Source organism: Pipistrellus kuhlii, unplaced genomic scaffold (genome assembly GCF_014108245.1).
Source record: "Pipistrellus kuhlii isolate mPipKuh1 unplaced genomic scaffold, mPipKuh1.p scaffold_m20_p_14, whole genome shotgun sequence".
In the NCBI taxonomy this organism is placed as follows: Eukaryota; Metazoa; Chordata; class Mammalia; order Chiroptera; family Vespertilionidae; genus Pipistrellus; species Pipistrellus kuhlii.
The window spans coordinates 24,918,048-25,062,226 of record NW_023425449.1 but is presented as its reverse complement, the minus strand read 5'-3'; the positions used below and the strand labels follow the sequence as shown (position 1 = coordinate 25,062,226).

Sequence of the window (144,179 nt, the reverse complement as noted above, 5' to 3'; positions counted from 1 at the left end):
AAGAGGTGGACTCTCCAGCACACAAGACATGATGTCAAAACATGAGCGTAGAAAATAAAAGACATGGTTAATACACAAGCTCTCCTCCCAGAACTCTGGATACCTGCATCTATCTAGGTTCACACTATACTCTTTCTAATCCAGCTTCACCCAAATTTTCAAATGGTTACTTAGGACCCCTTGCAAATATGTAGCTGGAGACCAGCCCAAGGCAAAGAAGGATGCTCTGGAGAGTGTGTTTTTGTTTTGTTTTGTTTTGTTTTCCTCTGAAGTCCAGAGGCATCAACCCCTGCAGTCCAGCCAGGCCATGGCAGCCCTAAGTTTCCTCAAAAGGATGGGAGAGCTCAAACAGACCTGGGAGAGGTACACCTACAAGGCTACAAGGAAATAGGAAAAAGGAAATCACAGCAATTCAACTGAATCACTTCTTTGTTTTTTTTTGTTTTGTTTTGTTTTGTTTTTTTAATTTATTTTATTTTATTTTTTATTTTTTAAATATATTTATTTATTTTTAAATCTTTATTATTGAGAGAATTACAAATGCCCCCCCTTTTTCCCCATTGCCCCTCTCTACCAGGTTCCTGGCCCACCCCAGGCCTTCACCACCCTATTGTCTGTGTCCATAAGTAATGCATATAAGAACTTTGGTTAATCTCTTCCCACCCCCATCCCCCTTCCCTCTGAGATTCATCAGTCTGTTCCATGCTTCCATGCTCTGAATCCAACCCAACTACTTTTAAGCTATTACCTTCTTCCCCCTAATGAGCTGTTGAGAATGATTATTCATAATTGCTCCTTTTCCTGTGAGAGTTCAGAACCCACTGAGAAAGACTCGGAAGCAAAGAGAGACAAACATATCAGGTTTGTAGTGAAGGAAGCTGAACTGGAAAAATGTAGTTTGCACCTGGGATAAAATAGAGTGTCTACCTCCCTCATGGAATTAAAATTCCCTCCACCTCCTGCCCTGTCACAGAAGGAGCTGGACCACAGCAGGTCTTGCCATAGCGAAGAGAAGCATGTATGGCCCAGGACAAGCTGAGAAAGAGGCCACCCTGGTGAGGGGAGCCACCCAGTTCCAAGTCATTCTCCCGGACAGTTGATGGCGTGGGGGAGCAAGTGCAGGGCTAAGAAAGGAGGGAGCTTCTTTCCTCCAAAACTCGAGAAAGGGAGGGACTTTCTACTTATTATTATGGATGAAGGGAAGATGATGAGAAGGGGAGGAAATTATGTCTCTTACAAATGTATCTATTCCATTTTGATTAGGGTTTACATGGGACTGTGTGCTAGCTTAGTGCTGGGTCCTGGGATGCAAAGTTAATTGGGTCAAGTTCCTGACCTTGCACCTACAAGCTAGCATGGGAGAGACAGAAGCATGTAAGCCATTCTAGGCCATCGTGGTCCATTGTAAAGGCAACAAGGTTGTAGATACTCTAGAACACATGTGTCAAACACAAGGCCCGCGGGCCAAATCCGTCCCGCCAGGCCTTGCAATGTGGCCCGCACCGCGCTGTCATCACTGCACTCCGCTGCGTTTCCATCACAATGACAGTTTATGACTGTTCAGTAAACCATTCGGCCCGCGATTTAGGCTGGATTTTAGATTTTGGCCCCTTCTCTGATTGAGTTCGACACCCCTACTCTAGAACCATGGTCGGCAAACTGAGGCTCGTGAGCCACGTGCGGCTCTTTGGCCCCTTGAGTGTGGCTCTTCCACAAAATACCACGGCCTGGGTGGGACTATTTTGAAGAAGTGGCATTAGAAGAAGTTTAAATTTAAAAAATGTGGCTCTCCAAAGAAATTTCAATCGTTGTACTGTTGATATTTGGCTCTGTTGACCAATGAGTTTGCCGACCACTGCTCTAGAAGATTTGTGTAAACCCATAGTCGCCTACACCTAGTTTCTGAGACCTGGACCAGGAAGTGACTGTGCATCACCACTCATACACATACAAAAACATATACACAGACAGATACACACAGGTATACACACACAGACACACACTCACAAAGACATACAGCACACATACACAAAGACACAGCACACACACACAAGCACAGAGGCACACACAGACACATACAGATATTGGGCTATAAGCTAGGTTCTCCCTGAATCTCAGAAAGGCCATTTTACAAAGGCCATTTTACAACACTGAGCAACCTTCCAGATGCTGGTCCGGGGCCTTCCTCACAATGTAAAGCACAATGTTTGCAGGTAGGACAGAAACAATGTAAAGTAAAATAAACATTATTTCTAAGGCAACTGTGGTAAAGGCGGGTTTGTGGTAAATTGGTATGGACCATAGAGAGGACCCAAAAGAGGAAAGTTATCATACCCTGGCATTACCAACGAAGGCTTCTGGGAGTAGCTGTGTCTCAGTTTAGACTTTGAAGAATGTGTCTAGACAGGGAAGGAGGAAAATTTTCAGGGGAGAGAAACAGCCACTTGAAAATCCCCAGTGAGGAGGATACAGGAGAAGGCCATGGAGTTGGGTAGATAGTTCATCAAAGCATGACTCTAGGATGTGTCTGCTGCTCAGTTTGTGGAGGGCAGTTCTTCTGCCGAGCAAGTTCAGAAGTGGCTTCCAATCTGCCAGCTGAAGGCCTGGTTACCTTTTATCTCCACACAGAGACGATGCGTAGCACTAGAGGAGTACTTAGCACACTTAAATGGCCCCATCAAGCCTGGCAAACACTCTGCAGTTGGTCTGGCAACACACATTGCCCTCAACCTAGCCCATCCCATCAACATCCTGTCTCCTGGGTTTCCTCGGGGACCCATGTTTCTGTACTCTACCAGGTCTCTGTTGAGTCATACTGCCTGACTTTATGTTGTAAGCGACAACATGATGCAGTCGAAAGATTTGGAGTTAGCAGGCTTGAGTCAAACTCCATCTTTGCCATTTATAGGTGAGGTGAGTGGGCAAGTTAGTTGAATTTAAGACTCTCTTCAGTCCTAGGAGGAAAATAACAACGTCTGTTGATGCAACATCGCAGGGTGAATATGAAGAACAAGGAAGTACTTTGTGAGCTCAAAAGCACAATTCACATGTCATCCTCCCACCTAGCGAGGTCGGAACACCATTTCCTCTCTTTGCAAGTTCTAGAGCATGACTGCAGGGCTTGTACATTCCCAGGCTGTAGGCAGCCTCCGGTACCTCTGCAGGGATGGCTGAGAGGGATGACACAGTTTTCCTTTTAACCAAAGTATACTTTTACAAGTTGCAAGGCCAGGCACTCTTCTCTGTTCTCAATCAAGAACACCACAATGCGTCTCCACTCACAATACCCATTGTCTCTGTGCTATTGCACATGGTCAGTTTGGGGTGGAGAGGAGAAAGAAGCCTCTGTTTCTCTCTCTCTCTCTCTCTCTCTCTCTCTCTCTCTCTCTCTCTCTCTCTCTCACACACACACACACACACACACACACACACACATACACACTCCCACATTTCCCCTCCAAACACACGCCTGTCCCAGCTGCTGCTACTCAGAAGCAGCAACCTCTCCCTGCCCCAAGGTGCCCCTGTCCCCAGCTCAGGGGGAAATCTGGCCAGGAAACCAGTCTGCTGTTGAGATGTTTGGCTATGCAACAAGCTGCTCAGCTGAACAGTGAGTACCTCATCATAGAGACAGAGTCTGTTTTGCCTCTTGGGGAAAGGAGAATGATAGTCATTCTTTTCATTATGAGAATACCACATTATGCCAAGTAAATGCAGGACAATTTTTAAATTCCTATCCCTCCTTGCCTCTCTCCTGCCCTTACTCAGTGTCCCCCTCACTCATTGTAGCGAGGAGGGGGGAAGACCTTTGAAACTAGTCAGTTCATGCGATAGCAGTGTCATGAGGTTTCCAACTATCCCCTTCCTTGGTGCAACTGTCATTTCAGGAGCATGCTCCTTACCCCGCTTGTCCTGCCACAATGGCACCTGGTTGGTGGGAGATTCTTGGTTTGCCATGTCCCTGGAAGGCTGAGGGACACAAGCCTGAGATCTGTCAGCCAGCAGGTTGGAACTGCTGTCTAGGCCCTGCTGCTCTCCATGGGAGTGGAGAGAAAATGCACAGTTCTGGTTCTTGCTCATGCTGCTTACATCTGCTCCTAGACATCTCAGCCTGGGGTTGTCTCTCTCTGTCCTGACATCCTTCCCAGCTGCTGACATGGCCCTGCATCCAGTACGACAAGCATTGGGCATCCCATTTCATTTGCCCCAACACCATTAATGATGGGGTCACAGTGCTCTCTACTGCAAGCTCCCTGCGGGCTTACCTGGTGATTCCAGCATCAGCCATCTGTCTCTCCTTTGGGCACATGAGAAATGTGAGACTCTCTGGATATGCAAGGTCTAATCATGCACACAATCATTAAAACCAGACCCCCTTCTGCCTAAATATGCCCAACTGGCTCTCCAGTGTGGCTGCAGGGTGCCCCTGGTGCCCTCCCAGGTCCCAGTGATCTCATCCACACAACACCACCCACCCCTTGTTTCTAAAGTGTGGGCTCAGCATGAGATGAATGCTATCCACTGGCTTGGTGGCTGCCTTCCTTCCCCTTCCCACAATGCACTGGCCAGAAGGGGCCTGACAAGGAGACACTTATCCTGTTTCATAACGTCATCCACCCCAAAGTGGTATCTGCCCTGTCCCCTTTCCTAATATCATAATGACTAATGAAGTAGAATGAGAAAACCAGCTTGCAGATAAGAGAAAACCCAAAATGTTATCCTCATGATTCTTCCTTCAAGCTTTCTAAAAAACAAACAACATGCCATAAAGCCATTAGTCACTGTCAAAGCAAAAAAGAAACATAGCCATTTATCTCAATGTCATTGAAGGTAAATAATCAAACATGATGATGAGACAGAAATGATTAAGGGTAAATTCTTATAATGACAACATGTTAGAATAGAAGTCACAGAATCCTAGAGAGCATCCGGGACATTTCTGTTTTGTAGAAGAGAACGTTGAAATGCTGTAAGTAAGCCGAAACTGGTTTGGCTCAGTGGATAGAGCGTTGGCCTGCAGACTGAAAGGTCCCAGGTTTGATTCCGGTCAAGGGTATGTATGCGGGCACATCCCTGGTGGGGGGGTGTGCAGGAGGCAGCTGGTCGATGTTTCTCTCTCATCGATGTTTCTAGTTCTCTATCCCTCTCCCTTCCTCTCTGTAAAAAATCAATAAAATATGTTTTTTTATAAAAAAGAAAAGAAATGCTGTAAGTGTAAATGGCTAAACCTTGGTCCAAGGTTCCAGGGAGAGGGTTCGGTCCAAACATCACAAATGCTTGACCACCAGTGAAGTCCAATATAATCAGCTACAAAGTGCCAGTAGTAAACTATAGATAAAAGGGAAATCAAAACAAACCGACAAAAAGAGTGTCAGGCCCAGGCCGGGTACATACTCAGCATAGTCCACCAGGCAAGAACAGGTGCACACTGGGGAGCCTCAGGTCTCCAGACATTTAGGTACATCAGAGAAAACATCAAAGCCATATTGGTCCATTTGTTCACCAAAACCCTTAACAACTCTGAATTATGTACCAAGCACTAGGGTGTAAGTCAGGGCAGAACAGTGGGGAAGAAGAGTCAAAGAGCAATGTGAGAACTAGAAAGCACAAATTCCAAAAACAAAATGAGGGAGGAGGTCACAAAGTGAGCAAGAAGTTGGATACAAGAAAGGCAGAAACAGATGGGAGAGTGTGGATTCCAAGCAAAATGTTTAGGCAAACCCCACGCCACTTAGAAGGCGGCATACTGAGTCAACCATCTGCCCCAGTCAAGAAGCTTCTGTTTGTATGAAGGCAGGAATCACTCCCAAGAAAGCATCTGTAGGAATGCGCAATGGGCCCCAGCTGGCCTCATCCAGTCCCCTCCGTGCACTCGACCTTTCCAACACCCATTTTCAATGCTGCTGCCTTCCCCTCCAAAAAATTAGTATGTGTGCTCATTAAAGGAAAGGCATCTGACTTGCTAAACGGTCACCTCTTCATTATCATTATTTGGATAAAATGTTCCTCTCTCTTTCTTCTACTTTTTCTGTTCCTTGCCCCTGCGGAGGAATCTGGGAAAATGAGACTAAGAACAATTTTCAGCTAGAATGATTCCAGTAAAAATGGGCTTTCTTATTACAAGAAATCCTCCAAATGGTGACACACGTTCCCCACTAAGCAAGATTTTGTTTTACAGAATGGAGAGACATGTGTCATGAAAACCCCTGCAAATAATTTATTTCTGTTGATAGAGAGTGTAAGGTACCTAATTACCATTCAGTATTTTACAACAACACATCACAATATAAATACTACACCTAGAGAATTTTTAACTGTGCACTTTTAAAATTAACATCTGCCTTGTTCCCAAAAGGACTTAAGATGGGGGGAGAGGGGGGAACACCATTACCATTTATTTGTCTGTGGCCTCATTGGTTCCATTTCATTGCATTGAGAGTTTAGCACAGCGGGAGGTCTCTAGCTTGCTTTGCATTTATATGCAGAGTTATCCTGTTTTATATTTTATAATCCTTGAGGAAAAAATTAACACATTTTATAGAATTTGAATGCAATGATTTAACTTTTCCTCTCCTTTGCTTTTTCATTCATTTGGTAATGCTTCAACTTTTCCATCCTCCAGAGGAATTTGTCAAGTATGCTGTTATGCTATAACATATGACAAACACTTTGTAGTGAACTTACCCATTTTAAGTCTCTTCTGATAAGATGGACTGATTCTGCTCAGAGCCTCAGCCTAAAATTCAAGTCCTCTCCATTCTGGTCTCAGAATGCTTTTCTAGCTTCTCCGCACACTGCATGCTCTGGCAACATTAGGCTCTTTTTTGGTGCCTTATTCCCCTACTGCTGACCTATTTTTATTCCTTGTTTCCCCTCCACCTTGGGAAGTTCTTTCCCAGATCATGCTTTCAAACTTCCCCCAGCCTCCACCTCTTTCCATAACCTTGCCTGGTGTCCAGTTTTCCAACAGTCCTCAATGGTAGCTACTGGTTGTGCCATGTTTATGCATCTGTGTACCCGACTCAGATCTATCCCTTGGCTGCTTGCTCTGCTTCCTCCCATTCCTGCATCCTCAACTATGCATCCTATTATCATGACCAAGACCTCTAAAGGCAAAGCTCTCAGGGGCTCATGCTCCACACATCCAACAAATTCCCTAGACACCAAATACATGTAAGGGATTCATTATGTTGGAGCAAATTCTGGAATACCCTACCCTTTTGATCAAAGTTTTGCTTGATCCCCCCGCCTTAATTCTGAATTCATGGCTCTGTACCTCAGGCTCTATGTATTTACCTCACCATCTTAGGACAGCAGAGCTGAATTCCACAGTTCTTTCTCATTTCTCATAAAACTGACTGGTCTTGTCCTTGGCCCCATCTACCCAATAACCGGGTCAAAGCTCAGATGGTTCCAAGCAGACAACATTCTCCAGTCCTCTATTGCTGCCCTCACAGCAAAATTCACTTATTTCTGCATCTGCATTTTTTGATTGTCAGAGCCACTGACTATATGTTCAATAAATGGCTGGATATTTCATCTAAATCACTAAAAATGAAATATTATGTGTGACTTTACCTGAACGCTGAAAGAAAGAAAGGAAAAAAAAAAAAAAAAAAAAAAAAAAAACGCCTTGAAAGTGCATATACTAGTACAATCTCCTCACTGTGCTTTTGAAGTGTGCTTTGTATAGCACAGGACCTTTTCCTTCCTAATGTGTTTCCGTTAGGCTGCATGAAAATATTTCCTGGTTGTGATTTTCACTTATTCCTTAGCCACTTTGGCTTAACAAATGATCAGGCTTGAGCCAAGCTAAAGTCATCCCAGGAAGTAATGAGGCTTCTTCCAGGAGGCCAGAGAAGGATTTCTGAAGTAACTAAGCCTGCTCACTTTCACTAATATATAATCAAGAAATATTGAGATGGAGCAAAGAGAAGGAAATGTTGTCCAGTCGCACTTTCCATCCTACATCACAATTCAGCCTGTGGTGACATTGCTGGACACAGATTATTTATATCACAAGGAAGTTCCCCGCTGGGAAAACTATACTTCTCAAATTTTCTACTGATGGTGAGTTAAATTGGATACCCAGCAAGGGACAGGAGCCACTGGGTGTTTTTGACTGACCAGCCCTCCTCTTTGCTGGGATCATTGGTCACTGGTGGGGGACAGAGCTTTGAGTAAAAGAGCAGAAGAGGGAGCAGTGATTGGGCAGCCACACCACAGCCTAGCCCTGCGGAGCTAGGGGGGAGATGGTGAATCCAGGCCGCACCTTGTTTTTTATGGGGCATAAAATGATAGCCCTCGGTAATTTCACCCCACACTCTTACTACTGCTTCCTGAAGTAGTACACATTGTCAGTGTTCTCTTTCACCAAAAATGTTCTTTCAGGACGAGAATAATAAATGTTAGCACAAGGACCAAATGAGATGATGCATGTAAAGTGCCTGGCACAGTGCCTGGCACAGAGTGGGAGTGCGCCCCACAAGCTGGCTTTGCAGAAGATATTTCAAAAGAGCAAGAGTATCTGCCTTTGATTTTCTCCTCTTCCCTAACTGTCATCCCAACCAAATAAGTGGTTCTCTCACGGCACGGATCCACAAATTCTAGCACAGACTCCCATTCACCTCCATACAAATAAACTTTGTATAAATGTCACTATCAAGGGGAGACACTGAGCTCCAGGTGTGACTTGTAGCATGCATCCTCTGTCATATCCTTGTTTTGAAAAAAACAAATAATCTCTTCCAATTTTTGTATTTCCCTAGATCTTAAAGAAATCAGAAAAACCTTATTTTAATTGTGGCAGCAAATTGGTGTTTTTGTTACTTACTTTTGAGAAACAGTCCAATTAAAATAGCTTGGCTAAGGTCCTATCTTCAAAGAGGATCATAGGAAGGTCTGACTACAGCCCACTTATCTCTAAATGACCGAAATGTCCTAAAGTTGCTGAACAAGTAAGAATGTGAGATGGAATATGACATGTAAGAAAGGAACCATTGAAATGATTGTGTTTGTAATCTTACATGAACTCTGTTAAGAAATGCATAGAAAAAGAAATGCAGCTATCTTTCCCAAAATCTTTTTCTCCAGGATTACAAAGGAAACATTCTTTTTTTCAGATTATGTAAGCAAGCTCTTTTCATAGAAGATTGCATTTTAATCTTTGTCCTTGTGAACAATTGTCTTTTACTTTGTACAACATTTTGTAGTGTTCAAAGACATTGCCACACACCCTCAAGCCTGCTAGCAATCTTACGGGTCGATACACTCAATTACCAAGCTGATCTTTTTTTTAAAATATATTTTATTGATTTTTTTTTACAAGGAGAAAGGGAAAAGGATAGAGTTAGAAACATAAATGAGAGAAATATCAATCAGCTGCCTCCTGCACACCTTGCTTGCACTGGGGATGTGCCTGCAAACAAGGTACATGCCCTTGACTGGAATCAAACCTGGGACCCTTCAGTCCCCAAGCTGACGCTCTATACACTGAGCCAAACCAGTTAGGGCCCAAACTGATCTTTGAGTCTGCTCTGCAATCGGCTGCTCAGTCCCTCAGCCTCCTACAGGTAGCTCCTAAGGCAGCTCCTTTCACATTTGTGACTTTGCACTGCAGAGACCTCCTACAGATATTTCACCCTGCAACAACACTATAAACTGTATACCTATCAGAATGATAAGACTGATATTTCCACTTGATAAAAAACACATAAATTTTGGCTCAACATGCACCATTAAAAAAAAAAACCACAAATAATAAAATGTCATCCAAATGTAAGCATTATTCACCAAAACAAGCATCACTGTGTTCTTTAAAGATGAAAAAATGAGGCATAAACAATGCCAACTGATACCCAAAGTTCCTCAGCTGATGAGTAATAGCGCTGAAACAGAATTCAAATCTTGCTTCCTGGTAACTCTATTCAATAACATCTCCTTGTCAACCCACAGGCCTCCAACTTCTTCCTGAGACAATATGCACATCAAATGATGAGACTGGTTTGCAACCAGTATGTTCTTTTTTTTAAAAAAAAAATGTATCTTTATTGTTGAAAGTATTGCAGATACACCTTTTTCCCATTGACTCCTTCTAACCCCTACAGCCCACCCCCAGGCCTTCACTTCACCATAGTTTGTGTCCATGAGTTGTGCATATATGCATATAAGTTCTTGTCCAACCAGTATATTCTATTTCCCTATGGATTTAACTGAAAAATTTGACTTTGCACAAAGCCTAGAGATTTTAGCATATTGTCTCTGAAAAAATATGAAATTTAAAAATTTAACACCCATATGTAATACCTTAATCAATAAAGAGAGAAAATAAATAAATAAAAATAAAAATTTAACACCATTTTGATCAAAACAAGGCATTATTTACTCAGTCTGGTTCAAAATTTAGTATGTCACAGTTGTTTTTTTCACCAAAAAGAAAAAAAAAAAAAATCACCAAAGCAAATTACAGGAATGCCGTAAAAAGTTATCTGCCTTGGAAGGGAGGAAGGAAGGAAGGTCTCTAAGGTATCGCCAATTATTAGAGTTTCTGGTTCCATTCATATGTTTTTTATCTTAATGAGTGTCATAGTCGTATAGGTTGCATTTGGTTCTCTAAGATTCTATCTTATGGAACTACTAGTAGGTACTGCTGCTTTAAGTATACTGCATCACTATGAATTAGCCTCTTTGAGTCATGTACATCCTTCAAATAAAGCTATAAACAAAAGTTCAACAATTTCTGAGTTGTACTTAGCTTTGCCCATGGTGGTTCCAGAAATTTTCTTCTTAAGCACTTTCATTTACCACTAATTATCCAATTATTTTAAATTGGCAGTATTTTTTAAAGACCATATATTATTTTGTGTCTCATATATCAGCTGGTTACTCACATTACTCAGAATTTTTGAGTCATGGGAAAGTTAATTACAATAGCCTTAATTATTTCTCTGTAATTATAAAAATGGACCCTTAAAAATACCTGTGGGAGTTAATGCTTGACACAGATAAAAGTGAGCAGTAATTTTTTTTTTAATTTGCTGCATTAAATCCCATAATTGGACGCAAAAGATTCATGTGCAATTTGTTTTTGTAATTGTATTCTAACTGGTATAATTTTAATTATACTCAGAGAGTTCAGTGTTCACTCCAGGAGATTTTAAGATGCACTTTTTATTTCCCACCTGTAGCTCCTCCTTTGACATGGATAACTCAACAGTAGATCCATAGCCTCGTCATTTTTCCTCGAGCAATGGTAAGATGACAAAGGTGCCCCCCCCCCCAAATATTTCATACTGAAATAGAAAGTGGGAAGAGCGGCTTTTGAAATACTGACATATGTTACAAAGCCAAGAATGTCCAGGCCAGCATACAAGAGGTAGCTTTTCTTGCAAGAGGCACAGCTGTGGATCTTTGTTCCAAGGAGGAAACTGGTCCCAGGGCGTCACACACAGGTCCCCAACTCCCCAATATTCACAACCCTTGGAAGTTCTTTTAGAAAAGTGCAAAACAAACAGTCACCTGAATGCCCAATAATAGAAGCTCAGGTCAATATATTAAAGACATCCATGTACAGAAGACGAGGTAGCCGTTACAAATTGTGTTGTAGAATCCTGAGGAAAGCTCTTCAGCGCCAATGAAGTGAAGGAGCTGTGCACATGGACGAGCCTCTGCTTCACTCAGTCCACAATTTCATCCTTCCCTGCTCCCAAAGCATCTCTTCAGGCAAGCCTCTAGCCACCATCTCTAGCCCCTAAATACTAGAGTCTTTTCCAGGTCCTCTTCTCTCTACTAAAAGCATTAAAAAATAAATAAATAAATAAATAAATAAATAAATAAATAAATAAATAAATAAAAAAAAGGAATCAAGGAATAGAGGAGAGAAGGGAGAAAACTGTTTTTTCTTCAGTCTTGCTTTCTAAGGTAACCTGATCCCTCAGTCAACTCAAAGCTAATGATCTGTGAGGAGTTGGGGTGTTTACCCTTCCAGGCAGGATACTAGGGTCTAAGGGGGACATTGAGTCTAATGAGGTGACTCATTTACTCACTGAACAGCCATTGAGCATCTACAAGTGCCAGACACATGGGGAAGACAAGAAATAAAGAGAGAAAAAGATGATCCAGCCCTCAGGTGAACAAGATGATGGCAACCTGGTGACCAGGAACTCAGAGCCTAGAAACAAGGAAGCAAACCCTGGAGAAGGAAGGCTTCACCCAGGAGGTTCTGGGCCCCTAAAAGCTGAACAGGAACTTGCCACTCAGAAAAGGATGAAAGGGAACTCCAGGAAGAGAAAATGAATAGAGCTCAGCCTGCTTTGGAAACAGAAGTTCAGTGTAACTGGAGTATAAAAAGTGACGCATGTCTTTGGCCCAGGACTCCTTATCTTGGAATCGCTGGCTTAGCTGTCTATTTACCCTCTGGACTGCAAGCTTCATAAGTCTTATCCATCTTTATGTTCTCTAAGCCTGGCACACATTAGGTGCACAATAAATATTTGTAAAATCAGACTTAGGTGAGAGGTAATTGAGATCAACTGTAGAGGACTCTATGGCATGTCAAGTTTGGACTTCATCCTATACACAAGTTGGGTAGGATGGAAACTTTTTTTTTTTTTTTTTTAGAGAGGAAGGGAGAGGGTGAGAGAGTTAGAAACCTCGATAAGAGAGAAACATCAATCAGCTGCCTCCTGCACACCCCCTACTAGGTATGTGCCCGCAACCAAGGTACATGTCCTTGACAGGAATCGAACCTGGGACCCTTGAGTCCACAGGCCGACACTCTATCCACTGAGCCAAACTGGTTAGGGCAGGAACTCTTTTGAAGACTTTCAACAACAGGGTAAAAGAACCACATCTCTCTTTTTGGGAAGAAAATCTGGTAGCTCCGTGTGTTGGGGGTGGCAAGGATTAGCTATACAAGTGAGGGACTGGAGGCAGAAGGGAAGGCAGAGGTTCACAATTTTATAGATTTAGGATATTTATTCCACAGATTCGGTAGGGTTTGGTAACTCAATGAGTACTAAGAAGTTATAGTCAAAGCTAACTACAAAAAAAAAAAAATGTTTATCTATCAGGCAACCACCATGATTGGTAACCAAAAAGATAGATAACTTTTAAGCTGGGGGGTGGGGGGAGGATGGACCTTAAATTTTGGACATGTTAATTTTGATCTCTAAAAAGCTCCCAGAGGAACCAATTTGTAGGCAACTAGAAACCTTGGCCTGGGACCTGAAAGAAAATGGAATTGATACAGTTTTGGTAGATGTCTTAAAAGATAACTGAGAGTGTCACTCAAAATAACCCACATAAAGGGTCTGAGGAAGCAAGGTGGCTTCCAGAAGTGGACAGGGGAGGAGAGGACGATTCAGTGTGCATAGGCAGGTGAACGGTGAAAAGCCTTAGGGCATTGGTAACCTCAGCAAAAGAGGTCTCAAAATTATTGTGGATTACTGCCATCAGTTACCAAGTGAATGAGACTTAAGGAACTAGAGACAGTCATGAAGAAATTTCCAGTAACTCCATGCTGCAGGACATCGGTGCTGTCAGTCCACCATCCTAAGCATCATGCTACCTTCCTTCCTGCCCCTAATCTTCCTGCCTGCTGCTTCCTGTCTCTGTAAACCCAGGCTTTGAAGCAGAAGCACAAAGAAATTACTGTAATTTCCCAGTACTGAGATGCAAATGAAAGTCACATATCCCAGAAAGCATAATAAAAGGGGAAATATATATCAACTCTTTGCATCAGCCGTATCCTGCACCCAGACACTTTTATTTAGCTGTTGTAATATCTGTCACCCTGGGCAAAAAAAACAAGGTAAAACACAAACTCACTCTGAGGAAATTTCTTTTTGCGCATTTCCTTTAGCTGGTGCACTGAGAAAATAGATCCTTTGGGCCCAAAAAAAGATAAGCCACTACTGACAGAGTAGCATTTTGACGATGAATTTACCTGACCTGCCATCCATAGTTCACAATCATGGATCTGTGAACTCCATCTCTTTGTCCCTTGGTATTACAGCCAATAATGGTAGTGTAGGGATGGAAAAAGGGCCTTTCTTTTTCTTTGCTGTGGCCTTCCACAATTTATGAGAAGCAACTGGTAATTAAACCCCAAGATTGTTAGCTCCTCTGATTCAAACAGTCCCTCTGTTCAAACTGCAATACAAGATAAGTTACTCTCAAGGCTACGTTCTTGCAAACATACCCCTCCTCCCTGCTGTTTTTACATCTCAGGGAAAATTAGTAGAAAGTTTCCTTCCGTCCTCCCCTTCTAACAAGCATCTTTTGAAGTCTTCAGAACTTTTACTCTAAGCATGTTTTACAGGCTTGGGCAAAATACTGATAGGACACCTCCCTAAGACATTTGCCCGAACTGTATCCTGAAGAACTAACAAAGACAACCCCCCTGATGTCTACTCAATATCAACCTCCAAACCCCCTCCCTTCCTTGTCACTTAGCAACAGCAGCCATTACTCTTTAAAGGAGAAAATCACTGTTTATTTCTTGCCCTTGTAATGATTAGCAATGCACTGATCCTTTCCCTTCAAGGAAAGTAAAATAAACTTCCTCTCTGCATCTCTTCCTTTAGTTGTGAATTATTTCACAGCCCATGTTACCAGCCAAAACCCTAACATGTAGTTTTGAAAAGTACATTTCATCATATTTCCAAATTTATAAATATCCATTTATTACAAATAATAGTAAGATTCTGTAATAAGTTTAGCATAGAATCATTGTTATAATTTAAATACAAATTTTCCTTTAACACATTAGGTAATACTTTCTAAAACTTCAATATTTTTAACTGTGTTGTTGTCAAAGTAACTGTATTTCAATTGTAATAGTTTAGAAGAAAGAAAAAGAACTATGTTATTTCAGAAAAGGATGAAATGTGTCTGAGTAATAATTCTGTCATACTTCAAAACTCAAAGCAATGTATTACTTGTCTTTATCCAAAAGAATAAAATGCCACCTTATTTTGAAAACTATTTAGAACTTATTGAGAACAAAGTAAAGGAAAATAGCTTTTCTATTATAAAATTGATTTGATAGGTTTCTTTAAGGGAAGGATTATAGCCCTTCAAATGTGTCATTTTTAGTGACATATGAATTTACATTTTACACCAACTTCTAAAACAAGCCTATATTCATGATCTTGGATAGAACAAAGGAAAACAAAAGCAACATGTGCATATGTGTTTTCCTATTAATTAGATTTTCACATTAAAATCATATTTTGTTTCTGGTTGAAAAGCAGCTCCATGAGAATAAACAACAAACAACAAAGAAAACAGAAAACTTAACACTTTTTTTAAAAATCACTTTTTAATCCTCCACAGAGGGTGCTTTCATTGATATTTATAGAGAGAAAGAAACATTAATGTGAGGGAGAAATATCTATCAGTTTCCTCCCATACACTCCCCAACCAAGGATAAAACCAGCAGCCTAGGTTTGTGCCCTGACTGGAAATCAAAACTGCAACCTTTTGGTGTATGGGACAATGTTCCAACCAACTGAGCCACTCAGCTAGAGTTTAACTCTCTTTTTTATCCAGTCGAGAATATAATTTTTGAAAATCAGCCCCTTTGCTTATCCACTCCTAATGTCAAAATCAAGAGCAGAAACCAATTATTTCTCACACCAGTAAGCCTCTTAAAGAGAAATAATTACCGAGGAGATGTGTACTCTCAACAGTAAATGACCCAAATCAGTACACTTCCAGCGTGAAAAGGACCTCCCCATCTTTGTAGCTGCTGCCCCTTGTTTATGAACACTGGCCCTCTGGTTCTACCCACTGCCGGGATTTCCCGGGCATTGCAAGGAGACCCACTCCTCAGAGAGGCCTTCCCAAGTCAGTTGACCTACAATGTTCTTCCATTGTTTCCTTGCAGTTTGTCATCTCCCTGGATGAACTGTGAGGTCAACCAAGACTCTTTGTTGTTAAGTAGCCACGGGGCCTGGCACATAGTGGGCAAGCATTCAATAAAGCTTTAGGCTCTACCTAAGATTGCAGACACTCCAAAAAAAGAACGTTTCCATGCCTCTTACTAAGAAGGCAGGGCTGCTGTGTCCATATGCCCACACCATGTTCACACTCTGTAGCCAGAACCCACTCAGCAGACAGTAGTTCTCTAACCTGGCCTCTCTTCCTCCTTCTAGAAAGATGGCTAATCCCACTATTATTAACCTCCTGACCTTATCTAAACCTAATTACCTTCTTGAAACTTGCATCACAGGCTGGCCACTTCAGCCCTGAGCGTTAGAACCAGGAATAGCCACCCACATAATATCAGTAGTGGAAAATCAGTGATAGGTCAGAAGTAAAAGGTGAAGAGGTTTCATCCACCAGAAAGGAATAGAACCTGCTAGAAACAAAGTCACTATTTTTAAGGGGCCAGAGAACAGGATTTTTGTTTGCAGGCATACACCCTGGGCTTTGGCAAAGGGAGGGCAGTGGGGACTATAGTTGCCTGAGAGAGTCTGGGATGGGAGGCCTTGGGAAGAGATGTGGGACAGCAGCTGCCAAGATACCTGTGCTCAGTCAACACTCTCCCCTATCCCACAGGAGCCATTTCTCCTGAGGCACAAGTCCCTCCCAGCAAAGGTAATTTCCCAGCCCTCTGACACACAGCTCACCCCACCCTGCATCTCCACCCCTGCTGAGGAGGCAGTGGCAGAGGCCCAGTCTCATCAACTTTGGAATCAATACCTGGTTTATATGGAATAAATATTACTTCCAGAATTCTGTAAGTGGATATAAATATAAATTCATTCCTTCCAAAGGCACGTTTAGATACCAGTACAAGACAAAGCAAAGCACCTCATCTGAGCCTCCAAGAGGTCAGAACTATGGGATTGGAACTTATTTTGGGATAGGTCACAGTAATCAGCACCTATAAACAAACCTCCCCACACCCACACCCCCCCCCCCAGGGAGGTCTTATTCTACTGTAAATATTTTGCACTTTGGGTGAAAATTTTCTAAAAGAAAGGAAACTAAGTCAGACTATAAATTCAACATTAATATTGCCACCCTTCCCTTCCAGAAAGAGGAATTATCCAAACAAGGTAGTTTAAGAACAGCATGTCTAACCTCTGTCTTCACATGGAAAAGAACATAAGTACTAAAACTGTTAACAATAGCATCCCTGTAGTTTGACAAGGATGTGTAGGAGAGGTGGTGAGCAACACTGAATATTCCTGAAGGTATTTGCAGAATTTCTGAGCTAAAGTTAAAAGCTAAAATTACCATTAAAAATACCAAGTATTTTTAACCCCACATCAATTAGCAATGCTCCTACTTCAATTCTACAGCTTTAGGGATAACCATTCCTTTGGAAATATGTTTTTAAGTAACTTGAGATTTCCACCATGAACATACTAATTCAGGAATTGTGGTTGTTTGGGCTTTTTGTTTTTTAACTGTAAAACATTTTTTTATGCCACCAGGAGTGTTATTACTCCTGCCAAAACCTGTTGAAGCTCCCCATTTCATAATCTACACAATCTGATATTTGTTGATAATCATATCTATTACCCACCTAATGATCCATTTCTGTGAGTTAGATTTCAAATAGCTTAATAAAAAAAAATGACATAAGCAAAATGCTTGAATCATGAGGAATACAGTATGGTTCAAAAACACTGGCTGGAAAGTCTCTAAAATTGGGCTGGTCTGGGGCCACCATCCTTTACAATAGTCCTTTTCCATCAATAAATGAACAAAACGTAAAATTATAAAAATACAAGTCATTTCAGGAAATTCCCCCATTACTCTACTAAATGACAGGGATAGTAAAGAAAAAGAGGGGAGGTTTTCAGGCTGAAACATGGAAACGGGACTATGTGTGGCTCGCTGTTTTTACGTTGAAGACTTAACCCCCAAAGTTAGGGCTTTTGAGACGTAGGTAGGTTTAGATGAGGTCCTGAGGATTTAAAAAATAATGGGATAAGTACCCTGATAAGAAGAGAGAGAAAGACCAAGCTCACTGGATCTTCCCCCACACAAATGAGAGGTCCTGTGAGCACACAGCAAGATGGTCCCTTCTGCAAGCCAGAAAGAGAGACCTCACCAAGAACAGAATCTTCTGACACCTCGATCTAGGACTACCTAGCCTTCAGAAAAGTGAGAAACAAATGCTATTCTTTAAGTTCCCTCCTCCCTCCCCACCCCCAGGCTACAGTATTTTGTTGCATCAACAGGAGCTGGTAAAAAAGGATGTCAGCTGGGAGAACAATAGCTGTATTTGAGGGAACTAACAAAAGCCCCCCCAAAAAAACACAAACAGCTTCAGCATCCCACCACTATAACAGAGACACCACAATAAAACTGTCCCATGTCTTGCTCCCCACTTAAAGTCTCTTTAGGTTTAGTAAAGAGAGGCCTGGAACAAAGGGCTGCCTCACCCCAAGGTTACTGAGGAGCTCCAGCCAAGCAGTGGTCCCTACAATGCAATTCTCTCCCTCAGCAGACTTCAGAGCAGATTGGGTGGTTCCAGATAATAAATGGTCAGAAGTTCTAGGGCTAAATAGAATTTTAATGTGGCTTAGATTCTAGCAACATAACAGACACTTCTGATAGTTCCACATCTTAAATAACATATTAAAAACTGAAGTAAAATATTCTATTAATTAGCTTAAAGGGAATAAACTGATACAAACATCTGCCTAGATTATTTCTTAATATCTTAATAATAAATACACTGCACTTATACATTATTACAAAAAAGACATCTATTGATGATGTCTTCTATATAATACCAGGGTCTACAATCTAGACTTAACAGACAACATATATGCAGAAAAAAGAAAATAACTGGGAGTAATTATGGTCAAGGAAAGTACAATGATTGAGTCATTGGTATCTGTGCATAAAAAATTTATTATATTCGCACTAGAGGCCCAGTACACAAATTCGTGCACAGTGGGGTCCAGCCAGCCAGCCCCAATCAGGGCTAATCAGAGGTGGGACTGGCTGGGGGGAGGGGTTGAGGGCAGAGCCAGCTGACCCCATCCCCTGGTCGAACTCCCAGTCTAGGGGACAATTTGCATATTAACCTTTTATTATATTGGATCTTTTCAACTTTAATTCTAAATTTGGTCTTTTGGTCTCAGTAGTCTCCATCTATAGCTAAATTGCCATACAATGAAGGTAAAGCTGACAAAAATTTCATGAAGGTAAATTCCAAAATTTAATAAGCCTCTTAAACAAAAACATTGAATCAAATTATCTGTTTCATTAAGGTCCTATTGAGCAGTTAACTTTTAACTGTGTCTAAATATTAAGCACAAGGTATTCAACATTACCAAACCAGCCCCCCAGACAATTGAACTTAATTTTTTGCTATCTGTGTCATACAGAATTTCAAATCACCAAAGATTTTTCCAATGTTCTACTCCTATCCTGTATGTAATATGCTTGTCTATCCTTTACCAAATCTGGAGAAATAGTAATACTAAGAATGCAAAGTTGCTAAACATGCATTGAGGCTGGATGCAAATTCTTCTTCCATTTAGTCTATGAACACCTTTCCTTCATGACCTAGCAGGGGACTGGGATATGAAATAGGCTGGTAATTGTCCCTGGTATTTGAGGTTTACAATCTAAGAAACAGCATGTTGGCAAAAGTAATCCCCTAAAAAGCAATCTAACCTGGTTTTGATTAAATCTATTTCCTTTTTTATTAATAGTGAAACCTGATGCCAGATAACTCTTCCAAGAGCACAGCATATCATCTTCCTGCTAAAGAACATGCAATTGCTTCCTATTATCTAGTGGCTCTGGTCACTGGATTAAGATTCATGGCTCTCCATCATCTGCCTCTCCTTTTCTTTGCCCACATATACCTTTCTGCACTTCTTAAAATGAATTCTAGCCCTAACCGGTTTGGCTCAGTGGATAGAGCATCGGCCTGCAGACTCAACGGTTCCATGTTTGATTCCTGTCAAGGGCATGTACTTTGGTTGCGGGCATATCCCCAGTAGGGGGTGTGCAAGAGGCAACTGATCTGATCGATGACTCTCTCTCATCAATGTTTCTAACTCTCTATCTCTCTCCCTTCCTCTCTGTACAAAATCAATAAAATATATATATATATATTTTAAAATTAGTCTTAAATCCACCAGCAAAAAAAAAAAAAAAATTGTATTAACCCTGGATATTCAAAAGAATGTATCATGGATTCCTAATCCCTAAAGAGGAAATGCAAGCAACATTGGGACAATAGTAGCCACACTGAAATAATTACACAGTTTCCAAAAGCAATTCGTTTAGAGCAGACAGCCAGTCATCTAGATAGATGATTTCCCATATGTTTGGACTTTAAACAAAGCCAGCACGTCACTGTGGAGGGGTACGCTTACTCTTTTATTCTCAAAGAATGTCATTTGTGCACATGTGTTCTCCCACAAAAGTTAGGAAGCTCTTTGAAGGTAGTCTATGTTCAGTGCCTCTTCTTTACTCCAGTTGCGCCTGGTAGGGTGCAAAATAGAGTGTACTAAGTCCTGCTTTACAAAAAGAGACTTCTAAGACAGGGCAACTGGCAGCCACAAATTTATGCTGGGTACACTGGGGCATTCTAATGTTATAATCACACTTGGCAGAGTCCCTATATGTGATAACCACTCAATAAATCATTGCCATTTATCTGCTATCAAGTTAAACATGCTCATCCCTTTTTTATAGATCTGAGTGGAGGAAACTACTCTGTCAGACACTTCAGACATTTCTGATTTCATAGCTACACTATTCAGTCATCAACTTCTCCCCTGAGTAGAGGGAATATGTATGAGTGAATACGTATGAGAAAGGGCAGCAGCATCTCAAAACCCCGGAGGCATCATTCCCAGTGCAACCAAGGGAACCAGTCTGTGTGCAATGCATGGGACTCTCTGCAACAGCCCTGTGAGGACACTCCAAGGACAAGGCTCCTGATGGCACTGCCCTTGTCCACATCACAGCTGACTGATGGCTTAGAAAGAAAAATTCTTCTGCAGAAACAGACCACAATCCCAAGGAATCTGTTGTTACTGATGGTTTGTTCCCTTCTGGTAAAATAGTCAGCCTATAAAGCAGGTGAATTTTGACATTTTCCCTGGTGACATACAGGATCATGATGGGGAGAACCCAACAAGATGGCCCACAGTGCTGCATGAGATCCAGAGGATGGATTTTAAATGTGAATTTGGATTTTACTCAAGATCTCAGGAAAGGTCAATGGTCCACAGGACACCAGTCCAGGTCCAGTAAATCCTGACATTAGAGTATATTCCTAGTTTTAGAGGTTGAGTTGCTATGTACAAGTAGTTCCAATTAACTGCAAAACTTTCAAGACTTTTTGCAAACAAGGTCATGTCATGGTGGCAGCTCAAAATTGGCTGTGGGGAAATTATTTACACCATAAAAATCCACAAATTCTTCAAGCCAGTGCTTTTTAAAAAGCTGTTCAATAAACATTCACAAACATACTACTGTCAGACCCCACACAGCTCACTCTCAGGAAAGTCAGGGGTCTCCCAGGAAAGTTGGTAATATAAACTCTCCAAAGTCTAAGAATAAGAGTCCAATCACAAGTCAGGACTGAGCATCAACAGATGGTCTATCCTGCCTGAGTCCTATGAGGATAAAGCAGGAAACTTAAAGCCAATTCCCTGCCTTAGGAAGAGCTCCTAACCAACTTCCAAACTGTAATAGTACCAACTGTAAACACTCTATCCTTACAGTGTGCCAGAGAGCTATCACCTCACTCCTCAAAACCTTAGGCATTGGCCTTACTTTAACAGATGAAAAGACAGAGGCTCAAAGAGGCTGAGCATATAATTCAAGCTACATAGAAAGTGGGTAAAGCCAAGGGTTAGCACCAAAATGGCAGACCCTTGGTGATGACACCCACAAAACAACAGTAGGATGCAGTAAGGATGGACAAACAGGAGGCAAACTATCAGGCCAAGGACACCTGCAGGAAACCAGGGAGGGGAGACCAGCCAGGGACTCAGGAGTGGGGATGGGGGAGGTGTAGGTGGTAAGGGAGGCAGGGGGGACAGCCTTGGAGTGGAGCAAAAGAAGAGTTGTGGGTATGCCGGGCCTGTGACTAAGGCTTGACTGGAGCACAAGGAGACCCCCCTCTAGGGCCACCACAAATATCTCTAAATATGCCTTCTGAGGCATGCATTACACATATTTCCCCAAGATGAGCTGCTGAGAGACAACACTTGAACAATTAGCTCATCCGCATAATATCACTATTGAATTGCCTTTTTCTTAGAAACTCAGTCATTAATTCAGATTTTCATTTCCCAACATTAACATGGAACCAAACTTATGTTTTCACACTGTGCCAAAACATATTTCACTGTACTAGTTATGAAAACTCTAGTGGTGGAAATTACACTTTGCATTCACATCATGGTTTAACTAATGCTGATGTTGCTGGAAATTGTAAAACTTTAATCTATCATATCTAAAAACAGATTAAGCATTAATGAATGATTGCATCTCTTCAGTGACTCTGATATCTCATTAAGCAATTATTATCAATCTCTAACTCTCGCAATGCATGTGGTTTGGTAAGGTTCTATGACTTATTTTCTTAACACTTTGATGTATTTCTTTTCCTGACTGAGCTCCAGCACAGCACAGTCTCACTACATGGAATCAAATACTCGGTGAGTTAAGTTATATCCTTTGAGAGATTTATGGATGCAACACAGAAAAGCTCTATTGAAACAGTTGCTAAGATAGACACAGCACTGCCCTCACCCGAAATTTAGCGTTAACAAGGTCCCCCTGAATCTGTGGGTGCATAATGAACAGAGAGAGAAGAGAGCTGTTTTTCTGGGAAGCGAGGGTGGGGATCGGGGAGCACTTTCTAAAACTTCGTCCCTTCCTCTGAGAGCAAGAGGTTTGTAAAGTGATTCAATGAGTTCATTTTGGAAATGTTTTTCTTTGACTCAGTTCCAGTGAGATGCTAGTTAGAACAATCCTTGTTGACTCATTAAAGCAGCTATAGTTAATGTGCTCAAGATACAGACAAAAATGTGAGTTCAAGATATTTCTTTGAAGCATTTTTAATAATAATAATAAATATGCAAAAACAATTACCAAAAATAAAGTAATAACTCATTTTGATCATAGCATTGTAGGTCCTATAGCCATTCAAATTAATGTATTCAACCACCAACCCATATTTCCCCACATCTAGGGTGTCTGAGGCTCTCAACCACATCCTATGTAGTCTGTACTGAGAGGGTGGGGCGAGGATGAGCTCCCAACTCCGCCCCGCAGGGCGGAGTTATCCCTAGTCCTCACCCAACCAATCAGGGTTAGCCAAGGCAGTGACATCACCACCGACAGGAGTAAAACCCCTAGAATGGGAGAAATTCGCTCTCTCTTCCACCATGCTGCTGTTGTAGGTGGGAGGAGCCCATGCTAGCATGGAGAAGGCTCTTTTGTTTATTGCATCGGACTCGGCTCCCTGGTGGTCCTTGGGGATCACGAAGTCTGGGTGTAACAGTACCATTGTTCAAACAGCAAACAAGCTTAGAGGGCACCAGCAGTTTTCAATGACTCCTTTGTGATCTCTTTATTGCTTATGCATCACACATCTAGCAGCTTAGACTGAGACCATATTTATACAAACCATTTTGTCAAGGTATATGCCAGATGGACCATGACAATTCACCTACCAAAGAAAGGAACCACATATTCTCTCTCAGTGTGTGGAAGCCCCTAGCTTGGGTAACGTTATGTGATAATACATAGGAAGGGATATGAAGAAGGTCAGTTTGAGGGTTCAAGGAAGTGTTTGGTGTATTGAGGCAAAATAACATTACGTTGGTGAGCGCTCGAATTCTGCACTGCCGATTTTACAAAGAAGTCTGGGTCCTTGGCTAAAGTTGCAGGAAGGACCAAGAGATAATAAAGAATTTAATCCCAGGCCCAGTTTGGTTCTAACTCAGATACTAACTACCTTTGTGGAAGACAGTAGAAAACCAAAGCTAGGTTAGCAGAAAAAACAAACATGGCCGTAAACAAAGACATTTCATCTGAGCAAAATGTAATGTAATAATGCAGTATCATAATAAAGTTACTAAAACTGAAGTGATTCTGATAGTGAAAAAAGGCACCATTTAAGACTGTGTCAGAAGAGCCTAACAGAGCTGCCCCAAAACATCAGTCAGTCACATGATCATCTAAGTGAAGAGGGTGGATAGTGGAGAAGGCCACATCAAAATAAGTATGACCACTAAAAAGCTATGGAAGAGGAAATAAATACCATGACAGAAAAGTTAAGTGTGTGAGATGAGTTGCTGCAAAAATCCACGTGCAAGGAGAGTTAATAGAGCTGCCTGTAGACAGAAGTGGATTTGACTACAACTTACAATGTGTAAGCATCAGGACCTCTTTCAAGATCGTAGCAGTGAGTTCACACGATCCTACATTTCGTAAAATAAGAAAAAGTAAGAAATGTGTGTACCCTTCTACTTAAAGAAGTGCCATCAAGTTGTGTGAGCATCTGGTCCCACAACACCTACACGTAACACTGCCTATAAAGTTGATCCTTTAACAGGGCTACCACTGGGCTTCAAGGCATCAGTGCCAGGCTTAGGCTATGGAGAAGCAAAAGCTTTTGCAAAATGCCAACCTGACAATTCCTAAGTTCTAATTTTTCTCAAGCCAACAGCTATCAGGAGACAGGCCTGAGCAGCCAGCAGCCTGCCCACCACAGTGGTAGGACCCTACTTAGACAGTAATTTGAGAGGCCACCAACTGGGGTACTTCAACAAAAATTAGAATCAATCCCTATCAGCCAGATCCCAGCAGCAAGCTAACCTACCAGTCAGAGAGTCTGCCACTCGTGGTCAGTGCACGTCTTAGCAACTGGTTGATCAGTCAACTGCATCTAAATGTCACTGACTCAGTAGTCTATGAAAAAAGTTATATCCCCAGCTCCAAAGTGAAGGTTGCAGGAGCTTTAGGTAAGTGTGTGAGTGACTCAGTATCAAAGTGAGTTTGCTGGTCTGCTCTGTGGATAAAGCTAGATTCTGCCAATCTGTTTTGAAAATTCTCGCTTGACTACATATCCCTAAAACAGGTGTCCCCAGTAGCTAAGTGTCACCTCATGAGCTTCCTTTTGTTGAGGCTCAGCAAACTCACCCTTTTGCCCCCTCCCCTTTAACCACAAGGAGGCTATGAGGACGGAAAAGCAGGTGAGTCTGAGCTTTCTAGAACAGCACTCAGGATATTCCCCACTCAAATGTCAGCCAGTACCGAGGAACATATAAAAGATCCATAATCTGCCGCACTTGCTCAAACTGAACCCGTGCAAGGGACAGGGAGATGACAGAACAATGAACCTTTGAAAGCTGAGTGGGAGAAACTAGTGACAATAACATGATGTCTGTCAACTTTTGAAAAATTAGAATCAGAAAACCAAAAGTAAAGTTGAAAGAAGACAAATTAGGTTTGTCAAATCAAGATTTGACACATCACTGAATACTTGCTAATGAAAAAAAAAAGATTTCATTTAAACATTCTTATTGTCTTTATGCATAATGCTTTTTAAATCACCTAACATTTTTATAAGAACATTATAAAAATAACTTTGTTTTTAATATGGAAAAGAGTATGACAGGCATGTGAAGTTCATTCTCTAAAAATGGCAGCAGCTCATTCTTTAGACTTTTTTTTTTTTCTAAAGCTTTACTCTAAATAATTCAGGTGGAAGCAGAAAGAGAAGCTATAAAAACATCATGATTGCTGCTGTTCTGTTGGAAGTTTTCAAAAACAGATTGTGGTCAAGCCAGAGACATAGCATGAGAGTGAAAGTGAGGATTTACCGTATTTTTTGGACCATAAGACGCTCCGGACCATAAGACACACCAGTTTTTAGAGAAGGGAAATGAAGAAAAAAAGATTCTGAAACAAATAGTGTCCTAAAATATTTTATGTGCATTAAAACCCAACATCACAGTCATAAACACATGTAATCAACCCTTTAAAGTAAACAGCAGCATTTAGAACCATTTTAGAGCCGGGCAAGCACACAGAGACCACACAGAGCCGGGCAAGTAAAAAAACTTTTTTTTTTTAAAGTATATGTGTAGGCTATATTTGGACCATAAGACGCAGGGACTTTCCCCCCCACTTCTGGGGGGAAAAAAGTGCGTCTTATGGTCCGAAAAATACGGTAACAACTAATCCCAGGCTCTGCAACTGTCTGGCTGAGATACCTCGGACATGATATGCAAATCTTCTCTTTCTCTTCTGATTAATGGGGTAGTAATTGTGCTTTATATTTCAAAGAGTTAATGAGGACTAATAAAATTATATTCCTGAGGAACTTGGGGCACACTGAATGCTCAGAGACTATTCATTTGCTGCTATCACAATATTCGTAGCTGAGAGCAAAAATGTAGACTGACAAAGGCCTAAGGGATCATCTCTATCCCAGAGACAAGAGAAAATCCTATGGGATAAGGTGTGCCCTCTCAAAGCTTACTGTGCAGCTGTGTTCTAATAAAAAATTTTAAAAAGCATTTATTGTGTGTCTGTTTCAGCCAAGGCACTGAGAATACTAAAATGTGATTTTTTTTAAAATTAGGACAATTTTCTCATTTGAATGTCTTCCTCGGGGGATTAGAATTTAATTTGTTAGGGTAATAGGGTTAGCAGATGTGACAAAGCCACATGGCCACATGGCTTCTTAAATTTGATTGGACATTTAATAACGCTAATGTCAATGATCATTTGGAGATACTTGGCAATTATTTTTGCAGCAGCTATGAAACCTACATACCCTAGAAGACCATGCTCAGAGATACTCATTGTCAGTGTATGTTTATATTCAAACCATGAGCCATATATTGGAGTACTTGGGCAAGCCAGGAGGCAGTCTAGAGTCTAACAGTTCTGGATTTTAATTCCATCTCCACTTCTCATGAGTTGTATAACTTTGAGCATGTTACAACCTCAGTTTGATGTGTTATATGTATCCAAAGGGAAAAAAAAAAAACAAAAACAAAAAAAAAAAAACCTCTATATTGGACCCAGTACTTTATGAGCCCTAAATAAATGTTAGGAAAACTTTAGAACAATGAGTCTCTGACTTAGAGGCTGAGGTATGAGAAGGTTTTCTTGTCCAAGTCCTTTATTAATCCTTCCTCAAAAAAAAAAATGACTCAAATGAAACATCTTTATAAGATTTATATATAATACTAGAGGCCTAATGCATGAAATCTGTGCAAGGGGCTCAGCCCTCGCAGCCCTGGCTTCGTCAGGAAATTCGTCTGGCTGTCCAGTCTAATTAGCATATTAGACTTTTATCATCATAGATTATGTAAGTTTCAGGCATACAACAGTGTAATTTGACTTCTGTAAACACTACAAAGTGATCTCCTCCAAAAGTCTAGTTACCATCTATCACCACATAATTGGTCTCCTATACCCATTTGCCCACGTTAAAACCCTACTTCCCCTCTGATAATTATCAACCTGTTTTCTCTATGTGTTTGTTTATTTTTCTGGGGTTTTTTTTTCTTGTTATCTTTACTGTTGAAATTATTACATGGACAATTTTTACATCTTTTAAATTATTGCATGGTCAATTTTTCTTCATTGACCCCTTCTAGCCCATCCCCCACTCCAGGCCTTCACCACACTATTATAAACTGATGAACAGAAATAGATACAGAGGCTAAGAAGCATCAAACAGACTGTCAAACTACAGCGAGAAGGCAGGGGAGGGTTGGAGGGGTTGGGTAAGAGATCAACCGAAGGACTTATATGCATGCATATAAGCACAACCAATGGACACAAGACACTGGGGGTGGAAGGGTGAGTGCATGTGCCGGGAGGGAGGGGGGGAGGGGGGCATGTAGGAGGCAGCCAATCAATGATTCTCTCTCATTATTGATGTTTCTATCTCTCCCTCTTTCTTCCTCTCTATAATCAATAAAAATATATTTTTTAAATATCTATGGTGCCTCCTGTACACCCCACACTGGGAATCAAGCCCACAACCTGGACACATGCCCTGAAGGGGAATCAAACCATGATCTCTATGTTCATAGGTTGACCCTCAATCACCAAACTATGCCAGCCGAGCATAAAGTCTATATCATTAAAACAGCATATCATAGCGCAACAGGCAGGGCCCTGATACTGGTTTATGAATACACAGGAAGACTCAGGGAATAAAATAGAAACTCAGAAATGGACATAGTTGCATGTGGAAATTTAGTATGCGAGAAAAGCAGAATCTCAAATCTGTGGGAGAGGGATGGATCCCTTAATAAAATGTTATTGGCATAGTTGAGTGGTATTATGGTAAATAATAAAATAGGGGCTATTTCTTACAACAGACACCAAGAAAATTCCAAGTAGGCTAGAAATTTAAGTTAGGAAATAAAATTGCACAGGTATGAGGAAAAAAGAAGTGAGTTACTTCATTGCTAAAATGCACAAAACTCTTCATCACAATTCAAAATGAAGATATTGATCATTTTAAGTTCTTAAAATTAAAACACATTAGCAGTAACGAAGAATAAGAGAAATGACAAACTGAAAAAATAAAATTGCAATATATATCATGAGCACAGAAAAAAACATAATATTGCTCATCTGAACTGAACTGAGAAGTAGAGAATAAGACCAAGCAACCTACTGAGGAAAAATGGACAGGAGCTAATAATTTTAAAAAATCTTAGAAAAAAATAAATGCGAATGGCCCTTACTCAACCTTGCTCATAGAAAATAGTAAATGTAAATTAAAATCTACCCTTCTGGGCATGAAGGCAAAAATCCAAATATTTAACAGTATTCCCATCCCCACCTTGCCCCTCTCATATTCCACCAGTGGGGTAGTGTAGCCACCAGTGGCTACTACAGATACAAGGAAAAATAAAGAGGTACAAAGATCTATGGAAATGTTCTAACATGTTTACCTCCCAGAGCAATTCCTAAATCAGAGGAATTCAGAAACTGGCCAATGGCAAGGCTGAACTGGTTTCCTTAAGTCCCACCCACTGGCTGATAAGCAGATGTTCCTAAACATGGTTGGAAAGCTAGAAAAGTCCCTTATTAAAATGTTTCCATGGTTGTTTCTTTCCCTCAGCCCCTTTGCCACGAAGATCATTACTGTACATTTCTTGTTTATTTTGTACCTAAACCTGAGGTTTCCAGGCACCTTAGGATGGCATCCAGTTCTGCAGATGGCCACAGGGAGTAAGTAGTAGGTTAGTAGATATGCATCAAGGATGGAACAATCCTACCTCCCCCTCTTTCCCCCTCTCCCCACCAAATGACTCACTGTTTTGGAGCAGAAATCATGTGGTCTGCATTCCAGTGGCACTGTACCATCAAACAGAAAGCAGAAAGGAGTCATTTCACAGTGTGGTAAGGACAGTGGGAAGATGTTGCTTAAATCTTCTCAGGAGGTTGACTGTTGCTGAGGGTGAGAGACATTGCCAAGTAGAAATGGGACCAAGTACAAAAGGCCAAAAGGAGATGTTTTCACCCTGAACATCCTACTTCCACGGGACAAATTTGGAAACCCCTTGGGCGTTCCTGAAATATCCACCTCCATCATTCAGCCTGGCATACTTAATTGGAGATTTGCAGGATAAGTGGCTCTTTTGGACATTTAAAAGCAAAAAGTAGCCAGGTCTATTAATGGCAGATCAGGTGTTGGGCCTTTCAACATATTATCCATGGCCATTAAGGCAGTTCCAGGAAACGCATCCTAGATGATGTGGTGCCCATTAGCCAGAGCGTGAGATTGAACCGACAGGCAGAGCGCCAGCCATGGGCACCGCCAGCTGCCCGCCAGCAGAGTGGGAACTCCCCCGGGGTCTCACTAGGCTTTTCCAAAACTCCTGTCCAGGGCCCTGTCCTTTGGCCAATAAAAACAATGAGGAAGGGGGGCTTGTATGTGAACCAAAGGAAAACTGGAAAATAAAAGCCCCCAAAACATGGATGGGCTGATTGTCCCACCCAGATGTGTTTGAAACCTATGAAACCTAAGATTATCTTCTGTTTTCAAGCACAGAGTCTTTCAATGGTGTTATGCCTCCCAGGTTAGGTGTACTTGGACTCAGCTGCACAGCGCAATGAAAGAACAGCCTGCTGGATGGCATCATTCTCAGCAGCCAAGAATAAAGGCTTTCTTTTCTTCACTGATCATTACCCGTGTTTGCTTTTCATAGACCCCGCTCACCAGAGTTTGCCATCTTGGCCTATTACAGCAGTTGTTTATTCTCTTCCAAATGCCATCATATGCCTTAACCCCGCAGCAGCAGCAGCAACAAAGAGATCAGTGATTGGAAACTGCGGTCACATTGAAGACTTGGATGGATGATTGCAGCAGCAGCACAGGCGGGGGTGAGAGCAAGCAGCAGGCCTTTTCCCCTGGGGGGTGAAAACCCAGGCAGACCTGTGGCGAGAAAAGCCCAAACAGATTTTTCTTCTAAAACACTTTTTTTTTTTAATATATATTATAAGAAGTAGTCATATCCTATTTGACCATCTTTTCTGATTGCCTTCTAGGGCTCATTGTAAACCGTCAAAAATTCATCTCTAGGGCCTCCATGCAGCAAGAGGCAAAACATTACAAATGTTGTCACACTTGGGGGGGAAAGGGGGCAGGGAGGGAGTGTGTGTGCATGAAGTAGGTCCCACAGCTACACGGCACCGCTGCCACCATGTAATTTCTCCATTCTCTCTGACTTCACCGATGAAAGGTAAAATTAGCCTGCCTTCCTGCTTTGCCACCTAGAACAGCATGTGTCTGAGACACGCTCCGTCAGCTATCATCAGACGCCTTTAGGAATCTGATGCCTACAAGGGACCGAGTTATTTGTCATAAAAGTGAAATGGGGCCTTTCTTTCAGCTAATGTAACATTTTCCCGGCAGTCTCTGTGATTTTATTCTCTGTTTTTTTATCGACTTACTATTCTAGGCTTAACAGGGGTGTACTTCAGGGGGCTGCTATGCACAAGTGGATACGGCACCATTCAGATCGGAACAGACAGTACACAGATATGCCACTTAGCAGTTCTAGAAAGAGGAGCCTGGAGGGCCTTGTTGCTGATACAGGATGGAGAAGGCACCCACTGGGTGGCTATTCCCTCACATCCAGGCATGGGGGAAGCAACTTCCGATGAAAGGAAATTCCAGCTGGCTTTGGGCATTTTTTTTTTTTTATCTTCATCCGCAACTTGATTTTTAGTAAGTGCACGAAGATCTTAGTTAGAGATGCCACACCCATTCCTCTGTACAGATGGTTTAGTAAATGTTCTTCTAGAGATGTTTTCTCATTTTTGAAAAGTTAGCGCTTTGTCTTTGGAGTAAAAGATACAAGGTACAAAGGGAAATTGGCCCTAACTCCAGACGTGCTCATTGGAAACATGGTCAGGTGATTATTTCAAAGACGAAGTTGAAATCCAAGCAGATGTTTTGCAGGCTGCCCTTCGCCAGGACATGTTGCAGCCCCCCAGAAAGTTAATCAGGACTGAAGCAGTAAGGCCTGCACTTGTCCAAAAGATAGGAGTATATCCAGGTGCATTTTTATCAGGTCATTTCATCAACATAAGTATCTAAATGATTCTAGTGACACAAAATATGCTCTCAAAATGTTGGTTATTTACAGGTTAAAATTCTCACTAATTGCTTACCACAGGACACTTATGGCACTACTAGTGGCCCAATGCATGAAGATTCTTGCAAGAATAGGCCTTTCTTTCCTTGGCTGCCAGCACTGTGTTTGCTCCAGCTGGAGCAATCTTTTCACTCTGGCCCAGAGCCTCTTTTCCGCCTCCCCATGTTACCCAGAGGCCTGGAGCAGCTGGGGAAGTGTGGAATGCCTCAGCCGATCAGCACTTGTGTATGTAAATTAACCCACCATCTTTGTTGGGTTAATTTGCATACTCACTCCTGATTAGCTGGTGGGCATTGTGAAGGCACAGTCAATTTGCATCTTACTCTTTTATTAGTGTAGATAATTATCCTACTGATAACTAGGCAATAAATGTTTGTGGAGTTATGCTAAGCTGAATTAATTGTAATTCCAAGGGGAAATGTTCAGAGGCAACCAGGAATGTTTCACCAAATACTGTATTGCTTTCTAAGGAACAAAAGCAAAGAAATGCATGGCCAGTCTTCTCCAAAGTTTTTCCTTAATTATTATATTTTTCAGTAAGCAGCAGAGGACCCATTACTAGAAATAAATAAATATGGACTTTTGAAAATGTGGGGATATGAGGAACAGGTGCCATTCAATCAAAGGTTTACCTTCCTGGTGGCTTGTCAGATAACCGTGGGATACTTGTGGGACACAGAGAACAAAACTTTCCTGCTCCTGTCCCCACAATTGTTCAAGTTTGAGTAACCTGCTATCCGTACTTTGAGAAGTGAAGAGCGAAGCTGTCTCAAGGCAAAGATAATCTGCATTCATTTTTCTCCTGCCAGCAACCCCTCACTCCTGGTAGAGGAAGGCTGCCTCATCATAAACAAGCTACTTCCCTTTTCTTTCTCCTTTCCTCTTCCCTGTTAGACATGAAAGAGGCAGCTCTAACAGTTGATATGATTTTTGAAGCCGGCAAAAAATTGTTTATTGTGTGGATATAGTTTATGTTTTGAGTCTATATTTTCCTTTCCATTAGTCCTATTCACAATTCTTAAACAACTTGGCCTTGGTCTTTTCAGTGGTGATTCATTGGAATTCCTGAACTTCATGACCTCTATCTTCCTGGGCCTCAAAAAAAAAAAAATCAGTAGCTTTCAAGACATATTTGGACTTCAATTCAACAAAGAATTGAGTACCTATTGTGTGTGCAATGTAGAAGTAAGCACCCAGAATAGGAGATGCTTGAGTCACAATTCCCCAGAAGTCTCAAAGAGTTCCCAGTCTCCACTTGGTGAGTGCTGTATAGGATTGTGAATGAATGCCATCAGCATATACCAACACTGTCAGTGTATAAAACAGAGATAGATAAAAACAGAAACTCAAAAATTATAAATTAAAAAAATAATCTTTGATATAAATGAGTGATACCATCATAATTTATGTTTATTGAGAAGTCTGGAGGCAAGAACAACCACAATGAGCAAATAATGGTTTTTAAGTAATATTTATCACTAATATGAATTAGAACTCCTTGGAAAATTGGCCAACTTTAGGTTTAGGACAGAATATGTAGAGCACGAGTCTGAGACATCTTATTGTGCCAGAAATAAAAGAAGCTACAGCTAGTTGTGCTAAACACAGGACTAACTTGAAGGAGATTTTGCTTGCCATTGACATTTTGAACACGTATTATTAGGAAGACAACAATTATGTAAAATTTCTGAGTTCTTAAAATTCCAAAATGATATTACCTTATTGGACACTATTGCTAGAGTACTAATTTATTATTCTGAAAATTAAAAATGCAGGCATTTATCTTGCCTTTCTTATACACATTATATTTTAGAGTAGACAAATAGTAGATGAGAAAAGAGATTTTTATATATGAGTTCCAATTAATTAATGTACAAAAACATGACAGAATTGGAAATAACAACTTTATGATAGCTAAGGAAATAATTGTTTTGGGCAAAGGTTGTTAAAACCCTTAGTTAAGAAGCTGATGGGGAATTTTATAATGGATGAATTTGACTCTCAATATCTAAATTCATCAGTCAGTTTGTACATCATAAGAAGTGAAATAACTAGGTGTTATTGTCACCTAATGCAATGGTTTTGAAAGTATACAATACCATATCTATACATACTTGCTCAATAAAAACGAAGTTGCAACAAATAAAACCTATAGATACATCTGCTAGTTTACCGAAAATATGTGAAATAGAGAGGTATGTTAAACCACAATTCAAGGATGCAATTGGCTGAGTCTATGATACAACAAATTTTACAGAAAAATTACTTGATTTTTTTAAAACTCATAAACAGCAAATAATAATAATAATAATAATAATAATAATAATGTGGATTGTTAAAGATTAAAAATGATTTTTACAATACATTGCCCACTAAATTGAATGAAATTTCCTTATTTTGATTCCAATTTTAAAAAGAAAAATGTTAAAAGTAATTTTTGAGAAATTTTAGGGGGAAAAACTGAATATAACTGAGTTTGGGGAAATCTTGAGAAATTATTATTAATTTTACTAAATGTAATAATAATACTTCATAACCATTAGAAATACATACAGAAGTATTGTAGGAGAAATTACATGACCTTGAATTTGTTTTAAAGTACTTAGCAATATAAAAAGGAGAATAGATGAGATAAAAATGTCAAAATGTTGATAATGGTTCAAGCTGATATTCTTCAGATGAAAGTTTATTTTCCTATTATCTTACTTCTGTATGAATGAAAGTTTTCACAGAAAAAATATGGCGCTTGAATAGGAGGATGTATCATGCAATAGTTTTCATTGTTAGGGCTACATGACTCCAAAATGATTTTAAATCACAGGCAAGAAGCAATGTGGACACTGGGTTCCCATCCCTGATCAGACACTAAATATCTGAACTTAAGCAAGTCACTGCCCTTCTCTGAATTTCAGTATCCAAGAGATTGATCTGAAATTTGATTTCTAATAATGCTGGCCTCAGAGTGTCCTAAGTTTATAGTAGACAATATGCGGTATAGCTCTCGGGAGTCAGCCTACCCTTATCCTAAGCTCTCATCCTGTTGCAGCTGTTTCAAATGTTTAGGAGACTAAACCCTTCATGAGGATGCACCATGTGGTATCTAGCATAGTGTTCAGGTTCATTAACCATTCAACAAAGCAATATTGCCTTTAAATATGAACCCCAAGAATAGAAAGGTCCATGGTAACATGATTTGCTCAGTGTTACCCAGATTAGTGCCAGACCAAGACTATCAGTTGGATTTCTTAGCTTTTTCTTCCAAATGAGCCAATCTAAAAAATAGAGAAGTACCAAGATATTTAATTTCTACATACAGGCAGAAAGTAGAAAGGGCTAATAAATAAATCTCAGTGCCTGAATCATAGATCCAAGAGAATCCTTCCCCATGTTTGTGATCAAGAATTCTTCAATTCCCATACAAAAGTACATTCCACCTATTAATTGGGTCCACTTGCAAGCACACAGAAAAAATATATAGTAGCAGCATCTTTCTTAATTCTGACAGATGGCTTCTTCCTACATCTCTGAATGTTGGTGATACCAACTTCTGGGTTAGCCAAGTGTAGAACACAGTCCAGACTACAGGCTGCTTTTGCTTGGTGTCAGTTCAGCTTCCTACAAACAAAATTAAAGCAGCATTCAGTTAGCAACTGGAAACACATATCAAAGGGAGGGCGCTTAACTCAAAACAGATTTTTCTAACCATCCTCAATCTACGTGTTTAGGAAGAATGCATCTTTTAGTTATAGCAATGCAAATGTCAGTGATTATAAACATGTGTATAATAGCTTGCCAGCAATTTTTGCCCTTGAATGATGAGACCCATACAGAGTCCAGGGAAGAATGTGGAACTCCCATTGGCTTCAGCATGAAATACAGAGAAATGAATGGTGGTTGCAGGAAAATCACAGACATACTCTTTATGGGAAGCATGTTGGTTTTTTGATCCACATGCCTGAAAACAGCAAATGCATGTCCTCCCAACAACACTAAGACTGCTTGAAGAATCTTACCTAATAATAGATAAACATGTAAATTGACTGCTATGCCCACAACCAATTAGAGTGAGTATGCAAATTAACCCAATAAAGATGGCAGTTCATTTGCATATGTGGGCACCAGTGGCCTGGGTCCCAGGAACATCCTCAGCACCCAGGTCACTCTGAGGTAGGCCGCATGTGGGCCCCAAACAGCCTGGGAAGAGCCTGAGCCAGGGGGGCCCTGGGCAGGGCTGAGCCTGCAATGGGAGTCAAGGGGTGGAGCTGGCAATAAGAGGGAGCTGGGGGGCCCCTGCCCAGGCCCTGAGGATTTAGGCCTGGCCAGGGCAGAGCCAGTGATTGGAGTGAGGTTGGCCGGGGGCGGAGGGTGCGAGGGGGGAAACGCCTGGGCAGAGGTCTAGCTGGTGATTGGTGTGAACTGCAGAGGAAACACCTTTTCTGACCACTCATTGGCTAAGCTTCTTGTATGCCAATGGTAATATTCTTAGTAACTTGGGTAATAAGAATCCAAAAAGGTGAGCTAGGGTTTTTCCATCACATTTCTAGAGAAAAAAAAAAAAAAAGAAGAAGGTTCACTGCTGGAGGAATGTCATATCCTGCCCTAGCTGGTTTGGCTCAATGGATAATGCCTCAGCCTGTAGACTGCAGGGTCCGGATTCGAATCTGATCAAGGGCATGTACCTAGTTTGCAGGCTCCTTCCTGGCTGGAGCCCAGGTCAAGGCTCTTGCAATCAATCAAAGTGTTCCTCTCACTTGGATGTTTCTCTCTGTCTTTCTGTTTCTATTCCACGTTCTCTAAAAATCAATGGAAACATATCCTCAGGTAAGGATAAAAAAAGAAAGAAATGTCATATCCTATGATAGACACATCTTGAAAATGCCTAAAGAAAGTTGTCACTTTTTCATAGTGAAGGGACTGGAGTCCATGTTGATGAAAACACCTTGGTGGCTGCAGTGACTGGCAGTGGCTGCAGCAGTGGGGTGATGGGGCTGTGTCTTCCCCTGATCATCCTGGTCCCCTCCCACAAAGGGAGGCCAGACTTTGACTTGGGCCTGCTCCTCACAGGAAGTGGGCCTAAGCCATCAATAGGACATCCCCTGAAGGCTCCCAGTATATGAAAGGGGGCAGGCTGGGCTGAGGGACACTCCCCCCCCCCCCCCCCCGTGCACAAATTTTGTGCACCGGGCCCCTAGTACAAATATAACTATCATAACTTAATTTGAGAGGAAGTTAATTTCTAAGAATGGTAAAAGATGGATCATTTTTAGAAGAGAAGCTCAGAGAAAGAATGTGAGGAAGCCAGAAAGCTCTGATGAGTATTGTCATGACCTTCCTTCTTCTGTTTCCACAGCCTGAATGTCTCTCACATTTTGTTTCCCAAAAAAGTACTAAATTTTACCCCAGAAGGGAAAAGATGTATCAGTGTACATTCCAAAGTCCTTTATAAGGGACAAATCCACTTGGTTGTGTCTTAGAATGTCTATAGAAAAATTTAAATGTCATGGTTCGAGTTGTTTCTGGGTTAATATCAATAAATAAAATGTTTGCCTGCTGCTTTCTGTTTTACCAAACGAAATAGAGCTGCCAATTCATCCATCTGCAAAAGTACTCCTTATGTACTCCTCAAGAGAGTTACTGACTTATTTTCTGTGCAAAAGTAGTTTCCTCATCTGTTGTTTACTTCCTGTGGCTAAAGGGGGAGGGTTTCGGCCCCTTTACAGAGCCCTTTTTTCCATGCACATGCTGGATTTTGCTGAAGCTGTATTTGTCAATCCAAATCCTTCAGTGTCTTCAGGGTCTGACTCGGACTCCTGAAGAGCCTTCCCCAACCTCTTAACCTCACAGGGTTGTCCCCTTTCTCTGATAGTGTAGCACTTGGTTACATTTTGCTAGGTCAGGATATGATATTTCTTAGCCCTTCAGCAGTGGACCTTCGTGTTTTGTTTTGTTTTTTTCTAGAAGTGTGGTGGGAAAAGCCTATATCACCTTTTTGGATTCTTATTGCCCAAGTTACTAAGAATATAGTGTAGCACTTACTAAGAATATAGTGTAGCACTTACATTATTATAAAATTCTTTTTTTTTTTAATTCTATCTTCAACCAGGTTAAGATCCTTGTGGGACAAAACATGCTACATACTTCCCACATATCACTTCAGACCTAAAATGGATATGCTTTCTTGTACTCAGATAAGAATGTTTTGTTCTCCACTAATCTCCAAATGCATAAAAATGGGTCAAATATACAGATTATTGTGGTATTTTTACATTTGTTGAGGAAGAAAGAGAAAAAAATGCAACAACCAGGAGAAATCTGTGCAAACTTAGTGATTCTGATTTTCAGGGCAATGTTTCCACATGAAGATAAAGGTTGAATTCGTAAGTAAACCTGAAATGTATAAATGATCTAACTGGGAAAATAAATTCAAATTGAAGTATAGAGTTGATTCCTAGCAATGTGGTAGATCAACTACTACAAAAGAGGTCCTTTTATTTATCCCAAACACAAAACAGTGGATAAAGTAAGTCTTAAAAATATTTTCAAATATGTAATCAAGTTCAAAATATAGGGAACCCTTCGGTTGTCATATATTGAAAAGAAAAAATTAAACCACTCAATTGAAAATGGTTAGAGGATATGAATAGGTAGTTGAGAGAAATGGAAGCCCAAATAATCAATAAATAAAAATAAATAAATAAATAGAAACCTCACTTGGTATCAGGCTAGTATAAAGTAAAACAACTATTAGGTGCTATTTCCCACCCATTATATTGATAAAATTTTGCTATCTGACAAAGTTTGGGGAAAACAAGTGGAGAAAGGAATTTTCAATGCTGCCGTGGGAAAGTAAATTGGTATACTGCTTCTCAAAGCAATTCACCACTAACCAATCTAGCTAAAGGGGCACATACTCTAACAACCTGGTAATCCAATGCAGGTATAATTCTCGAGAAACTCAGGAACATGTGAGCAAAGAGATACATTCAAAGCATTTACTGCAGCATTGTTTGTAATGAAATAAATTAATGTCATAATCAGGTAAATCATAAATTGTGGCTTAATCATTCCATAAAACTAATAAGATGATTAAACTAGAAATACATGTACTAACATGGATAAATCTCAAAAACAAATCATAAATGTCAGAAGTTACACATGAAATTGATATTCTTAAATATTATTTTAAAACACATAACACACCTGGCCAGCAAGGCTCAGTGGTTGAGTGTTGACCTATGAATCAGGAGGTCATGGTTTGATTCCTGGTAAGGGCATATGCTTAGCTTGTGGGCTCAATCCCCAGTAGGAAGCATGCAGGAGGCAATTGATCAATGGTTATCTCTCATCATTGATCTCTCTCTCTCTCTCTCTCTCTCTCTCTCTCTTTCTCTCTCACTCTTTCTCTCCTTCCATCTCTGAAATCAATAAAAATGTATTTTAAAAACACATTACACAATTCTATTTTAGAAACCCAAAAAGATGAAATAAAACAAAAACATATATACATGAGAATACCCACACACTCAAAAGTGGCTTGCTATGGATGTAGATATAAGAAGCAATATGGAAGAGGTGTAGGGACAAGTTTATTACCTTAAAAAGAGAAACTATGGAAATATTTAGCATGGACATTGCATTGAGGTAGTGGGTATATATGTCTTTATATTTGATTCTCTGTTCCATGAAAGACTAGATATGAGTGGATGAAAGAGTCATGAAAACCCACCACTATTCCATGAGCCAGTTTCTGGGATCGGGTTTCTATCTAATTTCCATACCTTTTGAATCACGTTATTCATTTCATAGGGATATGCTATAACATTTAAAAGTTCAAATCACTTCCCTGCCTTAGCTATCTTTCCATTGTTGCTTACATATTTTACATGTTTAATTTGCACCAAACACAGACTACTAAAATAGAGTTTACTCTAAGCATCAGGAAAAGGGAGAACGCCAATGGTAAACTACAATTTCTCACTTATTTTGACAATTAAATGTAATGGGAAGTGATCAATGGGCTTGCTCATTAAACTTCCTTAAGCATTTGGCATAAGATGATTGTGTGGTGGATTGTTTTTTTGTTTGTTTGCTTGGGGTTTTTTTTAGTGTGTAGAAGAAATCTAACTTTTGGACTGCAGCTTCTCACTCCCTGAAATGCCATAGCCTGTCGGAATGCCAAACTTGCTACCAATTCTTCTATTTACTCGACAAATGCTTACTGAGGGTCCACTCTCTACAGGTGCAAAAATGAAATTTAGTAGCAAATACTATAACCCAAATACAATGAAATATGATTAAAATGGACACTACAGTTGGGAATCAGCTAAGGTCTTCTCATAAACTTGTTGGCTCTGAACCACCAGGGAATGAGCAATATCAAAGATAAACAAAGCCAGACACTAGTTAAAGTGGTAAAGACAGATAGTCATCAGAAATACACTATTGCAAGAGGAGGAAAAGCCCAACATGATCTGACCTCAATCTTGATTTGTGCAGAGGTGACTGGGCCTTTAAAGGGAGAATGAGGAAATAGAGATGGAAGCGGGCAGGAGCTCTGCAGAATCAAAGAGGTGAAAAAATGACAAAGAGTAGGAAAAATAGGCAGGGGTTGGTCCATGTGAAACCAACTGGGTTTGCTAACTGGCATTTATCCAATTTCAGTTCCTCCACTCCCACAGAGACTGGGATGCAGGGGCACTATTCAGGTGTTGGCTGCAACAAATAGGAAATCCTGCCCTGACTGGTTTGGCTCCTTGGATGCAGCTGTCAACCTGGTTTAATTCAGGTCAAGGGCACATCCCCAGTAGGGGGCATGCAGGAGGCAACTGATTGATGTTTCTCTCTCATCGATGTTTCTAGGTCTGTATCTCTCTCCCCTCCTCTCTGTAAAGAATTAATAAAATATATTTGAAGAAGAAGAAGAAGAAGAAGAAGAAGAAGAAGAAGAAGAAGAAGAAGATTAAAAAAAAATAGGAAATCCTTTGGGAAGCCAATTGAAGGGGGGGGGGGGGGGAAATCATCTTAGAAATGCAGCTTTGAGCTGTTAGAATCCATATCTGTGTTTGTTCAACCAAGCTTGAAGCCTAATGGAGAAGAGGGCCCAGAAGAGCCTGGTTAGGGTTTGGTCCAGGAGGGAATGTTTGTCGGTAGCTCAGTCCTTATAGGTGGGGCAGGAAAGAGGAAAGAAAACAAGAACTAACCAATGAAGCACGACATTGACATCTCTGCCCGTGTCACATGCAGTGCTCACAGCTAGAAGAATGATTTTTAGAACTGGAAGTACCCTACCTCCTTTAACAAATGAGTAAATGGAGGCCAAAGAGTTTAGATCCTTACTAAACTGACTCTCAGATCAGGCGCTAATGACGCTTGTTGAGCCAGCAATAGAATTCAAAACTTTAGGAAGATGAGAATGTGGACAATTAGCCTAACAGGGTCCCAAAACCTGCAGGACCTACTGTCCCTCCCAGGACAACCACACTCAGCTCTGGCCTACAAGTCCAAACACAAATGAAAGCCTGGACAGGAACCAGACCTGATTTCCAAAATAGGCTGGAAATTCGTACTTTTATGTAAGCTTTCTCATTCTGAGATGCCGGACACCGATTCCAAAATTTAAAACATACCAGATGAGCCAAACAAAACACATCTGCAGGCCAAGTTCCAAGTGCTGGTCACTATTTTGCAACATCTGTTATAAAGAACTGCGTCTGAGGGCCTCCTCCTGGCCAGTTCTTATGGCTCCTGAATTCAGAAAAAAAAAGAAAAGGTTATGTTCAGAGCTAATATTGGAGCCATCTGAAATTAAATGTTTACTGCTGAGGTCTGTTTGGATGAAAAGCAGAAGTTGTAAATCTGATCAGTTTGTACCTTTGGAGATTACAGAGACTGAAACTGGCCACCCGGCCCAACCAATAAGAACATGATCGTTGGACACTATTAGTAGGTGACATGGTAGGGAAGCAGGAAGGAGAAGTTACACCAAGTGATCCCAGTGCACCCTCCCCATGCCCCTCTCCCTTCCTCCTCCAACCTCTCCTACAGCCTTATTCTATCAGCTCTCTATTCTTCTGGTCACTAAGAAATGGTTACAGTAGAAGACCAATAGGGCAGGGAGTGTAGAGAAAGTCATGCGTCATTCTGCTAATTCATAAAAACTAACAACTGTCTACTCTGAAATGTGTTCCACACCCTATTGTAAGCATTTTCCATTATAATCCTTACAACAATCCTATAAATGAGATTCTACAGCTACAGCCCTGTGCAGATACAGCATAAAGAGGTTATGAGTTTACTCAAGACCACAAGTAACAGAGCTTGGACTAACTAGAATCCAGTTAACTAGAATTGGTCTAGAATCCAGAATTAATAAGAATTCTCATGATTCTGGCCCAATGCTCCAAAATTGTGCTATTCCTCCTCTCTCCTGGCTACATGATTTCATCCTGTATGCTTTTTTATTCATCTACTACATAGCATCATTCAGCCTCCTCAACCCAAAACAGATTCCATATGAAATAAGATTGTGCATTTGTTGAAGATGTTTTTAAAAGAAACAGTATAAAGGATAGGTGGAATCTGCCTTCTCTTCTCGTTCTAACAATAGAGTCCATCCTGTAGCAGGGGGAGGGTTCTGGGAAGGATACAGAGATGGCTCCTTTCTGTGACTTGCACTTTTTTTTTTTAAGGACTTGAAGAAACTTAGGAAAGAGAACTTTGTTCTCTAACATACTGCTGCTTGAAGAGTAGTGCTTTCCTTGTATTTTAAATAAAAAGGCAAAATACACACACGTGTGTGCTTGTAGGTTTGTGCTGTGTGTATATATATGTGGTATATGTTTATACTGAGTGCATGTATATGTTACATGCATATGCATGTGGTTTGTGTATGTGGGTAGTGTGCTATTGTATGCATATATGTGCTGTGTGGTGGTATGTATGAGGCATGTGTGTATATCTGGTATGTGTCATATGGTATATGTAGGGTGTGTGTGAGTATAGTGTTTGTATGTGTGTGTGGTGTGTGTGTGGTGTGTGTGTGGTGTGTGTGTGTATGTGTGTGACTTTCAAGATGTCTTTCAGGACAATCTGTGCAGCCACATGCTCTAGGGGCCAGAGGTTAAGCCATTAGTCCAGGCCACATCCATTTGTGGTTTTCTTATAGATACTGTTTCTCTAAGTCTGTATGATCTGATTGCCCAACTGCTGCAGAATCAACTGGGGATGTTGTTAGTGCACACGCCAGGGCCCCTGCAGACTGCCAGCATCAGACTACCTGGCCCTGGGCCTAGGAATCTGCACTTTTATTTAATAGGTGTCCCACTTAAGAGAACCCAGAAATCTTGGTTTTTCTACAAAAAGTCTGGATTTAAAATCAGAATAATTAGTTGCTGCCGGGAACCAAAACCTAGCATTGTCACTGGAGATAAAATGTAAAAAGAGCTAGCCGACCTTGATGGCTCTGAAAGGTCAGAGCTATTAACTCATTGTCTAGTTGAGATAGTGGTGCTTGAGGCAACTTTAATTTGTTAATCATGTGTAAATGTAAGTTGATTTTCTGTTGTTGGAACTTCCCCCTTAAGAGATGTCTTTGTTTCAGAATCTCAATAAAAGGAATGGTAAAAGGCCAGAGAGTGGTTAGTTTTCCCACTAAAGGTAGACTTCCCAGCTGGCCCCCATTTTCCCAAATTAGCTCTTTTCCAGTCTCTCTCTTCATTTTAGTGTGCAACCTTCTCCAGAAACCGGATCCTGAGTGGGCCCTGAACCACGCGGGTCGTGTTAAGGGATCCCACAAGTTGCTAATATTAATTAGTTTTTATTTTAAAATGTAGATTTTTTTTTTTTAATTTTGAAACGGCATCAATCAAACAGAACATGGAGGGGCACTTGGACTTTGCCTGGAGCCTCCACTTTCGAGCCTTCAAAATAGATTGTGGTGCTACTCACCAAAATAACCAATCCCTTATCTCTCTATAGTATAGATTTTTAAAATTTTAAATTATAAATTTTTAAATTTATAATCTAGTCCAATGACCAAAGAAACTCATAATTAGAGAGGAAGCTTTATCTCATCTGATCCAACTACACCTCTAATTCTTGGATCCCTCCTGCCTCTAAGGTTCCTTGTAACCTTGAGATTTATGTCCATGTGATTGCTGTAATAGTCCTGAATGGCAGCAGCTCCCTACACTCTACATCTGTGTGCAATACTGTTACTTTAGAATCAGTCATTGCCTCTCCTTTTTCTCTTTTTAGTCTTCTCTTCTGAGATAATACAAGCAAGGATGTGATTTGACATTTATCTTGTTAAGAGAACAATGGATAATTTGAATGCCAATCAAGCATAAAAGAATGTCCACATTCTTCTAATCAGTCAAGTAATTGTCAAATCATTTCACTCTGCCTTTCAGACACAGCTCAATCTGTGAGAGTCCCATGATTTTTAAATTCTGAGTGCTTTTTAATGGTCTTTTGAGAACTAATCTAAAATGAACTTGCCTCTTCTATTCAAGTACTTATGGCTATACATGGGAATTGAATACTACAGAAAGTTACCTACAGGCCAAGAGAGGAGAAATGTGAAATATGGTAGCACTCATACTTGGGTAAAAACTGCTGTTTGAATTTTAACCTTGCTATCTGACTTGCTTGAACAATAGGGTAGTTGCAGGAGATTGACTCCCACTGACTCAGTAGCTTCAGGGGTAGAAACTGTAGATAACCTTTAGTTCTGCTTTTGTATTATGGGTAAGATAGGGCCACATTCCAATGTCAAGCAGGGTGTGACTGGGAACCAACCCTACTGGCTGTCCCCAGTCTTTAGAATTTAGTCCTGAGGGGCCAATCAGGGTTAACCGAGGCAGTGACATCACCGACCTGAGTAAAACCCCTGGACTAGGCGAAATTCGCTCTCTTCCGCCATGCTGCCGGCATGAGTGGGATAGCCCATGCTAGCATGGAGATGGCTCTTTTGTTTATTGCTTCGGACTCGGCTCCCTGGTGGTCCTTGGGGATCATGACTGGAATCCCCAGCCAGGACCATGAGGGACCCCCATTCCGGAGAGCCTGACTGGCCGCGGTAGGTGTGTGTTTGTCTGTGTTTTTGTGTGAGCGCTCTGGAGGGACTGCCCCTCCATCGGGGCTCTCACCTGGGTGTTTACCGGCTGCTGCGTCAGCCATGGTTTGAGTCCAGATTCGAATCTGTAATAAATTCTAGCATGCTTAATCAAATTGGCTCCGGTGGTCCATCTCTTGGGGACTCGCTTCGTAACAAAATGCATGATTAATTATAATCTAAAGTAGAACAACAATAGCACCTGTAAGAGTATGTCCCTCTGTATTAGAAACAAACAGAACTAATAGCAAATAATTGGAAAATAAACTTTGAAATAATACCATTTGAAAAAATCAAAATGCAAATAATGAGTAAGAATACAATTCACAAAATATGTACAATATTATGCACTTAAAACTATAGACTATTGCTAAGAAACTTTAAAGAAGACTGAACAAATGGAGGGATGTGTGAGGCACCTGGATTGGGAGATACAGTTGTTAAGATGACAATCTTCCCGAAACGGGCCTACAAGTGTAATTCAGTCCCATCAAAATCCTAGCAGGATTTCCTGAATAAAATGATGAACTGATTCTAAAGTTTATATGGAAATGTAAAGAAACTATAATAGCCAAAAACAATTACAAAATAAAATCGGAGAGTTTTAAAATTTATGTTTAATTTAATTTATTGGGGTGACATTGGTTAATAAAATTTATAGGTTAATAAAATGTGAAACTTCTAGCCCCAGCTGGGTGGCGCAGTGGATAGAACATAATTCATAGAAGATGAAGAAGGGCCAACAAAGAATTTATACCATCCTTCAACAATCGGAACTCTGAAGACAGAGTGAGAGCAAAAGTTGGGCAGGGAAGAGAAAGACTACACATTTAAGAAAGTGCTATTTTTTTTTAATGAGAGGAAAATAAATAGTTTTGTACTTATGAGGGCTGAGAACCAACAGTCAAACTGCCTTGCACTCCGACAGCTGTCTTCATTGATAGACTCCTTCCTGTCTCTGCCTTGTCGGAGGACTCGCCTATCTTTTCCACTTTTTGGAACTCTGACCTTCCATGGAACCTCCTGCTCCAAATACCCCTATTACATCATATCTCCCCTAATCTGCTCTGCTGCACACAGAAGCATTGGAGATTAATGCTATTAATACATACTACATCCCAAATAAAATAACAATTTATAAGATTATGTATAAATCCTCTTTTCTGGCTATATCTTATTACATTTCGGTGAAATAGCTTGCTGCCTTCAGTTATTATAAATTTGTCTATCATTGTAATGTTTAATTTGGAGCACTGGAGCAGGTAGATAAATAGCCTGTTTCCTTTAACCATTATCAAAATACTTACTTGCTTTCATTATCTGAATACTCCACTAAGGCAATCATATCATAGCTCCAAATATAAGAGGCCAGGAATATGACAATCCAAGAACTGAGGGGGAAAAATCATTTTGCCTTGGAAAATCAAGTTTAACACGGCACAGTAAAAAGTGTCATTAATATAAATTGACTACCTACACATTATCTATATATGGTTGTTTTTATTTTCCCTATTGTGTAGGAGAGAAAAATGAAATTTAGAGATTAACTTTCCAACTGAACACACTCAGCTACAGAGAAACAGAAATTAAAAGTATCATTTTCTTCTTCTAAACTCTTAATACTGAAATCATTGTTCTCCCTCATAAACTTTTGCATTTTCTTAATCCACCTGATGAGCATGGGAGCTATGGAAGATACAGCTACAATTAGAAGCACAGTTTGTAAAAATAAGTGTACTGAGTATCCTTATTGAAAAGCTCTGTGCTGTAGTCATATACGGAGGAGTCCCCTATAAAAGCTGGGAACCTAGAGGCACCACATATGCTCCAGTGACTTATTGTTGCTCAAAACCTGTTTAGAACTTGTAGTGTAGCCCCAGTTGTGGAAATTGTTTCCTTAATAAATATTTTCATTCACTCAATTAATATGTTTCCTTTTCTGCAGGTCCTATGGGTGGGATCTGGAACTTGATTATGGAAACAATTTAAAAAATCAAAGTCAAGTTATTGTTCAAGTCCAAAGATGCAATATAACTTTATTTTATTGATTTTAGAGAGAGAAGAAGGGAAGAGAAAAAAGAGGGTGGGGGGAGAGACACAGAAAGAGATCTGTTGTTGCAGTTATTTATGCATTCATTGGTTGATTCTTGTGTGTGCCCTGACTGGGGATCAAAACCACAACTGTTGCTTACAGGGAAAATGCTCCAACCAACTGAACCACCTGGTCAGGCCTTAGGAAATTTTTTCTTTTATTCTTGCCCAAGGATATGTTTTTCATTGATCCTAGAGAGAGGAAGGAAGAGGGAGAGAGTAACATCAAAAGGTTGCATCCCATACACACCCCCACCAGGTATCAAACCCACAACCAGGGTAGACACCCTGACCTGAAATAGAACCTGAGACCCTTTGGTGTCTGGGATGATGCTCCAACAGACTGAACCCCATGGGCCAGGACAATACAATTTTTTAACATGCCTGGTTCTCTGGTATGGCTTCAAATTATTTCAAGGCAATTACAAAAGCCATTTTTAAAAGTGAAGCTGCTGAATAATCTGTGTATTGGTTGGATCCTCAGTTCTATCCTCTTTTAATCTAATGAGTCATGTTGTAACTTTCTTTATTTGTGGTCTAATTATTTATGCTTAGTACTAACATTTATTGTCTCCTGAGAGCGGGAGGCCACATTGAGGAACCCTATTTTAGTTCTAAGTTTATAGTATATAAACAATATGTTTGATATACAGTTTAGTTTCCCCTCCCTGCTTTTTTCTCCTGTTCTCTCCCCCTCTCTCTCCCTCTCTCTCTCTCTCTCTCTCTCTCTCTCTCTCTCTCTCTCTCTCTCTCCCCATTAATACATTTTATTATTCAAATTCACATTTAGAAAACTTTGTACCCGGTTACTTTTTCTTTCAAAGGGTTTATTTTGTGGCCTGGATTTTGAGAGTGAAAATGTACTAGCACTAACTTTGCTTAAAATGAGGATTTATCACACCATAAAAACCTCTCCTTCCAACCAACTTCCAGTCTCTGCTAGGGGGGCTCTCGGCCAGTTCAAAGAAGAATCAAGTGATATTTCACGGTAACATCCCCAGCTCACAGAATCGTATCTGGCAACGTGCGCACTTTAGATTGTAACTGAAAACAGGCACGTTTACCCTGCCTCTGGCCTGACTCCAGACATTGGAAATTTTAGAACATGGTGCTTTTATGCTGAAACATTACACAAGCCCCAGACTGCAGAAGTGCTGTGCTCTCACTGCTGCTGTGTGAGGGAGAGAGTGGCAGAGGGAAATCAGGTGTGTTTGGGTGGCAGGAAGCAGGGAGGAGAGGAATGGACCCCTGAAAGGCATTTATTCAATTCAGGCATCTCCCAGCCGGGGATGAAGAAAGACAACACTGAAGGACTTTTCCAATGCCTCCTCCCGCTCTCACAGAACACCTACGAACCGAATGAAACAGCACTTATCACTGGGACGTTAAAAGCCACGTTTCTTGGACTCTGGAATAAATCCCTGTCGTCTGGAATGTTTAGGCGCCAAGGATCAGAAGAAGGCAAGGTCTTGATTCTGACCTGGGACTCAGAAGTCTCTGGATTAAATGCTTTAAGAAAAGGTCCCCTTTCTCTCTCTCTCTCTCTCTCTCTCTCTCTCCTTCTCTCTCCTTCTCTCTCTCTCTCTCTCTCTCTCTCTCTCTCTCTCTCTCTCTCTCTCTCTCTCTCTCTCTCTCTCTCTCTCTCTCTCTCTCTCTCTCTCTCTCTTGTTTCCAAGTCAGCTTTTTCCCAGGAGGTAATTGCAAAATCCATTTGTTCTCAATACATATTTAAAGGATCGCAAAAAAGGTAAATTCCCTGCAACCCACAGCCACCATTCAAATATAAAGAAATGAACCAAAAAAAGGTATGCCCTTTCGCCCCTAAGACAGACTGAGGCAGGTGATGGGAAGGCGTCTGTCACTGATTAGGCGATGCCAATCGCTCGACCGCCCACCACCGTTCCTCCAGCCAGTCACCATCGTTCCTCTGGCCAGTCAGCCAGCACACATCTGGTCAGCACCCACTGAGTCCCAATGAGCTGAGCGGGCGCTGGGGCACTACTCCTAAGAGACAGCCCTCCCTTTCTCTCCCCTGACATTTAAAAGCCTGAGACAGATGCAGATTCGCCAATAGAAACGAATTCAGAGCAACCATTAATTTAATTGTTCCAACAGAAATAAACCAGGCCTGGGGTGGGTGCCAGAGAGGAGGTGCGGGGGGGACCCGGTTCTGCCACTGTCTGGGCCGGTCACTTGGATGTCTCTTGGACCGTCTGAGCTTCGGTTTTCACCACATACAGGATGAGGGTGGAAATAAATTATCCCCGGGCCCCTTTCAGCGTTTAAGCTTCTACTTTTCCAAGGTCGTAGGGAGCCTTTTGTGTCCAGCACTACTGTGTACCCTAAGGAAGCAGTTATCTCTCTCTCTCTCTCTCTCTCTCTCTCTCTCTCTCTCTCTCTCTCTCTCTCTCTCTCACACACACACACACACACACACACACACGTCTCAGCCTCTTGCCCTGATTATTGATTATGTGTTTCAAGTTCTTAGGTAATCCCAGGTATGCCAGTGCTCAGAGAGAGCACGTTTTCTTTCACGTTAGGCAGATTTATTCGTGCACCGTTTTACTACTGAGTACTGCAGTGCAGTTGGCTGCCTTTGCAAAAGGGGGAGGGGAGGAGGGGCGTTATAGATGCAGCTCTCCTTTCCTTTGGGGACGCGGAGGTAGCTGAAGAGGACACCAGCAGCCCCCGATGTGAAGAGCTTAAAAATGTCCAAGGGGAAACTATGTTTTCCTGGGAAAATGTCTTAGGCTCTGCAGGGCGTTCTGCCGCCGCACCTCTGCGCTCCGCTTTCCCGTCGGAAGGCAGGCAGGCAGTGTACCTTTGGGGCTCCGTGGCCACCTGGGGTTCCTGTCCGGAGCCCGCATGCTGAAGACCGCCTCCCCCCCTCACCCCCCGTCCCCGCTTTCCCAGGCGCACCCGAACCTCCGCAGAAGAGCGCTGCCCTCTAGCGACCGAAAGGAGAAATGCAGGGCGACCGGAGCGGGCGACCGGGAAGATTGAAGTCCTGATCAGTCCTTCACAGAGGGCGCTTCTGGCTGGGAAAAGCCTGAAACCCGTTCTCTATGTCTGGGCTCTGGAACTGTCTGTGGTTTCTCTCCAGGGCCAGGAGGGATAGATAGATTCAAGGATGGATGGATGGATGGATGGATGGATGGATAAACAGATGGATGATGGATAAATGATAGACAAACCGGAAAGTAGATGGATGACAGATTATTGGTAACACATTTTTAGGGCTTGCTATGTGCCAGGCACAAAGCTCAAAGTGTTTATTCATTATTTCATTGACGTATCTCGGGCGGCACATTACCTCTGTTCTTATTTCCAAATGGGAAAACTGAGATCTGACCAGAGACATAGCTTGCCTCTTGGCAATATTCCCTCGAGCTAGGAAGTGTGGAGCGGGTCTCAGGGGACAACCCCGCCTCCACCGCTGGCTCCGGGTCCCTCCAGGCCGAGAGGATGTGAGCGTGTCCCAGGCCCTGGGTGCCCTGGGTACCGCGTCCCCCATCCCTCCCTGGACACGCCAGTCCTGGCGTGAGGGTATCACTCCCACCCCGGCACCCCCTTACTCCTCAAACTTTCACAGGGACACCTCGAGCCCCGCACTTGAGGCAGTGAGCTGTCCCCAACTTGGAAGACTGTCTGGGAAGCTGAGTAAATGCGTCTCTTCCCCCAACCCCACCCCCCGCCCCACTCAGTTCCCTGAAGTCTCGGTTCCAGGTTAGGCTTTCCTGCGTCCACGCTTGGCAGGCGGTCTTACTAACGCGAAAGGGGGAAAGCTCAGTCCCGAGATGTTAAGATTCCCAGAAATGTTCCCGTCGTCCCTTCCTTTAGTCATGTGCGCCTGACGCTGTTAGACGTGTTACAACATGGAACTCGGAGCCTCATGCGGGGACAGACAGGTGGATAAAGGGACAGTCAGGTGGATAAAGCTGTGCTTAGTGCCCACCACGGCTGCCGGCGAGGGCGCCCCAGGAGGAGGCAAAGAAGGGGAACAGGTTCACTATGAGCTCGGAGGGTCTCCAGTACAAGTCTAGACATCAAACTCGGTCCTTCTGCCATTCCTAACGCCCCACCTCGGTGCTCCCTTTGGAGCCCGCACCCCCGGGAGTGCAATCCCAGTGCCCGTCCTTGCGAAGGGAGACTGTCTCATCCCAACTGTCTTCCCAAATTTCCTAATGACTACCTTAGTTGGTCATCGGGCTGTGCGGGGAGCAGCAGGCGCCCTCCCGCACCGCCCCCTCCCCTCGGGGGATCCCTCCCTCCCTCCCGCCGGGACGGCCCCCTCCCGCGCCGGGGGCGGCGGCGGGGGCGGCGCAGGGCCTGCGTCAGCGGCAGCCCTCCGGCGATTGGGGCGCGCTCACCCCCCTCGGTTGGGGGCGAATTATAAAGTGGCAGCGGCCGCCGCCAGCCCGGGCACAGCGAGGGGAGGCGAGGCCGGAGCTCCGAGACCTGCAGTCCAGCCCGCGGCCCCGAGGCGACCCCGACCACCACCGAGACGGTGAGACCCGAGCCTGCCCGCGCCCCCGGCCGCTTCTCCCCCAGCCCCCACGACCCCTGCCCCTGACACCTGCCTTTTCCTCTCCCTTCCAGTGTCCTGGCTGGGACTCCGCTTCTCTCTCCGACCCGGCTGCGCCATCTGAACAGCATCCACGTGAGTGCACTTGGCCCCGAGCGCTCCTTGGCCGCGCGCCCCTGGGGCCGCCTGCCTGCCCGCTGGGTTGTATTCCGCAGCGTCTCTTTGCATGGGGTTCCCACCTGTCTTCCTGTGTGTGACCCCCCGGGTCAATGTCATGCCTCCCCGGGCTCCCGCTTTCAAGCACTTGGTCTTGGTTCTTCCCTGCTGGATCTTGTCCGGGGTTGCATGCGCCCAGAGAGACAGCCAAGTGCTCAGCTTAGCCCCAGGCGGGCTCGGGGCGACCGTGCCAATCTGGGCACCGGGAGGTCATCTGAGATGACCCGGGGCCTCTCCAAACTCCCTAGTCCCGCACACTCGCGGCTGGGACTGTCCCGGCGAGGGTCTCTCCCAGGGAACTGCTTGCTTTCGGGCAGGCTCGGAGTTCGCGTCCCTCTCTCTCTCCCCCCCGCAGCCCATGGCGCGGTTCCTGACACTCTGCACCTGGCTGCTGGCGCTCAGCCCCGGGCTCCTGGCCACCGTGCGGGCGGAATGCAGCCAGGACTGTGCCACGTGCAGCTACCTCCTGGCGCGCCCCGCCGACATCGACCCGCTGGTGAGTGAGAGTTAGCGGTGGGTGAGCCGGTAGCGGCCACCGCGCACCGTGCGTCCTCTGATGGCAATTGATCACGGTCTCTGGTGACTTCGGTATCCCGACTGTTCCCCTGAACGCAGACCCAGGTCCCGCTCTACCTCTCAGCTTTGGAGACCCATGGCTACCCTAGGGACCGGTAACCTGGGGATATGGGAGTCCCAATGTGCTCTCTTCAGCACCTTGGAGAGCACTGCGTTGTCACCTCACCTGTCCCCAGGAAGATGCACAGTCACCCCAACTCCTACCATCCCACTAAGGGACCCTTCCACACACCACCATCCTCTCATCCTGCCTGCAGGTAATGTCATTTTTTTTTATTAGTGGCGTTTTTGTCGCCTTTTTTACGTATTTCATTTTTCTAGCCCACTTAACCTGGGCTCCCTCAAGCTCTTCACCCTCCAAGAGCTCAGGGGAAGGGAGGGGAGAGCATAGAAGAGAAAGAAATTGGCGACAGTCTCACGTGCAAGTGATGGTGGAATTCAACTCCTGTCATGTCTTGAATGTGCTTTTGTAAAACGTACTAAGACAACAGTTTGATGTGCCTATGAAAAAGGCACAGGCGGGGCGTCCAGTGTCCAGAGAGATGGCAACAAGGAAAAGATAAGGACTCCACTGGGCCTTGGGCCTGGGGGGGGGGGGGGGGGCGGAAGGAGGAGAGGGAGGAGCTGAGGACAAATGAGCTCTTATTCTAATCAGAGTCCAGGTGCTCTTGAATCACCACGATGCTCTATGGATCCAAATCTCCAGATTTGGGACCCGGGCAGCTTCATTTTAACCACCTCCCTCAAGATCCATTTGCACTCCTCAATTTGTTGAAATTCTGTGACGATTTTAACAGCTCAGTAGAGACTCATGTATTCATCTGAGGAGTCAAGCTCCTCCCTGGAGCCTCGAAGACATTTTACTACGTAGATGCATACAATAGGGACAAAAATCTCAGGGAAATATTCCACAAAATACAAGGCTTCTAGTTCAGGTGAAAAGTTTGTTTCGCTTCCTTTGATATGTGCATGTGCTAACATGACCGTAAAGAGGAGATACATTGTGAGGCATTAAACTTAAACCACAATGAAAATTATTGCCTCTTAAATAGGGGTAAAAACAATTTCACCCACCTTTTTTTCTTCTAATTGTTTTTTGGTTTAACTGATTTGTATGGGAGCTTACATTTTGGGTTGTTATTTTATCTCTGATGAAAGGCTTTGTCAATGACTATGTTGTTAGAATTACAGTGGTAATGGAGTTTTACCTTGGATGCAAAAACACATATGAGAAATGAGATTTCCTAACCAACACCATGTAGTAAAATCAATATAACAGACACTTATTGCCCTTCTACCACGTGAAAGACACTCGTGCTTGGTTCTGTGGCAGATGCAAAAATTCTTAGGCATGTTATGATTGATGTCCAAATTGAATTTATCATCTAATATGACCTTGACCATAGAACACAGAGTGTGATAAAGTAATAAAAATTGCATAGACATATATAGGAGCAAATAAATTTACATTACTTTTTAAAATATGAATCTGCTATTCTGATTATCATTATTTTTTTTTAAGAAATCCTCACATTAAAAAGAATTTTGGTAATAGTGTATAAAATATTCAGCATTAATTTTTGGTAAAGAAATCATTTAAATTATCTTTTAGAATGAAAATATTGACATCTGAACATCTTAATAAGATTTTTGATTTCTAATCAGATATAAAAATAAACAGGATCACTTTAATCAGAACATGTTTAGGTTTTATTAATATTTTTAAAAAATTTTATTAGACACAAAATAGTCATTAAAAGTTGATTAAATATGTATCCTAAAGAATTTTGTTGCACTAATACACCTTTTTCTATACATTAGCAACTAAATGTTAAAAGTAATATGAATAAATAATTAGCATGTGCATAATTTCATTTGGAATCTCATAACTACAAATATTTAGTTCAAGATGATTAACTCAGTTCTAATCAATTCAGGGGGAAGAAAGACAAATCAGTATGTCATAATCCAAATAATTCATAGGATTTAAATTGAATTTTTAGAAAGTCTTTTTTCAAACCTATTTTGAGATTGGTTATTTTTCTAAGACTGAAAATGTTTGCAGGAATATTGGATACCACTGCAGGTAAACTATTAACAAAAGAAAGTAAACAAACCTCATGTCATTGGTATTGATTTTATGTAAGACAAGAAGATAGAAGGAATTTTCTAATAATGTCCCTAATTAGATAAACAGAAATTTCTCCTTTTTGATTAGGAGAAGCTCAAATGAAATAAAATCATTAGTGACGTGTTATCCCATGAAATTAAATTGTGCAGGCAATCAATCTAGGTTAAAATTAGGTGGGGGAGAGGGGGAACAAACCCTTTGCAGTATTGTTAAAATTCAAAGAAAATTTCTCATTTGTTTCAATTAATTCTCCACAACTTTTCTAAATCCATTTCCCTTTGATTTAACTGTTGGGTATGATAAAGTTTTAATAAGAAAATGGAGAGTATCATAAGAGTGCTCATCTCAAAGTAAACATATTGTGGCCCACGCAAACCTGTGTGCCTCACAGAACCAGAAAAGCCTCTTTCTGTTCTCAAATGGAATTCTTCTCCCCAGGCTTGCACCCTAGAATGTGAGGGCAAGCTGCCCTCCCTCAACACCTGGGACGCCTGCAAGGAGCTGCTGCAGCTGTCCACGCTGGAGCTCCCTCCAGAGGGCACCAGCGCCCTCAGAGAGAGCAGCCGGCCCGCCGAGAGCCACTTGCTAGCCAAGAAGTACGGAGGCTTCATGAAAAGGTATGGGGGCTTCATGAAAAAAGCCGACGAGCTTTCTCCTCCGGAGCCAGAAGAGGAGGCCAACGGAGGTGAGACCCCGGCCAAGAGATACGGAGGCTTCATGAAGAAGGATGCAGGCGAGGATGAGGCCCTGGGCAATGCCTTGGACCCCCTGAAGGAGCTGCTGGGCACCGGGGACCACCGCGAGAGCAGCCCCCACCAAGAGGCCGGTGATGAAGAAGTGAGCAAGAGGTACGGGGGCTTCATGAGAGGCTTGAAGAGAAGCCCCCAGCTGGAAGAGGAAGCCAAGGAGCTGCAGAAGCGATACGGGGGCTTCATGAGAAGAGTGGGCCGCCCCGAGTGGTGGATGGACTACCAGAAGAGGTACGGGGGCTTCCTGAAGCGCTTCGCCGACTCTCTGCCCCCAAACGAAGAAGGGGAGAGTTACTCCAAAGAAGCTCCTGACATGGAGAAACGATATGGAGGGTTTATGAGGTTTTAATTACCCTTTCCCATCTGCGACCCCAGGCCCCAAGCAAGCAAGCCTTCCTCTATCCCCCAGTGACACTGCCTTGCTAATCGTGTTCTATTGCCATGTGTTGCTTGCGTTGTATGGCTGACTTGGTTGTCTGAATAACTGCACGACCTGAAAGCTCTCTTCAGGTGCTGTGATCGTTTGAGAGTCTGTAAGCTCAGTACTGGTGTGTTGCAGCTGTCTTGTTTTCGTGCCAAGAGAGTCTTTTGTCACCTTGTCCGTTATTTTTGACAAAGCACCAATAAATGCTTACTTGTTTGTGGATATAATAAACCCGTTACCCTGAATGCATAACATGCTTGCAAGTCTCTTCCTCTCCAAGGTCTTCATTCACCTTTGGGTTCCAACAGCAAATCTTAAACACGAAGGCAGTGAAACCATCTGCTTTCGGCGGTCATCACTGGCCTCCTTCTCTTCCTGCATGGGGGGGCTGCAAAACAGTCTTCATTTAATTTCTTAGGTATGTGATCTTAGAGGAGTAAACACATTAGAGCAAAATAAAATGTATTTCCACTCTCATTTCTAGAAACCGGATGCGTGAAGAAAACCAAAGCCTAAAAAAAAGAAACTAGCTAAGCCCTCATATATAAGAAAATCTGCATTAACATCCAGATGTGTATGTCTCTTCTTCAGCAAAGTATTTTAGAAGTTAATTAAAAAAAAAATTAAGGATAATTTAGCCCCATTTGAATGACAGTGGAGACCAGAAAGGTTTAGTAGTTGGTGCAAGCTTCCCCAGCGGTTGAAGGATAGAAAGAGAATTAACAGCCCAAACTCCTTGCTCCCAAGCAATGTTTTTCTCGCTCTAATTTCCTATTGCTCATCCACATCACTACCAAGAATTGGAAAAACTACAAACCCTATATCGTTCACTATTATTTACCCCTCCACCACAACCACAGTGGGTGCTCCAATATCTGCTGAATGAATAAAGTAATGAATGAAGATATTTAGTGAAGGGTCCCTGGGAAAGGTATTATGGATGTTTTCTACGGCAGATTGTCATCATACAAAGAGCTTATGAGTTTTTCATATGAATTAAACCACAGAGAACAACATTCAGGTACAAAAAATATATATAACATTTCCCCCCTTTCTAATGGAAATTACCTACAGCTAAACTAACCTCTAAGTCTTTTATCCAGGGCCCTACCCATCCTCTCCTTTGTGGTCTTTCCCAAAAAATCAGGGTTTAGCAGCAGAGAAAAACAGAGGCAGAGTCTCTGCTCTGCAGTGCAGCCCTGCAAGCCCACCTGCTCCATTCTGAAGAGGCAGCTCCGCTGTGCTGGGCAGCCCAACCTGGCCAGGACTCCACGTGGCCATGTGCTATTGGAAGACCTAACTTCTCCTAATCAGTGCAAGGGTCCCCCATTCACAAAGCCCCACCAACTCCTCTCTTCCTGATCCTTAGCAAACCAAGTTTTCCTTCCAGGCCAGAACCCTCCTTTAGAACAAGAGGCGCATATAATGTGAGTGTTCGAAGCAAACCGGGAAGAAGGTGACAACCGGCAGCTGACCCTTGGAGATCAGCGTCAGGAGCATGAGGACATATGGGTTGGAGACACATAAGCAATATGAGATCTCTATTCAGCCTTGGCCAATTGTTTTCCTTGGAAATGCCAGCCCCTTGTTGCCAGACTTTTTCCAGAGAAACCTAAAACCTAGATTTTCATGATAAAATCCCAAGGTTTTAATACTGCCCATAGATTCCATTTAAAACAGTGTTGTGGGTGAAAAAGGTGAACGGGATTGAGAAGAGCAATACAAGTTGCCATTTATAAAAACAGTCATGGGATATAAAGTACAGCATAGGGAATATAGTCAATAATATTGTAATAACTGTGTATGGTGCCAGAGGGGTTCTAGACTTATTGGGGTGACCACTTCATCATCAGGTATATAAATGACTAATCGCTATGTTATACACTTGAAACCAACATAATATTTCTCAACTGCAATTAAAAATAATTTAATAATAAATAAATAAGTAAAATGCTAAAAGTAAAAAATAAAACAGCGTGGACCAGACAAAATCCATCTGCAGATCAGATTTGAGAGACATGGGGATAGTCTTTTGGAAAAAAACAAAAACAAAAAACTGTCACTTAATTCTCTCCCCTAAGACAAAGGATTCCTAAACCCTGCAAACAAGAACCTTATTGGAGACAGTAAAAGTAAAATGCCCTGTCCTCTCTTGATAAGTTAATGATAAAATTGTTTTACAATAATACAATGAGTGTTCATACAACACGTTTGAGGAAACACAATTTCACACTCCAATGAATGCATTCTTTTTCAAATCCAGCACCGTTGTTTACACAGGAGCCCTTGCTTTTCTATTTTGAGTTAGCTGGGCAGATTCAGCTAAAACACAGATGATTGTCTGTCCCTCTATTTCCCATCTGTCATCCCTGCTCAGGGCACAGCAATGGCCGGGTGGGACAGGCTACTTACCATTGTACTTCCCCACCCCCGGAGTCCCTGGTGAAAAATAGAAGCCTAGAGATGTGCCACAAATGTTTAGGAGGGGGAAGGAACAGAGGAAGGGGGCAGGGAAACAAGAGAGAGAGGACACAGAGAGGAAAAGGGAGGATGGGACACGATGGCTGCTTCTCTGTAGGTGATTATGATGCTGCCTGCTCCTGCTGGAATCACCAAGGGAAGCAAATCCTCAGCACCAGGCAGACCTTTACAGTAAGTACCAGCGGTTGTCCCACAAAGTAAGACTCTAAGGGGCTGTGTAGGCTTTCCTGTGCTCCTAAACATCTCCCATGTTGCCCACCCTTCTATCCGAAATGCCATCATTACAGTGTTTGCCCCTTTAACTCTAAAGGCTCTGATTTCCAAGAATTTCCTATTTAAATTCTGAGGGACATTCACCTAAGTGTCACTGGGCTCTGACTGTGATAGCACATGCTCAGCACAGGTGTTCTAGGTTCCATAAACTTGGGAGGACTAGGATTAGAACTAGCCTGGCTGGGGCTTATGGGTAGAGGGACTGGTGTCCAAAGTAAGATGGATTCTAAGCCTACATACACTTGAGTGGTCCTCCAGAAAACACTGTGCATGCTGATTGGAATAGAGATCAACCTAACTGCAGGGAGCACTGCTGCTCCATTCTGGACCTTTCCTAGTCCTTGGCCCCTAATTTCAATTCTACTCATTTGGGCTTCCCTAACTCCACCTTCAAGCTTGAGTCCTGGGATGGGTTCCTTCGAAGAGTTCATAACTCTGTGAACTGTGTGTGAACTCTGGGGCCAGCTGTGTGATCTGAAGCTGTCCTTGACACACTTTTCTCATCTGGGCCCTCTTAGGTTGTTGTAGCAAGGAAATGTGTTAACATATACAGGAAGCTTAAACCTCGGGTAGCATACAGTTGGCAGTTACAGGGTTAGATACAGCTGTTCCTCAGTGTCCCAGTTCTTACATGTAGGTCTCGATCTTTCCTCCACCCTCGTGTCTCCCCCTTGGCCTCACAGGGACCAGGTGCTATCTCACCCGGGTCTTTCAAGGCTGAGATACAACCTATGTGTCTCAGTCCTGGTCAGAGCATGAGAAGACCCAAGGAGAGTGTTTCCTCTTCTCCTGATTGTGTCCCATGAGGCAGAAACTGCATTTTTCTGTTAATACTTTTTTCTGTTTTCTACTGCAAACATGTAAAACCCATGTAATGAAAATATCACACACAAAAAAGACGTGAAGAGTCTGAGCCTTGAGCTTACAGATGTTTCTTCTCAGAATACCGAAGAGGGGTACACAACTGTGTATACTTTGAAATTTTGAATACTGTGAATATTTATGGGGTGGTTTTTTTTCCTTGAAATGTACATAGCTTCCCACATGAATCAATTCATTCATTCAACAAATTAAGGAGCCAGCTACATGAATATCTGGTGGGAAAGCATTCCAGACGGAGGGAACAATGCTCAAAGGGAAAACATGTGGATAATAGGAGGAACAAAGATTTATGACCTCGTGTAGGTGTGAAAGAAGCTTTGGATTTTCATCTAAATGTGATAGAAAATGATTCGAGGTTGAGAGCAGGTCAATGACAAGACAGGCTGCCGTGTGTCAACCTCAGTGTCTGCCATATCGAACAAATGTCCTCACTCCTCATTCTTCTGAGAGAGAATGCATTAAGCATCTGCCATCATTTTGCAGCCTTCAAAACGTCTTGTATTACCTGGAAATATATATATATATATATATATATATATATATATATATATATATATATATATAGAATATATATATATATATCACATTTTATAATAAAAATACAATAAATAGAACTTAAAATGCTCACACATTGCTTAGAAAATTAAAAACAAACATCAAAAAGCATGCAGTTATATTATTGACTGGGAACATGTGTCTCTACAGAGAGGAGGTGCAAAAATCACATCAGCAGAGAGAGCTTAGCAATAGTTCAAACATACCCATCAATGCCAAGTGCTGATACTTTTTCCCTTATCTTTTATTAATCAAGCATAAAATATCTACAGAGGTGTGCACAAATCATAAATGTACATCTCACTCAATTGCTGTGAAGCAAACATACCTAGGAACCACCATCCCAGTCAAGAAATAAAACATCACCAGACCCACTCATGCCCACTCCAAATAACTAGCTTTCTCTTCTCCCCAAATGTAACAACTCTCCTGACTTCTATGACCATAGATTAATTTGCCTGATTTAAATTTTTCTATAAAAATAAACTTACTTTATTTGTTTCAACATTATACTTATGAGATTCATCCATGCTGTTGCACATAGCTGTGATCTCTTATTATTATTGCCATATAGTAGTCCATTGTATAAAAAGACTGCAAGTTCCATTCTCAGGTTGTTTTCTTTGGGGCTATTGCAAATACTACTGCTATAAACATTCTCAACCACATGTCTCATCACATGTGATGCATTTCTCTTGGGTGTATTAAGTAGGAGTAGATTTGCCAGTTCATAGAGTGCGAATGTGCTCAACCCCAGTTTATAACATCAAACAGCTTTTAAAGGGTTTGTCCTCCTAACCACCTCGTATGACCCACCAATCCTTTGATTGTCAATCTTTCCTAATTGTAGCCATCCTGTTTTAATTTACACGTCTCCAATTACTAATGAGATCAAGCCTCCTTTTACATGCTTATTACCATTTGGATATCCTTAGTTTCTCTTTTGCTTTTCAAATGTATTTTTCAAGTCATACCTATGAACTATCTTCTGCTCTGTGGTAAATGGTCTTAAGCCATGAAAGAAATGCAGAAGTTTTTCTAAACTATAAAATACCCTTGGGCATCAATTATAGTCCATACAAACCTATTGGTGACCCTGCCCATAGACTGACTCCATGACATGGCTAGCCAGCACTGGCTTTATGCTGTTCCTACCATGCTCTTTTATGCTCAGAAAAGCCGATATGGCATTTGGTAGAGCAGTCCTACCCAACAGGTGCCTTTTGGTCTACTGGGTCTTCTTGTGGCTCCTGAGATTAGTAGAACTAGCAGGTCCTCGAGGGACCATCCTCAGCAAGGGGAGGAAGACAGACCATTTCTAAGGGAACTCATAGGTTTCTTAATTTTATTTTATTATTTTTTAATATATTTTATTGATTTTATACCGAGAGGAAGAGAGAGATAGAGAGTTAGAAACATCGATGAGAAAGAGTCATCGATCAGCTGCCTCTTGCACACCTCCTACTGGGGATATGCCCGCAACCAAGGTACATGACCTTGACCAGAATCAAACCCAGGACCCTTCAATCCCCAAGCCGATGCTCTATCCATTGAGCCAAACCGGTCTCGGCTCTTAATTTTATTTTTAATCAATAAAATATATTATTTAAAAGTTATATTTTACACACTTTAAATTATACAGTACACATTCAACCTCTTTTACCCTATCTTTTTTTTTTTCCTAAATATATCTTATTGATTTTTTTTTTCATGGAGAGGAAGGGAGAGAAATAGAGATTTAGAAACATCAATGAGAGAGAGAGAAACATCAATCAGCTGCCTCCTGCACACCCCCAACTGCGGATGTGCCTGCAACCAGGGTACATGCCCTTGACCAGAATCAAACCTGGGACCTTTCAGTCTACAGGCCGATGTTCTTGCTCTATACACTAAGCCAAACCGGTTAGCCCCCCCCACCCCCATCACCACTTTTTAAATTTATTTTTCCATTGATTTTTAGGGAGAGTGGATGGGATATATAAAGAGAAACATCAATGTAATGGATATATAAAGAGAAACATCAATGTAAAAAACATCCCTTCAGTTGCCTTCCTTAGAAGCCCTGACCAGGGATCCAATTTGAAACCCAGGTATGTTCCCTGACCTGGAATCGAACCTGCAACCTTTCCATACACAGAACCACGTTCACACTCAACCAACCTATCCACTTCAGCCTGACAGTTATACAATTTCTGGGATTTTATTTCAATTAATTCTCACAAAGTCTGTGATTTATGTAATATTCACATTTTGCTGAAGAGGAAAAAAAAAATTCTTTAAGACATTCTTCTTCCCTCATTGCTTTCCTGCCAGCCCTAGGAAGGCTCTTGAGAGCAGTTTCAGTGGTATCTAGAATCAGAAGCGTTCTCCTCACCATTACCCTCTCCAAGCCTCCTCTGCACTGTACTGAGGCTGTCCTGGAGGGCGCAGAGGCTAGGTAACAGAGATGACGACAGGATTTGGACCACAGGAGCCACCATATCCGCCTCTCCTCTCAGCCTTTCTCCATCACTCTGGAGAAGGCAGAGCCAGCAACTTCCAGAAGCACCGAGCTAGGCCAAGGTTTGCGGCTCTAGCTCTTTGGACACAGGAAGTGCTCCAGGGGATGGAACTGCTATTTTTAGACACTTTTAAACACCCCAGCGCCAAGGTAAGACTTCGCTTCTTGGATCTGACTCTGCTTCTCCACTGTGGGTCATGTACAAAAAATCCTTAGACATTCTTTCACTTTCCCTCCTGCTGGTGGCCTTAAATTCTGCAGGTGCACACCCCCTCCCCCAGCTGGGTGTGGGCACCACGTCTGCGGGAGAGAATCCGTGGCCAGGACATTTCTCTGCGTTATCTTAGGCTCCTGCGTCTTTGGTTGAGTTGGCTGTTTTGCTTGTTTTGCTCTCCTGTCCCCTGACCCCCGTCAGCTTTGGGCCTTAAAAATATCTCGGTTCTCGGGTTTAGCTCAGGTGGTGTTTGGGAGGGTCTCAGACTGCCTGTGTTTGACAGCAGTTACAGAGACCAAGCAGGTCACAATGGCTTCATGATTCCTAAATCCCTTCTCCCAGGTCCTTTTTTCTAACAGGAATTAATTAGGGTGCCCAAATGTGACACCCATTTGGTTTAGGATTCACCCATAAGGACATGACATATTTGCACAGACTGGCTTTTGCATGGAGGATACCTGTGAGGAGGGGAATCAGTTGTTAGAGGAACCAATGGCAGATTTGGAACCCTCAGACAAGGAACCTCACTCACTCTCAGCATGTCTCCCCACTGCACTCTCCCTCAGCAGTGGGCCTGGGCATGCAGGAGTGCAGTGGAGCGACACTGCCAAGCGTTCCTCCTGCTCCACCAGATCCGTGGCTCCGGCCCATGCTGCCATCTTTGTGGCTATGGGCGCAGCCATATTTGTTGTGGAGTGATGGTTAATTTGCATATTACCCTTTTATTAGGATTCGTTTCAGATGTACAACATAGTGGTCAGACAATGATATACTTCACAAAGTACTCCCTCCCCCCTATATTTCCAGTAACCACCTGGCACCCATACATAGTTATTACAATAGTATTGACTATATTCCCTAAGCTGTACTTTAAATCCCATGAGTATTTTGTAACTACCAATTTGTACTTCTTTTTTTTTTAATTTCTTTATTGGTTAAGGTATCACATATTTGTCCTCAACCCCCCATTCCAATCCCCCACCCTTCCCCACTCATGCCCCCAACCCCCTATTGTCCTTGACCACTAGTTAGGCTCATATGTATGCACATAAGTCCTTTGGTTGATCTCCCAATTTGTACTTCTTTTTTTAAAAATATTGATATATTTTTTATATATCAATTTTATTTTATTATTTTTTTAATATATTTTATTGATTTTATACAGAGAGGAAGGGAGAGAGATAGAGAGCTAGAAAGGTCGACGAGAGAGAAACACCAACCAGCTGCCTCTTGCACATCCCCTACCAAGGATGTGCCCGCAACCAAGGTACATGCCCTTGACCGGAATCAAACCTGGGACCTTTCAGTCCACAGACCGATGCTCTACCACTGAGCCAAACTGGTTTCGGCCCAATTTGTACTTCTTAATCCCTTTATCTTTTCACCCAAGCCCCACCCAAGACCTCCCACACCTAGAAAACCTCATTCTGTCCTTTGAGTCTATGAGTCTATTCCATGTTGTTTGTTTATTTATGTTGTTCTTAGAGTCCATGTGGACTATTCTAGGCTCAGGAGCTATAGAAAATGAAAGGTCCCCCAATTCTCTGCTTTCTTAAAACATAAATTCAAAGATGTAGAAAGAAGCAATAAACAACAAAGATGGTAATTCGGGAAAGTGCTAAGTGCCATAGTACTTGTTCTTCATGCAAAAATTCAAACAAATGAAGAACTGTACAGTGTTAAAAGTGAAATTCCTCTTTTCATCTCCCATTTTCCACAGTTAAAAAAAAAGTTTGGTGTTTACCCCAAGAATATTCTTTTCATGAATGGATATACACACATGCATTCATGAACACACATAGTTTTATTTTTATTGTTAACATGCATAAAACAATTCTACACATATTATCCTGCTACCCTTTTTTTCACTTAATGTTTGTTGGCACTATTTCAGCATTAACACAAAAATCTGCCTGATGCTCTTTAACTACTGGGTGGTATTATATACCATACCATGAATGTTTTGATTTATATAAAATAAAATAAAATAAAAAACTCCATTAGTAACTAAAATTTTCACACTACAAACCATGCTGCAGTAAACATTCTTATAACAATATATGCACTATATACCCTACACTATATAAAAAGTGTGTGTGTGTGTGTGTGTGTGTGTGTGTGTAGTTGTTGTCAATCAGAGTACTGCACAATCCTAGGGGAGGATTCTAAACCAGTGATTTTAACTTTTTCATCTCATGGCACACAAACTAGTTATAAAATTCTAAAGCACACCAAAAACATATATTTTTGCCAATCTGTCAAAAAAAATTTACGTATAATTTTGATTCATTCACACCAGATAGCTATTGATGTATAGGCTGTTGTCATTTTTTTAAATTTGACAACCTAAGGAAAAAGAGGTCAATGCCCCTGACTAAATAGCCAGGCATTGCATATTTTAAAAATTCTCGTGGTCAATGAGAATTATACCACCAATGGTGGTACAATGGGCACACCATTGTACCGCGCTCTGCACACTGGTTGAATATCACTGCTCTAAACACTTCTGCCCTTTGTACTTCTGTATCAGATACAGGGCAAGATCAGCTTCAATAGCAGGCACCAGGCCAGCATAAGGTAATTCACCTACTTTCATTCTTCTCCTGTGGCAATGGAGGGAACTCTGTCGCCTCCCCTAGAGGACAGATGGTGCAATGGGGTTGGCCAGGTGTCACACAGCACGCATCAATCACACTTTGAGCAGAGACAAAGGAACACTTACTGGGTGTGAATCAAGGAGAGATATTCCCACACAAGGTGATAAGCTCATATCAAACGGTAATATTTCTTCCTCCCCCATCCTTGCTTTATCACATGAGCTACAACCTCTAAGAAATTGCAATAGACAGCCTTACCTTTATCCATATCTTAGAGGGAAAGTATATAGTTTTTCAGCATTAGTATGATGTTAGGTATAGATTTTACATAATTGCACTTTATCATATTGAAACTTTCCTTATAGTATGAATTTGCTGAAACTTTTTAAGTGGGGTGGATGTTTTATTTTGCCAAAATTATTTACATTACCTTCAAAACACTGTTTTGTCTGCATTGCAAAATGTGATGTCATGTTGTCATTTTTATTCAGCTCAAAATTAGTCTGATTTCCTCCGGCTTGGTTTTGTTTGTTGGTTTTACTACTTTTATTTTTAGTGGTGATTTAATTTTGTTCATTAGATTTTCACATGTAAGTGAGATGACCTGATATTTGTCTTTCTCTGACTGTCTTATTTCACTTAGCATAATAATCTCCAGATGCATTTATACTGTTGTAAAGGGTAAGAGTTTCTTCTTTTGATAGCCACATAATATTCTACTGTGTAAAATGTACCACAGTTTGTTTTTTTATCCACTCACCTAATAATAGGCACTTGGGCTGTTTCCAGATCCTGGCTATTGTAAATAATGCTACTATGAGCATAGGGGTGCGTATATTCTTTCAAATTGGTATTTCAGTATTCTTAGGATATATTCCCAGAAGTGGGATCAGTGTGTCAAAAGACAATTCCATTTTAATTATTGAGGAAACTCCATACTATATTCCACAGTGGTTGTACCAGTTTGCATTCCCACCAACAGTACATTGAGGTTCCCTTTCCTCTACATCCTCCCCAGCACTTGTTTGTTGATTTATTGATGATACCATTCTGATAAGTGTGAGATGATATTTCATTGTGGTTTCAATTTGCATCTCTCTGATGGTTAGTAACACTGAGCATTTCTTCATATGTCTCATCTGTACACCCTTTTTGAAGAAGTGTCTATTCAGGTCCTTTGACCATTTTTTAAAGGGATTGCTTGTCTCTCTGGTGTTGAGTTATATAAGTTCTTTATATATTTTGGAGATTAGTTCCTTATCAGAGGTATGTTCTCCCATACAGTGGGTTCCCTTTTCATTTTGTTGATGATTTCTTTTGCTGTGATGAAGATTTTTAGTTTAATGTAGTCCCATTTATTTATTTTTCTTTTATTTTTCTTGCACTAGGAGACATATCAACAAAATTATTGCTCTGAGAGATGTCTGAGATTTTACTGTCTATGCTTTCTTCTAGGATTTTTATGGTTTCACAACTTATATATAAGTCCATTTTGAATTTATTCTTGTGTATGGTGTAAGTTGGTGGTTTAATTGCATTTTTTTTTTTTTTTGTTGCAGGTACCTGTACAATTTTCTCAATGCCATTTATTGAAGAGACTATCTTTTTCCCATTGCATGTTCTAATCTCCTCTGTCAAATATTAATTGACCTTATAGGTATGGGTTGATTTCTAGGCTTTCTATTCTGTTCCATTGATCTATATGACTACATGTATGCCAGTACCAAGTTGTTTGGGTTATAATGGCTTTGTAGTATAGTTTGATATCAGGTATTATGATACCTCCAACTTTGTTCTTATTTTTCAAGAATGCTGAGGCTTTTCAGTGTTGTTTTTTTTTTTATTCCATATGATTTTTTGGAGTATTTGTTTTAGGTCTGTGAAACATGCTGTTGGTATTTTAATAGAGATTGCATTGAATATTTAGATTACTTTGGCCCATTTTAATGTAGTTGTTTATAACAATCCATGAACACAATATATTCTTCCACTTGTTTATAGCTTCCTCTATCTCTTTTTTCAAAATCCTGTAGTTTTCCAAGTACAAGTCTTTTATCTCTTTGGTTAAGTTGTTTGTTGTTGTTGTTCCAATTCCTTTAAGTTAACATTAGGTTGTTTATTTGAGTTTTCTTTATTTCTATAAGTAGGCCTGTAATGCTATGAATTTCCCTCTTAGGACTGCTTTCACTGTGTTTCATAGATTTGGGGCTGTGTTCTCATTTTCATTTGTTTCAAAGTACCTTTTGATTTCTTTCTTGTTCTTATTGTTGACCCAGTCATTGTTTAGTAACATGGCATTTGCCTCCATGCCTTTGTGTGTTTTTCAGGTGTTTTTTTTCTTATTATTATTGATTTCCAGTTTCACACCCTTATGATCAAAGACAATACTTGATATGATTTCAATCTCCTTAAATTTATTGAGACTTGTTTTGTGTCCTCATATGTGGTCTGTCCTAGAAAATGTTCCATCTGCTGCGTTGGAGTCAAACATTCTGAAGATAGCAATCAAACTCATCTGATAAAGTGTATCAGATAAAGTAAGGCTACCATTGACTTCTTGACCTTATTCCTGAAGATCAGTCTATTGGTGTCAATGTTGAAATCCCTCCTATTACTGTATCACTGTCGATCTTTCCGTTTGTGTCCATCAAGATTTGCTTTATATATTTAGATACTCCTTTGTTGGGAGCATAAATGTGTACAAGGGCTATACCCTCTTTTTGAATTACTTCCTTTGTCATTATGTAGTGCCCTTCTTTTTTCTCTAACTATAAACTTTGCATTAAAATCTACTTTGTCAGATATAAATATAATCTCTTCTTTTTAATTGGAATGGTTAGATTATTACATTCAATGTGATTATTTATATAAGTTTATATTTGCCATATTAATAGTTGTTGTATAGTTGTCTCATTTGTTCTTTTTCTTCTTTCACTGCCTACTTTTGGATTAACTGAGTATTTTTAATTATCGTATTTTATTGCCTTTGTTCCGTTATTAGTTCATCTTTGTTTTTTATTTTTAGTGATTGCTTTAGGGCTTATTGATGTTTCTTTTACTTGTCACAGTCTACTTTCAATATCATTTCACATATTGTCCTTTCACTACCCATCTCCTCACTTTTAATGTTATTGTTTTCATACATTTTTTTCTACCTATAATGCAACCACAATATATTGTTATTCTTTTTGGCTTTACATGGTAATTATATTTTAAAGATGGTTTAAAATAGACACAAAAGTATTTATTTCCATAGTACTCATTCCTTTGTGTACTTCCCTTGTTATCATTTTCTTCTTACATGTCAGATGTTCTCTAAGAATTTACATTTCTTGTAGTGCAAGTCTGGTGGTGATGGATTCTTTTACCTTTTGACTATCTGAAATAGTATTTTGCCTTTGTTTCTAAAAGATATTTTAACTTGGATTTGATTCTCATTTGATTTTTTTCTTTTTTTTCCCTTTATTTTAAAGATATTGCTTCACTGTCTGCAAAACTATGTTTCTTACATTAAGTATCCTGTCATTCCTTAGTTCATTTGTTTTATAAGATGTTTTTTTCTTCCTCTGTCTGTAAGAATTTTTCTTTATTACTTGGTCTTAGCAATTTGATTATTTTGTGCCTTGGTGAATGTTTCTTCATCTGTCTTGTGTCTGTGATTTGTTGCACTCATTGAAACTATGGATTGACCGTTTTCACCAGATTTAAAAAATTTTTGGCCAGTATATATATTCAAATATTATATTTTGTTCCCCCTTCCCCCACTTCCTTTTGAGACTTCAAATATACCTATATATTTGTCTCTTTAAAGTTGTCCCACAGCTCACTGGATGCTTTGTTAATTTTTTCCCCCCAGAAATTTGCCTGTTTCAAACAAGGTCAGACACTTCACCTATATTATTTCCTTTTCTCTCACAGCTAACAGATAAGTTAGGTAATGTTGTCATCCTATTTAGAGCACTAGAAGTTAGGTAACTTGCCCAAGATTACTGTTTCTAACCTACGCAATCCACATTCAGGGTTCATGTCAATAGCAAAAGAGAACACAAATAACATCTAGGGAAAGCTGTAGAAACCACACAGGCCTCTCCTTCTCTAGTTTGCCTCAAGGATATGTCTAGTTTGCCTCAAACATATCTCAAAAGTAATATGTGGTCATAACTCATAAGCATACTGTCCAAGTCCTTGTACTGCTCTTCCTAAAACAAGATATCTGATGCTGGATGGCACCAACCATGAGCTTTAAATCTTCCCTGGTTCCTATTTCTATCTGTCTTCCCAAGTCCCAGGAAGAGCTGAAAGAACAACTGGAGCTTATCTCAGTCGTTGAACTAATCTATCAAGTCAACAGTAGACCTTTCACCTCGTTCATTAAAACTAGAAATTCAGTCTGAAAAGATGTGAGGCTTATATATTATTGTACAATCCATACCCCAGTCTCTCATCTCTTAAGAGATGTTTTGGATATTTGTCTGACTTTAAAAGCTTACAAAGGTGTACTTGTCCAGAGCGAGAAAGTAAGTACTAAAATGGTCCCAAAATGTGTAGAAGAGTTAAATATGAGCTACATCACCTGCCATATAAACACCCATTAATGTAATGGCTCCACTGAAAATATGCTTCCAAAGGTGGGAATCTATGGGCGGGGGTGAGTAGGTAAAAATTCTTAAAAGAATAGAAAAGAAAGATAGAAAAGTCAATGTTTCTGAGACTTTGGTCTTCTCAAGTGTATCTCATCCAGAAGTTATCTCTTCCTATCCACTCATGATAGAATCAGAATAAAAACATAACCCACAGAAATCAGTGGGAGCCCTTGACCAATGAAGAATCTGGGTTATGGGAACCAGAGCGATAGGCTGATAGGAATAGTCAAAACAGGCCAAGCTAGTTATGCCTACTTGTTTCTCTAACAAACAGTACATACTGTCTGTTCTTCTAGGTCGTGCCTACTTAAAAAGTCATTCAATGTGGCAATACTTGTCACAAGACCAAAATCAAGCTTGCTTAATTAATTTTAGGGCAGGAGAGCCAGAAGTTGGGAAATGAGGCAAAGCAAAGTATACCAGAATTCAGAAGTGATTTTGAGGAAACAGTCAAGCTTGAACAGAGGACCACACTTGCCGCTTAAGTGGCCAGGTTTTGGACAGGCTTGTGAGTGACTGTCTGATGAACAGCCTCTGTGTTGTATATTTTTCATTTTCTCTCCATCTTTTTCACTTTCCTCTGTGTCCCAGGAGGTTACCTAAATGGATTCAAATGGAAGAGATGCATTGCTCTATGGCTGCTTGTTGGGTTTCACTGAGCAGAAGCACCAAAGGATCAGAGTAAGCAATGGGTTAGTTTATACCTCCAGCTTCTTCCTTTCAGGGTTCAACAGGACAATTGGGCCCCTAGACCAAAGGTCTCAAATTCCACAGGGCAGCCCTCTGCATGCTGCCTCTGCCTTCAGTTCTGATCATCCTCCCTACTTCACCCCCTGAGACCTGGGGTGGCAAAGCTGCCTGCTGTTTCCAGCCATTGGATCCTACATTCTCCCACACGGTGTTCTCAAACCCTGCTCACACCTCTGTAAATAGTCTCTTTATTTAACTCCACTTGGATTATCTTAATCTGAACATTTCCAGCTGGGGCCCAAATCATATAGTTGCTGGTACCCAGCATGCAATGATGAGAAAATAGAAATCCCTACTACACCAAAATAAATAAAATAAAAGGGAGGTGATATGTTGATATATTTGGAGGAGAGAGGGAGAGGGAGAGGGAGAGGGAGAGGGAGAGGGAGAGGGAGAGGGAGAGGGAGAGGGAGAGGGAGAGGGAGAGGGAGAGGGAGAGGGAGAGACTCTTAAGATTGGAGGAGAATAAAAGACAGCAGAGAAGCAGGCAGGGCCCATTCTGGAGCTGGTACCTACAGCAGGACAGATTATTCTAGAAATTGAGAGCTTAAAAACAGCTGCTCTTTGAGTCATCTGTGAAACCAATGCCTTACTTTAAAAAAATAAATCAGTAACGAAAGAGAAATAAGTAAGCATTTTCAGTGGGCACTTGAAGGGAGGCAAGAGTTGGCCACACTAAAATACGCCTTTTGGGGTTTGATTTTAAGTTGGTTGTTAAGGAACAAAAGAAGGAAAAACCTTTGACCTCCCTGCTGTCTGCCTGGAAGGAATTTAGATAGAAAGCTTGTTCCAGAAAGGATAAGACCATCTCAGATAATTAGAGCTTACCATGAACTAGTGTGTGATAGGCAGGGAGGAAGCTAGCAGTGCCCATCTGTTCAAAGTCCTCTCTGTGTGCCATTGCTAAAGGTGGTTCAGGAAACAGTTATTTTCCAAACCCTTGCTTTTCCATCTCCATGTGAGTTGCCGTCAGCCTGTTAAGTCCAAAACCACAACCCCCCTTTCTCCTTAGCCCCAGAATGGCATTACTGCCTCAACTGCCCAATCTGTCCTTGGGTCTCATTTTCATTGCACCCCCAAATATGCATTTATATAATAAACTTTGGACCCATTTTTCTGTTAATATTTCTCTTCTAATTTGATTATTAGATCAACTATAAGAACTAACAAGAGAGGCAGAAAATTATTTTTTAAGTTCCTATTCACTGCATATCAAGAAAACCAAATGAAGACAGATGTTTATAAAAGAAGGCTAGCTACTGATATGGAAGGAATGATTGAATTAGAAAATCGGCATGCAGTGACACCTAATGAGATTATTGACTCATACAAAGATCATGTAAGTCTTAAATGTATTAAATGTGTATTTATTATACTACTCAGAAATGGGAACATGTAGCTGTCTAATGAAGTAACCAGACGCTCGTTACACTAATCCAGCAAACTCAGTATTACAATCTAAATTAATCAGATACTTAAATTTCCTGATGTGATGCAGATTATATATTACTGATCATTTGTCTAAATATTAATGTAGACCATGCACACTTAAACTTTTATATCTAACTTCTAGTTTATAAGAAATATATGCATTAGGAGAACAATCTAAATTGCACCAGGAAGAAGTAACCAGAAACATTCAAAGATGTGACAACCTAGGGGATAGCATCTCTGTCAGGAGCTTATAAACAGAGTAGGTTATAGCAGGGACATGATCACTACAATTTCAGGTGCTTCCCTATATTTTCCCAACTCCCTTGCTGTTAGGTGGGGACCACATAGCCAGTTATGGCCAAAGGCCTCTTAGTGTGTGTCAATCCCAGGCCAAGGCAGTGGCTTTCCTCCATTCCTCTCCACCATCCAGATCCAGAGGGCCAAATGCAAGGTGGGACAGGGCAGCCCACCCTTTGTTGACTTTGAAATGTCAGGCTTTGTCAGCTGCAATACCTAGCATTAATGATTCTTCACCAGTACGGGAACTGTGCTAGTTATTAGGGACTCAAGCACAAAGCAACAGAGATACTGCATGCTTCTGGATTGGATCTCAATCATGATAAACTGCTGAAAAAGATATTTGTAAGTCAACTGGAGAAATTCAACTACAGACTGCATGTAAAATTTGACATAAAAGTTGGAGGTTGTTAATTTAAAAACTAAGTTACAAAACACTTTGTGGTATAATTATGTGTATAGTGTGTGTGTGTGTGTGTGTGAGAGAGAGAGAGAGAGAGAGAGAGAGAGAGAGAGAGAGAGAGAGAGGATACACACATCTACATTTATAACACTTGAAAGTGTTAACAGTGGTAAACTTTGAGTGTTAGGGATATAATTATTTTACTTTCTTAGTTTTTCTTATCCACAATAATTGCTTTCTTAAAAGAAGTTTACATAAAAATATTATTTTTAAATGAAAAAAAAAAAGATTACTGGCAAGACTGAGGCATTATGCTTGCTAGTCACAAATAGGGGTAAGATCTAGTTAAGCTAAATTTTGGTCAAAGAACAAACTTGGGACCAGAACAGAGCTAAAGTCTGAGAAAAATGCCAGGAAGAAAAATCTCAAGAAGCCTTGCTGTTGCTAAAATTACGTAATTTCAGAAGTAGCCTTTTCTTAAGGCAATTACAGTCTTCCCTAACAGCCTGCCCTATTACAATTAGGCAGATCTTTCAAAGGCTCTAAACCCATTCTTTCTCTGTTACCCATAAGATACCACAATCATATGCAGTAATCAGGCATTTTAAATGTGGCAACTGAGACTGAGAACTGAACTCTTTATTTTCCACTTAATTTATGTCTATTGAAATTTAAATTTAAATAGTCATTGATGCAGATCCCAACCCCTCCCTGATCAAGGATACTGGACTCTCAGCCAGCCACTGAAACACACACACACACACACACACACACACACACACACACACTGTGGTGTAGAGAGACAGCAGGAGTTCTCATGGAGGTAAGCTCCTCTTCTACAGAGGACAGGCTCAGCTAGGTTTGGACTTATCATCTCTGGAAACTTTTCTACCCTTTGATGTTTAGTCTCCTGCATTCCTGCTCCAGGGCTAGGGCAAAAGTCCTCATAATGAGGGTTTGATATTGTTGCTTCTGGGATTTTCCTTATATGTAATCTCTCCTCATAATGATGCCATTATAATAACCTGGTCATTATTAACAGGAAATGAATAAAAGGAAAACTAAGTAATATAGGCATGCCATTTATACAACTTTGCTGGAAAGTTGCAAATTAATATTCTCTAAGTCCATTCCCCACAGATCACTGGGGATAAGGACTGGACAATAGACACATGCCCAGTAAGGTCCGGGTGATGTAGAAAGATGCTTAGCTAGCTGTCAGTCACACCTGGGAACAAGTCAGTGGCCAGAATAGGCATGGGCTCTGCAAGCATGGGAAGATTTGATGATATTTAAGCTCCTAAACAAAGGAGCCTCTCTCTCTCACTCATTCATATTCTCTCTCTCTCTCTCTCTCTCTCTCTCCCTCTCTCTCTCCTGCTTCTCATGCCTAACTCCTGTTGCAGGGGGCACACTCCCCTGCATTCCGCCACATAGCTCATGGCCATGTGGGACTCACACAATGGACCAATGGACTGAACTGGGCTCAATTCCACCATGGAACAGACTTTTTGGATATAGCTACACATTTTCCAGAACTAGTTTAAAGACAATGGGACTTTACAACCTGAGAAATGTAATTCCACACCAATAAGAACCATTCATTTTCCCATGCAAGTTTTAGGAAAATTCATTTTCTCAAGTTATCGCAAGAGTCACTCCCTTCCCACTAGTGTCAGGGAAACTGGACCCGCTGATTTCTCTGGCCACAGGAAGGGAATACCACTGTAATACCACTTTCCAGTAACAACTGAAAGGTAACAGTTAAATATGAAGGGTATTCTCCCTGCTGCCCTCTGAGTCATCAGCTTTGGTCCATTGACACTGCCTGACTGATCCCAGCAGCTACAACTGAAACTTTGCTCAAGGTAGCATTCCAAGAAGGGAGGTCCCATGCCTCCCAGGTTATTGCCCAAGCAAAGGAGGAGAAAAACATTACTTCCTCAGAACAAAAAGAGTCTATCCAGTTTGGGGATTTGGAGTTGCAAAATAGGCCTTTGAAGACATGAATTGAGACATGAATTGGGGGGATAACACTTTTTTGAGCTTCCCAAAATTGAGCCTGGAGGACTCTGCATGAAAAAGAAGAAGCCTGGGATAATGCAAGGAGGATGGGTCCACTACAGGGCAGGACATGATAGCCACTTTTTGAGGAAAAGGCCTACAGCTACTCAGAGAGGAGAGTGAATGAAGAAACCACTGGTGGGCAACAAGAGGCAGAGTGACAAGTGTCACCTGGCCCCAGAAGCGGGGGCTGGAACCTAGCAGAGAAACTAGCAGGAGACAGGATGGGTGACAGCACACAAGAATAATAAGGGGAGTTGCATCCACAGCAACAGCTGGAGAAACTCACTAGGAGAGGATCCAGGTCCCTTCAATAACCTGGTACTGCCCAAAGGTGCGGGGCAAGGTGCAGTATTTGAGGTGACTATCTTGTTCATCAAAAAACAAGAGCTTTTCTAAAAGAATGGGTTTATTGAGCCATTTGCTACCTAGAAAAAGGACCAGGTCCTAGAGCATGCCGTCTGAACCACCAGCAGTGTCCACCACCTGGGGGCTGATGGGGCTGTGTGTGTGTGTGTGTGTGTGTGTGTGTGTGTGTGTGTGTTATTGATGTCAGAGAGGAAGGGAGAGTGAGAGGGAGAGATAAATACAAACATCAGTGATGAGAATCACTGATTGGCCTTACCTTACATACTCCACACTGGGGATCAAGCATGCAACCTGCACATGCCCTGACCAGGAATTGAACCATGACCCCCTGATTCATAAGTTGATGCTCAACCATTGAACCCCACCCTGATTCATAAGTTGATGCTCAACCATTGAACCACAGTGGCTGGACTGAAGGGGCTATTTGATGTAAACAGTCTGGGGAAGAAAAATGTAAGTTGTTTGGAAGGAATTTACATTGGCTATACCTAAGGGGATGGGAGAAGGTCAGGTGGGGCTAATTCTTAGATTAGGTGCAGAGTCCATAAAGAGCAAGTGTTTGTTCTATAGGATTGGTGTGGCCAACAGTCCAGAAAGTTCATGGATAAACAGGAGGTGGAGGCACCTGTGATCTGTGGCATCTAGCAGTTGGCTACTCAGCTATTCTGTCTAGATAATCTATGAAATAACCATCTGGAAGTTAATTCAAAGTTTCAACATACACTCAGAAATCTAAGCACTCTATTGTTGGGTATGCCATTGATTGTTAACTGATTAGCCTTTGTTCCTTCTACCCTCACCTGCTGTAATTTAATTTAGGATACTTCACAACTTTTTCTTGTCAATCCAAAAGACCAGGCTTTAACCTAGAAGAAATAGGGAACCATTTTGTGTGTGTGTGTGTGTGTGTGTGTGTGTGTGTGTGTGATTTCTGAGAGGAAGAGATAGAAACATCAATATTGAGATAGAATCATTGATCAACTGCCTCCTGCACTCCCCACACTGGGATTGAGCCCGCAAACCAGGAATGTGCCCTGATCAGGAATGGAACCATAACCTCCTAGTTCATTGGTCCATGCTCAAACACTGAGCCATGCAGACTGAACTAGGTAACTACTTTAAATTGGTGAGGTTAATTATCAGCCTTCAGGGAAAGAGAAACTTGAGAGCTAAAGTCATGTTAGCTATGGACTTGAGGTGATAATGACGAATCAATGTAGCGAGGATGAAAAAGGGGCCACATACCAAACCTGACAAGCTCAGAGGAGGCCTGCATACCTGGCGGCCTCACATACATACTCAGAGACCTAAAGTATCACATAGGCTGGTCTGAAATTAAGACTTTCTAACTAAAAGCAGTTCAAGGCAGGTAGTGATGTCCTAGGATGGTATTTTTTCCCTAACAATGGTCAACCTTTACCTTAACTGAGTCTGCCTGTAGTTTGTGGGAATTTTTGTTTGTATCTTTCTTTCTTTGTTTTTGCAACTACAATAGCATACCTTTGGAATATCAAAGTAATGTCTTTTTTTCCAGACCCTTCAAAGCACAGCTCTGTGCCAGAGCAGAGACCACAAATCCCATCATTGTTATGAACATGTTAATCGCTGATTGTTAACTATCCTATACCCACAAATGTATAAGAAGTATGTATCTGTCCGTTTTACTCTTTATCCCGCCTCAGAGGTTTCCTCGTTTTGCTTTCTCTCGCCTCCGTGTTCTATCACCAATGGAATTCATGTAACCCCTTTATGCCTCCTCCTTTGATTGCAATGCATAAAATAAAGTGCAAAACTGCCATTCTCTGGAGCATTTCTCAATCCACTGAGATTTTGCTTCCTGGCAATTGTCGTCAGTTTGGCTCAATTAAACTCATAAAAATTCTTATAGGTTTAGATGTTCCTTACTTTGGCAGTAGGCTCACCAAATGTTCCATCTGGTGCAGATATTGAAAGTGGGGGAGGCTATGGGTGAAAACATGGGTAACTTCTCCCGGGTGACGCCCACAGAGATAACAATAGGTGGGAGGACACATCAGAGTGAAAGCATTTAAGAGACAGTTTCCGGCAGCTGGCTTCATCTCTGTTGGCCTCATCCTCTATGAGGACTCTTCATGCCTCCAAGTGTAACATTGCTTAAGGTAAGGCCAAGGTCCTTTTACTACTCAGGAGAAATGATTATGTATTTGCTCCTACCAGTCTGTTTCTCTGGGCACAATTTAGAGCAGTTCCCAAATAGGGGAGGTAGGTCGTTTTATTATCATCTCCAGGGTCTCTTTGTTGTTCTTTTCTCGTTGTTTTTGTTCATTTCGCCAACTTTTCGCAGTGAGGGGAAGAGGTGGTGAAAAGACAAGGGTGAAAGGCAAGAAGGGGCAGGAGGCCTATTGGATAGGGATGGATTCATATGAGATGGTATTATAGAACTAATGTTAATTTTATTAGGTATGGTATCTGATATGAGGGAGGGGGCAGGGAGACATGCTTGTGAGCCCCACTGGGCCCAGGAGAACACATGGATTTGGCTTTGGAACAGGGACCTACATTTACCAACAGCTCACGAGAAGAATGGGAGTCAGATAAACTTCTGTGCAAATCCCTCTCCCAAATCCTACTCAGCAACTTCACAGAGGAGGCAAGCTCCAGCAAAAAAGCCTTCTAGGACTCCAAGATGGTTTTCTTTAAAGGTGACTGGCTGGCTGCAAATGCAGTATCATTAACAGAGTCTCCTGTACCGATCACAGAAATCAATGTTTGCATGGCAATGCACAATTTACAAAATGCTTTAGTATATGTGTTGTTTTGATGATTTTTAGAAAGATTTTTATTGATTTCAGAGAGGAAGGGAGCGGGAGAGAGAGATAGAAACATCAATGATGAGAGAGAATCATTGATGGGCTGCCTCCTGCACGCCCCCCACGGGGAACGGAGCCCACAAACCCGGCAGGTGCCCTGACTGGGAATTGAACTGTGGCTCCTGGTTCATAGGTCAATGCTCAATCACTGAGCCACAAAAGCCAGGATGTGTTGATATTTTTAACATTCCTGAGAGTCGGATATTTTTATAACATTCTCACAGTCATCCTTTAACCTGAAGTGCTCTGGGCACGCTTGAAAAATGAAAGGAGATCCTTGTGATTTAAAGCCAGTTTATTTAAGGTCCTTATTGTGCAGTGGTCAAGGAGCCAGGAGTTCTGCAATCATAGCATGGGCTCGAATCCCACTTCTACGTAAGCATTGTGCAATCCTTGACTAGTTATGTACCTACCTGAGTCTCATACTTACCCCACTGGGCTATTATGAGAATTAAATAAAACAAGGCATTGACAGCCCTTAGTACAGCTGAGTACTTAGTAAATGCTTGCTCGTCATGATGCTTAATGATTTTTTTTTTCTAACTGCCTGATTGCCATGACCGCCCAAGGACGCACCTGGGAGCAATCAGCATTTGTGGCCAGCACTTTCTATATCCAGGGTTTCCATGGACTTTTCTCCTTTGTTCCAAAATTGGATGCTTTCAGCAACCTGAGAATGAAGTCTCTTAATACTGAAAACATTTAAACGGTGAATGGTTAGAGACATGTCAAAACTACTGCCCTAGGAATAGTCCCAGGAAGTAACAATATATTGCTAACATTTAATAATTTTTATAGAAAGCTACTTGAATTTCTTACAAGATAAATCATCTACATTGAAAATAAACTTTCTCCTACCAAAAAAAAAAAAAGAGTATAAAGTCACAATCTTCTCCTGTTCTCCACATAAAAATCCTGCAACCCGAAGTGCCTTCTGCATCACACTAGTATTTATTTATTTACTAGTGCACAAAATTTGTGCACTGGAGGGGTTTCTCTCTGCCCAGCCTACACCATCTCAAAGTCCAGGAGCCAGGACAGCTTAGGCCTGCAGAGATATTCCCACCACCACCATTGCACTCGCCAGCCGTGATCCTGGCTTCTGGCTGAGCTGCACTCCCCCTGTGGGAGCACACTGACCACCTGGGGACAACTCCTGCCCCCAGGTGATCAGCATGCATCATAGCGACCAGTCATTCTGCCATTCGGTCTATTTGCATATTAGCCTTTTATTATATAGGATTTGTTTGTTTGTTTATTAGAGATAGTCTCAACACTGCAGAAATAATTTTTACAGATAAAGCCAAATACAAATGTTGCCACCCATAGATATCATTCGTCTAGGCATTAGCACACTTCCACTAGGTACAAAGCCCTTTTTTAGTCATTGTGCAGATATGGATTGCCATCCTCAAGGATTTTGACTTAGGAAACAAAATAGCTATCCTTCTCAAAGACATGTACTGGGTCCTTAACATGTATGAGGCAGGATGGCAGGCTTTGGAGTAACAAAGACAAGGAACATGGTTCCTCTTCTTCCCCTCAAACTTATAGGTTGAGCTTCAGTAATAGAGAGTCAACATTTCCACCTGGTTTTTCATTTCACACTTAACATTCAGAAAGACCCAAATCTATTCTTTCTCCAGTTTTTTATTTTATTTATTTTTAATAGATGATAAGATATCATTTGTTTTCATAATCACAATACACTACGTGTTGCCAGGATGGTGCTTGAGCCAGAAAGTGTATGTAAGTTTGGAAAAAAGTGAATTTCTCTAGCTTGATGTCTTTCCTTTACAAATGCACATTAGCTCAGTGAAATTCTAAAGGCAAGTGAAAGCTCCTAAAAGCTTCCAAGGAAAATACCATTAGGGATATGGTTAATGTTCTTAATAAATCCAAATAAATTAATGAAAGAGATGTGTAATGCCCCCTTTTCTTGCTCTGTCCTGAAGGCATGCTCCCCCAAGATTTTTTCTTCCCTCTTGAAATCCAGTTAAATATCTATAATGGTGTTCTGGCAATAATATTCATTTTCTATCTTATCTCGGTTGGAATTTCTGGCAAGTCAGGGCTCACAGCAAGATGAAGGTAGCCTGACTTCTTTGGCATTCTCACTTTGGTCTTCAAGGCATTTCAAAATTAACTCCTGACTAATCCTATCTAATAAAGAAAGAGATATGCTAATTGACCCTCACACTGTCACAAAGATGGTGGTGCCCACAGCAAATAATGAGGGAATATGCTAATTGACTGCCACACCCTCAAATATAGCGGTGTCCAAAGCCACAAGATGGCAAAGCCCAGTCCCCTCAGCCCTGCTGGGGCACCTGCCTTCAGAGTTCCCCAGTCCCCTCAGCCCCCCAGCCACCAGGGCTGGCCAAGGCTTAGGCAAGCCTCAGTTGGTGGCTGCCCAGCTGCCCAGGGCCGCCCAAGGCTCAGGTAACCAGAACCAGCTGAGGCTTACGCTGACAGCAGTGGCAGCAGTAGAGGTGTGATGGATGTGTCACCTTCCCCTGATTGCCAAGTCACCTACTACCTTGAGGGCTCCCTGACTGTGAGAGGGGGCAGGCTGAGCTGAGGAACACCCCTTGCCCCCTCCAGTGCATGAATTTTCATGTACCTGCCTCTGGTATGAAATAAATGTGATGCAAAGGTCATTCTTTTTACCAGGTTTAGCATTTGCCTTTTTCTTTCTTTTTGCTATATCTCATAGCATTTGAGAGCTTGGAGAGTGAAATCACTGGGTGGGTTCAAATTCCATCCTCACTGTTATGAACCTTGTGACCATAGGCTAGTTTGCTTAGCCTCTTAGGAACTCTGTTCATAACTATAAAACAGGGCAACACTTGCAAGGGTTAAATGCACACAAAGCATTTAGAACTTGCCTGATTTGTAGCAAGACTGCATATGTATTACCGTATTATTATTACCAGAATTGAACCTGGGACCCTTCAGTCTACAAGCGGACCCTATCCACTGTGCCAAACCAGTTAGGGCAATAAAAATAAAATTTAAAAAAAGGTGTTGTTTAAATTGGAAAGATTCTTATAAACACAAAATATTTTATACTCATTATTTATATACTTTAAAAATTCAATGATTTTAGCCATTGTTGCTAAAATACATATTTTAGATAATTAATGTCGTAAGGGCAAATCTCCTCATACTAAACACTTCATGTATATTGCAATTGTTATGATAATGTGACAAATTGATCAGTTACCTTTTTTTTCTTATTAGGACATTGCTTTCTTCAGTGAATCAACATGGATGTAATTTTGGACACCTTCATAGTTTTAGGAAAATGTTTATATTATTTTCTAGAATCTTTAGTTTACACGATAATTCCCAAGCCAAAAAAGGATGTTGCTGGAGAGATTGTACTTATAACAGGAGCTGGAAGTGGAATTGGGAGGCTAATGGCCATAAAATTTGCCAGCCTTGGAGCCATTTTAGTTCTATGGGACATAAATGAAGAAGGCAACATGGAAACATGTAGACTGGCCAAAGAAAAGGGTGGTGAGAAAGTATTTGCCTATAAGTGTGACTGTAGCAGCAGGCAAGAGGTCTACAGAGTTGCTGATCAGGTAAGATAATTGGTGTCCTTCTTACTTTAGTTTTAAAGAAATTACCTGAATAAAATGAGGGGGAAAATTTACCTGGAGAAATAAATATGAGAATGTAACGCCCTAAATGAACGTTGGTCTCCCTTCCATCCAGGTTAAAGAAGAAGTCGGTGATGTGACCATCCTCATTAACAATGCTGGGGTTGTGACGGGGAAACCGTTTCTCAACACTCCAGATCACATGGTGGAAAGATCATTTCTTGTAAATGCCTTATCACATTTCTGGGTAAGTTTCCATTCTTTTTCACTTTATTTTGTTGGTAAGTATGAAAATGCCATGTGTTTCTGTAAACAACTGTTCAGCCATTTATCAGTACATGTACCATTTGTAAATTTCCTATTCATAGACTATGGCCCTCCCATCCAAGTTTCACCTTGCCACACACTCAGCTTAGCTTTTCCTGTTCTTGCCCTTTTCCAAACTCTCAGGCTAGGGCCCTTCCCTCTGTCTTCTCTAGTTTGGTCCCAAGATTTATTAGCCTGTTCCAAAATCTTCCCACCAAAATACAAACAGAATGTGGAAGCCATTGTATAAAAAAAGATTTAATTTGTGCATGAGCAAAGGAGAGCTTTGCGCAGAAAGAAGGTGGCTATTTTTAGAGTGGTTTATGTGTGTGTATGACCGGGTGTCATAACAAAGGAAATGAGCTCTTACTGTATCCCAGGCCCTGCTCTAAGTTCTTTTGCTGCACATGGTAGCCATGACTCCATTTTCATTCTCATTTTACAGATAAGAAAACTGAGGTTCCAAGGTCCTGCAACTAAGTGATGGCCCAAATTTATAGAAGGAAGAGAGATGGCAAAGAGTCTTTACAAAAAGATGATTAGTAAATTGATAACTCAGGGGTGTCTTTCTTGAAGCCTAGATTGTCTAGACCAGAAAAGTCTTTTTACTGTGCTCCCCAAAATGGTAGCCACCAGTTACCCACAGCTATTGAGCCCTTAAAATATGGTTGGGTAGGACTGAGGAACTAAACTCATAACTTTATGTCACTTAATTTATTTAATTGCATATTTAAATAGCCACATATGCCTAGAGGCTACCATCTTGAACAATGCAACTCTGGAAAATGAATAGGGGGCTGAAGGAGACTTGTGTTATCAAGGGAGTTTCCACCGAGAGGGCTTATACCTGAAGCTATGATGACATGAACAGATACCAGCTGGGGTGGAGGATGTAGGAAGCACAGGTGGCCAACATTGTGCCTGAGGAGTCCTGGGGAAGGGAGGGATAGCAAGGCCTCAGTCCTCTGTGGCTCTGAGGATAGGGCCTTGGAATGGGTTTGTTTTGGGTGTCCCAGGATACCCTTTCTTTCCACTCAATGCTTCTATACTCACTATCTAAGGTCCTAAAAACGATTCCCTTGATCTTCTTTCTTAGTCATGGAAAGCCTCACTGGACCCCACCAAACCTTTTTCAACCAATGTTTAGTGAGCATGTAGCACAGTGCTTAACTTACAATAGGTATCACAGAAATATTTGTGAAATCACAGATCTCTTTCCCTCTCCCACCCCACCTGAAGTTCCTTTGGGAATAGGAAATGTCATCTTGGCAAATGGAGCTAGGGGACACCTATATCTAATATATAAGCCACTCTTGATTCCTCCGCTTCCTTAACACCAACATTCTTGCTCTCCCTTCAAAACATGATCAAGTGCACTCATTTCTCTCCTTCTCTGCTGCAAGTCCTGGTCTGAGACTTTATTATCTCTAAGCAGCAGCTCAGTATGGCCTCCATCCTCATCACTGGTGTTTTCTAACTTGTCTTCAGACAGGAACAAAGAGATCTTTAACCAAATCATCTCATATTTGAGGGTCTTTGTCAAGCTGTTCTCTCTGAGAGAAGCCAATTCTTACATCAAATGCAATAAAATAAAATAAAATGCCCTGGCCAATATATCTCAGTGGTTAAAACGTCAGCCTGCCCACCAGAGGGGTCTCGGGTTTACTTTCCAGTCAAGAGCACGTACTTGAGTTGCAGTTTCAATCCCTGACCTGATTGGGGTGCATGCAGGAGGCAACCAATCAATATGTCTCTCTCATATCTCTCTCTCTCTCTCTCTCCCCCCCCCTCCTTTCCACCCTCTCTAAAATCAAACAAACAAAAAACACACACAATGGGGGGGGAAAGGCAATTGACTGCATCTAAGCAGACACTTATCCATCAATTTAATAACTCTGAAACAAGTTTAGTCAGACTAAAGACCTTGAAAGCAAAGATAACATTCTTTGAACCAGAAACTGCTACCTGCTCTATGGGGTCCTTGCACATCTCAGAAAACTGCAAAACTCTTCATGTCAAATCCTGACATCATTAAAATCATAAATATCATAGATATACTAGAGCGTGAGGATTGTCAAGGTTTTACTTAGTATAGTTATGGGAGAATCAGCAGAATAACACTGCTGATAAATTGATGATATGAGGAACTTGGATTTGTATAGTCAATGAAAAAGATTGCTGAAATGAAATTGCTAAACTCTTACCTCTGGGACTATCTTTTGTATTAAAAAAAAAATACACCTATTAGGTTTCTACATGTTATCCTCTGATTTTACAAGATTTAGAAACATCTGGGTCCCAATCATTAGTTCAAGTTACATCGCCAAGAGAATTAGATAAACTTAAGGGAAGATTACTGGGAAATGTTCTAGTATGTTGGAAGTCACACAATCATCCCTTTGCCTTATTTCCAAGCTTTGGATTATTATTTCTGAACAGAGGTTTGATTAAAAAGTCCCAGTATCAGAGGAGAAGAGAATGGAGAAGTTTCTTGAGAGAACCTAAGAAGCACAGGAGTAAGAAAACTGGAACTTTTTCATGGCCTGGGATCTTAGGAGACCAAATTAATATTTTTAAAAATATATTTTTACTGATTTCAGAGAAGAAGGGAAAGGGATAGAGAGATAGAAACATCAATGATGAGTGAGAATAAGTCGTCAGCTGCTTCCTGCATGATCCATACTGGGAATTAAGCCCAAAATCCGGACATGTGCCCTTGACCAGAATCGAACCAGGAACTCTTTAGTCTGCAGGCCGACGTTCTGTCCACTGAGACAAACCAGCTAGGGCCTGAATAATATCTTAGCTGAAGATGACTAAGTGAATTTTACCAAAATAGCTAAAAAAACAAAAACAAAACTAAATCATGGTAGACAATTGCAAAGCACATTACTTACTAGACTATTGTTTTCTTGCATTGAAATTCACCTTTCTTTTCGCAGTTTTTCCCATGCTGTTAATCTACTGGTCTAGGGAGGAATCTTGTTTACCAAAAAGCCAGGAAAGTGAATGTGATTAAATTTTAATTCCAATTGCTGAAAACTACATGGAAGAGGTCAGCATATTAGAAAACTTAGGTTTTAAGGTGTGTGTTTTTAGCAAACTCTAAATGTAAAATGTTGATTTAATTCAATTGGTATAGTTCACTTAAAAGGGAAAACAAATCAAAGAGTATTTCTTATAGTTTAACGCATAATAAACATTAAGATCCTTAAGAACAGTGACTACATGGTACCAGTGACTATTTTGCACTGCCACGAGATTTAACACATCATAAGTGTGAAATAAACATTTATTAAGTGAATCGATAAATTTATCAAGTACTCATTGAGCAAATAAAATAACAAATGAATGGAATACTGACATCGTGTATTTCTATCTTCCAGACTTGTAAGGCCTTCCTTCCTGCCATGATTAAAGCTAACCATGGTCACTTGGTCTGTATTTCAAGTGCAGCAGGAGTCATTGGTATTAATGGATTATCAGGTGAGTATTTTACATATTGCTCAGTCCACAGCACCCAGAAGTTAGGACTCTCAAAGTATAAAAACTCTTCCTGCACCCAGGGGAAATCTCTGATACATTTAGCTCTATTTTTACCAGCAGCATTACTTTCCATTTTCCTATTTAAAATGGCAGTGGTAAGGGGAGATATTCTCTCTTTAAAAATAAAAAATAAAAAGAGAGAAGAATGTGCCTCTTGGTTCATTAGTCTTCTTAGGTTAAGAAAAACAAATAATTTCAGTCTTCTTTTGAGGTATATAGTGTGGAGATACAGGAGTAGTCACACACACACACACACACACAACAGCAACAACAGAAGTGATGTTTTATCCCCAAGGATAAACCATAGAGAAGATAAGAGTTTTAATTTTTAAAAGTAATTATAAAAATTAACTTGGCAAATTTCATTACTAACAGCTCTTCACTTTATTTTAGATTATTGTTCAAGCAAATTTGCAGCTTTTGGCTTTGCAGAGTCTCTCTTCTTTGAATTAAAACTAATAAAGGGAAGTAAACTTAAAACCACCATTGTTTGCCCATATTTCATCAAAACTGGGATGTTTAATGGTGCTGAAACCAAGTAAGTGGACCCTTACAGTATTCTTTGCTCTTATAATAATCTTCTAATATATGTAAATTATCTTTCCATTTTGAAGTTTTGAAGTTTAACCAGTTAAACACAAGAAATAATTTGAATGCTTAATTTAGTAAGAGGAAAAAAATTCATTATGTATTAAGTTAGTGAATTTATTTAATTTAAAGATATTAATATGGTTATAAAATTATGGCATAGTGAAAATTTAAAACTAAGTTGCTAATCAGAATAATATAATATAACAGTGAATATGGCAATGGAAGTTATTAAAATATTAACATTAAAGTATTGAGAAGATAAATTCTTTTCTAACAAGTATACTGAAGTAAAAATCCAAAAGATAAACTATTTTATAAGACTAATTAGTAAAAGTGGGAAAGTATTGGGGAAGGTATATTTTAATATAGAACAGTCCAAACAAGGATGCAATTTAAACATGAGGGCTTTTACACAAAGAATCTAATCAATAGGATATATTGAAATGTATATACATGACCCAGGGCAAGTATAGCCATTACAATTGTTAAAAAGAAGATGAACATGATCCAAATGACCTGAATCACCTATTATTGTAGGAAAGAGAACTAGCCAATCAAAAGGCTGGCTAGAAAGCAGTGAGTCTACTTAGAGTCTAGTAAAACTATAAAATTAAATAAAAGTGCCAAAAACAGGTGGTGAAGAATTAAAAGAATATAGACAGGAGAAAATCTCCATAAAGACATAATCTATTTAGCTGGTCAAAATAAGCTAAGTCATTCAAAATCTTTCGAGATTGACCAATGGACATGCAACAATTTGAAAAATATTTATTCAAGAAAATCTACTGGGAGGCCATTAACATTTGGTCCAGGAGCTATTCCTATCCACCCACAGCTCTGCCTTGCAGAATAATTATTTCAGTGGACTTGGCAACCAAGTTACAGCCTCCAATTTCCCCAGCTCCCTGAGGTAGAAAAGCTACTCTGGGTAATTTGGAAGCAAGTGGACATCAGAAGGTCCCATTTTCTGTAGAAAGCCTATATTGACTATATATGTTCCTTTTCCCTAAACTCCCACGAGGTCGGAATGATCAGGGACAGGCTGTTGAGGAAGACAGCAATTTCTCTTTCCAGGAGAGCTCTTTGTTCTTAGGTAGTCACCCTGGTAATCTCAGCAGTCAGGTAGTAAATTCCCTCTCTCCCGGCTTGAGGAAGACTCACCAGTTAGTAAATATTGCCAGATCCCAACCTCTGCGACTCTGGCTTGTGGAAGATTCATACAAGGGTAATGGCAGCAGCCGGGTGGTTGACACATACTTCTTGCCAACTCTCAGGTCCTGCTCAATAGGATCAATTCATGAGGGGCCACCAGAGAACAGTGAGTTTTTCATCACACCCAACTCCTGCTTCATAACACAAAGGTGCTGCCAGGCAAGGATCAAAATCAGCTTCAAAGTCTGGGGTCTCTCTGGCTCTGCTTAGCCTAACTTCAAATGGCTAAGACCACAGGTCAAGCATTTTCAGCAAATAGTGCAACCCCTAGCAAATTGTACAGGTTAAGAGCTTAATGTGATAGGAATAGGGACAGACCAGCTAGAATTTTAAGAGAAAGAGACAAAGACTGACTGACAGTCAGGAAAACTGTATGCATGCCCAGTCAGGAAAACTGTATGCATGCCCAAGGAAAGACATCAGAAGCTACACACTGCAGAAGAAATAGACTTTATTTAACTAGTCTAGCCAAGTCACTAAATAAACAAGCAATCTTAACAATAGCCCCAATGGAAGAAAATGATCCAGAATTGCTACAATAAATTATACAAAATGTCTAATTTTTTTTAGTATTTTTTTTATTATGGATTTCAGAGAGGAAGAAAGAGGGAGAGAGAGAGATAGAAATATCAATGATGAGAGAGAGTCATTGATCGGCTGCCTCCTGCATGCCTGGGATGGAGCCCACAACCCGGACATGCCCAGACCTGGGATCAAAACGTGACCTCCTGGTTCATAGGTTGATGGTCAACTACTGACTGATACCAGCTGGGCAAAAATCTGAACAATTTTAATATTCTTTTTTGTTGTTGCTCATCCTCACCTTAAATCCATCCCTCTTAAAAAGAAAAAGTACAGAGTTTTTATGTGGCTAGGGAATAAGGGAGGTGGAGCCTGCAGGGATCTGAAAAAGAAGTTTCTTTATTCACAGATAAAACTTTCTGCATCAGACTCCTGATGTTGGCAGTTGTCATGGCTACCTTGAAGACATCCTTTCCATCTGCAAAACAAACTTATAAATTCTCCTGGAGACCCTGAAGTTATCCTCCTGTTTGACAAAGGGATATCACATTAGCAACTTATGACTACATTCGTGAAAACAGAAGGAGTTTAGCTGGAAGATCTGTTAACATGCGAACAAAGGTTTAATTAAGAATTTAATTAATTAATTCTAACTGCCAAAAATACTAGGGGCATTAAAATCACAAGGGGATGGGCTCCCAGTGAGCAAACTAGAGAGTAAAGGCAGCTGAAATTGCACACTACATGTAGGTTTTTCTTCCCAGAGGAACCCCTTGACCTAAAAATAAAAGGGCCTTTAGAAGTGGGAGGCAACAAACATTCACTTGAGATCAAAGAATAGCTACTCCTTAAGCACTAATTCAGACAGAAGGTCAAATCGTGTTCTGATTAGGAGACAAAACAAGGGATATTTATGAGAAAGAGAAGGGGAACATTGCATCAATAGAAGGAAGGCGTATCTGTTGGTGTAGGTAACATAACATAGTGATGTTTACTCTAAGGAATGTTTTTAATTTTCAGTCCAGTGGCTATCAGAACAGTAGTCATAATATCTGCTCTCTTGTTGTCTTTGCAAACAGTTCCTTGGGACATACAGTTGCTTTAGGCTTAATCCAAATGTTATTTTGCCCTGTTTTAATATTCCAAAAGGTGTGAAGCATAAGACATGCGAGGCAGTTCTGCTGGGATGTCAGCTTTGGCTCCTTTTTTTTTTTTTAATATTCATTGTTGAAAGTATTACAGATGTCCTATTTTTTCCCCATTGACCCCCTCTACCCATCCCAACCCCAGGCCTTTACCACACTATTGTTTGTGTCCATGGGTTATGCATAAATGAATATAAGTTCTTTGGTTAATCTCTCTCTCCTTCACCTTCACTTCCTTCTGAGGATCTTCAGTCTGTTCCATGCTTCAGTGCTGGTTCTATTTTATTCATCAGGTTTTTTTGTTCATTAGAGTCCACATATGAGTGAGATTATGTGATACTTGTCGTTCTCTGACTGGCTTATTTCAAAATAAAAAAGCTTTGGAACAGCAAAAGAAATCATCAATGAAATGAAAAGAGGACTCACTGTATGGGAGAGCATATTTGCCAATGATGCATCTGATAAAAAGTTAATGTTCAAAATATATAAGGTACTCATACAATTTAGCAAAAGGAAGGCCAAAAATCCAATTAAAAATGGACAAATGAGCTAAATAGACATTTCTCCAAATGAGCATATAGATAGCCAATCAATATTAATAATAGAGGAATATGAAAATTGTCTAGGATGCCATCACAGTAACAGTAACAGTAGGCTGCGTGGGGGCGACCAGGCCGGCAGGAAGGCAATTGGGGGTGACCAGGCCAGCAGGGGGGAGGGGCAGTTGGGAGCAACCAGGCCATTGCGGAGGGTGGGGGGGGGGGCAGTTTGGGACAACCAGGGCAGCAGGGGGAATAGTTAGGGGCAACTAGGCTGGCAGAGGGGGGCAGATGGAGGCAACCAGGATGGTAGGCAGAGGCAGTTAGGGGTGATCAGGCAGGTGACAGGAGCTAGCAGTCCCAGATTGTGAGAGGGATGTCTGACTGCCAGTTTAGTCCCAATTCCCAGGCCTACACAAATGACAAGTGCTCAAATGACAAGTGTTGGTGAAAATGTGGAGAAAAGGGAACTCTAGTACATTGCTGGTGGGAATGAAGACTGGTGAAGCCTCTATGGATAACAGTATGGCATTTCCTCAAAAAATTAAAAATGGAACTGCCAGAAATCCCACTTCTAGAAATATAGCCCAAGAAATCAGAAATACCAATCAGAAAGGATATATGCACCCCTATGTTCATAGCAGCACAATTTACAATAACTAAGATTTGGAAACAGCTCAAGTACCCATCAGTAAATGAGTGGATAAAAAAGCTGTAATACATTTACACTGTGGAATACTATACAGCTATAAAAAGGATCTCTTCCCCTTTGAGGCAGCATGTGGGGAAGCAAATGAGAACTTTGCATTTGTGTTATGGAACTAAATGAGTGAATTCATTTGGGAGAATCAAAGCCCAAATAAATATAAATTTGCAATCAATAAATTAAAGGTTTATTTTTAAGAAAAATGGCACCAAATCTGGAGTGACAGAAAAATGGCACCAAACTTACACTCAAAGACCTGGCTTCCCTGATGGCTTCCAGGGTAATGGGCTACATAGGAGAAAATCATTAATCATGGTGGAGCTAGTGTTGTGATCTCTATTAACTGGTCAATGCTGAGGTAGGGAATAGGTGATGGTTGCATCTGGTCCTGACATCAGCCATGGTGTCACTCTTCTGGTTTTGCAAGGATGTGGTCGGTGGAGTCGTTCCACTTTTTCTGTGTCTGTAGTTGCACCAGAATGAAGGCCCAGATGTTCTCTAGTTTGGCTGAAACTCTGTCTCTGTAGTCAACAGACCAGGGTCTTTGTTCCTAAAATTACTTGATACTGACCAGAACCTCATTGTCCTGAGGGTTGAATGATTAAGGGAGTGGGCGTGCAAGGGAGAGGGAGGTGGGTGAGTCACGGTGTTGGATGAGGCCAGTTTGAATCAAAAGGATGGACAGGAGGAAAAGTCATATTGAAGAAATGAAGTTTCTGTACAGTTACACTTGTTAAGAAACATTCTCTGATAACTTAGCATCAGCCTCTCCTGAACAGTAAGGATTGTCAAGTCTACAGAATGAATGTGACCAGTCAAGAAGAGGTGGCATGGTGGCCAAGGAAGGTGGTGTGTTAAAGGATGGCTTTGGTAAACGAGGAGTTTTTACATACATAAAAGTTAAAAGCAAAATCTCTGGAAAAGAAGGCTCAGACAGTCTAAAAGTTCCAGGGATCTAATGTACAGCAAGGTGATGATAGCTAATAATACTCTTTTTATATACCAGTACTTGAATGTTGCTAAGAGAGTAGATCTTAAATTTCCTCACCACAGAAAAAGAAATAATAATTAAGTGTCAGAAAAAGCTATGGTGGTGATCATTTTGCAATATATAAGTGCATCAAATCAACACTTTTGTAAATCTTAAATGTACACAATGTTATATGTTAATTATATCTCAATAAAGCTGGAAGAGATGTAATATATACATCATTATTTCCTTCATCCCTATGGGGAGCAGGCCTAAGCAACCAGTCAGACATCCCCATAGAGTTCCCAGAATGCAAGGGAGCACAGGACAGGCAGAGGGAACCCCCACCCCCCCGCCAAGTGCACAAATTTTGTACACTGAGCCTCTAGTAAAATATAAAGATTAGTCACCAACATTCAATTATGAGAATTGATCGTATTTCAAGAATCAGCTGAGATAAACAATTTTTCTTGAGGAAGTATAGTTCAGGTAATAGAGAAACATAATATGAAAGTGGAAATTGTCAACATAATGCATTTTCAAAGTAATATGAATAAAGCACCATATTCATATGCTCATCCCATTTCAACTCCAGCTGATTCCATCAACATCTAATTTTGCTTAATGTTATATAAGTGTTCTGCCTAAAACATAGACATATTAGACATACAAATATTATTGTATGTCTTATATTTTTATACAATAATATTTTCTAATTTTGCTTCTTAATAATAGACAATTACTTGATATTTGGAGCAAAGAAGAGGGAAGAAAAATAACAAAAATATAATAATCTAAAAGCAATTTCTTTTATAAATTGAGACTATCACATAGCAGAAATCAATAAAGGCAGTGATTTTATTCTAGGAAATTAAATGTATTAGTCATGAGAGAAAAGAAAAGGCAGTTCCTAATATTTATATTTTGTTTGAATATTTATAGCTATTGTTCTAACTCCATACCTGAAATTTAATAATTAGTGCTCATGTTTACAACAAAAAATAGTGCTTTGATTATATAACTCTTATTTTTTTATCCCAGGTGCCCATTACTGTTGCCTATACTGGAAGAGGAGTATGCGGCCAAAAAAATTGTAAATGCTATTTTAGAAGAACAAGTTTACTTATTAATGCCCAAAACTGTTTATTTTGCATTGATCTTTAAACAGTAAGTTGATAATGACCTATCTATAATTTTGGTTATTTGTGAACAAATTTCTTTTGCCAGAAAGCAATCTCATATTTTTTTAGTTTTTTTTTAATTTTCTTCATTGATTAAGGTATTACATATGTGTTCTTAGCCCCTCCTTTGCCCCCCACACCCTATTCCCGGTCATGCCCTTCCCCCCTCCCCCGGTGTGTCCATTGGTTATCAATTTCGTATTTTTTAAATGGTAAAAGTAAGAACTTTCATAGTGCAAGGACAATTTATTAGACTTTCGCTAGCTGTGTCTTGGTTTTTCCAGACCCTGAGAAAAGTTGGCAACTATCAGGCCTCACCGAGTACAAATTATTTACTTCCAGAGAAACAAAAAGCACCCAAGTTGTTGTTGTTGTTGTTGTTGTCGTCGTCGTCGTCGTCATCATCATCATCATCATCGGTTAATTCTTTTGGTTCAACTAGTGTATAATTCTGTTTTCAAAACAAAGGAAAAAAAAACAAAAAAAAAACCTGAGCTCATTGCCAGGAAAATATCAAGCATGTGTGGCAAGTGTGTTCTTTCCTTTAGCCAAAGAGCACCCTGCAACTTCATGCAAGGTAATGCTGTGAGTTCCAGAGTTCTTTGAGGATGAATTTGGCCCATGCCCACTGTCTTCTCTGCAGAGAAAAGAGAATGACAGCTAACATTCATCAGGTGCCCACTTGTGCCAGATAGTGTGGAAGCTTTGCATTCATTTTATCAATCAGATTCTTGAGGAGAATAAATAGTTTGTGCAGAGGTGAGGAGCTACCTGCTGGAACAAAGTTGCAAACCAAAATTTCCAGTCGGTTACAGATCTTGGCCTCTGACCATCAGGATATACTCCTTCCCTACTGCAAATTACTAACGGAGTGGAAAACACAACCAGTGATTCACTTCTATAGTTATGTTATTAATAAATCTAGCACTTTTATTACTCTGTATATCTTATTCAACAATTTTGTGACATATTGGGTTTATTCATGCACTCATTGAACATGTATGCGCACAGGAAGTTCTAATGGGGCACCTCCTTCTCATCTTTACTTAAGAGCTTCCCCCTCTAGCCGGTTTGGCTCAGTGGATAGAACATCAGCCTGCAGACCAAAGGGTCTTGGGTTCAATTCCCATCAGGGGCACATATCTTGGTTTCAGGCTTCTCCCTGTTTCATGCAGGAGGCAACCAATCAATGTGTTTCACATAGATGTTTCACTCTGTCTTTCCCTAACTCTTCTACTCTCCCTAAATATCAATGGGAAAATATCCTCGGGAAAGGGGAAAAAATAAATAATTTTTTTAAAAAAAAGAGCTGCCCTGACTAAACAGCTATGTCAAAGTCCCTGCTGTTCCATCCCATCATACCTGTCTCTGCCTTTTGTAGCACTCATCACACCTGTACTTTCTTATATAGCATCTATCCTCCTTGCTAGATTGCATGAACCCTGAGAACAGGACACATTTTCTGAATTGTTGCCAGCTCCATGCTACGGGCTTCGTTCAGTACTTAGCACAGACTATGCACATAGTAAATATTTGCTAAGTTGTGTTGAGGTGAGCAGAACAGAATTGATGTAAGCAGAACTAAGCTGAAGGTACATCTCCTCTATCTCCAAGGAACTAAAGCAATCAATGGTTCTCAACTACAGGCGTACATTGGAATCTCCTAGGGAACATTTAAAACTGCTGTCTGCGCCCAACTGGTGTGCCTGAGTGGTTGAGCATTGACCTGAGGATCAGGAGGTCACGGTTTGATTCCCGGTCAGAGCACATGCCCAGGTTACTGGCTCAGTCTCCAGTGGGGGACATGCAGGAGGCAGCCAATCAATGATTCTCTCTCTCCTCGTTGATGTTTCTATCTCTTCCTCCATCTCCCTTTTCTGAAATCAATAAAAAATATATTTTTAAAAAATAAAGAAATAAAACTGATGCCTGCACCGTATCACAAGAAATTTTGCTTTAATCTGCCTGCTTTTCATTCTCGTTTCTGCTACCATTTTTCAACCTAGTAAGTAAGGATGTACATAGTCTTTCCACAAAGTCTTTCCATAGTCTTTGAAAGAGTGTAATATATGGATCAACTGTGGCCTGAGCAGTGAGATTTTCCATGCTCCCAGGATGTGGGATGGTGCTCAGATAGGTGACACAGCATCCTTTGTTCATCCTGTTGGTTTAGTGACACATGCACAGCATGAGCCAGGACCGCATACTTTGTGCAATTCAAAAGTAATCATTGTAAAGCAGTCTCTATGACACCTCTAACAGGATAATGATTTTTTTTCCCTCTGCTTTTCCCTAGAATATTTTCTCCAAACATGCTGCTTGCACTTGCTAAATACAGTGGTGTGGATACTTGCATGGCCAATTTCAGAGGGAGAGAGAAAGCCAGTGAAGATCAGACTGAAACTGAGAAAGATCACCAAAGCTGAAGCTTCAAATATGGTAATAAAATAAAGTGTTATGAGGATAGACCCATGATTGGCAAACTGCAACTCGCAAGCCACATGAGGCTCTTTGGCCCCTTGAGTGTGGCTCTTCCAACAAAATACCACGGCCTGGGTGAGTCTATTTTGAAGAAGTGGCCTTAGAAGAAGTTTAAGTTTAAAAAATTTGGCTCTCAAAAGAAATTTTAACTGTTGTACTGTTGATATTTGGCTCTGTTGACTAATGAGCTTGCCGACCACTGGGGTAGACTATCTGGGACTCCTTCTACTGCTTAAATCATTCCAGCATGCCAAGGATTACTAAGACCTTTAAAAGTGCCAACTTTATGCCCAGGTGTGGTTTACACACTTATAATTTTTCTAGTCATTCAAATTATGTATAGAGTTTTTTCTATCAATGAATTTAGTAAATATAATACTATATAATAAAAGCCTAATATGCTGTGTCTGGTCGTCCATTCAACCAATCAAAGTGAAATATGCTAATGATGTGCTAAGGCTGCTCAACTGCTCACTATGACATGCACTGACCACCAGGGGGCAGTTGCTCCAACCGGTAGGTAAGTTTGCTGCTGAGGTCCACCGATCGGGACTGAATGAGACAGACAGACATGCCCTGGAGCCCTCCCACGATCCCTCCCCAGTTGGCCAATCTCCTATGTCCCTCAGCCTGGCCTGCATCCTCTCGCAATCCGGGACCCCTTGGGGGATGTCAGAGAGCCAACAGCAGAACGACCGGTTGCTATAACGCACACTGACTACCAGGGGGCAGACGCTTAACACAGGAACTGTCCCCTGGTGATCAGGGCACTCCCATAGTGCAATAGGGGAAGACTTGGGTCTCAAAAACAGGCTGCTGCACCTCTATCCATCCCAAGCAGATTCCAGAGCCTACACATAATCACCTGAATGCCCTAATACAGAAGGCATTCAAAGCAGAACTAAGCTAATTGACTAAGCCAGCTATGGGTCTGCAGGGAAGGTTCACAGGGTCCTGCCAAGAAGGGGCCTTTGCAATTAGACAAGAAAATCATCTCCTGTGAACCTGGCATTTCAAACCTGCCTCAGTTCTGCCAAAATGAGAGTTGTTGCAAGAATCTCAAGTGAAAACTTGTTACATTTTATCTGAGTCAGGGTAAAACCTGCTTCTCTGAGATTGCATCAGCCACAAGGGCTGCCAAAGGACGTGAATCCGTAACTAGGTCCCACTCTCTGGCGGTTTGGGGACATTACTAAGTAAAATAAGGGTGACGCGAGCACAAGTACTGTGATACCCCAACAGTGTATCTGATAACCAAGAGGGCTGCTAAGTAACTAATGGGTGATGCTAGACAAAAGGATGATTCACGTCCTGGCAGGACGGAGCAAGATAACTCAAGATTTCATCACGCTACTCAGAATGGAAGACAATTTAAAACTTATAAATTGATTATTTTTAGAATTTTTTCGTCTAATATTTTTCAAACCACAGTTGACCTAGATAACCAAAAGCATGGGAAGCAAAACCATGGATAAAATGGGACTATAGTATTATTTCAAAACTAAAAAACAACAAAAAAATATTTTTAAGGATGAATATGACAACTTCCATTTTTTATTATATGGGGGGACTAGATGTCCAGAGAAAGTTTTCCAGTGTGGATCTAAAAATTCTGGATTAAAAAAAATTATTTTACTCTTTTAAAATAATTGGCAGAACTCTTTTGTAAAAGACCTAGATAACAAGAAAGTGAAAATCCTGAGAGTTAAACCTATCTTGTGCTGGTATTTGTCATGAGCTTGGGGGGAAAGATGTATCTACATATCCTAGGTGCCAACATACTGGGCAGAATAGACAAAACATGAGGACAAGAGGGTAGACTGGGAAACGTCCACATGAACCCCAAATCCCAGAAAGGTTACAGGCCTGGGGGTTGCACTGGGCAGAAACAGTGTGTTTAGAACTAAAGTTGATGCCATCTGTGTTACCTCCACTTCCCAATGAATTCAAGATGAATAGTTGGTCTAAAATCTCCCAGCAGAACTTACTGATGTGAAGGAATGTATCCCAATAATGCTTAACTAATGACACAACTATGTAAGTTTATTAAATAAAATCCTAGCTGTATACTTGAAATGAGTGAATTTTACAGCATGCAAATTATCTATACTAATAAAGAGCTACTATGCTAATGGCCGATACACCATAACAGGTAACAACCAGGGCCTTTAGCATATTAGCTGGGGTGTTGTTCTGGAGACTGCCCGGAGGAGGCGGGACCAGCCCGTGAACAGGAAGGCAGGGGTGAGAGCCCATAGCAACCCCCTCACTAGTCCTTTGCCACCCACTGCTGGGACTCTGAGTGCCCCACCGCCCACCTGCCAGGGGAAGGAGCACAGCGCAGCAGGTGGGAGGCTTCCACACTCTCCTCCAGTGCCATGTTGGGGCAGAGCCACCACCTTGCTTCAGAGATGGGGCGGAAGCGGGAGGCACCCAGAGAAGGCGGGACCAGCCAGAGGAGACTGAAGGGACTGAGGGCGGGGCTTGAAGTGGCCAGAGAAAGCCAGAGAGTTTGGGGGCTGGGTCAGCATGCTGAGCTCTGTGTGGACAGGTTCGGGTGTCAAGGCAGGGCTGCAGGTGGGTGGGCAGTGCTGCCCGATTTCAAGCACTGGGCTCCTAGTGCCTCAATGAATCTTTATAGGATGGGAGCTGAGGGACAGATTGTCTGCCTTGCTCCTCATCCTTGACCACATATCCCCCAACAACTTGTTCTCTAGTTAATACAGACAGTTAGTGATTTCCACTGATCCAAAACAGAATCCAAGGAGAGAAGAAATCTAAGAAGAGAGAGGCCAGATAAAAAGAGGAAAAACTTAATCTGTGCTATGAGACTGGCTGTGTTTGGACTGTCTTCCTACATGATTTAAGCAATGTTTGGTGTAACAAACCAGGCCAAATCTCCGTAATCTCATTACCATGCCACTCACACTGTGATTACTCAGAAAGGAAGAAAAAGAAAAAAGAAAAAAAAAAAAGGTTTGTTTGAGATGATAATGATCTTGGAATCAATAAGGTTTAACAAAACTTATAACAACACGTCCTTTTGTCTCACTCCAGCAGTCCTCTGGGGTGCAGGGTCCTTTGGCTGTGTGACCAGCCCTCTGGGAGGTAGTACACATGAATTCCAGTCATGTGCCCAGGCCGAGCACTGTCTTCCCGGGACTTCGGGACCTTCACTTTCTGAAACTTTAGAGTTTCTTTGGTATGGGGTTACTTTACCCAACAAGGTGGCAGCCCACATGCGGCCTGCCGCCTTCAACTGTTACATGACTTACTCTTCTGGATTGTTCTTCCTTCCTTCACAGGAGGCAGGTGTGTTTGTTTTCTCTTCCTTCACAATGAACACTGCTTTCCTCTCACCAGGGAACAAGCAAATGTCTCCTTAAGCTCATTCTGGTCCTCTCAGGGAATTTTATAACCCCTACCAAAATCGAGATAGTACTGCAAAAGAATACATTTCAGGAAACCTAACATATTTTGAATGTGTCATCTGGTGACGGACCTCTTCCACTATTTTGCAAAGTAATCCCCAAAGACACTATGTTCTTAAAACAAGTATTTTTAAACAAGAAAGAATTTTTTAAAGTATTTTTTAAACAGAAAATATGTACATTTCAATCATTTTGGTTTTTTTATTATTATAAAACTAGAGGCCTGGTGCATGGATTCGTGTACAGATGGGGTCCCTTGGCCTGGCCGGTAATCAGAGCCAATCGGGGCCGGCCAGTGTGGGGAGGGACCAAGGGAGATTGGTGGGCCAGGAGGAGGTTGGCCAGTCGCAGGAGGTTGGCTATGGGTGCACACTAACCACCAAGGGGCAGCTCCTGTGTTGAACATCTGCTCCCTGGTGATCAGTGCATGTCATAGCAACTGGTTGACCTGTCATTCGGTCACTTAGGCTTTTATATATATGTAGATAATCCAAGATATTTGTAAAAAGCCTACTATACAGATACATCTATCATAACACAGGAAGCCTCTCTGCATGTGCCTTACTCAATTCTGTTGCCTGCCAGGGGTAACCACTATGAACAGTGTAGTGTGTATGCATTAGATCCATTCCTCTTGCATTTCCATCTGTATTTCACACACACATATGAACAATATCAATGTAACTTCCATGAAGTAATTCTGTACTTTTTTCCACTTACACCCTGCTGACCTTTCCCTACCAGTAAATATAATTCTAAATTCATTCTTTTTGTCAGCTTCATAGGATTCTATTATACGACTACACCATGGTTAATGGAATAGACTCGCATTTAAGTAGTTTCTGTGGTTGGTTTTGTTTGTTTGTTTTGGGGGATATTGCAAAAAAGCTCCAATGATAATTCTTTCTGCACAAATGCCAATATTCCTATGCTGCTACATGGGAAAGAGCAGAGTCAAAAGGCAGGATAGCTGCATCCCAACTATCTCCCATGAAAAATACATCAACTTCCACTTGCACTCACAGTACTTGAGAATGCCTGTGTCTCCATACCCTCACCACTCATCACTCCTGGATTTATATCTAATTATTAATATCCACTTTTTAATACCTCAATAATGATGAACAAAAAAAAAGTGCCTGTTCAATTTGTATTTTCCTGAATGCCAGTGAAATTTATTATCTTTTCAGTCATTTGCCTATGAATTGCCTATGCATTTCTTGACCCACTTTTCCTACAGCCTTACTCTTTTATAGAAATGCCATAAATTATGCCTAGCCCCAAATTACAAAATAATTTACCTGCATTTTATTTCAATTCATTCATTGTTTTGTCTTTTTATGTCAAGACTCGTATTCCATGTCCTATTTCCACTCTTTGTGTTTGTTTATTGAGTAGGAGTTACTCCAGGTTTCTGTTGGAAAGAATGACTCACTTCTGTAGAGCCTTCCCAGGGTGTGTTAAGGTATCTTTGATTCTGGTTTCTGGAAATGGGATCCATCTCCTTACCAACCTCTGGTCAATCCTCACTGCTAGTCCCTGTTATGTTTTCATTCACTTTTATATCTTCCCTTCCATTTCAGTGGACTTTTGGAAAAGGGATATAAATGCTCAGTCTGTCATCTTAATGGAAATGTCTTTGTATGTTCTAAAAAAACATTTTTTATGAAGTAAAAATGTGCACATAATAGAAAATTTGGAAAATTCTAAAGGAAAAAGGAGAAAAATCAATCAAAATTCTACTATTTGATACTAAAAAAAAATGCCAAGATGTTGGTGAATTCACTTCCAGAATTTCTCTGCATATAAATAAAATTGTCATAGAAATGTAGCATCATATTATACAATTATTTTTATACTATGCTTCCTTAACTCACACTATGCGCAGAGTATTTTCTATATACTTGAAAAATATGACTTTATAAAAAATGGTTGTAGAGCACTCCATGCACACATATTTCTTAGAAATTAATCATTATACTTATTTCTAGAAAGAGTAGTACATTTTCATGGTTTGAAACAGTCAAAAGTCTTCTATCCTAGAGGGAAGATGGAGGTTGGAGGGTGGGTGGGTGGAAAGGGATCAATCAAAGAAATTGTATAACCCATGGACACAGACAATGGTTAAAAGGAGTCAATGAGGGGGAAAGGGGACATATGTAATATTTTCAACAATAAATATTTAATCATTTTTTAAGTCTCTTTCCCAATCTTTGACTCCTGGTGACCAGTTCCCCTTCCTGAAGTTAAAGTTATACCTAATTTTGTTGTAAATATAAAGTCCCATAGGTGGAATTGGGTGATAAATACTTGCTCTAGAAATGTATAATTTACACCAACCCTGTATGAAGCCATTCTTTTTCTTTTAACATTTACTGGTTTGGAAGGTTAGAACTGTTTCCTCCAACTGAGAATGAAGTTTGAGCATCTGTTTCATAACTTATTAGCCCATTCTGCATTTTCCATCACAAATTAACTGTCTATTCCTGGCCACAAAGGACCCTTTAAAAGTATTTTCTTAGTTTTCAGGATTATGGTCAAGAGTTTCCCCACGTCAAGTCAAAGTGAGGCCTCCTCCAAACAGCAGTGCTCAAGTTCAGATCCTTTAATTACATCATCAGTGAAACCTCATTTCTTTGCACTCCTATTTTGTTTTAATGAGATTTCTAACAATGCTTAAGATTTCTTTCTTTTTAAAAAATATATATATATATATATATTTTATTGATTTTTTTACAGAGAGGAAGGGAGAGGGATAGAGAGTTAGAAACATCAATCAGCTGCTTCCTGCACACCCCCTACTGGGGATGTGCCTGCAACCAAAGAACATGCCCTTGACCAGAATCAAACCTGGGGCCTTTATAGTTCGCAGGCCAACGCTCTATCCACTGAACCAAACCAGTTACGGCTTGAGATCCCTTTCTTCAGGTCTACTCTAAACTGCTGTCCAGAAAGTAGAGTGAGAGCCCAGGGTTTTGCTCAGAGAAACCATGAAGATGACTTAAGATTGGTTGTTCTATAATGTTCACTCTTGCAGGCAGGCTATACAGCCCTGGTCCCATTACCCACCCTTCCCTGTCTTAGGCACTCTCATTCCCAGGTGTTGCTCACCTCCACACCTTGTCCCAGTCTGTCTCTGAAGTCTGTAAGCCCTGCCAGCCCAGCCCTCTCCTCATCCAGGCTGGTGAGGTGCCCTATGCACAGGGGCACCGGGCGTGCAAGTCTATCATCCAGACATGAGCAGTTCATGAATATGTCTACGCCTTCTCCTCCCCCCCCCCTAAAAAAAAACACAACCAAAAAAAAACACAACCTGTAGTCCCCAGAGGCATGCCCACACTGAAATCAGAGCGCCCACACTGAACTCAGTGCACACACATCTGCCCATTCACTTTCCAATCAGATAGCTTCTCAAACACTTGCCACAGCTTGCCACAGTTCACCACTGCCTACAGAATACAAGTCTCTTCATCAAATACCGAAATGGCATTCCAGGCTCTCCCCGGCACCTACTTTTCCAGACTTACACAACTCACCTGTTTCTTCTCACAGCTAAATAAAGAACACATGTGCAGCCCTCACACGCCCAGGTCTGTCCCAGACACAGGTTGACCAACCCTGCTCTCTTCTGAGTCTTCAACACTTGTCACTTAGATGCATTCTCCCCGACCCTGGGTGAATTCCAAACGCAACCTTGTCCTGACAACCCTTTTTAAACAGCACTGCTCCTGATGCCACCCATCTAACTCCATCCTCTATTACAAGTGTGCCATGGGGAGCTCTGCTTATAGTAGATGATTAGCTAATGTTAAGTGATCTCTATCTTTTTTATATTATTTTATTGGGGGGGGGGGCAGATGTGGCACTGCTGTATTTTCTGGATTCTTGTACACGAAGAAGATGAATAAATACTGATTGCATCTCTCTCTCTCCTCTCCTCAACCTCACCTGGATGAACAAACTTTCCCCCTTGCCCTCCACTCCGCCACTACACTCGCTGCCGGAGGCTCTCCCACACCCATACCGCTCCCCGCGGCAGCTGATAACCTGGATCCCAGGTAGGAGCCTCGGATGCTACGGCCGAGCCCCGCCTCTGAGCGCAGCGCGGCCGGCTGCACCCGCCGGACCGGCTCCCTCCCCTGCACGGCCTCCGCACCCGCCTCCCTCTTTGTTCTCCAGCACCAGGGCTCCCTCCCTCCCCGCGTCGGGGCTGTGCCTGGAAACACGCCGAGTCCTTCCAACTGGGAAATTCTGATTGCATAGTCCGGGGAGCAGCCTGGCCCAGGCTGGGCATTTTGAACTTCCGCGGGCGCTTCTCGCGTTGGATTCCTGGCGCCTGTCGCGCATCAGGTCTGCAGGATCTCATTCCCAGCATCTCCATCTAGTCGCCGGGTGGAAACGAGGGAGCGGGACCCGCTCGGCACCGGGAGCCCCGCACCGCCCCACCCCCTGCGGGGGCGCGGCCGACCCGCCTTCCGACGCCGTCTGCAGCAGGTGCCCATAAATCCCGGAGCCTGGGGCCCCGGCCAGAGCTGCGGAGCCCGAGGAGGACCTGGTGGCTTCCCCGCGCGGCGAGGGCAGCGGGTCCCGGTGAGTTGGCGGAGTCCGGGTCCCGGGACCGGGCAGAACCTCTGGGAGGAGTGGCTCCGGAGGGGGCGCGGGAGGAGCGCGGGGCGAGTCCTAAAAAGCGCCCCGCATCCAGGCCCGGCGGCACCCAGCCCCTGTGGGTGAGCTGCTTGCCTCCTTCCCCCACCCGGAGCAGAGGGTAGGTGACTCCCTGGTCCCTTCTTGGGCCCATTCAGCCTAGGTGCCCTGCTCCCTGCTGCTGGATGCAGCTTCCTCTCCCTTCCCAATCCCCTCTGGGCCCTCACCCTTCCCATTCCCAGGACCTCCTTGCTGCCGCCCCCCAGCCTGTGAAGTACCCATCACCTGTTTCCATTGCACCAGCTTTTGGACTAGGGCAGTGGTCGGCAAACTCACGAGTCAACAGAGTCAAATATCAACAGTACAACGATTGAAATTTCTTCTGAGAGCCACATTTTTCAAACTGACACTTCTTCTAACTCCACTTCTTCAAAATAGACTTGCCCAGGCCCTGGTATTTTGGGGAAGAGTCACACTCCAGGGGCCAAAGAGCCGCATGTGGCTTGTGAGCCGCAGTTTGCCCACCACAGGACTAGGAGACTAGGATATGGGATGGAGACATCAAAGAAGTCCTTAGCCTGATGAAATTTAGTTTTCTTCTTTAGTGAGAGAGAATCATACTCCGCCTTCTGCTCGCCCCCTACCCGGGATGTGCCTCAACCCAATGGAACTAACTGACAAACTTTCTTTCAGTGCACAGGACGATGCCCAACCCGCTGAGCCACACTGGCCAGGGCCTGCCTGGGCCAGATTAAATTTAGTAAGCTGTCATTTCCTAATGTAAGGAAGAATCTTTACACTAAAATGAGACTTTATAGTTTAATGCTTTACTTTTGTTTGTAAGCATACTTAATCATCTTTAATTGGTATAGCCAGGGATTATGAATTCCCATGCTAGAAATAACACCAGTCATAGCTCTAGCGGATATTTATTTTGCTGTTGTTATGTGCCTAGCACTGTTCTACCAAGGCCTGTAACCTGGCAGGCCCTAAAATCTAGCCCAGCTCCTCTTGTCCCATCCCACCCCCAGCCCATGCACCCTGGAGAGGGCAATGAGGACCTTCTTCTCCCTGCCCCCCTTCCCCCCAAAAAAAGTTTCCTATGTAGTAGTACTGACCATATAACCATATAACACTCCTTAATAGTGCACCTGCATTAACTCATTTAATTCTCACAGCTTCCCTTAGGAATTAGGTAGTGGTGTGCCTAAAAGGGGCATGGGTGACCTGGTATTGGCTTTCTTGTGGAAGGAGTGTTGGCAGTGCCTTGGCTGCTGCCTGGGGAGGGAAAATCTGACCCTCATCCTAGCAGGTCTGCAGGTACACACCCCATGACTGTCCTATCTAATAAAAGAGTCATATGTAAATTGATCGTCACTCCAACACATAAGATGGCCGCCCCCATGTGGACACAAGATGGCCAGCAGGGGAGGGCAGTTGGGGGACAGGGAGAAGAGTTTGGGGGTACCAGGCCTGCAGGGAAGGGCAGTTGGGGGGGGACCAGGCCTGTAGGAGAGGGCAGTTGGGGGTGATCAGGCAGACAGATAGAGGTAAGTGGCTGGGAGCCAGAAGTCCTGGATTGTGAGAGGGATGTCTGACCGCCTGTTTAGGCCCTATCCTACCAGGATAGGGCCTAAACGGGTCAGTCGAGCATCCCTTGAGAGGTCCTAGATTGAAGATGATGCAGGCTGGGCCAAGGGACAACCCCCATCTTCCCCCATGCACGAATTTCATGCATCGGGCCTCTAGTTTAATATAAGAGTCTGAATACCACTGTTCCCTGTCAGGGCCTGGTACGCCCAAGCTACTCTGTGAAAATAAATTTGAACAAAGATGCCAGAGGGTGTGAAGGCCATTTCATTCCAAGGATGGTGAAAGGTGTGCCATAGCAGAAAACACTCTTTGTTTAACCAGAATATCCATGCCCCCCACTGCCAGCATTCTTATTCCCTGGTCACACAGGTAAAACCTTCCTTAATGCTTAAACTCTTATGTCCCTCTAGTGGGTGAGCTACTCCCAAATCTGTCTACCTCTCACCATTTGTCATATGGATATCCACTCAAATGTCCATTCCCCGAAAACCTCTCCTAGTGCTTTTAACCTTGACCACAATTTAAATTATATTTCCTTTCTATTCTGTATAGCTCCCTGCACTTTTCTTTATAAATCTACTAGAAGCCTAGTGCACAAATTTGGGGTCCCTCAGTCTGGCCTGTACCCTGGAGCAATCAGGACCCCTCTGGGGAAGTCAGACTGCTGATTTGGGTGGCTGGTTTCCCCCAATCCCTGGGGATCGGGCCAAAACTGGCAGTCCAATATCCCTCGAGGGATGTAGGAGTGCACCAAGCAGCAGGTGGCTGGGGAGGAGCCTGAGCCCAGGCAACTCCCACTCATCCCAGCCCTGCCGTACCTGCCCCTGCCCAGTGTGCAGCTGCAGAGGCAGGAGAGGGAGAGGTTCACCTCACCAAGTGCATTTTCCAGCCATGAGCCCAGCATTTGGTGCTTGTCAGTTAGCTGAGCGGTGCTCTCCCTGTGGGAGTGCACTGACCACTAGGGGGGCAGCTCCTGCATTGAGCTTCTGCCCCCTAGTAGTCAGTGTGCATCATAGTGACGGTCAAACGGTCAAACGGTCATTCGGTCACGTCAGCTTTTATATAAAGAAATAGATGGGTTGTGATGATGTATTTATTCATTTAATGTCTATCTCTTCAACTAGATCCTTAGCTCACCAGGCCAGAGAATACAGGAGCCTGCCCATCCCCTAAGCCCCAGTGCCCAGCACCAATGCTCAACACATATGATAAATGAACACCCGGTCCTGCACCAGCTAGCACAGGGGCCTTGGATAAACAGCCTGCACATTCTTCCTGATCCTCAGTCTCTTCTGTGGAGTGAGCCAAGGGACAGCAGTTTTGGTCACAATAATTTCTGAAGGGTGCAACCACACTCCATGCCCTCCTCTAAATGACCCTCTCCACTCATAGTCATCGATAGTAACTAGTTTACCCTCAACCAAACTGCAAAGGGAGGACCTGCTGTCCTTTCATGGACATTGCCTGCCCTCCTCTGTCTGTTCTCTATAGCTCCTCACTCAGGAAACCCTCCCACCCCCACCACAGCATGCCCCCTGCTAAACACATCTTCTCATCCCAGAGGAAATCAGACCTTCCTTCTCCCCCCTCCCCCCCCCCCCGCCGCCCCCAGGGAGGTGTTACTAAAGCATATTATAAACTCATTCCACTGAAGTGCGAGTAACGGATAGCAGGATGTAAGTGTGGAGCACAGAACACGCTTGTCAGGAAGAGATTTGTTATTCATTCACCTAGTTGGTGAGCAGCCGCGTGTATCTGAGAAACATGATAACGTTGGTAAAGCATTGTGAGCCAGCAGGGGTCAAGCACATGACATATATTTTTTTTTTTCAACTGCAAAACTACTCTGTGCCACAGGACCAGCGAGTAGAGATGACGAGACCTCGGCCAGAGAGGCTATGGAGTGTGCCCCAGGTTTCACAGCCAAGCAGGGGCAGGGCAGAACAGGAATCCAGACCTGTCTCTCACTGATGTCCCACAACCATAGGTCTGAGCAGCAAGGGATAGGGCGTGGGGGCCCCAGACCTGACAGTGAATTCCTTAGAAAAGGTTTAGATTCAACCCACAGGTTGAGAACCGCTGCTGTAGAGCCTAAGACAATCGGAAAACACAGATATTTACACTGTGATTCATAGCAGTAGCAAAATGACAGTTATGAAGTAGCCACAGAAATAATTTTATGGTTGGGGGTCACCACAACATGAGGAACTGTATTAAAGGGTCGAGGCATTAGGAAGGTTGAGAACCACTGGTTTAGAAGGTCTAATTAGTCTTCTTAAAGTACATTATGCAAATAGGATTTTATATTTTTCTCTTGAATCTCACATTTTAAATAGTGACACGGAATTTAAGAACAACAATGCAAAGGAGAAAACACGAACCTAAAAGGAGACAGAAATAAAAGCAAAGATGTAGCAGTTATATCATCAACATTTCAATATGCTCAAGACTTTGAACATAAATCAGCCAATAGGACTCGTGGTTATTAGGAGAAAAGGTTCGCTCTGAGAATGAATGTCTTCTTTGGGTTAAATTTGGATGTAGTTACAGTTCCTGGTTAATGACATTTGTTCATGAACAAAGCTAAGTGGGCATGCAGATGTGTGATCTTGGTGCTGGCCAAGAGTCAGTCCCAGTGGGTCCCCTACTTTCTCTAAATTCGGAGTCTGTTACCAGGAGAGATGTTTAAATCATGCTTCTCAATTTCTTTCAATGTTTCAGGAAGCATGAGCTCCATGTAGCAAGCACACTTAGAGGGAGCAGGCGCCAAGGCCTTTACATGAGTTTGTCTGTCTGTCTTCATAGGTTTCAGTCAGAATATGGCTCCCAACATGAAGTCAGCCAAGAAATTACTCGTTTTCTTAGGGAAATCAGTATTTAGTCTTCTGGAGACTGCGATTTTCACCTTAATCCCAAAGCCAAGGAAGGATGTCGCTGGTGAAATCGTACTCATAACTGGTGCTGGGAGTGGACTCGGAAGGCTCTTAGCCCTTCAGTTTGCCCGCCTTGGAGCTGTGCTTGTTCTCTGGGACATCAACACGGAGGGAAATGAGGAGACGTGCAAGATGGCTCAGGACGCTGGAGCCACAAGAGCCTATGCCTACACCTGTGACTGCAGTAGAAAGGAAGAGGTGTATCGAGTAGCCGACCAGGTAAATTTTGGGCGCTTACTCTCGGCTGTGGGTAGTCAGAACTCTATGTAAATACTTGGACCTATATCAGTTTATCTGTTTGCTTTTCTCAGTGCCAATTTGCCTATCTCCAATGTTCTTTTAATTAAAAGTTTGGGGGAGTGGAAATTAGAATGTTTGCAATACACCACGTTAGCACCCTGTATGCATCATATATTATAATCCTATAAAGTAAAGCCGATTAGTACCTCCATTTCACAAATGAGAAAACCAAGACTTAGGACAGGTAAATAACTTACCTAAGAAAAAGATAATGCGTTATGTAGCAAAGTGACAGCTGGGACAGGAGCCTGTTGGCTCACTCTAACCACCACTCTATACTGACTGTTCTGGCCCCTATCATAACGTAAGATAGGTGATAGCACCATCTTTGAGGATGAAGACACTGAGGCACAGATATATGTATCTGCATGACTAAGCCAGGATGTAAACCCATCTTTAGTCTAATTTTAAATCCAGCTATTTCCACTCCACCACAGTGCCTTTGGTTTGCATGTGTATTTCTCCTAAGTTGTCATGAGAAAATCAGAATATTTTATTCATCCTAAAGACTGTTAACCTCAGTTGTTCCTTTAGTGGTGACAGAGATGCACATATTTAGAACAATTCCAGGAAACCAAAGCTCCAATATGCCAATGGTAGGGTTTTCTTAGTTCGTAGAGGAACTTATTGTTTGCTGGCTGTCTTCTTTCCTTATTAAGGATGAATCTGTCTTCATGTTGACACAAGTATTCTACACGCCATTCTACAGGGCCACTTCTTTTGTGACTCCAGGGTTCCTTCATTTAGTGAGAAGGGGGAAGTAGACCAACTTGTGACAAGCAAGCAACCACATTGGAAAGTTCTTGCACAGCTTCTCTGCTCAAAACTAGTGGGAAGGTTTGCAGGCCACTGGCCATTGAGTGAATTTGCAACTTTCATTTGAGTTTGTCTTTTACATTTTACACATCTGTTCTACCATCTCCAATCACAGGCTGCCCAGAACAGTCTGGAAACCCATACCTGACAAGCTAACATAGGCTTCTGCTGGAACCACCCTGCAAAAAGAGCAGTTGTGTCTTTTTCAGAGCTGACCTCACAAGTTCAGCTCTTTGTCCTAGAAGCACAGGTCACCTGGCAGGTTGACGTACACTGATTACAGATAACTTCCCTGGCAGGTCTTAAGCAATAACTGGCTTGTGTTCAAACACAGCATCTTCACTTGTGGAACAAGTTAAGGTGAGGCGCTCCATAAATAATTAGTTCCTTCTGCTCCATATACTTAATTTAGTTCTGCCCAAAATGCTCAGCTTTGGAAATGGTCAAACAATGTGCATTTACTAGCCTAGTATTTCATTTTCTTCTGGGTCTTGCAGACAATTAAGCATATGCTCTTTTGTATTCAGGAGAAGCAAACTACTTTCCACCTTATAAACCAAGTACTTCTACTTCTTATTCTGGATAGAGGGAAGCTACCAGAGAAATTTTACAAAGTATGCCATAGAGGAGTGACCCAGGTGAAAATTGTCAGAGCAGTTTGACAGTGTTTTAGCTCCTCAAAAGTTTGTGTCCCTAGAGCATGGTTGGCACTGAAAGTCCAGCCTTGATACCTGGCATTCTGGGTGAGAGGTCATTTGGAACAGTGAACATAAGATAAGCCTAGAGCTACAGTCTTATCATTAATGTGGCATGTGGAAGTGTCCTAATTATATATTTAATGACTGTGATGCCTTAGACAAGCCAAATCATGATCAATTTTGCTTGGGATACCTCTAATTTCATTGGTTCAACAGAAAAAAAAAAAGGAAAAAAAAAAAAAACAATTACAGGCATACCCCTGAGACATTGAAGGTTCAGTTGCAGACCACTCAATAAAGTGAATTGTAATCTTTTTTGCTGGTAAAGGATCTTGCCTTATTTGTAAAAATGAGGTGTGTTTGTATTTGTAGTATCTGTGAATTTTTTTAAAGGTTTATTACTGATTCCAGATGTCCAAGGTCAAACTTCAGGATTGCTTCATCTTTTAAACCACGTGGCCACTGGTAAACGTTGACTTGAACCTAATGCCCACTATGGCTTATAGTAGTGGGAAAGTCAAATCAGCCATCCTGGGCAGTGTGGAGTTAGACACTGACATGCACAGCCTTCCTGTGGCTTCTTGTTGTCATAGCGTGGATGTTCAAAAGGTGGGAACAGCTTGTGTGCAAGTCTTCCTGTAGTTGTGACTCAGGGCTGAATAGACTGCTGCCACATTCTTACAACAAGGAAGAATAATGAATGCCAGGAAGGAGGGAGAGAAGGAAGGAAGTAAAGAAGGAAGGAAGGAAGGAAGGAAGGAAGGAAGGAAGGAAGGAAGGAAGGAGAGAAGAAGGAGAGAGGAAGGAAGGGAGGGAGGAAGGGAGGGAGGAATTTAAGTATAAAATTGGGATCTTATGCATTTTCCTTTAGCTGAGCCCCTTATACAACAACACACACTTACTCTCATCCCAGGATGACCACTCATGTTATTGTAAGCCCAGTATCATCGAAGCAAATGAGGCCTACTTGTTCCTCCATTCACAGATCTTATGCCTAAAAGCTTAGGGGAGGAAGAAAAAAAGCAGCCAGTTGATGAAAACAGGATAGACAGGTTCTGAACCATGATGTTGAAAGCATGGATATGATGAAAATCATACTTCCTCCATTCACTCCCTACACCACCCCATCTCTATGTCTGCTAGGTTTTGATATGTATGACACTAAAGGTCCAGTGCATGAATTTGTGCACCAGTGGGGTCCCTCTGCCTGGCCTGTGGGATTGGGCCTTAACTGGCTCTCTGACATCCCCTGAGGGGTCCTGGATTGTGAGAGGGTTCAGGGCACAGGTCACCTGGCAGGTTGACGTACACTGATTACAGATAACTTCCCTGGTGGGGTTCAGACCCCACCAGCGCACGATCAGGGCTGGGGAGGGACAGTGGAGAGCTTCAGGGCATATCCAGCCCATCTAGCTCAGTCCTGATTGGCTGGACCTCATTAGCAAGCTAACCTACCTATCAGAACGTCTGCCCTCTGGTGGTCAGGGCACCTCATAGAAAGGGGTTGAGCAGCCTTAGCATATCATTAGCATATTATGCTTTGATTAGTTGAACGGGCGACATGACAACCAGACATTTAGCATATTAGGCTTTTATTATATAGGATGGCTATAAGTGCTTATGTCCCATCACATTGATTAAAATTATATTCTTCTTAGAGCATAGAATAAAGTTACTATGCACTGAATATAAGAATAGCTCTAAATGTAGAAGGAAAGAAGCATTGGATTGTTGGAATTATCATAAAGAGAAGAAGAAATAAAAAGAAAAGCATCAGACTTGGATTGCTGATGCACTGTACACTCAGCAAAGGAAATAAACCAGGCTTTGTTTTTAGATTGCATAAGTTCAGTCTCTGTTAACAAGGATAAGAGATGTATAAAGTTGGGGGGGAAATTAAACCTAGAGCATCTAAGAAATTACTACATTGATGGTGCCGCTCTTGTTACTCAATTCAGGTTAAAAAAGAAGTCGGTGACATTTCCATCCTAATCAACAATGCTGGCATCGTAACAGGCAAAAACTTCCTCAACTGCCCAGATGAGCTTATGGAAAAGTCTTTTGATGTGAATTTCAAAGCGCATTTGTGGGTAATAATTTTTTTTTCTTTTCATAACAAAGATTAGCCTCTAAATCAAGCACAGCCTTCTCAATTTTAGCTTATCCTGGTCTACTCGGTCATCTTCTCCCAATCCAACTCAACCCACACCTCCCAGAACTCGCCAGGGAAATCCTACAATATCCTCATGGTACTACTATCATTTATTCACTGTCCTAGGTACATCAGGCATAGGCCTTAAAACAGCTCCTTGAGATAAGCAATCACAAAAATTAAAAGACTTACTCAAGGCTATACAGCAAGTGATAGCTCTTAGACTTGACCTTAGGGTGACCTTACCATTTGCCTAAGCTGCAACTCTTTTGAAAAAAATTAGCACCATTAACCAGGTCTGTTCTAAGAAAACCAAAACATTTGGTCTCCTGAGTCAGTACCAATAACCCTACCAATAACCCTGGTCACCACGTGCTATGGACATTAAGGAGCACAGCCGTGTGTCCACTTTCAGACCTTGTGTTTCCCTGGCGGCTGCCGCTGAGAGCAGTCATGTCAGGCTGCCCCATGCCGGGCACGGTCCCTCATTCTGCCTCTCCCAGAGCGTGAGCCCATTTTGTTCCTGCCCCACTCATAGCTCATCCTTCCCTTGTCCAGCTCTGCTTCTGAGAGTGATTATTTGCTGGAGATTTCTGAGATCCCCTCCATTCTCCTCACACCTCTCCATGTGGACTTTCCACCCAACTCTCCTTGCACAGCCTTCAGATGTTTTCTGTTTCCTAGTTTCGCCAAAAATGCCATGGTGCTGGTGTTACTCTTGGGGTTCTCTTTAGTGTTCAGGAGAAAGATGGGAAGATTCGGAACTAAGTGGCCACCATGCTCCTTCAGGAACTACTGCAAGTGACTTACGTCCTCTTGTCCCAAATGCCTCTCTGCTTCATTAGAATGAAGTTGGAATTATACCCGTGGCCGGCAAACTGTGGCCCGAGAGCCACATGGGGCTCTTTGGCCCCTTGAGTGTGGCTCTTCCACAAAATACCACGGCCTGGGAGAGTCTATTTTGAAGAAGGGGCATTAGAAGAAGTTTAAGTTTAAAAAATTTGGCCCTCAAAAGAAATTTTAATCATTGTATTGTTGATATTTGGCTCTGTTGACTAATGAGCTTGCCAACCACTGGAATATACCGTCAGAATGAAGACAAAGACAGTCTCCCTGAAAGTCTCCACTCCCAGAGCTTTCCAGTTTTTTTCCCACCTCTTGGCTTTCCTGGTCTCTTTCCTGGTCTCCTCTTTCTCTTACACTTTCTTTAGATGTTTCTGAAATACTGCTGTTTCCCTGCTGGCCCCTGCCCTCACGCCTTCTCTCACTCTGTACTCTCTTTCTGAGCAAGTCCAGGTGCCTTCTTTGAGTACTGCACAGAGTAGGCACTTACTTGCTAGAGGGTCAGAGAGCACGCGGTGACAAGGCTGCCAAGGGGAGTGTCACCAAGAAGAAGTGACTCAGCAGATTTTCCATCTCTCTGTAAGTGTTAGGTTCTCTCTGAAACTCATGATGATGCAGACAAACAAAGGTTGGTTGACTTTTACAAGGGATTATTTTTCTCATATTTGTTTATATTAGGAAACAAATATGAAATATAAATTTATGAAATAAAATGCAGTTATTCGTATTGGTTAATTATTTCTCTGTTGCAGAATACATTTTTCTCTCAAAGCTCATTGCTCTTTCCTTTATCTTCTTTCTCCAAATCCCATTATCAAAAGTGAAGGTGCTCTGTGATCCTCAAACACAGTATCCATCAGCTCTTTCTAACAGATATTCTCTTTTATGACATGGAACAAAATTAAGAAACTATTATTCAAAGAAGTAGAGATAAATGTAAAACAAAGTGATATTTTACACCGAACACAACAACAGCATGTCCTGTAAACACTGTTCAAAAAAAATTTGAAATTCAAATATGATCCCAGGGGGAAAAAGAGCAATAGAAATCTAAATAATCTTAGTCTTGATTATAACCTAAATAATGATATCTTTTTCTTTCTGGATTGTGGCTGCCTACAGCTAAGATTCTCCTGTATTGCTTCCATTATTGTTAATATTGTGTTTTGAAAAATCAAATATGAGCAAAATATAAGTTTGAGTAAACTATTTGTAATAATATTGGTATGCCATGAGGAAAAATGTTAATGTCATAGGTTAAACAAGTTAAGATGGTTACTTTCCAGATACTTAAGTTTTTCTATTGCATTGCCTTCAGGTATTTTTATGAGCTTAAAAAAATTTTAATCACAATGATCATATAAACATCTGAAAAAAGAGTAAATGGTATCAAATATTAAAAGTTTCACTTTGCTTGTCTTAGACTCATAAAGCCTTTCTACCAGCCATGATTGCTAATGCCCATGGACACTTGGTCTGCATTGCAAGTTCAGCTGGATTAGTTGGAGTAAACGGGCTAGCAGGTAAGAAAAGTGTAATATTTTACGTTTGCACATTTTTCCTAACTCTAACTTACATAATAACTCTGAGTAATCAGCATTGGCTTGATGCACCAATAATAAAGATAAAAATTAAGAAGTATATTCAATAAGGGAAGTGGTTGAGAAGTACATAATGCACCAAAACTGGCCATGTTGGAGTATGCACTTTGGAATCATTAGGTCTTATGTAGTCCCCTGGGTTTATAAACAAGAGAGAGAGAGAGAGAGAGAGAGAGAGAGAGAGAGAGAGAGAGAGCGAGAGGGAGAGAGAGAAACTGATGACTGTTTTTACATAAGTGACTAGCATAGTCACCATCCACAAATTTCATCTGGTAGTGTCTTCCACATGGTAAGGACAGCCACTCTGCCTTCTGAAGTCTCCCCCTGCTGTCAGTTTGGAGATAATTTCTCCACCCCAAGAAACCCACACTTCACCTCTTCGCTTTTGCACTGGTTGGAAGACTTGCAGGAAGTGGTTGCCATTTCCACCTCCCTTGCAACTGCCTTGACATTAGCAGTGGGAGGGGGCAAAGAGATTTACCAAGGTCCTCCATGAAGGTAACCCAACTCCGGAGAGGGCTCCAGGAGGAGCAGAAGTCTTGTCCTTCCCTACCAGGGCGTCCCCAGCAGCAACTGTCCATGTACTGATGCAGATCCCTGAGACTGGAGCATCAGAAGCCCTAGCTGCGATACCCCAATAACTTTGGCCAACCTGCCCCTGGGGCACTTCCCTATGCTTTTGAGCTGAGCAGCATAATTCAAGCTTCACAATGCCAGTCTCTGCGGTGCAGTTCATCTCAGTTATGTGAATAGGTTTTTCAGAACCACCAGTCACCCAAAAGATTACCAGTCTGTGCACATCCCCCTGTACTCTGTCGTTCTCAGAAATCATCACATATTAATGATTCCTCTCTCTTATATGTCTGATAACTGATGAAATAATACAGGTGTATTTACAGCTTCTGTTCACCTTTTTTTCTGACTCTGTATCTCTGTCTTCAGAAGGATTCTTCAGTACCCAGCTGGCCTTAGGAACAAGTGTAAGCCTTTTGTAATTCCCACCATGGGGATCTTGGCTCCCCTGTACCCGAACCACCACGGGGTTATTTGTAACCAGAATCCCTCTCCCTGGGCCAGCGCTGCTCCCCTAATCTCCAGGGTTGAGGGACTCAGTGAGTTGCATTTGTGCCAAATGACTCCGATGGTCCTAGAAGCTGGGCAGGGTCCTCTCCCCTCCCTCCTCCTGTGGTCTTACCTGCCTTCTTGAGCAGCAGTGGACCTGACATCCCTACACCTGGCACTTACCTCCCATTTTTGTGTTTTTTTGTTTGTTTGTTTGTTTGTTTTTACATACATTTTATTGATTTTTTAAATTTTTTTTTTTTACAGAGAGGGAGAGAGAGGGATAGAGAGTTAGAAATATCAATGAGAAAGAATCACAGATCAGCTGCCTCTTGCACACCCCCTACTGGGGATGTGCCTGCAACCAAGGTACATGCCCTTGACCGGAATCAAACCTGGGACCTTTCAGTCTGCAGGCCGATGCTCTATCCACTGAGCCAAACCGGTTTCGGCACCTCCCGTTTTTTGCCAGTTGTGGTAGCCGCTTCTGAACAGAGCAAGCAGGACACCTCAGATACTTCTTTTGGCGTGTGAGGCAAAGGGAAGGAGGAGCACACCTCCACGCCTTTCCTACTGCAAGCTTTTCCATTCAGCAGATTGAAAACCCAGGTTTACTTGAAGTGAGAGTGATGGAAGACAGCGAGCTCAAAACGGACAAGCTCCTGAGTCCTTTGTCTTTCTTCTGAAAGTGGGAGGAAGAGTTAGAGTCTGAAGAAAGTGTGATCATGACCCAGGCTGCCCTCTCTTGTCTAGACTGCTACATCACTTCCTGTATCTCCTCTATTATGTGCCTCCCTGCCCCAACTGGGTTGGAATTCTTCGGGCCTAGACACACACACCGTGTGTCCATGCAACAGCTAGCACATGTCTGACCACTCATGAACGTGGAAGGAAAAGCTAGCAGGGTGAGTGTAGGTGACTCCTCACAGCATCCACTCGGTCTTCATCAACTTTATGTGACCATGTACCTCCCCACTCATTTGGCACTTCTTCCAGTGGGAGGAGACCAAGATCACACAAAACAAGAACTCTGAAATCATTGTCTGAGTTTCTGTCGGTTAGTGTTTTGAGGAGAGTTAATGCAAAGCCACTTTTAAAACTTCAGAAGGTCCATCAGCATTACTTGTCTTTTTCAGATTACTGTGCAAGTAAATTTGCAGCCGTTGGATTTGCTGAATCTGTTTTAATGGAACTATTTGCCCAGAAAATAAAGGGGATCAAGACCACAATTGTGTGTCCATTTTTTATTAAAACTGGAATGTTTGAAGGTTGTACTACTGGGTAAGTATATCCTGTAATATCAAAGAAACTGCATTTAAAAAAATGATAGCCTATTTTATTTTTTCTGTTTTTTGTTTGTTTGACTTTTTGCTTTTTTAAATCCTCACCTGAGGACATACTTAGAGAAGTTATTAAACTGGCAATTTTGGGGTGCACAGGGCAACTCTCAACCAACTGAGCTATTCCGGCGGAGCTTTTCTGTTTTTAAAAGTTGTTGCAAAATAGATTTCCCTAGGATTCAGCATGATTTATAAATAGTCTCAGAAGTTATTCTTGACTCAGATGTGCTAATATTTCAGATGTTGAGTTTAAGATGAATGGTTTGTCAAAGATGTGTCTCACTGGCAGCCACCTGGTAGCCGGGGTCTGCTCACCTGTCTCCCCAGCACTCAGTCACATTCCCTTTCTGCCCCCCAGCTCCCTGCTCCCCTCATCCCCGATGCCACAGAGGACTGAAAATCACTGAAGGGACACAAAGGCCCCATTCTGCCTCTCATGGAGAGGACAGGAAATTCGTTTTCAAAGACTTACTTTATACTAGTAGATCATTTCTTTTTCTTTTTTTTTTTAAATATATTTTATTGATTTTTTTACAGAGAGGAAGAGAAAGGGACAGAGAGCTAGAAACATCGATGAGAGAGAAGCATCAATCAGCTGCCTCTGGCACACACCCCCTGCTGGGGATGTGCCCGCAACCAAGGTACATGTCCTTGATTGGAATCAAACCTGGGACCCCTCAGTCTGCAGGCCAACGCTCTATCCACTGAGACAAACTGGTTTGGGCAGATCATTTCTTTAATATGGTTTTACTTGTATCCATATTATACATCCGTGTATATCTGGGAGGGAACAAAGCAAAGAGATGATAATATCTTAGTCTTTTTATGCTTAATGTGCAAGAACTGTTTTTATTGATTTGTTAATTTTGGTTGCTTTTTGTTTGTTTGTTTGTTTCTTTTTTACTCCCTAGCTGTCCTTCTTTGTTACCGATTTTGGAACCAGAATATGTAGTCAGAAAGATAGTAGATGCTATCCTGCAAGAAAAAGTGTACTTGTATATACCAAGATTTTTATACATCCTGATGTTTTTAAAAAGGTAACAACACCAGTCATCTTCTGTGACTTCTCTAATGTACCAATCAACAACGTTTCCCAAATCCTACCGGGAGAAGCCTCACCCGCAGAGTCCGCGGTACTGGAAACAGTACAGGGCATTTGCGCATATTGTGCCCCCTCTTACCTTAATCATCCCTTCCCTGGCCTTCCAGAATATCCCAAATGGCTTCAGTGCACACTGTCCTAGCACCTGACCCTGGCTTCCTTAGAACATCTCACTTCTCGTGGAGTTAGGACTGCTCATGGTGCACTTATTTGTGAGATCCTTAGATAATCATCTGCCTCCCCACTGAGCCGTGAGTTCCTTGAGACCAGAGGCCAGTTGGTTTCTGCTCACTCTTATGTGTTTTCAGCTCCAGGGAAGAGCCTGGCAAAAAAAAAAAAAAAAAAAAAAAAAAAAAAAAAAAAAAAAAAGTGCCCTTCCTGCATAAGCAAGTCTTTTCTCTTTAGCTAATTGTATCTACTTTATACAATTAATCCAAAATCATTTTCCCATGCCTTCACATCCTCAGGCTTCACTGGCCCAGGAATGATGACTGATATGACTGCTAAGGTGTGGGAGGAGGCAAAAGGGTCTTTGGCAAGGAGATGGGAAATCTGGAGCTGTAATCCTGCTGTGTACTAAGCCTGTGACTCTGAACATGACCTTCATTCTCCAGGTCCAATTTCCTCATTTATAGTGTAGAAACCAGTGCGTGTCGCAGCTTGTGAATGAGCGAATGTACTGCCTTTATTGGGCAGTGTGCATGTTCACCGCACAGTGCCTCTACTTGCCAACTGTAAAGAACATGGGATTCAATTTTTCTAATTTTTCGAATAATTATAGAGTTGATATTACTTTGATAAGCCCCAAATTGAGGGGGCATAATTCCTGAGAAGGTTTTGAAAGCATGAAGAAGTTGAGTGAAGGGGATCACAGCACACACTCCTTCAGACATCTCACATGCATTAGAGGGTGCTTAGTGTGTGCCATGCATTGCTGATGACCCTAGAATTGGGGGTTACAGCAAAAGATAAGAGAGACAAGAGTTCTTGCAGTTATCTTCCTAGTCGGTAGGGATGAGGGAACAAACAAAAAAATAATAAAGTAAAAAAGAAGGTATGGTGGGTGGTCATAACTGCTACAAAGAAATATGAAGCAGGAAAAGGAAGTTCCAGAGTGGTAGGATCGGGGCTGCAGGTTGAGGTCTAATTTTCAGTATGGCGCTCCGGGGAGGGCTCCTGAGAAAGGTAACACTTACTAGAGACCTGAAGCTGGGGAGGGCAGGAACCACCTGGGTTTCGTGGGATGCCCCCAGAGGGACAGCAAGCACAGGCCCTCTACTTTATCCCATCCTCAGCTCAGGTGTCAGGTTTACTGCGCCTGCTCTGTTCACTGCCCCTCTCCTTGCTCTGCAATGTGAATGTCAGGATTAGCAGGGTCAGAGAGCTCCGTCAGTAGGGGCGTGTGGGGGTGGAGAAGATGAACAGTCTTCGTTGGACCTTGCCAGCCATCTGAGGAGCTGCCGCATCTAATCCTCACAGTAGTCCCAGGAAGAAAGACGAATGACCTCATTTCACACTGGGAGAAACTGAGGCTCCCGAGCTCAGGAACTTACCTGAGATGACCTTGTACATAACAGAGCTGGGTTTCAAGCCAAGTTCCTCTGACTCCACTTCCAGCCCATCATTACATCGTGTAGGGAAGCTTTGGAAATGGACGTGAGAAGTGAGTTGAATAATCTAAATAAAGCAAGGAGAGGTATAGGAACCCCGAGCTGGTGTCCTCTCACCTTGTAGGCAAGCCCAGCGTGATACTGGGGCATGCAGAGCAATGTGTGCGTGTGCAAATTCTTCTGCAGCGGGTCAGTGGCACTGTTTTTCAGCTGTGCTGTAACGATGCTTTTATGAATGACAACTGAGAAAGTTTCCTCTTGTTTTCTCTTTAGTTTCCTGCCCGTCAAGTTGGTACTGCTCATAAATGAATTTATAGGCGGCTTCAATTTTATGGATCGCTTCGTTGGAAAGAAAAAGAACTAATGACCAACTCTATGGGTAATGTCCTCTAAAACCCAATATCTAAAACCCAACATACTGCTTATGTCAATAAAGAGAAGGATTTTTGTCTGATAAAATATATCTGGGGACGATAAGTACCGTTCTTGGTCTTCTATCTGGACTAGAATATTCAGCCAATACATTTTGTAAATAATGTTGCCATCTGCTTGTCTGTTGAGTGCTTTTTTCATCTTACCTAATAATAGACACATATGTAAATTGACCATATCTCTGCCGTGCCCACAGCCAATCAGAGTGAGTATGCAAATTAACCCAACAAAGATGGCGGTTAATTTTCATACATACTTGGGTCCCAGGAACCACTTCAGCACCCAGGTCATTCCCAGCCAGCCATCGGAGGTGAGGCAGAGGCTTTAGGCTTGGGAAGTGGCCGAGCCTGCCATCAGAGGGAAGGGGGAAAACAATCAATGGAAACATATCCTCAGGTGAGGATAAAAAGAAAAATAAAGAAATAAATGTCATATCCTATGAAAGACACATCTTAAAAACGCCACAAAAAAAAAAAGTCATTTTTTCATAGTGAAGGGACTGGAGTCCGTGTTGATAAAAATACCTTGGTGGCTGCGGTGACTGGCAGTGGCTGCAGCAGCAGGGTGATGGGGCTGGCACCTTCCTCTGATCAACCTGGTGGCCTCCCTTTGTGGGGGAGGCCTAAGCCAGCCGTAGGACATCCCCTGAGGGCTCTCAGGATGTGAGAGGGGGCAGGCTGGGCTGAGGGACCTCTCCCCAGTGCACAAATTTTGTGCTCCAGGCCCCTCGTTATTAATAAAAACAGCTCATTTTTGTCATCTCTGCTTGCAACAGGATGTGAAAGAGAGAAAACCCTCTCACACGATGAGTGTGTAGCACGAGTGCCCTCTTTCCAGAGGACACACAACTGGATGTCCGGTCATCTTGCTCTTCACCTTAACCTTTTTGAACCTCTGTGCGCACCCTGGTGTAGAAAAAGCCAGCCTCCCTCCTGTATCAATCTTTCCAAAGTAACCACACAAATGCTTGCTTCTCCCTGCCCCAGACGCCCACAGAGTAAGTGCCAATACTGCTGAAGGTACATCGGGGGCCCCTGTGAGGGAGCCTTGCTGTCCAGTTCCTGAAATCCCTGATAGGCAGTGACCCTACATCAAACTCTGAATGGCACCACATTTTTCTTCCAAAAAGAGATCGAAGAATGGCTGCTTCTCACTCTGAAAGCGACATCCTACTGAATTAGAGAAACTGCTTGCTATTAATCCAGAAGACACACTCATGTGGTTAGTTTAATTTAGTATTGCAAGTTGGGATTCCTGCTGAGATGTTTTTCCATGGGATGGACAATTTTTATGCATTTGCATTCATCAGTGTTGCCTTCATTACAGTTTAATCAACTGGCCAACTGCATTAATGCTTTGGAGATTTCACCATAAAAGGAAGATTAAGCAAAATGCGATCATTACCATACCCTGGAACTCCTTCCCAGGCTGAACGGGGCACCTGCCTTGTAAGAAAAACAGCAGCCTTTGTCTCTTCCTTTCTTTTGTGTGGGGAACAGGAAGGGGTGAGAGGAACTTTGGGACACCCTGTGAGAGTCCAAACAAAAGAGTTTAAGTATCTTAGGGGTAAATTGCTCTTAGAGCGATAAGTATGTGGAGTCTGGAATCCAGTGTGGACTGATTTATCTGGAGCTGTCCGTAGGGTTCTGACAACGCTGCTCCTGTATCTCCTTTCCATTCAGAAAGTCTTTAAAAAAAAAACCAAAAACAAAAAAAACACACCTTGTTTTATGATCATAAAAATGGTAGCTAATATTTCTTCTGCCTGGCACGAATCTCAGCACTTTATACACATGATTTCATTCAACAGGAATATTGCATCATTACTCAAAGAATAATAAAGCTGTTTGGTAGATGCCAAAGAAGAAAAGGCATGTTATTTCACAAGAGTGACATCCTCCTCGACTGTTGATGTATATTGAGAGGATCAAAAGGCCCTCTAACTAACCAACTGAAGTTCCAAATCCTTGGTTAACAAGGTTAATTAACAGAGAGGCACAATATTGCTCCTCTATTACAATTCCAAAAGCATATATTCTAGGGGCCTGTCTATTTAGTGGAAGAATAAAGAAGAGACTCTTAGGGGATTTAGTAGAACAAAGGTCTGGGTATAGTGGGCATCCACCACTCATAACAGCATTAACAGCAATTATTTCTAATTGGAGAGCATCTTGCAAGGCTGGGCGACTACAAAGGCCTGAAATTCAATTGTGGTTTTATAGTACCCATAAAAATTGTATAAACAAATTCAGATTTACTTGAAGTACCCATATGAGAAGAGACCACATGTAAATTAGAGCATTCTAGAGGGTGATAAATAACAAGGTGATTTAATACCACTTGAGACCAAGTGTACTCAGCATGTGTTTCATACAATTTTCCATCTGAAATTTAACCCTAATGATGCCATGATTAAGAGCCCACATAAGCCTTCAGAAATGAAAGGCTCAAGGACAAGGGCTATATGCCAGGTTTGGGCACTCTCCCCTCCAAGGATGGCATCATATCGCATCCTATAGTTGCCTTGCTGCTCAAGAACTAAGGAGGATTCTTACTACCCTGTTTCCCTGAAAATAAGACAGTGTCTTATATTAATTTTTTCTCCCAAAGTTGCACTAGGTCTTATTTTCAGGGGATGTCTTATCTTTCCATGCGCTAGAACTTATTTTCAGGGAAACACGGTAGTAGTGTTAGAAGGATGTTGGCTGGGTAAAAATCTGTGACCATGTACTTCCTTTGTTTGTTTGTTTGTTGCGTTGGTTGTTTGGTTTTTACATTGTGATGCTATACTAGTCAAGTCTGGCTGCCATTACAAATGACCACAGACTAGGTGTCTTAAACCACAGAAATTTATTTTCTCGCAGTTCTGGAAGCTGGATGTCTAACATCAAGGTGCTAGCTGATTTCGTTTTTGGCGAGAGCTCATTGCAGATGGTCCTCTTTCCTCGGTCTGAGGGAATGGAAAAAGAGGACATGGCTCTTACTTTTCCTATAAAGCCATTAATCCCACCAAGAGGACCCCACCCTTATCATCTAATCTCACCCTAATTCCCCAAGGCTCCGCCTCCAAATACCATCACACTCGGCTTCAACATATTAATTTGGGAGGTGAAGGGACCATAAACATTCCATCTATTCCAAGATAGAAAAGGAAATCCAGGTGACAGAGGATCCATATACTTCTCAGTGTCCCAATGCTGAGGTAGTCTCAGTTTGTTAACTAAAATCATTTAGAATCCTAGAAGTAAGATGAATTGGAAATGCTTTAAAAAAACAAACAAACAAAAAACCACACACACACTTAATTCCAACCTCTAAGAGTCAGCACTTGACAGAAACATGACAGAACTTGGATCATCAAACAAAAGCTGATGGGAAGCAGCACATCCCACACAAAATGGTTGGGTGAAGGGATACAATGGCAGTGTAGGCATCTTCAACATTCCCAGGCAGCGACCTATGTTGGGTTTATCAAACGATCCCCCAGCTCACTTTCCTCCCAAGCAGCTGAACAGTTTCCTTTTGCTGCCAGTGAATAGGCCACAACCGGGCCATTGAAGAGAGCCTGGAGGGCCTGTGGCCTGGATTCGTCTTTCTTTCCCCTCCTAGAAACTTGCTATCAAATTGGAAAGCAAACCAATAACAAGCACCAGTCACTGGTGCTCAGCCCTTGGGAAGGCTGCTTGCAGGGTGGTGAGGTGAAGGCTCTGTCATTTTTGCCTGTGCAGTACGCATGCGCCAAGATGTCTGTCCTTCCTGTGGATCAGCACTAACTGACGCAGTGCAGTAGAGGCAAGAAAGCTCAACTCAATGTCACCAGCTATCGTTTCAAGGCGTAGGCCTTCACCGGTTTGCCTCACACTGGTCTTGATCGTTGTATTTTATAAAGGCGACCACTGGCTACCATGCAAAGGCAGGTAGATGTGTCACCCCTGGGCTGTTTCTCCTGTTTCCCGCGGTGGCCTCTCAGACCTTCTTCTCAAACCTTCCATAGTCCCATCATCTACTCTTTCCCAAGGGGAACCTTCTCTCCTTCCTCAACAAGAAAATTGAAGCTGAAAAATATAAACTCCCTCAGTCCCCCAAATTAATATTTTCAAAGGCCTTTTTTCTGCCTCCACCTCCCTGCTTTCTCTGAGCCTCAGAAGGAGCAATCACTTGCTCAGACTGATCCTCCACCTGGGCAGCACCTCCTCAGAGGTCCTCTCTCATATCTCAACCTCTCCACTGCAAGCTGCACCCCAGGTCCCATAAGCATACTATAGACCAGCGTTTCCCAAACTTTTGACATATGTGTACCCATTCTATAATTTTCATAATGCTGAGTACCCCTGGTAGAATTAGGCGCAGCTAAGCATGGTGCAGTGCATATCCCACCAAACTCCGGTGCAACGCATACCCCTACCAAACTCTTCCCGTACCCCTGGGGGGTATGCATACCACACTTCAGGAAACACTGCTATAGACCATGGGAAACTTAAAAATAATAGAAATAAATAAACTTTACGAAAACCTTCATTCTGCTCTGGCAACAACTCTCCTCTTCCATGAGTAACAACATTTAAAATGCAGCCTAGAGCCGGGACCGGTTTGGCTCAGTGGATAGAGCGTCGGCTTGGGGACTGAAGGGTCCCAGGTTCGATTCTGGTCAAGGGCATGTACCTTGGTTGCGGGCATATCCCCAGTAGGGGGTGTGCAGGAGGCAGCTGATCGATGACTCTCTCTCATCGATGTTTCTGACTCTCTATCTCTCTCCCTTCCTCTCTGTATAAAATCAATAAAAAAATATATTAAAAAAAAAAAATAAAAAAAAATAAAATAAAATGCAGCCTAGAGCCATGTGTCCATTTCCTCACCACCCATTGACTCCTAAGCCAGCTGGCTTCTACATCCATCCCATCACAGTGATTTTTTAATGAAAATATCCCTGGGATTTCATTCTTCTTCTTAATTTACTTCTCGTGACTGACATTTTTAACCTCTCTGCTCTTCATCCTGGTGTCATCTACCTACCGGCCTCTTCCCCTGCTCACTCCTTAAATTATTAATGTCCTCAAAGGTTCTCTCCTTGGAGTTCTCACTTTTTAGATTCCCTCAGGGGCTCCTCACCATGCCCACAGCTCTTCATCCGTGCTTCTGCCAAGGTGCCCAAGCCATAACCCCAGGTATAAAGCTCTACTCTGCTGTCACTTCATCTCTCACCTGCCTACCCATTAATAACCAAATCCAGTCCACGCAGCCTCTCAATCATCACTAGCAGGTTTTCCTCACCTTCCCCACTGCTACTGCCTTAGTTCAGGCTCTTGTCACCTGCTCTGGAAATATCAGGTGGAATACCTTATAAAGTACATGATTGTCCAACCACTATGCTATAGAACTGAAGCTAACACAAAATAATATTGAATATAAAATGTTATTAAAACGTTTTTTAATTTAAAAAAATTGAAAGCTAAAAGCCTGGGGGTGGCTGTGCAGGCTTGCCAGAGACCCAAGCTCCTCTGTGCATTGGCTATCGGTGGTTTACAGTCCAAACATCCCTGATGAGCACAAGTCACTCAAAACTCTGAAACTTCAGCCATTTTGCCCACATTCCAGCCCGCAAGAATCCAGAGGCAGAAGGCACATGCTTTAATGACACTAAACACCCCATGAATAGCACATCCTATTGGCCAGGATTAGTTACATGACTAAATCGACCTGCAAAGGATGCTGGTATGGTCTCCATTTCACACTGTCACCAGCTGCTGAAGACCAAGGGTTCTTTTACTGTGGGAAAAGATAAGAGCAGGTGTTGGGTGTCAACTTACAGTTTCTGCCACAGTCTACTTCCTGAATATCTATGCATCCTCTTCTTATTAGTCAGAACCCCAGACCCACTGCACTCAAAGCCCTGCCCAGTCACTGCACGCTTCACAAAGTCCAGAATTTCTGGTGCTGGCACACTCCCCACCAGAGACCCAGGTATGCCTCTCCGTGGCTTGATGACCAAGAAGGTGAAAGGTAACTGATTTATGCCGATCACACTCAATATACAATGAGTGGTGCACAGAAGCAGAATAACCATGGAGAGAGAGGAGAGAGAAAGCAGGAAGAAGAGGAAAGAAGGAGGAGGAGGAGGAAGAGGAGGAGGAGGAAGAGGAGGAGGAAGAGGAGGAGGAGGAAGAGAAGGAGGAGGAGGAGGAGGAAGAGGAGGAGGAGGAAGAGGAGGAGGAGGAAGAGGAGGAGGAGGAGGAAGAGGAGGAGGAGGAGGAGGAGGAGGAGGAGGAGGAGGAGGAGGAGGAGGAAGACCTTCCATTCAAAAGCAGGAGGGGTGCAGAGGTAGCACAATGATGGTCCATAGAGGTGGAATCCTGAACAGAAATCACAAGGACTCCCTTTCTCAGGTGGCCACGCCTGGTTCTCCTCCACGAAGAGTCTCTTTGCCTTTGACCTCCAAGGCCCTGGAGGGCTCTTTGTTGTTTGGTTGTTTCCAAGACCACATCTGAGGTGAGCTTCTCAGACTACATCCATCTTCAAGACTGCACAGATGGTACAGCCTCAAACGAGAGGTGTGAATAATTGCTGACTCTTTCAACCCTGATCTCTGTTTGCTTTGGCAATACAACTCCCTCAAAAACTCATCTAGTGTATTTATTTCATCCAACTCTTTGGGCACTTAAACCGCTGCCAAAGATCTTGCCTAGACAAAGCTTTAAGCCTGAAGAGTGTACCTCTGTTACTGGCATCTGTGCTCTATCATTGCCACCTCTTTCCTCCTCCTCCTCCTCCTCTTCCTTCTTCTTCTCCTCCTATTTCTTCTCCTCTTCCTCCTCCTCCATGTAGTGGATACTCTTTTGGGGCCATCTAAAGCAAAGGTTCAGGGCAGCACTTTTTAACCTTTTTCATCTTATGGCACACATAAACTAATTACTAAAATTCTGTGACACACTAAAAAATATATTTTTTGCTGATCTGACAAAAAAAGTGAGTGACTTGATAAAATAGTAGGCGGGCCAGCTGCCTCGTTTAGAGGCATAAGGTGAAGTTAGAATATTGGAAAGATGGCAATATTTGAGAGTAGTAAATCAGCAAGAAATGAATGAACGAATTAAATTTTGCAAGTACATTTAAGAAAAATATAGGAATGCCAGGACCAGTTAGGATAGAGCGTCGGCCTGCGGACTGAAGGGTCCCAGGTTCAATTCCAGTCAAGGGCATGTACCTTGATCGTGGGCACATCCCCAGTGGGGGTTGTGCAAGAGGCAGGTGGTCGATGTTTCTCTCTCATCGACGTTTCTAACTCTCTGTCCCTCTCAATTCCTCTCTGTGTAAAATCAATAAAATATACTTTTAAAAAATATATAGGAGTAAATTTCTTTACTGTAGTTGGCCTAACCATGAAATCCATTCTATTGCAATGTAGTGTAGGTGCCATGGGGCTGTATGTGCGTGATTAGCCAAGACCCAGAGAGGATTTGGTAACTGTTGTAATTGGATTGTCAGCCCTATACACCTTGGTGTAATTAAAAGCTTTGAAGGTAGGAGAAGGGTGCCATCTACTGAGAAACTGCAGCATAACAGAGAAGTAAAAGCATTAGAGATTCCTCGTTTTTTAAATTGTTCCTGGAAATTGTCTTATCAAATTGCTTGCTCTGCATATTTTATCAAGTATTTTTTCAGATTTTTTTAAAACACATTAATATGTAGGGAAACTTTACATCTCCTCAATGAATATCCCATGCCATTTTTAAATACATCACACTTTGTTCACTTTTTTTTTTTTTTTTTAATTTGTGGAGTGTTTTTTTTTCTAAATGTCTTTCATTAACATTTTAAAAATAAAAAGTAGTGACTAGCACAGCTCCAAAAACCATACTATTATTCATATACAGACAAAAAACCTGCCACTTGTTTTCACTAATAAATTCAGGGGGATAAAAAAAAAAATGTTTAACACAGGGCAAGAGCGAGATATGTTCCCATTGCTCAATACAAATTGCAAACAGTGTTTCTCTGAATGCTTCGTCGGAGCCTTGTCAGGAAGCTCTCTCTGGCACTGCAGTTCCACGGTGAAGTCACCTGGATGACAGAGGAGAGGACCCCCTGAAGCCTGCTTTTCAGTTCCCATGGGATAACACTCGAAAATTTTCTCAAGACCCTTCCTTGTACACAGTGACCATTCAGCTAGGAGGCTGAAGCAAACAGAGTTGGTTCTGTGGCAGTCCTGCTCAGATCTCCTAAAAGTTCAAACATAAGTAGAAATAGCATTTATTGAATAGTTTCTATGGGCTGGTTAACTAGCTCTTTACCTTATAGATGGTATATGATTTAATAAAAAAAAATTCATATGAGGTAGGTTTTGTATCGACTTTAATGATAAAGAAAAAAGAGACTCAAAGAAACTAACCTGAGCTTACACATCTAGTAAGTAGTTGAAATTCGGGGCCAATCTTTTTGACTCTCAAACTTACTTTTTCCTCCCGTGCCCAGGCTGTGTTGCAAGGGAGAAGGAGACATCCAGCCAAGAAATCGTTGTGGGCAACATGAAAAGAGAAACAAATTCTTCTATTGGGGATGTAGAGTTAAATGCATTTCCTATCAATTTGGATTTTTGGCAATATCTGCAGGGGACTGTTTCTCAAAAGGTTTGATTGGAGTATGAACCACTCGCAGCGTCCATGTTTGGTTGAATTTGGGAAGTACCTCCTTCTGCATTTTCTCTTAAAGAGTCAAAATGTTCATTTGTATATTAAGAGCCCTGAGAGGTTAAGAACTCTGTTTCAACTGGTTTATCCAACATTCCATCCCAGTGAACACCAGCTAGAAACTGCCCCTTGGCCAGTGAGGAGGTGTGAATGGGTTTTAAGCAGGACGGTGACATGGTTAGAGTTGTAGTTGTTTTTTAATATTTTTTTTTTTCAGAGAGGAAGAGAGAAGGAGAGAGAGATAGAAACATCAATGATGAGCGAGAATCATTGATTGGCTGCCTCCTGCATGCCCCACACTGGGGACCAAGCCTGCAACCCTGCCATGTGCCCTTGACCAGAATCGAATCCGGAACCTTTCAGTCTGCAGGCCAATGCTCTATCCACTGAGCCAAGCCAGTTAGGGCGAGAGTTGTATTTTTGACCCAGGATTATGGCAGGTAGGGTTTGGGACTAGGAGAGACCTAATGTGAAAGGTAGCCAGAACCTGAGGTGGGATGTTTGGGGTAATAAAGGTGGAGCGAGAGGGACAAAAATAGAAAAATATTTAGGAAGTAAAACTAATGACTTAGAGATGCGTTCAAGGTGGGAGAGAATAAATAATAAATAACCCACAGATTTCTAGCTTGAGTGACTGGATAGAGGTTGCACCATGAAAAAAAAGATATTCATTTAACTTCTTTTTAAAGATATCCAGTGGAACTGATGTCCTGCAGACCACATTTTTAGAAATACTTCTACAGGGTGAGGAGGGAGTCTTATGCAGCAGAGATGGTTGCAAACCACAGCTCTCAGGTCAAGCCCTGACCACCTCCTGTTTTATAAATAAAGTTTTTTTTACAAAAAATAAAGCTATACTCATCTCTTCACCTGTCATTAATCACTGCTTTCATGCAACAGTGGCTGCAACAGAGACTGAATGGCCTGCAGAGCCTAAAACATTTACTATCCGCCCCTTTGCAGAAAAGTTGGCAAAACATTGATCCAGTGAACATGGTAGATGCTTGAAACATCAGCAGAATGATGCACTGAAGTTCATGAACGTGAACACCAACACACTTACAACCCAAGTTTCCCCAGGCTTCGCCAGCTGATGAGTACAAAGCAATCACAACTAATTACAAAGTGTAGTTCTCTGGTCTTGCCTCCCAGCCCACCCCACTTGCAGAAATTTGGGATCTCCAGGCCAGGCACAAACCTACCAAAGTCTGTAGGGCATCTGTCAGCTCAGCCAATAACAGTCCGAACATTGCCTTCCCTGGCCCTGGCTGCCGCTCCCCAAAGTGGGCTACCAAGGCCCACTTTTTCATCAGCCAGCACTTGTGCTTTGTGGAGGCATTATCAGTTAGAAACACACTCGGAGGCAAATGGCAGAGATTCTACTAAATTCATAGATACAGACAGCAAGACATCTAGCAGTGATTCTCCAGGGCTTTGTCCAAGCAGGATGGACAAAGGAGGAGGAAGGGCGGCCAGCTGTTGCATAAAGCAGCAATTAACGTCTTTTTTCAACTATGTTTCCTGGTCGGTCGCCCAACTTGCATCTGATTATCCTGAATTAGCTCACCTGGCAAACTTTTTCTGCAAGGGACTCTGGGAAGGTAAGTGTGTGAGCTTGCCAGCCTACGTGGTGGAGGAAAGGAAAGGGCACTGGGGATGGCTTTTGAAATAGTCACACTGCAGTGTGTGACTTGGTACCTTTGCTCAGGTCCAGGCACACTCCCACCATTATTTGTTAGAGTAAAGACAATGTCCCCCATGCTTGGTGCTCAGCAGCTCACAGAGATGTGGCAGCAGTGGCCTGTGTGTCCAGCATACCTCCTGTCCCGTTAACAGTAAGCATAGAGAAAAGGATGCTATGGACCGTGCTGGGCAATACCACCTTTCTATCGATAGACTGACTTTACCACAACCCCTCCCCCTCCTTTCTTATTCTAAAGCTTGAAGGAAACGTGGAAGTTTAAGGCCTCTTCAAGAAAAAATTTGGGATGTCCTCCTGAGCATCTCATGGTAGTGTCTGGGAGGTCTTCCAGGTACCTCTAGTCCTGTCTGAGTCTATAGGTTGGGACCCCACTCGGGGATCCTCACAAATCAAAGGGGCTAAGGTGTGGGTGCCTGGAAATAGGTTTTCAGACCCACCAGTGCTCAGGGCTTCAGTAGGGCTCCGGAGAGAGTATTTGCCACAAGCTTAAAAACCTATATTTTATTTATGGAAATAGTAAATTTACTTTTTTTTTTTCCAGATTGGCTCAGCCTCCTCAGAAACATGGCTGCCTTAATTATAGGCAAATTTAAGGGGTGTTAGTTAAAGGCCCTATCAAGTATTTTAGCAACCCGCTCCCTGCTACTTGACATTTTTTTTTCATAAGAGTTGAATGTTTCTCTTCACAGTTGGAAATAAGACCAAACCAAATGTCCATTTGATGGGTAATATTGTATTGAATTTCACACACAGGTGGGAAGGCAACGTAGTGATTAAGAGTGCAGGCTCTAGATAGGCTGTAATTAAATATGTTTTCTCATCTATAGAATGGAATCATAATTATCTCTATTCCAAGTGGGTTTTCCCAGGTTTAAATAGTGTAGTATTTACAAGCCACTTAGTGAGCCTTGTATCTAGGAAGGACTCAATGTTAGTTGTTCTTGTCCTTGAACTGATGGGGGGAAAAGGAGACAGTACAAGAGGCACTAAGGGGAGGAGAGACGGGCTCCACAGAGGAGAAAAGAACATCAAAAGAATATAGACGTTCCTGTGGGACATAATGGACAAAACAGGCCAAACTTCCCAGTTTTTTCACCTTTGCGGGTGCTCCAGCCAAGGGCGGCCCACGGGCAGTGAAGTCTGACTCCGTGGGCGAGGCAATGTAGCCTTTGGCCACCAGATGGCAGCATAGAGCCACTGCCATTTTCCCCCTTGGGCGGCATTGCGGCTTCATCAAACGGAATTTATAGTCAGTACAAAGTTCCAAAGAAGAACTGAGTTCCTAGCAGTGGATATAGGAATTTTCCCAGCCAGACTTCCTCTGCTGCAGCAGACAAGCCACGAGCACTGGTCCTCCTGAAATCCCGTTCCCACCCCACTTTCCCTCGCTCCTGTTTTTCTTATTGCCACTCTTGGGAATGTAGAGTAACTAGTAAATCCGATTTACTTCAAACGAGAATCATTCTACACCCAAAGCAAAGAATTGCAGGGTCCACCCTGCAGCAAGCAATTGGCTCAGGGTGGTTTAGCTATGGCTAAAAGTTTCATTAAAACAAAACACCTCTTGCCACGCTTAACAGTACCACCCGTGATAGGCAGATGGCATTTTGAGAAGAGTAATTCAAAAACAAAGATGCCACAGAAATGCGATTGCTTTTTTTGCAGGAAAGTCAAGCATTGACTTTTCATCAACATCTTTTTTTAAATTGTCATAACTTTGGTCAATAACATTATATAAGTTTCAGGTGTACAACATTTATAATTCCATACCTGTGTACACGCTAGTATGCTTACCACCAAAACTCTATACATTTGACCCCTTTTAGCCATGTCACCTTCCCCCCACCTCCCTTTCCCTCAGGCAATCACTGTTCTATTGTCTGCATCCATGAGATGAATTTGTGTTAGTTTGGTTTGTTCCTTGTTTCCTTTTTGTTTTGTGGTTCACATGTTTTTTGTCCTTTTCTGGCTTAGTTTACCTAGCATAATTCCCTCACGACCCATGATGTTGTCGCAAATGGCAAAATGTCATCTTTTTTTTATGGCTGAGTACTATTCAATTTTATATATATCACATCTTCACATCTTCTTTATCTGTTGATGGACACAGGCTGTTTCTATATCTTGACTAATGTAAACAAGGATGCAATGAACATAGGGTCCATGTATTGTTTCAAATTAGTGTTCTCTTATTTTTTTTGGATAAATAGCCAGAAGAGGAATTGCTGGATTGTGTGGTAGTTCTATTCTTAATTTATTTTTTTAGGAACCTCCAAACTGTTTTCTATAGCAATTTAAAATATCACCAACATATATGGGTTCCCTTTTCTCCAAATCATCTCCAACAGTCGTTACTTTTTGTCTTTTTTATAAAAGCAATTCTAACAAGTGTGAGGTGGTAGCTCATTGTGGTTTTGACTTGCATTTTTCTAATAACTAGTGATGTTGAACATTTTTTCACATGCTTGTTGACCATCTGCATGTCTTCCTTGGAAAAATGTCTATTCAAATCCTCTGCCCATTTGTCAGTCCAGATTGTTTGTTTGTTTTGTTTTGAGTTGTATCAGTTCTTTGTATACTTTGGATTTAGCCCCTTGTTAGAAATATTACTTAAAAATATCTTCTCCCATTTGGTTGGTTGCCTTTTCATTAAGACCAAGTTTCAGATACTAAATAGCTTTTGAATTAATTTAATTAAATAAACCTCCTAACTAGGACTCCTCCCAAAAAGCATAACCTGAATCCAATCAAGAGAAAATCAGAGATGAATCCAAATTGAAGGTTTATTCTACAAATAAATGGCCCTGTACTCTTAAAAAATGTCAGTCATGAAAGACAAAAGGAAGAGAAAATGATCCAAATCAAAGGAAAATAAAGAGACATGAAAACTAAATGTAACATGAGACCCTGGGTTTGATCTTGAACCAGGGAGAAACATTGCTATATAGGACATTATGGGGACAACTGATAACATTTACATAAGGTCTATAGATTAGGTAATAATCATGTATCAATGTAAGGTTTCCTGATTTTGATAACTGTACATGGTTGTATAAGTGAATTGTCTTTGTTCTTAGGAAATGTACACAAAGTACTTAGGGGTAAAGGGTAATGTACTCTCGAGTGATTTGGAAAGAATACATAATTTTTATGCACATGGATAGAGGGAGAGAATGTGCACAGATAGCGAATGTTAAAAACTGGTGGATCCAAGTGAAGAGTATGTCAAAGTTCTTTGCATCATTCTTTCAACTTTTCTATAAGTTTGAAATTGTTTCAAAATAAAAGGTAATCCATTCAACATGGTTCCAGGCTAAGATCTAGCAAAGCAATTTTTAACTTTGTTCTTTTCTTAATAAAACAACATGTTCCAAGGGGGTGGGAATTTATTTATTTATTTTTTCAATTGTAGCAATTTTTCTAATTTTTTTTTAATAAACTATTATCTGTGTACATATCTTACTGTCCCCCCCCCCGGGGGGGGATTTAAAAAGAAAAGAAAATCACCCTCATACAACTCCCTACCATGCAGGTGTCCTCCTCGATCTTAGTTGTCAGGCATCTTTTGTACCCTTTATCTGGTGGCTTCCTTCTATTCCAAGCCTCCATCATCTCTTGACTGGAGATTGGACTCTCCACCTCTACCTATCCCCCTACATCCCCCCTCAATTGTCTATTCTCAACCAGAGCAGCTAACTTTTGTGCCTTTTGTGTTTGACACTTTCAATGATGTTGTACACATTCACACACACACACACCTCTTCTAGCCTGCCCCTGCCTCTATTTCATATCAAAATCCAACATCTTTATGAACTTTCATTATTGATCTAAAGAAAGGGTCGTTTTCATTTATAGCCACAAGTAGAAATAACATTACAGTGATCTATCACAGATTAAAATACTACAGGACCACCAGTCTGAACCCATTCATCTGCAATTGGAATCAATTCACAGAAGCAGAATTTTTTTTTTGTTTATTCTAAATATATTTTATTGATTTCTTACAGAGAGGAAGGGAAAGAGATAGAGAGCTAGAAATGTCTATGAGAGAGAAACATTGACCAGCTGCCTTCTGCACACCCCCCACTGGGGATGTGCCCGCAACCAAGGCACATGCCCTTGACCGGAATCGAACATGGGACCCCTCAGTCCGCAGACTGACGCTCCACAACTGAGCCAAACAGGCCTCGGCAGTAGCAGAAATTTTTGAAAAATATATAACAAAGTGTCTGGCTAAGTAGTTGAGCGTTTGAAGACATTCCACTTCGCTCAAGCCCAGTAAAATCTCTTCTGCTGTCACTCATCCCTAGAGGTCACCGCCTGCCACATTGAAAAGGAGACCAAATGCCCCCGACTCTTCTTTTTATTCTCCTCTCTCCACCCCTGTCTTTAACCATCTGCCCAACTGCTTCCTTACGATGATAGCTCTCTCCTGGGCATTTCGAGGCCAGACAGGCGTCTCCAAATCCCTCAGATCAGATGGGATTGGGCTCTGCCCTCTGGTGGAGCCAGAGCCCCTGGATCTCACTGGAATCTGACCATCAACCTGACGCTGAGCACAACGCGGCCACTAACCAGCTGCGGGACTTGGGCACGTTGTACAATCTTCCCTGTGATCACTTTTCAATTGAGTAAAACAGAGGCGGGATTATGTAATTCCTAAAATTACTTTTAATTCTGAGAGGCTGTGATTCCATAGCCAGAAAAACTAGAAACAATTAGATACAAAATCAGGGTCAGAAGAAAAAAAAATTGAAATGCAGCAGAATGAAGGATGATCGTGAACATCATAGGTGTACTTTAGGGCTTAGATACCAGAGGCTAGAAGAACAAGGCTCTCCACAGAATTTGATAATTAGAGACGGGTAATTGTCGAATGGGGTGATAAATTACTTAATAAAACAGTTGACAGCGACTCCTACCAGCTATGGGTAAATGGCACGCCTCCCAATGCTGTAATTAAATATCTCTGACACCCAATTCCAGCCGTGAGTAAGAGCTCCTCCCTTTATACTTTGAATAGCTTGGGGAAGTAACGTAGTCAGTTTTTTAGGTTACTAGATCAATGGCTCTCAAAGCCTGATCTACAAGTCTAGATTAGAGATCAGAGCATTTTGGAGTGAGAAGGAAGGGTTGATGAGCAAGTCCAACTTTGTCCTTAGTACAGGAGGACAGTAAAGACCAGGCTGGTTGAGTGCCTTGTCAGAGGTCACACCGAATGGTGGTTCCCGTGAAAACATCTGACTGGCTGTCTCACTGCTATGCACCCTCATCGGTGAAACACTTCTAACCAGTCGGTATCAGGCTGGTCTCTGTGTGCTCTTATGGAAGCCATGACCATACCTCACTTCTGGAATTGACTCACACACTCCATCCCTGTTCATGCCTCTGGGACTGCCTGTCCGCGTAGGCAGGTCATGTGCAAGGAGACCATTTGCAGGATTGGAGTCATTTCACCTCTCTGGTGTGGGTCTCTCTTTAAAGTGGGCCCAGTGTAAACAATCACAGGCCCCTCCTCAGACACAATCATTCAGGTGTTTTCTGTTGGCAGTGGCAGCAGGAGAGCAGGCTACATATTTCTCTGAGGGTTTATATCTCCACCAAAGTGCCCTCTAGGAATTTAGAAAGTCAGAAAGCCATTGCATTGCAGCATCTCCTATGTGTTCTGAATTCAAACGGACCAGTCAAAGGAAAAAAGTCCAGTTACAGGAACACTTAACAGCATGTCTCTTCTCTGGATTTGCCTGTAGAGAGAAGATAGAGTTAAGGGAAACTTCATGATAAAAGATAATTCCCTTTGCCAAAACCGGTTTGGCTCAGTGGATAGAGCATCGGCCTGAGGACTGAAAGGTCCCAGGTTCGATTCCAGTTAAGGGCATGCGCCTTGGTTGCGGGTGCATCCCCAGTGGGGGGTGTGCAGGAGGCAGCTGATCGATGTTTCTAACTCTCCCTCTCCCTTCCTCTCTGTAAAAAAAAAAAAAAAAAAAAAAAAATTAATAAAATATATTTTTTAAAAGATAATTCACTTCATCATAGCTACTGGTAATAATGAAGATAGCCATAGTTACTTGATATGGTATGGTTCCATTTACCATGTGATGGAATGAAAAAAGCAATATGTCTTGTGTTAGCTTTGTAGCAAGCCTTCTACAGCACTTCCGGGGGAACCCCAAGACCCAGCCAAGGCAAGGTGAGAGATATGCTTTTGCAGCTTACCCTCCCTCTCCCCAAAGCCTTGGGATCCAAAGAGAGAGCAGTAGAACCTGCTATCACACGTCCCCTTTGCAATATTTTCTCACGAAAACAGAAACAACATTTTTTTTTATCAGATCGGATCTTCAGGGGAAGCAAGAACGTCATTACTTGAATCTCGAGTTCTCAGTCCTCTACACTGTCGATAAAAACCTTCCCATCATTTGGAAGGTTTTTTGTTTTAAATGTGACTCTCTACCTTGCCAGATCTCTCAAGCTCTTTTGTAATCGATAATATTTCAGAAAAAAAATGAAATATTCCCTGTCAACTCAAAAGTTTAAGAATTCCTAACCTAACAACTTGGATTTAGAAGGCCACAAAGCCTTCGACAGATTCTAGAGAATCTAGACTTACACTTTAACTTCTGAGATGGTTCATAGGAAGGGGGAGGGGTGAAATTGTGAAATTCAATATCCTTTTTTGGAGATCAAACTTTCCAAATCTGAATCGCTAGTCTTTAACTCACTAGCCATGGGAACATGGGAGAATCATTTCATCCCTTCAAATCTCATATGTCACTTGTAAAAATGAGTTTAATAATAACTTTAATAGTTAACAACGCGTATCTGCTGCCATCATCATCATCATTATTACTAGCAGCCGCTGGGAAGACAATGTCCTGTTATGTGTAGGCTCATAGGTTCTGAAATGACGTTGCCTAAGTTAAAATCCTGGCTCCATTTTATTTTGTAACTTTCATTTATTGATTTGTGAGAGACACAGAGAGACATATTGATTCTGTTGTCCCATTTATTTATGCATTCACTCATTGATTCTTGTATGTGCCGTGACTGGGAATTGAACCCTCAACCTTGGCATGTCGGGACTACACTCCAACCAACCAAGCTACCTGGCCAAGGCAACTCCATTTCATACTCATTGTGGGACTGTGGCAAAGTATGTGACCTCATGACCCAGGCTTTTCTTCTCTAGTATGAGACGTAGGTGGTCATGAGTGAGAGAAGCAATGTCGCTATAGAAAGCGTGTGGCATAGTGCTTCATGAGTAGTAAGCATTTTAAAATTATTAGTTGTTATTATTCATGGAAAAGCAGCAACAGCAATGGTGGTAAGGTCGCTTTATTTGGGAGACAACTTGTCATTATTAATATTGGAATATCTCTGAAAATGTTCTTGGCAGAACCCATGTTTCCATCTCTGACTGGAGCTCCATGACAAATACCCATCTTCTCTGAACAGTACAAGGACCTCTGAAAGAATGTTCTGGATGACCTGGGAGTGCGCGCACGGCATCCAGTAGTATTTTAAAGGAGGAAACATTTTGTTCTCCCTCCTGAGCTGTTCCGTTTGATTTATTCAAAACCTTTCTTGTGCTACTTTAATAGTTGGGATACTAATAACAACAACCATCCCTGCCAATGTTTCTAAAAATATAAAATTTTTCACTGGTCTAATATTATGAGTATTTTAAGCACTTACCTGAAGTCAATTTATTCTTGAGAGGTGCTCTTATATGATAGATGTGCTCTGGATGTTAAGTTGAAACCAAACCAAACATGTGCATGTGACATGCTCCTCCGTCGACTGGCTGGGGGAGAGTCCTGTGGTCCTGGGCCATCGCTGAGTATTTTTTCCTCTGTCTCCTCATCTAGGAACACAGGAACCTCAGTAGCCGCCCTGCCTGTCTTCCAAGGTTGTTATTGGAGATCAGGGGAGGGAAAACTTGGATCGAATTATAATTGAAGCCGTTGTCCAAATTTCAGTTCTTATTTCAAAATCTGAGCTCACTCGCCGCGCACAAACACTGGCTCTTGGATTCTGCTTGTACTACGAACTGAAAACAACTTACTGGGTTGGTCCCCTGACCCGATCGGCCTGGACTTGGCTCTGACAGAGGAGGGGCAGGCCATGTCGGGATCGGCTGTAAGGTCCTCGGGTGCGGATCTGTCTCCTCTGGACACAGGGAACCTGCGCGGCTGCTGCAGGAGCGGTGAGCACATCCCGGGCGGAATGTTACCAGGCCTTCTCGGAGCGGCGCACGTGCCAAAACACATATTGACATGATAAACCACAATGGATTTGAGTGTTTAAAGTCAAAAATACACTTTTAAAAATAAGTACTTAAGTTGGCTGATTGAGCAATAATACCTGGATGCCGAGCTGAATTTGTTTAGAAGAAACCACAGAGTAAACTTTTTCTTAACATTTTGCACTGAAGCAAGGAAAACCAAAGCGGGGGGGGGGGGGGGGGGGGGGGGGGGTAAGTGGGGGGGTAAGGGGGGGCCGAAAGGGGGATTGGAGGGGGGACACAATTCTGTGGGACTTTTTCTCATTTCTGTGTTAGGGGACAATTGCAACTAGTAGCAGAGTTACAGAGCTATGCCAACAAACTCTGATGGGCTCTGTAAAACTGTTTAGGTTCCAATTAAAATCAATTGCTCCCTGTGCCCCTGACTCCGTCACTTCTCTCTGTCTTACCCTTGCCCCCTAGGCCTCCTGTAATCCTCTTTCTTGCTATCCAGAAAATCTGATGCAAAGGAATGCCCCACACATGAAAAATAAAATAAAATAAAATAAAATAAAATAAAATAAAATAAAATAAAATAAAATAAAATAAAATAAAATAAAATAAAATAAAATAAATAAAAAGAGTCAGATGTCGCCGAAACCGGTGGATAGAGCGTTGGTCTGCAGACTGAAGGGTCCCAGGTTCGATTCAGGTAGGGCATGTACCTTGGTTGCGGGCACATCCCCAGTGGGGGGTGAGCAGGAGGCAGCTGGTCGATGTTTCTCTCTTATCGATGTTTCTGGCTCTCTGTCCCTCTACTTTCCTCTCTGTAAAAAATCAATAATATATATAAATATATTATATATATATATATATATATAATATAAAAATCAATAATATATATATACACACACACATATATATAATACATATATATATACATGTGTATATATATTTTTTTTTAATTTTTTTTTTTTTTTTAAAGAATCAGGTGCCTATTTTTCACTGGTTCTGTGCGGTTCCTATGACACCATTCAGTTGGCTCCATTGTTTCAATTTGGGTGGAATATTGTGAAGAATTTTGACTGCGAGTGGGATATCGAGGGTGTAGAGGTGATTTTGTCTTCGTCATTCGGTTCATTTGGGGTAAGCATCCCTGCTGTCAGCGTATTCTAAGGGATATATTGTTATTTTGGGATATTTCAAGCACCAACGTGAAGTATCAGAGGGGAGAGACTCTGTTTCATTTGATGGTGGTCCAGAGAATTCTTATTCGGACCATGTCCTCCAATGTGAAGATGTTCATGTGATTGTGCTGGGGGTGGCCCTGGAAAGGTCTCAGAACTTGCCGTGATGGCCCTTGCTCCTCCACCCCTCCACTCCTCAGGAACCAGCTCTCCAATCCAGGGAAGAGAACTGGAGAGCAGCACCCACTTTGGTGTAAATGTATAGCAGTAGCTCAGAGACTGACAAACTTTCTCTGTGACTTGGAGGGACCCCCCACACGTGGAGATATGTATACATGAGGGCTGCTTGTCACTGCCAGAGACGAAGGCCCAATAAACAGTGTGTTTAGCATAGCAGGGTCTCTGGAGTCCAGGCAACAGGCAGCATGTTTCCTAAAACAGGAATCGAGTATTTCTTCCTTTTACCCGTGATTCCCTTGCTTCCGTCTCATATTAGTATCTTGATCATTTTATCCCAGCCCTCTGATCACAGATCTGAGCTTGACCACGAGTGCACAGTGCCATGGCCTAGAGTAGGGGTGTCGAACTCAATCAGAGAAGGGGCCAAAATCTAAAATCCAGCCTAAATCGCGGGCCGAATGGTTTACTGAACAGTCATAAACTGTCATTGTGATGGAAACGCAGCGGAGTGCAGTGATGACAGCGTGGTGCGGGCCACATTGCAAGGCCTGGCGGGACGGATTTGGCCCGCGGGCCTTGTGTTTGACACATGTGGCCTAGAGCAATGGTCGGCAAACTGCGGCTCTTTGGCCCCTTGAGTGTGGCTCTTCCATAAAATACTACGGCCTGGGTGAGACTATTTTGAAGGAGTGCTGTTAAAAGAAGTTTAAGTTTTAAAAAAAAAATTGACTCTCCAAAGAAATTTCAATCATTGTGCTGTTGATATTTGGCTCTCTTGACTAATGAGTTTGCTGACCACTGGTCTAGGTGCTTGGCATCTTGTCAGCGAACAACTAATTGAATTTTTCACAAAGGATCTTAGAACAACCCCCATGGGAAAGAATATTTCCTTAAAGGTGTTTAGCAGTCTACAGATTCAAAAATGAAAGTGTCTTTTGCATTCCAGAATTTCATGCACAGCCTTCGTTCATGTTATGTACTGCAAGGTCACCTACTCCCTCCTTGTGGCTTTAAAGTTCTTTGGACTTTCCTGCTATCCTGCCTTACCATCCTTTGCTGCCTGGACCCCGGAGGACTTTGCCAGTACTTTTTACTGGTGCATTCTCATTAACTCCATAAATATGATTCCTAAGTTCTTTGTATATATTTATTGTTGGTTTTTTACAGAGAGGAAGGAAGAGGGATAGAGAGCTAGAAACATTAATGAGAGAGAAACATCAATCAGCTGCCTCCTGCACACCCACCACTGGGGATGTGCATGCAACCAAGGCACATGCCCTTGACCGGAATCAAACCTGGGACCTTTCATTCCGTAGGCTGACGCTCTATCCACTGAGCCAAACTGGTCCTGCCGATTCCGAAGTTCTTGAAATGCTCTCACAGTGACACTCATATGACCCCTTTTAATTCCTCATTCTAAATCCCAGGAGACATTCATTCACAAAGCAATGCCAGAGAGGATAGCAAGAAGCAAAGTCACCCGTGTGGTGGCCACAGCCAATGTCAGGAGGGAGGAAGGAATATGTTTATTGCCCCTGACCCTTGCCATACTCAATCTATCCATAATTCCTCTCTTCCCTACCTGATGTCACATTTCTCCTGACCCCCTTTTCTCTCTCCTTAAGGGTCTTTTTGGCCACAGCACTATAATTTTCTAAAATGCTATCTAGTTCATTTATTGTGCTTATTGAAAATTATCTCTATAATTATATAAGCTCCAGGAGGTCAGGGATCTTTCCCTATTTTATTCAGTAACAAATCTCAAGTTCCAAGGACAGTATAGTACATAGTAGGTACTCAATAAATATTTGCTGCACAAATGAATAAATGCTGAAAAAAGTAGGTACTTCTCTAATGCTCCAGTCATAATACATACCCTACAGACTGCTAAATCTTGTCCTTACTTTCCTCATCTCTAGGTGCACATGTTTGGCAAAATTTTAAACTTTGCCGTGTCTTTTTAAAATTCTCTTTTTTTAACTTCACCCCACATTCTGTGTTGCAAAGCTTTCATGTAATCTAAACACGCATTTCTTGTCTTCTTCAAAGTGACCCATGTTTCAATATTTAATGCATTTTTTCTCTCTTAGTTATTCAACCATTCTAAGCAAATCCAGCCCATCATTTGTTTTATTGTTTAGAGAAGTATTCAGAGCCTCGAATTAACATAATGCCCTGGCTATCTTTGTAGATATGCTACTGTCTTCTTGAAGATGGAGTTGCCAAACCATATAACCTCATGCAGCTGATTCTCTCTCCCTTAGCAATGCACAGATAGTAAAATTACTGTAATTGGTCTTATAATCACTCAGCACTGAATACCGTATTTTTCAGACCATAAGACGCACTTTTTTCCCCCAGAAGTGGGGGGGAAAAGTCCCTGCGTCTTATGGTCCAAATATAGCCTACACATATACTTTAAAAAAAAGTTTTTTTACTTGCCCGGCTCTGTGTGGTCTCTGTGTGCTTGCCCGGCTCTAAAATGGTTCTAAATGCTGCTGTTTACTTTACAGGGTTGATTACATGTGTTTATGACTGTGATGTTGGGTTTTAATGCACATAAAATATTTTAGGACACTATTTGTTTCAGAATCTTTTTTTCTTCATTTCCCTTCTCTAAAAACTGGTGCGTCTTATGGTCCATAGCCTCTTATGGTCCGAAAAATACGGTAATTCTTACTCAACACTAGAATGGTATTTTCAGGATAGAAGGAAGTAGGTAGTACTGCTCTATTATTCCAATAAATAAAAAATGAAGTATAAGATCCCTGATGTTCAAAATTATTTCAATAGATATTTTATGAGTATCATATTCCTTTTCCTTTTCCTCAAAAGGTAGGAAAAGAGTACACCCAAGTACCTAAAATATTTCATTTTAAATGGTTATTATTTCCATAAGCCAGATATATATATGTTAACACAAGGGGGAAATGCTATATTTTTCCAACAATCAAATATAGATATTTATGCTTTGGTGTTTGAAGCTCAATTAAAAATAGTTTTAAAAAAACAGGGAGGAAAAGAATAAAAATAGCTAATATTTATTACTACTTCCTATGGTCCCGACACTATGCTAAGTTCTTTATAGACATTGTCTTACTCAATGCCCACAACCACCTTTCAAGGTTGGCATTTTAGTTGCAGACATTCACATCTAAGTAATTTATCCAAAGTCCACAGTTAGAAAGAAGTGGGGATGGAAATCTAGCCAGCACAAAGCAGAGCTCAGCCATTCAACCACCTAACTGCATACCTTATTTTCTAAGCTTCTCACATCTTCTCTCCCATGCCCCTCTACCAAAATTATAATAAAAGGGTTTTGTTGTGTGTGTTTTTTAAAGTATATTTTATTGATCTTTTATAGAAAGGAAAGAAGAGGGATAGAAAGTTAAAAACATGGATGAGAGAGAAGCATCGATCAGCACTGGGGATGTGCCCACAACCAAGGCACATGCCCTTGACCAGAATCGAACCCGGGACCCTTCAGTCTGCAGGCCGACGCTCCATCCAGTGAGCCAAACCAGCTAGGGCATAAGAGGTGTTTTTTAAAGGAGCCATAGGTAACTGACACAAACACTTCTCTAAACCCTCTTGTGACAGATATGGGGAGTCCCAAGGCAGCGAAGGGCTGGAGATGTGCAGCCCGTGGTGAACGGGACTGGGGAACAATGAACCAGTCTGGGCTTGGCGGTTGTTGTCATTGTTTGGTTTGTTTTTTCCCAAGAGGTAGAGAAATGTAGTCTATGGGGGTTGTGAAAGACATTCTTTAAAAGTGGGAATTATACACAGAAGCTGTCAAAGGTTTGGAATGCTGTTCTACAAGATGACATGTACGTTTCAAGTGGAAGAAACAGTGAGAGATGACATTCGAGTTGCCAAGTATATGAACTATAAATTGAAAACACCCCAATTCAATTCACAACTCCCCAAGTGTTTGAGGAACGTAGGCATCTGTCAGGAAACACTTCAGTACAATAAAAAGACACAACTAGCCTTTTTATCCAAGAAACACAAAATCCGCTCTGCAGATCACCCAAGCCTTTTGCTTTCTTCTTTCTTGCCTTTTTTTTTTTTTTTTTTTAATGACAAAGAGCATTGTCCTATCTCACGAATGTCATGTCTCACTATTACTTCAAGAGCAGAAGACAGAGGCAGGGGTGACAGGGCACACAGAATCAAACATTTCGGAAGACTTGTTGCAGTCAATGAAAAGATTTGCTAGAGAATCAGAGTGATGCTGGTTGTTTGTAAATGTACAACTAAAGTATAAATTCTTTCATTTGCTTTTACGTCCCTTATAGAAGCCTTCTATTTGTGTGAAGGCTTAATAAGTACTAAATGGTGAAATGAATCGTAATTTGAATACTAGCCGCAGTTAGGGGCTGCAAAAGAAATGAAAAGACGAGGAGGAAGCAGAGTCGCCCCTGGGGGAAGAGGAGTGGGTTGGGGAGGCCACATGGCACCTGCACCCAATCGCAGGTTCCTTAGGCTACAGGACTCTCTGTCTTGCTTTTTGGAGCCAAGAAGAATACCGACTTCACAGGGCAGGAGTGAGTTTTAAATACGAACCTGGTTTTTCATAATACCTTAGACACTGCAACGTGCTGGGCAAACATGAAGGTTCCTAATGGCCCCTGCTTTTGCAACTTAGTGGGGGACATGACAGATGCCGCCCAGTGATAATCACGCACAGGATTCTGCCGGAGCGGGACTTACCCTGAGGCCCAGGGGAGGTAGGAGGAGGGGACACCCTGTGTGAGGTGGAGCAGCTACTACGGGATGGGGAGCAGTGTGACGTAGGATTGACCCTGATTTCAGTGGGGGTGCGAAGAGGCTAGAGGTGGCTCCCGATGGAGATGAAAGACAGCTTTTAAGGACAAAGATAGAGCTCCCTGGCTTCGGGTATATACATTAAGGAACTAGGAGAGGTACGATGTGAGTGAGAATCCTGTATAATAAAAGCCTAATGTGCAAATTATCCCCTTAGGTGGTCATTCAACCAGGAGTTGGACCAGGAGACTGGGAGTTTGACTGCACACTATGATGTGC

General features: G+C 41.9%; 3 protein-coding genes and 1 long non-coding RNA gene across 7 annotated transcripts; 3 read left to right on the top strand and 1 right to left on the bottom strand.

Moving 5' to 3' along the window:
• Positions 1 to 51,192: 51,192 nt before the first annotated feature.
• PENK (proenkephalin) lies at positions 51,193 to 55,730 on the top strand. The gene is made up of 4 exons (XM_036436967.2): positions 51,193 to 51,367; positions 51,460 to 51,520; positions 51,957 to 52,097; positions 54,747 to 55,730. The coding sequence occupies exons 3-4, from the start codon at positions 51,960 to 51,962 to the stop codon at positions 55,404 to 55,406; spliced, it is 798 nt and encodes a 265-aa protein (XP_036292860.1). The 5' UTR covers positions 51,193 to 51,367; positions 51,460 to 51,520; positions 51,957 to 51,959; the 3' UTR covers positions 55,407 to 55,730.
• Positions 55,731 to 59,255: 3,525 nt separating this feature from the next.
• LOC118718282 lies at positions 59,256 to 101,738 on the bottom strand. Its single transcript, XR_004987745.1, has 2 exons — positions 101,567 to 101,738; positions 59,256 to 59,622 (listed from the first exon to the last, which is right to left on the bottom strand). It is a non-coding gene; the product is annotated as an uncharacterized LOC118718282 (long non-coding RNA).
• Positions 81,062 to 94,544, top strand: LOC118718280 (short-chain dehydrogenase/reductase family 16C member 6-like). The gene is made up of 6 exons (XM_036436966.1): positions 81,062 to 81,382; positions 81,516 to 81,647; positions 85,093 to 85,192; positions 85,646 to 85,790; positions 91,979 to 92,104; positions 94,415 to 94,544. Exons 1-6 carry the CDS (start codon positions 81,062 to 81,064, stop codon positions 94,542 to 94,544), a joined length of 954 nt encoding a protein of 317 aa, XP_036292859.1.
• Positions 101,739 to 102,485: 747 nt separating the features above from the next.
• Positions 102,486 to 119,260, top strand: SDR16C5 (short chain dehydrogenase/reductase family 16C member 5). Of its 4 annotated transcripts, XR_004987744.2 has the most exons (8): positions 102,495 to 102,620; positions 107,073 to 107,419; positions 110,973 to 111,104; positions 113,433 to 113,532; positions 115,809 to 115,953; positions 116,924 to 117,049; positions 118,594 to 118,747; positions 118,998 to 119,260. XR_004987744.2 is itself a non-coding variant. In XM_036436964.2 (7 exons), exons 2-7 carry the CDS (start codon positions 107,087 to 107,089, stop codon positions 119,086 to 119,088), a joined length of 927 nt encoding a protein of 308 aa, XP_036292857.1. In that variant the 5' UTR covers positions 102,495 to 102,620; positions 107,073 to 107,086; the 3' UTR covers positions 119,089 to 119,260. The 4 variants fall into 4 exon arrangements, 3 of the variants coding, with proteins under 3 accessions (XP_036292858.1, XP_036292857.1, XP_045437381.1); XM_036436964.2 differs by lacking the exon at positions 118,594 to 118,747; XM_045581425.1 differs by lacking the exons at positions 102,495 to 102,620; positions 118,594 to 118,747 and adding an exon at positions 104,503 to 104,636.
• Positions 119,261 to 144,179: the final 24,919 nt, after the last annotated feature.

What these genes read in the sequence shown, in the direction of transcription:
- LOC118718280 (XM_036436966.1), top strand. Translation starts at nt 81,062, where the DNA reads ATGGATGTAATTTTGGACACCTTCATAGTTTTAGGAAAATGTTTATAT. An exon ending in TCTACAGAGTTGCTGATCAG is followed by an intron (nt 81,383 to 81,515) that starts GTAAGATAATTG and finishes CCTTCCATCCAG; the next exon opens with GTTAAAGAAGAAGTCGGTGA. An exon ending in TTTGCATTGATCTTTAAACA is followed by an intron (nt 92,105 to 94,414) that starts GTAAGTTGATAA and finishes GCTTTTCCCTAG; the next exon opens with AATATTTTCTCCAAACATGC.
- PENK (XM_036436967.2), top strand. Translation starts at nt 51,960, where the DNA reads ATGGCGCGGTTCCTGACACTCTGCACCTGGCTGCTGGCGCTCAGCCCC. An exon ending in CCGCCGACATCGACCCGCTG is followed by an intron (nt 52,098 to 54,746) that starts GTGAGTGAGAGT and finishes TCTTCTCCCCAG; the next exon opens with GCTTGCACCCTAGAATGTGA.
- SDR16C5 (XM_036436964.2), top strand. Translation starts at nt 107,087, where the DNA reads ATGGCTCCCAACATGAAGTCAGCCAAGAAATTACTCGTTTTCTTAGGG. An exon ending in TGTATCGAGTAGCCGACCAG is followed by an intron (nt 107,420 to 110,972) that starts GTAAATTTTGGG and finishes TACTCAATTCAG; the next exon opens with GTTAAAAAAGAAGTCGGTGA. An exon ending in TGGAGTAAACGGGCTAGCAG is followed by an intron (nt 113,533 to 115,808) that starts GTAAGAAAAGTG and finishes TGTCTTTTTCAG; the next exon opens with ATTACTGTGCAAGTAAATTT.